General features: G+C 39.6%; 6 protein-coding genes across 7 annotated transcripts; 4 read left to right on the top strand and 2 right to left on the bottom strand.

Annotated features, from left to right (window-relative positions):
- The first annotated feature begins 5067 nt into the window (after window positions 1-5067).
- On the top strand, window positions 5068-29677 carry tm9sf3 (transmembrane 9 superfamily member 3). The gene is made up of 15 exons (XM_041789915.1): window positions 5068-5252; window positions 6262-6457; window positions 6605-6727; window positions 9833-9993; window positions 12366-12443; window positions 12815-12946; window positions 13083-13249; window positions 16907-17001; window positions 17092-17222; window positions 19258-19397; window positions 21599-21667; window positions 21741-21887; window positions 25488-25571; window positions 25660-25736; window positions 28066-29677. The coding sequence occupies exons 1-15, from the start codon at window positions 5160-5162 to the stop codon at window positions 28131-28133; spliced, it is 1761 nt and encodes a 586-aa protein (XP_041645849.1). The 5' UTR covers window positions 5068-5159; the 3' UTR covers window positions 28134-29677.
- Window positions 29678-30179: 502 nt separating this feature from the next.
- prdx3 (peroxiredoxin 3) lies at window positions 30180-35846 on the bottom strand. The gene is made up of 7 exons (XM_041790050.1): window positions 35779-35846; window positions 34045-34135; window positions 33763-33904; window positions 33542-33677; window positions 33279-33382; window positions 30513-30678; window positions 30180-30350 (listed from the first exon to the last, which is right to left on the bottom strand). Exons 1-7 carry the CDS (start codon window positions 35812-35814, stop codon window positions 30300-30302), a joined length of 726 nt encoding a protein of 241 aa, XP_041645984.1. The 5' UTR covers window positions 35815-35846; the 3' UTR covers window positions 30180-30299.
- A 1570-nt stretch (window positions 35847-37416) lies between these two features.
- sfxn4 (sideroflexin 4) lies at window positions 37417-45642 on the top strand. Its single transcript, XM_041789490.1, has 14 exons — window positions 37417-37578; window positions 37698-37763; window positions 37849-37911; window positions 38017-38043; window positions 39020-39074; window positions 39465-39490; window positions 41162-41215; window positions 41309-41371; window positions 41498-41566; window positions 41677-41767; window positions 44899-45014; window positions 45092-45177; window positions 45264-45381; window positions 45455-45642. The coding sequence occupies exons 1-14, from the start codon at window positions 37540-37542 to the stop codon at window positions 45530-45532; spliced, it is 951 nt and encodes a 316-aa protein (XP_041645424.1). The 5' UTR covers window positions 37417-37539; the 3' UTR covers window positions 45533-45642.
- A 1008-nt stretch (window positions 45643-46650) lies between these two features.
- dennd10 (DENN domain containing 10) lies at window positions 46651-64891 on the bottom strand. 2 transcript variants are annotated; one of them, XR_005992012.1, is made up of 11 exons: window positions 64760-64891; window positions 64615-64669; window positions 64128-64324; window positions 57044-57123; window positions 56816-56964; window positions 54326-54437; window positions 51398-51498; window positions 51145-51252; window positions 50973-51067; window positions 50564-50882; window positions 46651-49644 (listed from the first exon to the last, which is right to left on the bottom strand). XR_005992012.1 is itself a non-coding variant. In XM_041789488.1 (10 exons), the coding sequence occupies exons 2-10, from the start codon at window positions 64658-64660 to the stop codon at window positions 50715-50717; spliced, it is 1056 nt and encodes a 351-aa protein (XP_041645422.1). In that variant the 5' UTR covers window positions 64661-64669; window positions 64760-64891; the 3' UTR covers window positions 49992-50714. The 2 variants fall into 2 exon arrangements, 1 of the variants encoding a protein (XP_041645422.1); XM_041789488.1 differs by lacking the exon at window positions 46651-49644 and having other exon boundaries at window positions 49992-50882.
- A 2378-nt stretch (window positions 64892-67269) lies between these two features.
- On the top strand, window positions 67270-80019 carry eif3s10 (eukaryotic translation initiation factor 3, subunit 10 (theta)). The gene is made up of 22 exons (XM_041789523.1): window positions 67270-67443; window positions 67945-68135; window positions 68225-68361; window positions 70489-70652; window positions 70992-71191; window positions 71388-71596; window positions 71678-71849; window positions 71945-72049; window positions 72202-72300; window positions 72403-72519; window positions 72638-72823; window positions 73897-74244; window positions 74339-74443; window positions 74517-74630; window positions 74735-74857; window positions 75445-75598; window positions 75995-76179; window positions 77790-77878; window positions 77966-78459; window positions 78552-78684; window positions 78819-79012; window positions 79194-80019. Exons 1-22 carry the CDS (start codon window positions 67395-67397, stop codon window positions 79382-79384), a joined length of 3759 nt encoding a protein of 1252 aa, XP_041645457.1. The 5' UTR covers window positions 67270-67394; the 3' UTR covers window positions 79385-80019.
- A 9382-nt stretch (window positions 80020-89401) lies between these two features.
- On the top strand, window positions 89402-93677 carry emx2 (empty spiracles homeobox 2). The gene is made up of 3 exons (XM_041789729.1): window positions 89402-90101; window positions 91111-91295; window positions 92563-93677. Exons 1-3 carry the CDS (start codon window positions 89711-89713, stop codon window positions 92728-92730), a joined length of 744 nt encoding a protein of 247 aa, XP_041645663.1. The 5' UTR covers window positions 89402-89710; the 3' UTR covers window positions 92731-93677.
- Window positions 93678-116250: the final 22573 nt, after the last annotated feature.

The raw sequence follows: 116250 nt of genomic DNA, 5'->3' as shown, positions 1-116250 counted from the left end.
CTTGTGGTGAATCACTGTAAAGCATTCATAAATGATGCATGAGAATGTAGACTAGACCTGCCCTCTGCAAAGTGTCTTACAGTGACGTTGGTGATGAATTGGTGTTACACAAAGAGTGATTGACTGACTGTTGAGCATCGCTGAAGAGAGATACACTATATTGCCAAAAGTATTCACTCACCCATCAGAATAACTGAAATCAGGTGTTCCAATTACTTCCATGTCCACAGGTGTATAAAATCAAGCACCTAGGCATGCAGACTGTTTCTACAAACATTTGTGAAAGAATGGCTCGCTCTCAGGAGCTCTGTGAAGTCCAGCGTGGTACTGTGATAGGATGCCACCTGTGCAACAAGTCCAGTGGTGAAATTTCCTGGCTCCTAAATATTCCACAGTCAACTGTCAGTGGTGTTATAACAAAGTGGAAGCGACTGGGAATGACAGAAACTCAGCCACAAAGTGATAGGCCACGTAAAATGACCGAGCGGGGTCAGAGGATGCTGAGGTGCATAGTGTGTAGAGTTCGCCGACTTTCTGCAGAGTCAATGGCTACAGATCTCCAAACTTCATGTAGCCTTCAGATTAGCTCAAGAACACGCTGGAGTGATGAATCATGCTTCTCCATCTGGCAATCTGGGTTTGGCAGTTGCCAGGAGAACGGTACTTGTCTGACTGCACTATGCCAAGTGTAAAGTTTGGTGGAGGGGGATTATGGTGTGGGCTTGTTTTTCAGGAGCTGGGCTTGGCCCCTTAGTTCCAGTCAAAGGAACTCTGAATGCTTCAGCATACCAAGAGATTTTGGACAATTCCATGCTCCCAACTTTGTGGGAACAGTTTGGGGATGGCCCCTTCCTGTTCCAACATGACTGTGCACCAGTGCTCAAAGCAAGGTCCATAAAGACATGGATGAGAGAGTTTGGTGTGGATGAACTTGACTGGCCTGCACAGAGTCCTGACCTCAACCCCACAGAACACCTTTGGGATGAATTAGAGCGGAGACTGAGAGCCAGGCCTTCTCGTCCAACATCAGTGTGTGACCTCACAAATGCGCTTCTGGAAGAATGGTCAAAAATTCCCATAAAAACACTCCTAAACCTTGTGGAAAGCCTTCTCAGGAGAGTAGAAGCTGTTATAGCTGCAAAGGGTGGACCGACATCATATTAAACCCTATGGATTAAGAATGGGATGTCACTGAAGTTCATATGAGTCAAGGCAGGTGAGCCAATACTTTTGGCAATATGGTGTGTCAGCCAGCTAAACAGATGCTGAAGGGTGTCAACAAAGAATCCATAACATTTCAGCAGTGCTACAGGCTGATTGCCTTCTTGCCATGCAGCGGCATTAAGTGCAAATAAAGGTGCATCTAAAATTTAGAATGTTGTGTCAAAGTTCTTTTTTCTGTGATTTACTTAAAAAAAAGTTCATTTTTAATAAATTCTAGATTTATTTTTTACAAAATGAAACATTTCAAGACTGTTTTTGTTTTAATGTTGATGATTATGACTTACAGCTCATTAAAGTCAAAGATCCACCATTAGAATAAACATTAGAATATTGTTTGTCATAGTTTGACTCAGGTTTCCTGAGCCTTCATTCTCTCACTCTGGTTAGTTCACACAACCACAATCATGGGGAAGACTGCTGACTGGACAACTGTCCAGAAAACAATCATTGAAACAATTACTGTGGCTTACCCTCCACATGAAGCTTATGCTCCAAGAGGCTAAGACACAGAAGGTCACTGCTAAAGGTCAGCCTGTTCTCAGAGGCCGTATCAGAGCAGATTCATGGAAAGTTGACTGGAAGGGAAAAGTGTGGTAAGAAAAGGAGGACTAACAACAGGGCTGAGCTCAGCCTTCTCACAACAACAACCCAATTCGTCATGCCACCATCCAAAGAAATTCAAGAACGAATAAGAAACAAAGTTACTGAGATCTATCAGTCTGGAAAAGGTTACAAAGACACTTCCAAGGCTTTGGGACTCCAGCGAACCACGGTCAGAGCCATTATCCACAAATGGAGAAAACTGTGAACAGTGGTGAACCTTCCCAGGAGTGGTCGGCCAACCAAAATGACTCCAAGAGTGCAATGATGACTCATCCAGGAGGTCACAAAAGAACCCAGAACCACATCTAAAGACCTACAGGCCTCACTGGCCTCAGTTAAGGTCAGAGTTCATGATTCAACCATCAGAAAGACACTGGGCAACAATGGCATCATGGGAGAGTTCCAAGGCAAAACCACTGCTGACAAAAAAGAACACACAGGCTCGTCTCACATTTGACTAAAAACATCCTGATGATCCCCAGGACTTCTGGAGAAATATTCTGTGGACTGACTAGACTAAAGTTGAACTTTCTGGAAGGTGTGTGTCCCGTTACATCTGAAGTAAAAATAACACAGCATTTGATAAAAAGAACATCATGCCATCAGTCAAACATGGTGGTGTCAGTGTGATGGTCTGGGGCTGCTTTGCTGCTTCAGGACCTGGACCACTTGCTGTGATTGATGGAACCATGAATTCTGCTGTCTACCAGAAACTCCTGAAGGCCAACGTCCGGCCATCAGTTCATGACCTCAAGCTCAAGAGCTCTTGGGTTATGCAGCAGGACAACGACCCGAAACATACCAGCAAGTCCACCTCTGAGTGGCTGAGTCAAAGTCCGGACTTAAATCCAGCTGAGATGCTGTGGTGTGACCTTAAACGGGCAGTTCATGCTGGAAAACCCTCCAATATGGCTGAGTTAAAACAATTCTGTGAAGAAGAGTGGGACAACATTCCTCCACAGCGATGAGAAAGACTCATCACCAGTTATCAAGGATGGAATAACCAGTTATTAGGTTCAGGGGGAAATTACTGTTTCACACAGGGACAGATAGGTTTGGATCTTCCCCCCTTAATCAATAAAATCATCATTTAGAAACTGCATTTTATGTTTACTTTGGTTGTCTTTGTGAAATATATAAATTGGTTTGATGATCTGAAACATTTACAGTGCTTAACAAATTTATTAGGCCACCTGTCATATTTGTCTCAGAGACCATCCAGCATCATGAAGTGCTTTAATGCGGACCCTTTCATTTCCAGTCAGTTCTCCACGTTTTACCATTTTGAGCAGGAATGAGGGATTTCAAACTGAATTCACCCAAATTTGAGCCGGCTCACTGGGCTTCTCTGACAAGTCAGAAATGAATCAAGCATAACATTCAACCACTAAAACTAATTTTTCTGTTCAGGAATGCAAGTAAATAACTATAATTTGACACATTAATCAAGAAATAATAATGTGCTTTACTATTTTTTCAAGTTTTTTTTGTAAATCAGTGAATTTGAAAATTCATGGATAACAATAATAATTCTATTTTAGCATTAAAAATATCATTTGGGTTAAAGAGCTTTTACATATTGGTATTAACCATTGCAGAAATATAAAAAATGATTTTGGTTTTACCAATTTTTACCAATGCTGTTAATTTAGGGCAGCTGTGGCATAAACCTTACTTTGGGTGGTGGTCTAATAAATTTGTTAAGCACTGTAAGTGTGAAAAATATGCAAAAAAACAGGAATCAGAAAGGAGAAAATACTTTTTCACAGCACAGTAGTCAGTATCACTGCACCCTTTGCATATCTTACAACCACGCTATCAATGCATACAAACTTGTACAGTATTTACTAGAGTAGTATATACAGACCTTGATTGGAGTCCACCTGTGGTAAATTGACTGGACACAGTGGCCTCCATGACTTTCAAATGGAAAAAAAACTGGCATGGCCAGAACTCTTCTGAGGGCTGTTGCCAGGCCAAACTGAGCAAACTGAGACTCTTAGCAAGAGTGGAGACCAAGAACCCGATGGTCACTGAGGTCCAGAGATATTGTGTGGAGATAGGGGCCCAGATCTGTGCCTTGCAAAAACCCTGTTCTCAGCTTAATTTACCAAAGGTGGACTCCAATTAATGTTTAGAAACATCTCAGCAAAGATCCATCTATTAATCTAAGATCTTGACCCTTTCAGCACACTTTGGTTTAGCCACATCAGCATCTCTCTGCAGCCACAGTTATGTAAAATAAGTTCACCACTGCTCCTTAATGTCTCATTTCACTTTAAAACTCACAGACAGCTCAGTGGACTAATCAGAAGTTGTCTGACCCTTGTGTTTTCATCCGTTTACCTTTTAACCAATCCCTTTTAGATGCATATCAAGTTCATTTTCCGATGGTTAAGTTCATATTGACATCTTTGATCGACTTTTATAAGTGGGTCTGTATCCACACAGGAAGACAAACACCCTCAGATTAAGTCAACAGAAAAATTCAAAATGACAGAAGAAACACACTTTTGAATGCAAATTGTACAATTTTAAAATGTGCTAGCAATGATGCAGTTAACTCCAGTTAACTCCAGAGATTTTTAGATTAATCACAATTCAAAATTATAAACTTTTGCCCATCTATTATGCCACCCTCCGTTATAAAGTGTAGGGGGCAATGACCTTTTCACCCAGGTCCAGGCTGGTTTGGATGGCATTTTCCCTTAATAAAGGAAATCATCATTTACTTTAGTTATTTTTGTCTAATATTTGTATTTGTTTGATGATCTGAAACATTTAATGGTGAAAAATATGCAAAAACATAAGACATCAGGAAGGGAGGAAATACTTTTTCACAGCACTGTACACATACCGTTTAACACAAGGCCAGCTTTATTAAAGCAACCGTGAATTTCTTTACTTATAAATTTATTATGAATAAAATGTTGTTCTAACAGCTTATAGGCCTCTTTGAGGCCCTGTCAGACAGTGAAAACACCATTTTGTTAGGCTCAGGGATCATGTTTCATGCACCAGCTCTGTCAAAGATGAGGTGAAGCTCCGGTCTTGGCAGTCGGGTGACGTGGCCGAAGGTTGCGGACGATGCGCTGACGGAGTTTGTTTATTCACCGTTTGAACAATCGCTGTCAACAGCGACTGGCCGCTGTGTATCACATGACTCAACTCAACCAATCAGACGTTCATGCGATGAGTGCTCGTGAAGCGCTTACGCCATATGCGTAACGATAGCATCCCTAAAATTGCCTCTGTCATACAACCAGGAAGAAGGTGGGATAGCCCTACAAAGCTAACATCCCAATTCTTTCTGCATACTTTCTCTGAAAATAATGGGATCCCCCAGGTGGAAGGTGGCAGCGGCGGCCTTTCTAGCTATATTTGGTTCTACATTACGTGTCAGCGCAGACGAACATGAACATACGGTAAGAAAGCGTTTTGAGAGGCCGATTGAAAAGGGGAGCCTTGAAAATAATGGACGTTTGTGCTCTGTGTAACCTGCTAACTTTAGCTTTAGCTACGACGTCCTGTTGTATGCAGTGGAACAGAAATACATACCCGGCAGATTGTGTAGCATTAGCCTGTGTGATTATTAACAGTTCTTGGTGAGCTACCAAACAGAAGGGCAATTCAGTTTAAGTAGTTCTAACTTACCGGCCTAAGTGCTCAGGCTAACGAATTCCTGCTAGCTCATTAGCACGTCCCCCACAATGTTCTTCACAAGGTTCCCTTGGCTTCCAGCGGAAACTGTACTTTAGTGAAGACAGTTGACGTTTGAAAGCTGTTCAGTAATATCATATCTACCAGGACAATGAACGTCTGCAGCTTTTTAGTTTCGGAGCACCAACTCGAGTCAAAATGCGAGTGCTAAATAACAACGTAGCACAGCCGAAACACCGGTTAGACGTCAGGGCCCTCTGGCATTTCCTCTGTCTTCACTTTTGTCATATCCATACACACTAATTACTTTTAATGCGTACATGTTTAGACAATACTACTGCTTTATGTTTGAATGCTCTTATCAGTGCAGCAGTTCCACTGACAGCTCTCCAGTTAGCATTGGAGTTAACTTCCTTGACTGAAGTCAGACATGGCTAATGTCCACCTTGGTTCAAAGTGTTAAACAGATGCAGAGAGAAGAGTGTCAGCCCATCTTTATCTATGGTTTGCATAAATTTAACTATAGTAGCAATCGTTGAAAGTCCGTTTAGAGCAAATGTGATAACAAAGTTAAACTGGATATCTTCTTTTGTGCAATGATGTCTATGTAAATGTAAATGCAGCCTTTTTAATTTTAGATGATTATTTACATTAGAAAGGTATTTATAACTCAGATATTTTCTTGTAGAGTACCTGGAATATAAACCAGAAGAACTAGCAATACTGGTGTAGCTCCTGTGCTTCGAAGTAAGAATCCTTGTTTTCCCTTTGCAGTACACAGAGAAAGAGGAGGTTGTTTTATGGATGAACACAGTGGGGCCTTACCACAACCGACAGGAGACATACAAGTACTTCTCCTTGCCGTTCTGCGCGGGTTCGAAGAAGACCATCAGTCATTACCATGAAACGCTTGGAGAGGCTCTGCAAGGAGTGGAGCTTGAATTTAGCGGCCTAGATATAAAATTCAAAGGTATTGCGTTGTGACCCACATTTTACCTGCTGTTTGCACCTGAACAGATGAAAGTTCTGGATCAGTGCAAATATACACCTGTCTCTTAATCTCTCATTTGAACTTTTCCTTTATCCACAAACATTCTCGTTTGTATTATCCTTCTAGATGAAGTCATGCAGACAACATACTGTGAAATCGACCTGGACAAAGCCAAACGGGATGCCTTCGTCTACGCCATTAAGAACCACTACTGGTACCAGATGTACATAGACGATCTGCCCATCTGGGGTAAGTGATACTTCATGACCTCTTAGAAGTTGCACTTATTCAGTACATGATTGTGTTGTAAACTGAAGGCTAATTGGGGTATTTTCTGTCCTCTACTGTCCCTACCTTCTGAGTTTCTTGCTAGTTTATTGACTCATTGTCCTCTAACAAAAGTCTGCAATGACTCTGGCATCTTGTTCATAAGATTTGATCTTGATACTAAAGCGGTAAACCAATTTCTATTAATGGATAGGGTGTTCCATTTATTCTTGGGCTTTCTATCTGAAGTCAAGAATCACACCGTGTCATGCATTTAAAAAACTTAAGTCAGTTTGTGTCTATCCAAGGAATTCAGCTAGTTTTTTGCCTTCTTCCATCATCTGCTAATCAGATTCGGCTATTTTGGCCATGTATGCGTATGCAGCAAGGAATTTGACCCTGGCTAGCTTTGCTCTCAATGTACAGGAATTCAACATTAAATATGAAATTATGTAATCTCATCTGCCTGGTAAATGGACTGTCAGTGTGCCTTTGTGGTATTCTTTTAGGGGAATTCATAGTTCATAAGAATATTCACCAGTTCAAGAATACACTCAAACACTGACTGATATGTTGTCTTAAGCATTTTGGGTACAGTTATCTTCCCTGACATTGGAACAACAGGTGCTGCAGATTGCACTGCCAGTCTTTTGATTAGTGGACCAAGCCTGCTCAGGTGCATTGTTTGATGATTGATAACTACTACATTATAAGCTTCAGAATTATACATGCATATAATTCTTAGATATTGATTTTGCATGCTAAAAGCTTCAGTAAATTTCTTAGTATATACACTTTCACATACAGAAGATACCCTTTGACACCAGCTTCAACCACGGCTCTTTGCTTTTCCTTGAGCAGGTATATTGAGAAGTCACAGTCATCACAGACTTCTTTAACCGCCTCTTTAAAAAGCCATCGTTCCCCCTTGCTTACGTGGAATCACTTTGTACAACGTGGCCACTCCTACTGTTGCTCAAACATGAATGTTTTATTTGATGGGTGGGGCTCCTGGCATTTACTCAGACAACTGCAGATAGTGTATGTTACTCACTGAAGCCTTAATCACAACAAATAAATAGACTTTGACCTCGTGTCCGGTTTTGCATTGTAACTGAACAACTGTGCTTATCATGTCAGAGACAATGAAATGTTTGTTTCGGGTCATTCACATTGGCTCTAGAGCTCAGTAACATCCTTTGGTCTGTAAACTTTCAGATCAGTTTTGATGTCCAAGGGCAGAGCAACAAAAAAGTTTAAGCATCTATGGGATCAACATGATGTGTGGCATGGCATGATTAGTAACCAGCACTCACCTGAATCTCCTGACTGGAACTGCCTTCAATATTGAGTGGCCCCATGTTTGAAATAGTGGCACAGTGGCAGGTTTAGAATATTCTACATCCAAGGCAGCCATCCAGGTCTAAATCCAAGTGATTATGACTGAACAGGCTTAAATCAGACTGTATGCAAATCTGTCTGAACCTAATCAAATGTGAGTTTGGAGGCTGATCCAGTTCTCAGACTTTAGTTGATCAACCTCAACATACCAGCTCATCTTCTCACTATAATATTAAACTTGCTGTTGCATGCTTTTAACTGGGGCTGCATGATTTGGTAAAAATGTATCATTGCGACTTATACTGGACAACATTATGATTTGTGATTGCAATATAATACATAAATGGTATCATGAGTTTACTTGCTTGGTTATCAAGGAAAATGCACAGAATAATGATAGTTAAGTGTGTATTTTGCAACTCCGAGCATATAAACATTTAATGGCATAATAAATACAAAACCTGAAGTTTAGCAGTACTGCTTTCAAACTAACCAAATAATTTCTAACTAAAATATTTTTGAAAATAAAGATACTTCTGCAAAGTATGGTTGCAGTGGAACTATTGTAATCTTAAAGGGCCTTGTGCAGGCAGGTTTGTAAATCTTTGAAGTACTGCTATATACAATAAAATAATTGCTGCCTTTTATGCAGTTGTGTAGTTGAACAGCCTGACATTGCAATTGCGATTGCAGCACTACTTTTAACTGCATCTTTACAGCTGTTAACAATGGTGAAACAAAAAAACTTAGTAATAGCACACAAGATGCAGAAACTTGCTTAGAGCTGTATGGAAAACTTTCTAATTAGTTGTTTTATAGGGGCCTCCATTCTGATGCAATATAGGAATTACCAAAAGTATCAATATAGAAACACTAAAGTGGTCATGTACTAGGGGTGGGAATCACTAGTGGCCCCACGATACGGTATTATCACGATACTTGGGTCACGATTCGATTTTATTGCAATTTTAAACATTTTGCAATACACTGAGTATTGTGATATATATTGTGATATATTCCACTTTTACAACTGTTTAGCTGATTTCGCATCAGTCTTGCCCTCGTGTTTGTCGTATTTCTGCAGTATTTTATTTTCATGTAGCTCATCTTGCAAACCTCATGTGTCATGTCCATCTCATTTGTGCCCTGCTTGCATTCCTAATGCCCTTCCCCTGGTGCTAACATGTTTGCTGTACCAACTTCCTCTTGCTCTATGACTGTCACTTCTGCTGACCTCACTGGACAAACACTAGATTTATTTTTCCATTATTATAGACTTCAGTTCATATTAGCAATTAATTTGAAAAAATTGATACTTGGTGGAGGAGATGATATGATATATCGCCAGACAAAATATTGTGATACTATGCTGTATCGGTGTTTTTCTCCCACCCCTATCTTGTATTAACACAGCAGGAAACAGTAGGATAAAAATGTAGCTGGTTTGTGCTTTAAAATGTGCAGTCAAATAGAGGTAGATTCTGAGTGACTGATTGGCATCAAGCTCAATTCCAGTCAGGAGATCATGGTGGCTAGCTAGCAGGGACGCTCTTTGATAGCAACACAAGGCCTAAGAGCATTAATGTATCAGAGGAGTACAAGTTCTGATGTTAAAGGAAGTGACTTTTATTGACATTTCTGCTCCCTAATTAGTGATGTTAAACTAGGATTATTCTGGTGTTACCACCAGTCTGACTACTACTGTGTTGAACACTACTAATTTACTAAATGTCTGTTTTTTTAAAGGTATTGTTGGTGAGGCCGATGAGAATGGAGAAGATCATTACCTGTGGACGTACAAAAAACTGGAGATCGGCTTCAATGGCAACAGAATTGTTGATGTGAATTTGACAAGTGAAGGAAAAGTCAGACTTGTGCCAAACACAAGAATTGCCATGTCTTATTCGGTGAGTACTAAATCAACTGCCCAGTGTTTTTTTTTTTTTTAATTTTATTTATTTCGGCTTATTTGTGGTTTGTGTCTGGTGATAGAGCTAGGCAACAACGACCACAAATCTTATCTTGATATTTTTTAGCTGAATGGTAATACACAATATATACAATATATCAGAATCTTAACATGTGATTGTGGTAAAAGAACTTACTGAAACTTGTTAGATACCTGAGTAACAAAAATTAAAGTCAAAGAAACTCCAATTTTGGTCATGTCTGAGTTTTGAATGATCTACAATTGCACGCAACCTAGTAAAAAACATAGGCAATATTTCGATAGATTGAAGCAGTCAGACATGTTCCATACTCTTTGGTCTAGTCCACTTGTTTTTGTGTTTGTTATGGTCTTTTGATGCATAAACGGTTTGAACTCCTACCAGAAACTCCTTCCAGGGGGAAGATATTTAAGACTCAGTTTACAGATTTCATGTGTGTTTGAGGAAAATGGCGTTCAGGGCTGGAACTGTCTCGCTGTTCTCCTGTTTGATGTCTCTGCTGTGCAACACTATCACTTTTGAAACAAAAGTGATATGGCACATTGCTTACTGGACTTTTGACATGCTTACACTTACACTGTTGCTCTCCTGCTGTGTTGATGAAGACAGCTTCCTGCGTGGAATACAAAGGTCACTGCAGCTTCATATAACTCTCTAAAGATGCATACCCTGTCACCGATGTCTGTAGTTTTGGATAATATCTGGTTTAGGGTGGTTTTGGTTTCGGCTGAACAGCTTGGCAAAATAATGTGATTAAGGTTGTCTTTTTATTAATTTTTTGGACAATTGCAATAGCAATTTATGTATTTAATATGACTGTAAACCCCCAACTAAGAGCCTCTGCCTACTGTAGGAATTTGAAAAACGTACCAAAGTGGTCAGTCTGGTCCTTAGAGAAGAGAGCATAGCATTCTACCTCTTCTTACAAGTCTGTGATGTAGAAAGCTACCATCACTGTTAGGGCTGAATGATTTGGGAAAACAATCTAATTGCAATTTTTTTACCCAATATTGCGATTGCGATTTAGTCCGTGATTATTTCTTAGATTCCTCATCTCATGTATTTTCAAACAAAAATAAACAATAATTCCAAACTATAGCCAACACAATTTTAGATTAAACTAGGGCTGAACAATTTTGAAAAAATATGTAATTGTGATGATTTTGACTCATTTTGCAAATTTGATATGAACTGCTGAATTAAAGGGAATGATGGTTTTATATAATTCTTATATTTAACAAGAAAACACACAAAAAGGAAGAAAATATGTTTTTTTTTGTACACTTTTCCAAAAATATGCTGCTTGAATGATTGCATAATATGTAATGCATAATGTCTCTGCTGCAAAAAAAAAGTTTTAAACTGGTATTTTGACACAAATTTTAGGTTAAAAAAAAAACGCACCTTCTGTGATTTGAAAATTGCAGCAATCCATGTTGCAATTTAATCTAATTTGCGATTAACTGCTCAGCCCTAATCAGTATTTAGATAGTGACGGCTAGTGATGTTAACGGCTTTGGGCCATGCCAAGTGGCACCATAAACCGCCCTGACACAACAAATAAGTCATTTTTCTTTTTTTTCTTCTCTTTTCTTTTTTGCTTACATATTTTTATTTTCAGTTATTATTGAATTAATTGATTTGTTGCTACAGCACTAGTGGATGAAGATGTTAAATGTGTAGCTGTTGTCAATGTGATTATTTTTGAATTGAGGGGGTTAAGATCAGATATTCAAAAATACCTGCCTTTGTGAGATAGATACTTTGTATCAAAACAATGAAATCTGTTATTTTCATCATTGGTAGTATGAATAAGCACAGAAAATAAATGATCTTCAATCATATTTTTAATCAAAACAGAGTGAGAAAGCTGCTTTCCTCGCTCATCATCAGTTCTGTACACTTTCCCAAATGTTCTTGACATATTTGTACAATTTAGACAGTGTGCAGGAGTTTTCCAGCAATTTTAGGTCATTAAAATCAAGAAACTACCTAATATTGGGTTAAGGACTTCTATTTTTTTAAGATTTATTTTGGGGCATTTTTTGTGCCTTTATTAGATAAAGGAGGACAGTGGATAGAGTCGGAAACAAGGACAAGAGCAGGGTAGAGACATGCGGTAAAGGGCCCCAGGCTGGATTCGAACCCAGGCCGCCCGTGTACATGGGGAGTGCCTATAACCACTAAGCCACCTGCTCCCCAAGGACTTCTATTTTTTTTACTGTTGTATCAAACAGGAGTCAATCATTTGAGTTTTTTTCTTCTTATAATAAAAATGCTCCTTGAATGAAGTAAAATAAATGAAAGAAAAAAACCCTTTGTTACCACAGGTGAAATGGAAGAAGTCTGATGTGAAGTTTGAAGACAGATTCGACAAGTACCTCGATCCATCCTTCTTTCAACACAGGGTGAGTTACTGACGCGGTCTTCAGAGTTTTGTGCCTCATCTTGAAAGCCATAAATAAAACTGGCTTATCGTTCCAGCAACACACCCACTCTTGATTTTAGTATGTGTAAGTGGAGCCTTGTATGATGGCATGTGTGGTTTAACTGTCAAATCTACTAACTTCCTCATGTTACTGATGAGGCAGGGATTTGTATGGCTCTTTATTAAGAAAATGTTTTGCAGATTTGTGACTCAGAAATTTGGAACTAACCAGCCAGAGTCTGAAAAAGCTTTTTTCCTGCTGAGCGAGGCTGAGATCAACTAATACACATACTGTCTGTTTTGAAGACTTGAACTTCTATTAAATTAACTGTTAATTTAATTGTTTTGCAGATTCACTGGTTCTCCATCTTCAACTCCTTCATGATGGTGATTTTCTTGGTCGGTCTGGTCTCGATGATTCTGATGAGGACTCTGAGAAAGGATTACGCCAGATATAGCAAAGAGGAGGAAATGGATGACATGGTGAGCTTTGAGTGACTTTCCTCTGTTTGCTGGCTAATTGATTTGTACTTCTGTAAGTTTCTGGAGACAGACATTGTGCGGGATTCTGTGTTTGTTTTCATTTCTTTAATTTTGCGTTGTCTCTTTGTGCCATCAGGACAGAGACCTTGGAGATGAATACGGGTGGAAGCAGGTACATGGTGATGTATTTCGCCCATCCAGCCACCCACTGATCTTCTCCTCACTCATTGGCTCCGGCTGCCAGATTTTCTCAGTCTCTCTGATCGTCATCATCGTTGCTATGGTCGAGGATCTGTACACAGAGTAGGTCACTGGTCTGCTTTTAACTTTTTTCAGTTTTTGTGCGGTTGGGGTTAGATTCTTGGGTCTAGTTTTTGATAATAAAAAACCTCGTTTTAATGAGATACAAGCAAAGCAAACCTTTCATCAACTACAATTTCCTTTTATTAATACATTTACCAAGAACATAGTCAATATTCAACTAAAAAGAGTGAAAGGAGAGCTACATAGGTCTTATTATTTAAATAGTGAAATACAAAACCTAGACTCAATAAAATTTATTCAGATTTTTATGTTTTTTTTTGTGACAAATAAAGGTGGGATTTTTTTGCCCTATAAACAGTTTAAACCTTAGGCTTTTAATGTACTGCACCTACACATTTATTACGCTCTTTAAATGTATTTTTGTTGTTTGTTACCTCCACCAAGGAGGTTATGTGATCGGCAGGGTTTGTTAGTTAGTTTATTAGTTTGTTTGTTAGCAACATAACTCAGAAAGTTATGGACAGATTTTGATGACATTTCCAGGAAATGTCAGAAATGGCATAAGGAAGAACTGATTAGATTTTGGGACTGATCTGGAATTTCCTGGATCCAGGAATTGTTTTAAGGATTCTTTACTATTGGGAGATAGGGCTAATGGTGGAGGCCTGCGCTCTCCGAGTGTTTTTCTAGTCTTACTTTGTAATGATGAACGTACAAACATGAACAAACCCATTGATTATGATATGGCAGTATGCCAATCTGAAGATCAGAAGACCAGCTTTGAAATTGTTGGGATTTATCAGCTTTCACCACAGTGATTTTAATATTTCAAAATAGTTAAACAAATGCAGTTTGAATTATTGACTGATCGATTGATCAGATGTTTGGATAAAAACTGACTATGAAAAAAAAAAGAAATAGTTACCATGTGTGAGATAAACTAGTTGTCATGTCCTTGTTTCCTCCCGTTTATCACGTGGTTCATGAGTTTGGCATTGACATGCATTGTTTAATTCAGGGCAAGTAACGATACAATTACATTAATCTCTTGTCTAGAGTCAATAAGTTTGTCACTTTAGATGAAGTTGATGCAAAGAAATGTGGGTCATCTTTTCATCTCTCCTTTGGTAAAGGATGGTTCAGTGTTTCCCAGGCTAAAGGAGAGACTAAGGAAGCAATGAAACTGCTTTCCTCATTATTTGGAGGATTTGAACAGCCCTTATCATGGCTGACATTATTAACTTCCAGTTTACCCTGACATTTTCCCTTTTAATCGTAATATGGTGGGGGGTTGATTAGGGACGCATGTTACTGATATGATATTGGTATTGGCAGATTAGCTTTAACCAGTGATTCCCAACCTTTTTTACACTGAGCTCCCCCCTTCACATAGCTAATAAGAGCTGCACCCCTCCAGGACCCAGACAGAAGAAATTGACATATTGCCTTCAAAAACACACATAAATTTGAGCTATTTTCATCATTTAAAGATAACACAGTACTCCAAACCACAAGTGTTATTAGCAAAAGACCTTGGTATGAACCATTCATAAGGGTTTTATCAGGATTTTAGGTAGTTTGAGTGAACCTGATTTTAACTACCTCAGAGCAGACAGGCCACCCCCCTGAAATCTCTGGCACCCCCTCCATAAGGGGGTCCCGGACCACAGGTTGGGAACCAAGGGCTTAAACCAGGGGTGTCCTACTCAGTCACAGCAGGGGCCTGATTTGGGATTCAGGTCTAAGCTAAGGGCCTAACAGGGTCACCTTTTTAACCATAAAACAACACATAAACTTTGCACCGATGATAAATGATTTTGAGGTTAAAAAAAGTCAGTTTAAAGGATCATAATCTGAGAAAAGTAAATGTATTAGTCCAAAAAGGTCAAAACATGAAATTGAAATGGAAAAAGTATGTTTTTTTAAAAGGCAAATATACTAGAAAGAAAGTCAAAATTATTAGCTTAAAATGTCAAAATATGAAATAAAATTTGTAATCAAATTAAAAGTCTAATTAAAAGTCAAAATATGATTCAAAATTTTTAAATTGTTAGTGTTGAAGGTCAAACTATGGGATTATGAAGTCAAAGCAAGGAGTTGAAATATGAGATAAAATAAAAAGTAATTAGTTAAAAAGGTCAACACATGACTTAAAATTTTAATTAATTTATCTAAAGCTCAAAATAATATATGAGAAGTCAAAATTATGGATTGAAATGCTCAAAGTACGAAATAAAAAGTCAAAATCCCAATTTTGAGTCCTTATTGTGAGATGCAAAATTGGAAATATGAAATTAAAACACAGATCAATTTATTTTCCCACATTCCTGACTTTTTATCTTATTATTTTTACTCCTTACTTTTTCAAACTTAATGACTTAACAAGGATATCTTCAATCATCAAGGAAAAGTTGACATTTTTATGCCTGAGGAAATCAAGTATACTGCACACTGATGGGCCAGTTATAACAGAAATATCATATGATCTTGCTGGCCGGAATTAACTTTTCCACGGGCCACATTTGGCCCCTGGGCCTTGAGTTTGACACCCGTGGCTTAAATAATACTCTTCAGTATCAGCAGATATGACATTATGTGCTCATATTTACAACTGTTCTGACCCTGGGTCATAGTTTCAGACATCAGCCTGTATCCACTGTATAATCAACTATGGGCAGGAAAAGCTTGTGGAGGCTTTTGGTAGGTCCAGCTGCCCCATGCCAGCTGAAGTCGTTTTCCTTGTTCAGCATCATTCCTGAAAGTGTGCTCTAAAGACTGGAGTTTTTTCCTTGTTACTCCTAAACTTTAAAGTGTGTTTTAGGAACTGAAGTTAAATGTCTGTATTGGTATTTGCTAAAATGATTTTGTAAGAATCTGCATCAGCAAAAATCCAAGATCATGCATCCCTAGAATCCTGAACAGGCATAAGCCACCACTACAAAAGTAAGGCACCTCATGTCATGATGGAATCCATTTTACCAGAACAGTGCATCGCTGTGTTTGAGGAGATCACGGTTGCAAAGAAGAGTATTTAGCCGGTGTTTGACTTACAGTTTAGCCGCCATTCATACTCTGAACCACGGCATCCTGATCCCATTCATCATCAGCCTCTCCCAGCAATGTCCAACAAGCATTTGAAAGCAGCACTCAAACATTTCCACCGGAGCCAAACATGCTAAACAATTTAAACTCATTCAGCTCTTTGAAACAGGATGAGGAGAAAAGCAGTACTATTCAATAGATTTAATTAAAAAGCCGTCAGTAGTGACTCGCTTTTACATCTGAAACATATTTCTGACATTATTTAGGGTTAAGGTCTCTGTAGTTGTGGCGTTACTTTAATATCATCCACCCTGCAGGTGCTACTGTGTCTGACATGTTAGTGTTTACAGAAATTAGCTTATTCTTTCTGCTATTGCCCATAACTCTGACATAAAATTATGAGAATTTTTAAACAGCTTTCCAGGATATTTATCTTTTTTCATGTGTTTTCAATGACTAGAAAATGGGTCGTCTGTTTTCCAGGTTTTCTAGAGTGTGTGGGATCACTGTTCTTTAGTGAAATGTAGGTTAGTATATGAGACAATAAGTCAGTTTAGGAAAATTCACAGAGTATGTTCCAGTTAAAGTGGGTAAAAGCACAAAAACAGAGTTAGTAGATTTAATGGTGTCTTAATTGCATAATTTTCTTTCCAGGAGAGGATCCATGCTGAGCACAGCCATTTTCGTGTATGCTGCCACCTCCCCTGTCAACGGCTATTTTGGAGGGAGTTTGTATGCAAAACAAGGAGGTAATCAGAAGCATCCGTAACATTTTTCTCTTTCATGGATAAAAGCTGTTGGCTTCATATTTTCTATGCTTTTTGATTTGATGAAAACAGGCAGAAGATGGATTAAGCAAATGTTTATCGGGGCCTTCATGATCCCAGCCATGGTGTGTGGGACTGCGTTTTTTATTAACTTCATTGCGATCTACTACCATGCCTCCAGAGCCATCCCCTTTGGCACTATGGTGAGTTTAACATCAGACCACAGATCCATGAAGACCATTCTCTGAATCAACTCTCTGACTTTATTATTGCTGTGCTGTGCACTGTGGTCATGTTAATTTAACTGAGAGATAGGAGGTAGAGGTTAAGGCAGTGAGCATCTTAAAACATTGAAAATAAACCACATCATATACTGTAAAATGCTGCCACACCTTGATGTATGCAGCATGTCCATTTCCTCTGAAAAATTCCTTTGCATTTGAAGATGAAGTTTTGAGCCAGGCTTTGGTTTTAAAAAACAACAACAGATGCTATCCAAGAAAACTAATCAGTTCCGTAATGACAAACAGATGTTTGTTAGCAAAACACACGATTCAGAGTTATGTGTCTGTGTCAGCATCACATATATCAGCCATAACTGTCAGAAAGGCGCCTTGAAACATAGTCAGAAAAAAAAATCCATGGTGCTCTTGCATCATGCTTAGCATTACTGCAGAACTGGAAAAAACCCAAGGCTGTTTTACTGTTCCCACGAAGGCTGTAGTGAGGTAAAAATATGTGTCTATGTCAAGGTTCTCAACATTTTTGATACTTTGTAGGACGGGGGGGCTGCACGGTGGCGCACAGTCCCTGGTTTGCTACCCAGACAGGGCCTTTCTGTGCAGAGTTTGCATGTTGGGCTCTCTCCGAGTACTTCAGCTTCCTCCCACCACCAAACACATGCTTGTTTGGTTAATTGATCACTCTTAATTGGCCGTAGGTGTGAATATGAGCGCGCCTGGTTGTGTGTCTATATGCAGTGCTTAACAAATTTATTAGACCACCCTAACCCTAACCAAAGTAAAGTTTATGCCACAGCTGCCCTAAATTAACAGCATTGGTAATTACCAAAATCATTTTTTATGTTTCTGCAATGGTTATTATTAAATGATATCTTTAATGCTAAAATATAATTATTCTTGTTGAATCCATGAATTTTCAAATTTACTGTTTTCCAAAAAAACTGAAAAAATAGTAAAGCATATTACTATTTCTAGATTAATATGTCAAATTATAGTTATTTACTTTCATTCCTGAACAGAAAAATGAGTTTTAGTGCTTGACTGTTATGCTTGATATAATTTCTGACTTCTCAGAGAAGCCCAGTGAGCTGGCTCAAATTTGGGTGAATTCAGTTTGAAATCCCTCATTCCTGTTCAAAATGGTAAAACGTGGAGAGCTGACTGAAAATGAAAGACTCTGCATTAAAGCACTTCATGATGCTGGATGGTCTTTGAGACAAGTATGACTGGTAGCCTAATAAATTTGTTAAGCACTGTATGTCAGCCCTGCGATGGACTGGTGACCAGTCCAGGGTGTACCCCGCCTCTCGCCCAATGTCATCCTGGATAGGTTCCAGCCCTCCGTGACACCCAACGGGATAAGCAGTATAGAAAATGAATGAATGAAGGACTTGGCAGCATCCATTTTTTACCACACCTTTCACAATAAATGTTCCTGCAGTCTACAGTATTACAGCCTGGTCTACTCGCTCTTCATCACTTTTATAACATCTTCACACACAGACAGTGGTGCTTCTGCTGGAAGGAGACGCAGGCATTTATTATAAACATTATAACACTACACAGCACCATCTTCATGGTGATAGTTGGCGCAATTCTAAGGTTATTTTAAAAACTCATGTCAAGGAGTTACCGTATTACTGCCCTCTCTTAATACTTTTTAACTTTTATAACACCATGTGCTTCAAGTATTTAGAAAATACAATATCTCATAAGTACTCATATTATGTGAGAAAAAAATGATATTTTCAACTCTAACTGCCATGATTGAGTGAGAGAAAAATATTTTACTTCCTCTTATTTCTATGGACAGTATGCCAAATGTTGTTTTGTGCTTCATGATATGTTTGTTACATATCTTTGACCTGAAATAATGATGTGCAAGTCAGTGGACTTGTGAGATAAATTAGAGTTGAAGACTCCTTGTAAACACGGACCAGAGAAGTCGGACTCAGGGTGAATAGCACATCTGAATGTATTTCTTTTTGTGTCGCAGGTTGCTGTCTGCTGTATCTGCTTTTTCGTCATTCTGCCGCTAAACCTTGTGGGAACAATTCTGGGGAGGAATCTCTCTGGCCAGCCAAACTTCCCCTGCAGGGTGAACGCTGTGCCTCGACCAATCCCGGAGAAGAAATGGTAGGGGTGGTCTGACACTAACGGTCATTTATGTCCCTGAGTAGTGTAAGCTATAGTTAGTAGTGCATGTTTAAGGAGGAAAAGCTGGAGCAGAGCTGGAGATGGTCGAATTCCTTTGGAGCATGAAAACTTTAAAAGCAGAAACAAACTTTATTATGTTTACAACATTTATGCAAGAATTAGAGCATTCAGCATTAACTTTTTAATTGTAATAATTGTAATAAAACGGAAGTCCAAAATGACAGGAACAATTTTTAAACTTCATTAATTCAGGGCTCTTTTGTCCTCATAGGTGCTTTGCTGGTGGTCCAAGTAATCAGCACCATGTTACTGTTCCCTTTAGACATGAGTGTTTGAGCCATCGGGTGTTCTTTATCCACGGTTAAGCTAATGTTAATACCTACCAGAAATCTTTGAAAATGAAACAGGTTTTTAAAAACAAACAGGAAGTAATCTTAGGCCTAGTCCACACAGAAGGCTGAGGGGTTAAACCTGATTTTTTTTCTTGTCCATCTTAAAGAATAATCCCGTCTACACACAGTACTTTCCAGAAAACATCTCTGTCCACATAGAAATGCAAAAACACACTGTTACATGCTGCAAAAAGCCTGCCATGCCAACAGTCCACAGTCTCGTTTTTATCCATGCACATGTAAATGCTGTAAACAGAGTTTCCAAAATCGTCACTGTGGAAAGAGTTTTCCAAAAGGTGCGTTTTCAGTGATCTGAAATTCCAAGGTGGAAGGTCAATACGCACAGAAAACTTCAGCTTTCAGAATACCTTTCTATATGTGGACAAAGCCTTAGTTTAAGACAGTAAAAATTAAAAAGCATAACAAAGAATAATTTGTTGAGAAAATCAAGCTCATTGTGAATCTTAACTAGGTTATCCAGACAGAGAATGCAACTACACGTGAACTCCTGACAGCTGTGAAGGCTGTCACATGACCGGGGTTCACTGGACACCAGTGTGCCCTTTTGAACTTGGAGTCCTGCACATCTTTATGTTTTGAAGTGTTAACTGCAAATTTCACAGCAGAAGAGCCTGTAAGCTATCTCATTGCTTTTAAGTCAGGGTTATTAACAACACTGTTGAGGCAGTGCAGCACTCATTGAAATAAGTAGTTCCCAAAGAGGGGGTCGGAACCCCCAGGGGGGTCGGGAGACACTGAAGGTAGGTTGCAGGATGCTTTCCAACATAACAGAGATTAAATTTAATATGATTTAAAGTGGTAAATTTTGTCCATTGTTGTAAAAAATGTAGTTAAGATGAGTTGAATTTAAAATAAAACATAGTTTTTGAAATTAAACTTTTGCTTATATCTAAGTGAAGTGTACAAAAAACTACCTAAAATGTGCATTTGCTTTGTGCGCCATCCTATGCTTTAACCACCTCCCGGGAAGGCGGGGGTCCCCGGTTTCTGACATTGTAATTTCGGGGGTCAGGGGCTGAAAGTTTGGGAACTTCTCATTTAAATAGTCTAATAGTCAAGATCATAACATTTATCACTTTACATTTGTTTGATTCCCAAATCAAAGCACTGGAAAAACCTGCTTCATATTGTCAATACATACTTTAAAAATGTGTTAAATGCAAAATACTTGAATGCAATTAACCATGGCCCACTAGTGAATTTCAGTGAGAAACTGAGATTTAAAAACTTCAACCTTTGACAGCCCTGGTTTTGATCTGTGTTTTAGTAATTGACTATGTAAAGATTAAACTGTGATCAAATGTTTTGCATCAGGAAGCAAGGTCAGAGAGTCAGCAGAGTCTAAACTGGGACCCCTCTAAACCTGGCTAGAGGAAAACGTTAACTTAACAAAACTGCAGTAAAATAATTTTAACAAGATTAAGAAGCTTATTTTATGTTTGATATGAATATCCTGACAGTCTGTCCAACAAGAAAACACGGATGATTGAACCGATTCCTCCTCAGGACTCATTATACACCTGACATGTATGCCACTGCCAGCATTTAAGTTATGTTGTCAGTAGTTGTTGCATTAGGAATAAATGAGAAGAGCCAGTATTTTGTGGGGTGGTAAAACTGATTTATAAATACATTATTTAAAACAATCACTTTCTGCAGTGTCCCTGTCCTTTTTGTGCAGCAGCAGTAATGCTCCTTGTCGTGGAGTCTTTGTGGAGGTGGGTGGGATGTACCTGTGCATTCATACGTCTGTCTTTGATGTGGCAGGTTCATGGAGCCGGCTGTCATCGTCTGCCTCGGTGGAATCCTTCCATTTGGGTCTATTTTTATTGAAATGTAAGTCTAAAGCTTCTGAATGTGTTGTGAAGGGTATTCTCGGCATGTGACGTGTTTCTTTCATTTTTTTCAGGTACTTTATCTTCACATCCTTTTGGGCCTACAAAATCTACTATGTGTACGGCTTCATGATGCTTGTCCTGGTGATCCTCTGCATCGTGACCGTGTGCGTCACCATCGTGTGTACGTACTTCCTGCTCAATGCGGAGGACTACAGATGGTGAGTGTAGTCATGTTTTGCCAAAGACTGGCACTGAGTTTTAACCTTTCAGTTAAAGGAATATGCAGTGTGGCGCATAAATCTTAAGCTTTGGTTGTGTGTCATAAACATTTTAGTCTCACAGTGAGTCCTGACATTAGACCATCACTAAGGAATTGTGGTCAGTCTGAGCAGAGGCAAGGATAAAACAAATCTCCCCCAGCAAGTCGGACCCTGTGAACTGCTTTGGCATCACTGAGGCGGGACGGGCCACTTTGGCCCTGCTTTAGAGCAATTGTTCCCAGCCTGGGGTCCTAGACCCCCCAGGGGGGTGCTATAGATTTAAGGGGGGTGCGAGGCTTCGTCTTCTCTGAGGCTGCCAAAATTAGATATACAAATATTGTCTAAAACCATGATAAAGCAGTCATTAAGTAGTTCATACGAAGGTTTTTTGACAAGAAAAGGCCATTTTAGGGCTTTATCAGTGAAACAATTAAAATCTTTGATTTTTTTTACAGCAGTGTGTCACTTTTTCTTCTCTCTTGGGTCCTGGGGGGACTCCGCTTTTCTTAGGTGCATATAAGAGGGGCTCCAAGGAGTAATGCTTGAGAAACACTGCTCTAGAGCAGAACCATTCTTGGCTTGCCCAAACTGTTGATGGAAAAGCTAATCAGCACCGACTGGTTTGACTGGGCCTAAAGTCATTGTGGAAAAGCCCCAATAATGTCAACAATAATGTCCCAACTTTTACGTTGTTGCATGCATTTATCACCAAGATCTAGTGTTGATGATGGGAGCATCAGACTGCTGCATAAAGTCTTCTCCAGCTCGTCTAAAAACCTTCTCCATTGGGTTAATATGTCTACTCAGTGGGGCCGGTCCATGTGGGAAAATGACACCATGTCCCACAAACTCTCTCTAGATTGAGCCCACTGGATCGTTTAGTCATTGTCATTTTGGGATGCACCTGTGCCATCAGGAAGTAAAAATTCCATTGATGGATAAACCTGGTTGTTTAGGACATTCAGACAGTCATTGGACCTCATTTTATGGAGAAAAATAAGGTTACTTAACCTCGATGTGACTAACTGGAGCAACCCTAAAACACAACACTGCCTTCAAAGGCCTGCATAGTAGGTGCTGGGCATGATGGGTGCATCACTTAACTCCCCTCTCTTCTTACCCTGATGCGCCCAGTACTCTGGAGCGGTGTAAATCTGAACTCATTAGATCACATGACCAGTCTCTATGCTACATGCTTGTAGGATAATGCTGGGCTTCTTCTCCCTGGACTGTGAAACTCCTTGGTTGGGATGGCTGTGTTTTATGATTTCTTTGTTTAAACAGCTATGTTAGCTCCAAGTGTTCTCACTGTGTGAAGGAGTCAGCTCTTCAGTCCCATTACTTTGAGCACTATTTGCATTCTGTGCAAATATTCTGAAATACTCTCACTGTCCATCGTTTAGTGGGACAGGGTCATAAAAATCTGTAAATACAGTTTTATCATCCGTCATTGTATTATTCTGTTGTTTTAGAGATTGCATGTCCTAAGTGTTAAACATCTTAATCACAAATAATACATATGTCCTTAAGTCCTTTTCTTTGTGCAAAAAGAACGAGGATTACAATAGGACAAAGGTGAACATGTACATATGAAATGCACAAATGGGACAAAAGAAACTACCAATGGCCTATACGTTAGACAAAACAAATTCTTATGTACGGTAGCATACATTTAAAGATTATTACTTCATGCTATTACTTTTTGGCCCATGCTGAGAGATTAGACTGATGGAAAACCTTCAGATGCAGACAACGAGGCAAACTGTACCTGTTGTGCTTGGTGCTGAAATGAATGTCACACCTGAAGACGGCCACACAGTTTCAAGGCCTCCTGCCACAGTGGGCTGAATCCTTAGAGGATCCACAAACATTCCTGTTAAATGCAACATCCAAATATTTCAGCAGTAAGAGAAAAGAAAGTAGAGGGAGGATAAAGTACAAATAATCAGGTATCCTCATTATCCCATTGTAGAAAGAGCTGAAGCTGTTGCAGACACTACAGGTGGAGTAGACGAAAGAAGGTGTAATCCTTTAACATATCAGAGAGCTTAAACCATCCATTACTTGTGAGAGCTTTATTTCAGCCATGTAGAAATAAAGTTAAAATAACACTGAGTTGCCAGGATCTAAAATGCATTCAATCTTCAAACAGGAAGTGCTACAGCCAACTCACTCTGCCAACAAATATGCAGAACGCCCACTGTTTGCCCAGGACTAGTCTTACCTGTAAGCCTCTGTAAACTATCTACTATCTGTAAACTAGCCTACCTCCTGGTGTTAGTGCTTGGTACTGCACATTCACACTGGATAAGCAAAGCCAAAGTCATGTTTTATGACTTTATGACCTTTCTGAGGAAGACAATGAGGCTCTGCTTGACAATGCCATTAAATAATGTACAGTGCATTTTTGTTTTTGTTTTATTTTTCAAAGAAGGCAGCATCCACTGTGTGTTTTGCAGGTAACAGCACCTTTATGTAGATCATGGTTTACTGTTAACCAGTGTTTGAATTGGATGATATTTCAACTGGAATCACATTAACATAATTTTTGGTTACATAAACCTCTGCTTTGACTATTTAATATATTTAATTTTAACATTGGTTCATAGTTCTGAGTTCTACTGTTAATTTTAGTGTTCAGTTTCACCAAAAAGCAATCTCTACACACCATAATTGAAGATTTGTTTCTGACTACATTCCTTCCTGACATTGTGGTAAACCACTATCCTCCCAGGATTTTAACAATGCGTTGGGCGGTTCTTAATCCGTTTTTTTTTTTTTTTTTTTTCTTTTGGGTCAACATTGTGGGTTTTGTTGTTTTGATTTTTCTCTTTGCTTGAAGAAATGCTAATAAAGAAGGACTGGGCGATTAACTGCAAATGCAGGTATAGCAATATGGCCTGCTGCAATTTTCAAATTGCTGACAGTGCAATATTTCTTTAACCTGAAATTTGTGAAAATACCAGTTAAATGCAATTTTGTTTTGCAGCAGCAGTAGAGATTTTATGTTCTACACATAGTCTTTTTTAAGGATGTTTACTAAAGTCCTTTTCTTGTTTAAGTATATTTCTTTCTTAATCAAAACAAAGATAATGTAAAAATCCCCTTCAACATGGCAATTAATATCAAATTTGCAATTAGAGAAAAATTGCAGTGATTAAAAAAACAACAGTTTATCCCCATTTTTTAAATCTAATATAGTGCAGGTTATGATATAGAACAAATTATTGCTTTTGTTTGTTGAACAACACATAAGATGAGAAACTTAAAAATAACTGCATATTAAACCGCAGTCACAATATTGGGGGAAAAAATCCCATTCAGATTATTTTTGCAAATCGTCCAGCCCTGCTACTCACTGCATTATGGGCATGGTTAGGGCTAAATAGCTTGTTGCCAGCTGAAACATATTAATAGCTGCTGTAGTTATCAAGTAGAAGGTGCTTACTTGTTTCCTGGGGTAAATACAAGTGTTGATGTTTTTAATTCATGAATTCAGAATACTGTAAAAACTGAACTGACCGCACCTTCCATATATGTCTGTCTTTTGTTTTCCAGGCAGTGGACAAGCTTCCTCTCTGCTGCTTCCACTGCTGTCTACGTTTACATGTACTCCTTTTACTACTACTTTTTCAAAACTAAGTAAGTACGGGACTCCATTTTGAAATATTAAACAACACCAGAAAGGTAAAAATCCATACCTGACATGATTGATCTTGTTTTATTTCAGGATGTACGGGCTGTTCCAGACATCCTTCTACTTTGGCTACATGGCCGTATTCAGCACTGCCCTAGGAATCATGTGTGGTGAGTCCCAAATCTAGCTGACACTTGATTTGAACTTCAGAAGATGGTCTTGCCCATGCCTACATACCTAAATGCATTATCTGTTTAGATATCTGCATTAATGAGCAGTTGATCAGATGTACCTCTGGATATTTTCTAAGACATAAAGACTTTTTAAATTTGCTTCATTAGTGATCATTCTTTTGTCATAAATGAATCTTGAGAGGCAGGTCTTTGCACACAAGTCCATTTACTTTTCAGATATTAGATATTTTTGATCTTAAAAAATGGCTCATACAAGCCTTGGTGTGTTCTATGTATGCAGGAAGGGGCAGAATGATCTTGTTCTGCAGAGGTGGTTTTATGAAGACACTAGGTTCTTCAAACAAAGGCCTTCATTACGGTTATCTGCACAAGCCACATGAGAAACGAGAGCCATCTTTGCAGTACGGTCTCTTGTTGCATGTGGCAGTCTTTGGCTTTTATCTATCATTGCCTATAGTTAAAACCAACAGAATCTATAGACACATTACAGTGTTATAAGTAAAGGGCCACTACGAGAGAAAGGAGGCTGCAGCCTCTGCTCTGAATAATCATAGAAATCAGTGGTTCTCAACTGGTCGAGTGTCAGACCCACCATGGCCTTCTTAGTGGCAAATTGCAAATTTGCAAAATTTCTGAGGGTGAACTAACACTAAGCCATCCATCCCTGGGCCCGTTTCAGCCTAAAGTCCGGTATGTTTGGCCAGTGTGAGTGCAGTCGTTCTGTGCTTTAGCACGGCACGCTTTGTGGCCCAGCACAGAAGGACGAGGTGGGCCTAGGCACAGCATGGATGCAAATGGAGGAGCACAAGTGCAGGAATGTGACTTATGAACAACAAAAGGACCCTGCATGCTAGAGACAGGGGGATTTTTTTCTAGAGAGATAGCAAGAACTATGTATTTTGTCTCTCTGTATTTCAACAATTTACAAAGATTTTATAAGAGCTGAAGAATTTAACTTTGCACAGCTCCATACGACCTCACTCTAATGGATCCCAGTCCAGTCCACATTTCTGACCAGTTTCTATCAAAGTCAGGCTTTAATGACTGTGAGAGGATTTTGTTTGTGAAATAAAGCTTCTTCCTTTGATTGAGCCACAAACAGCAGCTCACAGGATAAAACACCTTTCATCCTCTGTGTGTAAAGGAGAGTCTGCCAAATACTCGGACAAGTGTGTGCAGGGGTTAATCACACAGCTGATTTAACCCCTCTTATTATAAAATTATAATACCATACTGTCATCCACTGAATTAAATTACCTTTAATTGTATTTCATGTTATCAAGAAATGAAATTGTGGTCTTTGTCGCTGACGTTTGAACAGAACATCGTTTATTAATCCTGTGGTGTTTTCACATCCAGCTCTCATCAGAAGGTTCGTATTGCTCTTGTTGCAGGGAAAAAAACAAACAAACAAACTTTTAACTGAACATTTAATCCTACTCTGGACACAGGCTGTCCTGTGACATGAGAGCTTGTTTGGTGCAGCACTTAAAGGCATCCAAATTCACGCAGAGAGATGAGAGATGAAACATGAAAACACACTGCAGGTATTCCATGTTGTTTCTGCTCGTGCATGAAAAGCTATATTTCACAAAGCGGGGCTGATATTTACGGAGCTCGAAGCTCTGATATCAGCCGGTGTCGGCCCCAGGGCCTTACGTTTCTCAGGTGGTGGAGTTGCTGTTAGGCTTTCTGGTGACCTGCTGCTGACCCAGGTCTGAGCTGGAACACTTCTTCTGTGAAGCCAATCGCTCCATTTTTCATCAGGTAGCTAGCAAACTTGCTGCAGCTGCGGCTAAGGCAACAACGCGCGAGCTTTTTTTCTTTTTGTTTCTTTTTTTTCCGCTGTGCGTCACTGAACAGAATCTCCCGTTCACAGTTCAGATCGTACAAACTCAGTTGAGACAATGAATTTTTGACAAATAATGAATCAGAAAACAACTAAAGCAACTCCCCGTCTAAAATTATGCAATTTAAAATTATGCGCATTTATATTGTTCCAAAATGATTTGGCAACCCCCAGAAATCATCTCATGACCCCAGCTGGGGTCGGGACCCCAAGGTTAAGAATGGCTGTGCTAACCAATGGATGTGACTGCACAACCCACACGGTGCAATAGAACACAAAAAAATCAGTCCTGTTCTGATAAAAATGACAAAAGTTTCTGAGTCAGTGTGCAAACACAATTGGCACAACATGGGGTTGTGTTTTTTTAAACATCAAGCATGAAAACAGACCAAGTGTGCAAAGACCTTTATGGTGAATCCTGAAGCTGTCTAACTCACAGAATGCTTTGCCTTCCAGGTGCTGTTGGATACATGGGAACAAGTGCCTTTGTGAGGAAGATCTACACAAACGTGAAAATTGACTAGGAAGCAAAGCAACAACAACAACAGAGGGATATTAAAAGATTTGCCTATGTGTATCATGAAAGACGGCGGGCACAAGTCATTCTTTATTACCTTTCTTTCTTGCAAAGAGATTGTGAGAATCTCACTTTGTACAATGTAGTTTTTCCATTTTATGAATGAATTTAAACGCCGCAACTCAAAATGAACCACAGCAAATCTGCAAAAAAGATATCAAACATGGGGTTCTGGTTTTATCCGTTGCTTTCAAACAAACGTAGAGTCAGACATTAAAGGCTGACATGGCTTCTCTTTCCAGCCCAGTCCCACCTGAGACCAGAGAACATAAATGTTTATGGATGGAATAGTGTAGCTCTCTTCAGTGAAGAGGCGTATTGAAGTGTATCGAAAGCCTTTGTTCTATTGTGTCAGAATTTTGGAGAGTTGGGTTTTTGCCCATGTTCTGACTTTATTTCTATTTTGTAATTCTGAAGTCACTCGAAATGTTGTTACTACATAGCATAGTAGTCTGTTCTGATTTACTTCCTGCTCCAAGATGATATTCAAGAGATTTACGCCACTCCAGAATCATTCCCCCTTTTCAGTGATTCTTAATTCCCTGTTACAGTAGCAATCCATCCACTTAATGAGATTTTAGTCCTGCTGTAGTTTACTGTACAGATTAGAGCAGAGGGACTGATCTACAGCTGAGGTACAGTAAGAAAACAGTTTTTAAATGGATGTTGATGTGATCCCATTTCCTCGTTTGGTCGGGGTTTTCTTAATGTTTGGGTTTGAATGAAGTCTACTTGTAAAGATAATATATGGATGGGGAGGGGAGTGTATATAACCTTAATAATGTAACTCTAGATGTAGATCCCAATTGTATTTTCGTTGTACAGATTTACTACAGGGTGTTTTTTAAATGATTTATTCAGTTTAAAAAAGGTCGTCTTTGTTTGGTGTTTGGGATGGGGCTGGTGGCGCTGTTACATCTTGCCTGAAATTGCATGAATTTTTCACCAAACCATCTGCTCATCAAATTCCACTTCAGTCAGTGCTATCATAATTTTTTTCTCCTCAGACTCAAAATGTAAAAGGTACATTTTTATGAGCGGTTAGGCCTGCTTATGGGCACAGTTCTTGAGTTAAATTTCATGTTTTATTTAAAGCTTTAAAAGGCTCTACATTTCCTGGGAAAGCCGTTACCCTCATGTTCTTTCTGTTGCCTAACCTGAAACATCATTTGTGAATGTCAGAAGGAATGAGGCGATTGCTTTGTTTCTGCAAACATACTGTACAAAGTGAAGTTTATGTACACTTAAATCTAGATGTTTTCATAACCACACAGTGGTGCTGAGTGTTTCAAATGCTTTTCCATTTTGTGTAAATACAGTATGTACCCTACTTGTATGAGAAGTGGCGATGCCTTTTTATTTTCTAATTTCCAGTTCTGCTCCCACTGAAGTTGATTTTGGCACCTCATCTTGTGTACCAATGTCTGATTAGACATTTTGAACCTGCATATTAACTTGCTGTAAAAAGAAAAATAAACATGTTTATGTACAGGGGTAATTAAGTGTGCTTTTAATGTAGAGAGTAAACATTTTAGAGTTTGGAATTTAAGTCCATGCATGATGAACAGTCTGCTGATTTTATGTAATGTCAAGGAGAGCAGAAATCACCCATCCATCTATTTTCTACACCGCTTATCCCGTTGGGGGTCGTGGGAGGGGCTGAAGCCTATCTCAGCTGTCATTGGGTGAGAGGTGGGGTACACCCTGGACTGTCTCAGACAATGTTTATCACATGCACACCTACGGCCAATTTAGAGTCACCAATTAACCTAACAAGCATGTCTTTGGAAGCCGGAGTACCCAGAGAGAAGTGGACCAGCCACCTTCTTGCCATGTGGCAACAGCGCTAACCCCTGCGCCACCATGCAGCCGAGCAGAAACCAGTTTGAGTTCAAAAAGGCAATAAGTGAATTTTCAGTTCCTTAAGCATTTATTTATTCCTAAAATATGGACCTCTATGTCAAAATCTTGCACATGAATCAAAACAAAAATATATTTTTTATAAAGAACAGATTTATTAGTGTATTCTGCCACATGACTACACACATCTTGACCTGTGAACAAAGTGTACTCGGGTTTGTGCCATTAGCTTGGAGCTGTAATCTGTGACTTCTTAGTTGACTTTTTCAAAGTACTCCTTTGAACCTTCTGGGGTTGGTTTGATCTGAAAGAGACAAGAAAGAGACAAAAATTACCACAAATATCTTTCAACTCTTGTCATCCTATGTAAGACGCACTGTAAATGATGCTAAACATAGACACTGCTAGTGTAAAAGGTAAAAAGGTTTACAGGTAGTAAAAAGGTTTGAGCTTCGAAAGAACTCACCGTTGGAGAGTCTGGGGTCCAGCTGGCTGGACATACTTCACCGTGGGTTTCCACAAACTGAAACGCTTTGACCAAACGTAGCGTCTCCTCTACACAGCGGCCCACAGGAAGGTCATTCACACTCATGTGCTTCACCACACCGTGTGGATCAATAATGAACAGGCCCCTGGATGGTAAAAATAAGTGACATAGAGTGTGTCATCAATAACTTAACTGTTTGTGTTCTCTGCCTAAAGACACAGACGAGGAAGTTCAGCATCACAGAAATCAGAGCGCCAGCTATGTGGAGGGAAACATTAACAGCAGTTGTATCCTCACTAATACAAGTAAAAGTATCCTAAAAAGTTCCCTATATACTGCTGTTAACAGCTGTATGACAAGCTAATGCTTCTAAGGGTTAATCTCAAAGGCACTAGATCTTTAGGCCCTCCAGCAGCACTGCATTAAAAACAGGCACGATCCTGTGCTGGAAGTCACTGCATGGGCTCAGGAACACTTCCAGAAATCATTTTCTGTCAACGTAGTTGGCCGTGCCATCCACAAATGACAGTTAAAGCTGGATCATGCATTAGAGGAGCCATATGAGAACGTGATCAGTCTTCTCTCGGCTAAAGCTCATTTAACATGGACTGAGGTGAAATGGAAAACCATTCTGTGGCATCAACATGTCAAAATCTTTCTGGAAACCACACACACCATGTCCTGTGGACTAAAGAGGAGAGGGACCACCCAGCTTGTTATCAGTGTATGTGGTGGCATTAGTGCAGGGGTGTCAACTCAAGGCCCAGGGGCCAAATGTGGCCCCTGGAACAGTAATATCCAGCCTGTGAGATCTTCGCATATTTCAGTTATAACTGGCCCTCCAGTATGAGGTCTGTGGATTTTCTCCAGTATAAAAATGTAAACCTAACCTTGATTATTTAGAACATCCTTGTTAAAGTCATCAAAAACTGAAAAAGTAAAAAGTGAAAAGCAGGAATGTTGGAAAAGAAAATTTGTGTTTTCAGTTCACGTTTCCAATTTTGCATCTCAAAATTATGACTTAAACTTGTGATTTAGACTTTTTATTATGTACTTTGATCATTTTTAATTCATAATTTTACTTTTTATCTTATTTTGACCTTTTTAACTCTCCGTTTCAATTTTTCCTCACATTTTGACCATTTTAACCCCTAACTCTAGCTGTTATCCCACATTTTTACCCTTTAGACTCACAATTTAACATCTTAGCTCATATTTTGATTTTTAAACTCATGATTCTAAATTTTATCTGGCATTTTTAACTCATCAAGCTCATGAATTTGACATTCTTTCTCATGCGTTTTCATTTTAGAACCTAATTTTTCCATTTTAATTTTGTTTTTTGAGCTTTTATCCCACTTTTTAAAATTATTTTCTTGAGTTTTAAACTTATTTTCTTGACTTTTTTTTAAATTCAAAAGGATTTATAACCAGTGCTTTTTTATATTTCATTACTGGTTAAAATGAGGTTGGCAGTTTATGGTTAAATGTTGGCCCCTTTAGGCTCTCAGGTTAGACCAGACACCGGCCCCTGCTGTGATTAAGTTTGACACCCCTGCATTAGTGTGTGGGCAGCTTACACATCTGGAAAGGAACTATCAATGCTGAAAAGTAGAGAGGTTTTAGAGCAACATATGCTCCCATCCAGACAACGTCTCTTTCAGGGAAGGTCTTGACTATTTCAGCAAGATGATGCTAAACCACATACTGCATCCATCACAACATCATGGCTTCACAGCTAGAATCCTACAGCAGAAAAGAATGGGACAACATTCCCCTCCCAAAACTCCGGCAACTGTCTCCTCACTACTCAGACATTTACAGGCTGTTGTTAAAAGAAGAGGAGATGCAAAACAATGGTAAACATGGACGTACCAACAAAGTCAAAATGAGCTCATGAAATGGTAAGATGTCTCCGTTTCAACACCCGATATGTCGTTTATGTTCTATTGTAAATAAAAATGGGTTTTTGAGATGTACATTCATTGCATTCTGTTTTTGGCGTCCTAGCTTTTAGGCTCAAATCCATTCAAGTGGCTCTTTCATTGCATGTCATTCCCACTGTCTCATCCCAGTTTCTGGTTCTATCCACTGTCCTATTTCTCTAATAAAGGCAAAAATGATAATAAATATACAGTACTGTGCAGAAGTTTTAAGCATGTTTGGGCCAAAATTTGAGGCTGAAGTAAGGCGTGTACGCCCACCTGAGGGCCCCATCAAGCAGAAGGAGGATTGACACAACCCAGGTTATGCTCATGATGTCTTTGTACATCACTAAGGGCATGGGAAAATAATCTGATGAAAACAAAACAAAAACCACAGCTTCAGGGCAGAGTTATGGGTAGATGTGGTGCTTAAACATAGCCTAGGGTACTGTTAGGGCGGGTAGGAGGGTTGCCATAACCCCCCTGGTTGTCGTGTGTATGTTCTAAGCACCTGAAAACTATTGGTGGTTGCTGGGAGTTTTACCAGGGGCGCAAAGGCCCAGACAAGAGAAATGCGGTTAAGCTCGACCTTGGCTGCTGAGCGACACACGTACGTGTCAAATGTGTCGACACTGACTCTGGCCACCCTCCCTCCTCTCTTCAGCCCGGGGTTGTGGAACATCCTGTGAAGAACCGTTAGCGCTCTACATGCCCAGAACTTCTGCATAGTACTGTATATATTTTAAAAATAGTGATATTTTCATGTCATGCTTTGGTAGTTAATATCAGATTTCTCCTAAAAAGCTCAGAGATTACCCACCTCAGGGCGATGCCTGGACCCTCCAGCAGCACCCCATAGTCTCTGGAGATCTGCTTGTTGAGATCTGCCAGCAGAGGGATATGGATTTTCCCCAAACCTCCAGTCTGATACATGAAAATAGTTCCTGTTAGACTAGCACAGATGCAAACACTGCAGCTGAAAGACTCTATTAATTTCATATCTTTTCAGCAATCTAAAGTATTTTAAACACACAAGAGTTGTTGTAACTCATGCCAGAGAGCAGAGGATGAATGGAAAAGTACCTTGCGAGGGGTGTTGGTCCATGCAAGGTGGGTGAAGTGAGAGTCAACAGAGACACCGACCACCTCACAGTTCACATCATGAAACTCATTGGCCTTGTCACTGAATGAGATGATTTCTGTTGGACACACAAAGGTGCTGCAAAACGACAAACAGAGAAAACTGAAGATCATTCTTGACGTGAAACTGTTGTTATTCACTGGACAACGTCAGAAACACTTACAAATCCAGCGGGTAGAAGAAGAGGACCAGGTATTTTCCCCTGAAATCAGCTAGGCTCATCTCCTTGAACTCCCCGTTGAGGACTGCTGTGGCCTTAAAGTCTGGAGCAGGCTGGGTGACAGCAGCGGCCCATTTGGATGTGCCTGACACATTCAAGGAAAATACAATATGATTATTCCTTATACTTCCTGGAAAAAATATAAACATGACCTTTTTAAACTTTAAAAGATAATTTAAACTGTTCATCTGGTCAGGATGAATTTAGAAATGTTTGTAGACATACAGGTAGAGAAAGCAGCTTTTTGAAGTGCAGGACTGATGAGAGTTCTTGCTGACCCAGATAGTCCATGGTGACAGGCTGTTGCAACCCTTGTCTTTTAAAGGAAACAGGAAAGAAAATTACATGAATAATGACAGACTTTGCACTGTTCAAAGTCTTTCAGCATGTTGTATGCACATGAAAGTATACAGCATACTTTATGGCGTTATGCTTGCACATGAAAGGTGCTGATAATGGGTCACAACTCACAAGACATGTCACAAATAAGATGATGTCCAAATACTGCTGTCAAGGAGAAAACTAGGGCTTAAGTTATGTACAGAGTTACAACACTATGATTATACCAGCCGTCATTAATTCTATCATTTATGCCTGTTATTTTCTACTGCAGCTGTATTAATAACTGTAAAGCCGGTAAACCTTATCTCCACTTCTGCAGCTCTGTCTGCTAGAAATGTGCTGTTATCACTGCAAGACTGCGGGCTTTAACTGACAACAGAATACACATTGTAAAATTGCACAATAGCAGTCTTAAGTTGGCCAGTCTGGTGCAAAATGAAAATTCTAAAAATAATGTAGATTTATTCCATTCCTCACAAATTTCACAAAATATCCCACAGTTTGCAGATCCACAGTAATTAACCTTGTCTGGCTCCACTGCAAGGTGTGTCTTCCCCTCTGGCTGTTTTCACTCTCAGACTCACCTCATGGCACTGAAACAGAGTGTGTATGGCACTTCCTGTGCGGTTTCTTTTTAAACATGCAGCTTTACTTTTGTCATATTAAGTCAGTTTGTTTGTCATAACAAATGCATGTTGGTTCTAAATGTCAGTTATCTCTCAAGCACTGCTAATAATCTCAATATCAGCCCTGAAAAAACCATATCAGTCGACCCAATACAAAAATACTTACAGCCTTAAATGTGGTTATGTCACTGCACAGCACGACATTATAATGTGAGTAGTTCAGCACTCATTTCAATGTAGTTCAGGCTTAAACTTTAGTCCTTAAATTGAACAGTTTTAAGATGAACAAATTAATAAATTTCAGTCCTTAAAATACGTTTTAAAGGTTAAAGAATGATGATGAATAAAGAGAAAGACTTAAGATGATGTAAGTCTGTTGGTCCAGTTAAAAACTCCTCAAACTTGTTTGTTAATTGGGCCAATATGGAGAGCTGATATAGGCAGAGTTTTACAGCCAAGATATCAGTTTTAAAAATCAGAAGACATCATATATCTGTCGATATCATGCAACCCCAAATATCAGCCCAATAATAATAATAATAAAATAACTATGATAATTTGTGCTGTCACTATACTTACTAGGCTACATAAGTTCCCAATAATGAATAATTACATGCTGCAAATCTAAAGTTTACAGAACATTTCTGTAGACCAAACTATTTTCAAAAATGTTTCTGTCAACATTTAAGATGTTCAAAGGTAAATCCTCCCTTAGTTTCCTGAATATTTCTAAAACATAACTGCATTCAACATTTCCTCGTGTCAACCACGGTGTCTCGAAGAGAGGCCGCGGACCAGAGGGTTGCCACCACTGTCAGTCCTTTGGTTGAAAATGTGCGACACACGGCATGACAGGCCTTCAGGACAAAGATGGCACGTTTGTGTGCAGCCAGCAAAAAGGATAACCGAGTATTTAGAAAATTATCATATAAGACGAACGAATTTCGATTGGTAATTTAACGTTAAACTTAATATTGCAAGTTGCACTTACAGAGGTCCTGAGGAGTCTTCCAATGGTGGCCGCCATTTTGGATTATGTCAGAGGAGGGCGGTTACGCAGGTCTTAAACGTTCACGTGCCCTAAAACTGCCTTGGCTTTCTTGAACATGATCTTTTACTCTAGTATGTTGGTCAGAAATGTTGTTACATTTTACTCAAACTTCTTTAGTTTAAAAAGCTGCAAATTTAGATGGAAAGAAATAGATTTTTTCTACAAATGTATGTGAACCAAAACTTTGACCTTTTGAGTTTATAAAGTTGAAAAATTAAAATCCAACTCTTTGACTTTAAAGAGTTGTTGATTTACGATTTCAAAATTATAATTCTATTTCTCCGGTCATCTGGACTATATCAGAAAATCTAAACTGAATGGATTAGTCTAACATGTGGTCAGACTTATACATTCAGGTTAATTTGTAATATTGATATTTATGACTTTTGAAAGCTTGAAAATTAAAGTTTTCCATCATAAATTTCCAACCTTTTCCATCTGTATTATCTAGAGTCTGATTTCTTGTAAATATACATCTTTATTATCTCAAAAATGCCTCTTTTTTTGCCAAAAAAACAAAAATCCTCAATCGAAAGTAAAAAAAAAAAAAAAAAAGTAGTCTTTATTTTTATGTGGGTATAATGTGCCATCATAAACCATGTTTCTAATCATGATTTTAAAGTAATATACCTACATCTCTTTTGATTCTCTATTTCATTATAATCTCATTTATCTGTGTTTATGTTTTTGGATTGTCTGATATTAATTCTATTCTTGTGTATCAGAGATATGCAAATTTGGTCACCAGCAGGACCACTTCATTTTATTCATTCAATGCCAAATGCCAGTTGGTATTCCCAGTATAACCATTCTGATAAAGATAATGCAATGAAAGGAAGACTATGTTGCTGTCCTGATCATTCATTATACCAACAGTTATTGTTTGGATCTCAAGAGCAAAAAGAAATGATTAATTTCATGATAAACACAGAATTAAATCAGTTTAGAGCTGCTTTCAAATGCAGTAAGGATGATAGTATGGCAACTTGTTATTTTAATATCTTATACTTTTATAAAAAAGTGTATTTGATGCATACAAAAAGAAACAATTACAGCCAATCATATCTATTCGTTTCTTTAAACAGCTAAACTAGTAGCCTACTGTTTGTTCTTGTTTTTAAGCCAGATTTTAGTTTTCAGTTTTCTTCATGATTATAATGTTCTGGTGATTGAAATTGACTTTGGGGCGCATGTGGCCCCCGGGCCGCCTGTTTCCCACCCCTGTTGTATGCCCTATTGTGTTTTAAATAAGAAATTCTCATTAACCTGCTCTTATTATTATTCGAGAGCATCTTCTGGTTTCATTGTTGGTGTGGGAAAGAATATGATCCGGATATTTTTTTGTCCTGCTTTTCGGATAACTGTACTTTTATAAACAGATACTTACTTCCTTAAATTAATCCTGTTGTTTTGAAGACATGTGGACCATTGTTTTCACAACAAATATTTGTATTAATGTAATCGCGGCCATTGCACTCACTTTATCGCTTAACACAACTCGAAAATAATATCTCCCATATTTTCCGTGTCCTAAAAGGCACCATAATCCCCGCCCATACCTGAACACGTGGTGTTAGACGGAAGTACAGTTTCTAAATGAGATTTGACCTCAAGCTCAGGTTTATTTATGAGTTTCTGTGGTACCGTTGTTAAACGGTTGTTGTTATTAATGAGACTTACGGTCATGCAGTGGTCGTCCTGATGGATCCTAACCTGTTATACTGGAAAAATGAAGGGCAGGTAAGCGCACAGCAGTTTCAACGTGGAGCTCACCATCACCATCATGCAGTTATTAGGCTGTGCTCACACCCCGTTCTCTTTACATACGATTTTAATGTCACATTTTATTTGTTTTGCAGTCTTTCGTCAGTCGACTGCGGATCTGGGTTGATCTCCTTGATCCAAGATTCCTGCTGGCCTCTGATGTGAGATGCAGCCTCTACAGTGATCTAATAAGTGAGATGATTTAAGAAAAGATTTAAAATAAATAACCGTCATCTTCCTCCTCAGGCTGAAATACAGAAGGCCCACACTCGTCTTGAAAAGCAACAAAAACACAATGTAACAGTTAATGTATGTGTACATATATATATATATATATAATATAATATAAATTTTACCATAAGCTACTTAAACCTGACAGATTTAAAGCCATCTTTCTTCTGTTTCCTTCTCTAGGAAGGACATGTGCTGAACCTCTCACTTGTAAGCATGCAGGACACAAAATTCCTCAGTGCATCTAACTAAATAAATGATAATAAACTAAAGAAATTAAATAACTAAATATCTACTAGTTTGTTTAAGCTCCTGTGATGAATTCTTAGCTGGTTATGAAGCACTGTCTGAGAGTTATGCAATTAAAATTCCCCAGAAAGTTGTGACTCTTGTTTAAAATGTAAATAAAATACGAACGCAACGATTTTCAAATCTCATAAACTCAAATTTTATTCACAATAAGAACATAAACAACATATCAGATGTTGAAACTGAGACATTTTAACATTTCATGAAAAAATATTTGCTCATTTTGACTTTGATGGCAGCAACACATCGCAAAAACGTAGGGACGGAGCAATTGTGTAGCATCCTTTTTTTTTAACAACAGTCTGGGAGGTGAGGTGACCTGTTTCTGGAGTTTTGGGAGAGGAATGTTGTCCCATTTTTGTCTGATGTAGTATTCTGGCTGCACAACAGTCCTGGGTCTTCTTTGCTGGATTTTTCATTTTATGATGCTCTAAATGTTTTCTATCGGTGAAAGGACTGGACTGCAGGCAGGTCAGATCAACATACTGACTCTTGTCCTGTGAAGCCATGCTGTTGTGATGGATGTGGTATGTGGTTAGCATTTGTTTACTGAAATAGACAAGGCCTTCCCTGACAGAGACGCTGTCTGAATGGGAGCATATGATGCTCTAATCTAAAACCTCTCTCTACTTTTCAGCATTGATAGTTCCTTTCCAGATGTGTGAGCTGCCCACGCCATGGGCACTAATGCAACCCCATACCATCAGAGATGCAGGCTTTAGAAGTGTGCTGATAGACCAAAAGTTTCTCACAGGAGCTTGAATCTCTTCATTGTCAAATTTTTCATCTACTAGCAGCTGTGATTTGATAAGTTCATATATGTTATGCTCATTGTGATGCTCTTTTTCAAAAGACTTGTTTACCTCTCTGTTTTCAGGCTTCTGTCCACGCTGATTCTGGACATGTCCTCCCGTTGATTTTCCGTCCTCCAGGTACAGTCAAACAAGGGTTTTATGTCATTCCATATGTCATAATAGATTTAGAGCATATACATTATTATCATGGAGTATCAGCCAGCGTGTTAACCTGTCAACAGCTTCAAAAATTTTTAAGATGAAAATTAAAAAAAAAAACTTTTATAGATCATGTTAAACCTGGATTACACGTGTGGTTATTTGGTCTTATGCTCAACATTACATGAACATTTTAGATGTTGTATTTGAAAAAAAAAATGGTGTGGTGTTTCATGGTTTATCATTTAGAGATGCACCGCTTGTAAAATCGTCTGATGCTGATGTTTCAACCGACGCATCCCTAGTATAAATAAAACATAAGATATGAAGAACAGATACTGATGCCCTTAATTTTGTCATTCTTAACAGCATTTTTGCCAGCATCAGCACCTCTGGTATGTGAGTCATCAAATAACTTCATTCACTGACCACACTTTAACATGTTTATCTGCTCATTAATGCAAACGTCACATCAGCCAATCACATGGCAGCAACCGAATGTATTTATGGGTCATGGTTGTTGACGGTCTGGCAGACTTTAAAATTCTGACCCTATTATTTGAAAGTTGCAACACAATTCAAGACTTTAACATTTTGACTTTTTATATAATATTTTGAGCTTTGAAATTCAGAATTCTAATTTTTTAATTCATAGTTTGGCCTTTTTAACTCATGATTTTGTATTTATCTCATATTTTTAACTCCAAACTATGACTTCATAATCCTATAGTTTGACCTTTTAGATTCTCAATTTGAAAATGTAAATCATATTTTGACTTTAAATTTCATGATTACAAATTTCGACCTTTTAAACTCATGATTTGACTTTCTTCCTAATGTATTTGCCTTTATGGTTATTCATTTCTCTTCAAAAAACCCCTCTGTGTCAGGCACTAATTTACGATAGTAGATTTCGTCATTTTGTCTCCTTCCGCTGCATACTGATATCCTCTGATCAGCTGTGTGGGTCTGCAGGCTTCTACAGGGATGGTAACACCACATCGAGCTAAAACAAAAATAATATGAGCGATTTTGAGTTACCTTGTGGTATAGGTGTGGAAAATGCAAACCGATGCTCGGATCTCTCCTGCTCAAAACTTTCAAATCAAATTTCTCTGCTCTCTCTTTCAGCCCGCTGACTCCATCTGTATACGTTCTTTTTCGGTGAGCTCCAGTTCACAAATATCCTCCCATATCCACAGTAAACAGTGCATCTTCATCACTTGAGTCTAACTCGCTCATATTATCTTTGTTTTAGCTTGGTGTGGTGTTATTATTCCTGTAGAAGCCCGTAGACCCACACAGCTGGTCAGAGGATATCAGTGCGTGGCGGAAGGAGACAAAATACCGAAAGCTGCATCATAAATTAGTGCCTGGCATGGAGTTTTTTTTTTTTGGGTGAAATGCTTTGTATGTTTTCGGCGAGGCGAGCCAACATATTTTCTTGACCCATTTTGACGTAAAACTGGTTAAACTACAAGGATAAAACATCCTCATCTACGGCCACTATGATGTGGATCTCTCTGAGCTCGTAATAATCACAGGATCAACTTCCACAGAAATCACTGGAGGCTAATGCCACTACTATAGCGTAGCACCTCATACCACCCAACTTCAAAAATCATGAAATATCCCTTTAAAGGAAAAGCACTGAACAGCACTGAAAGCTTTTCTAGGTTGAAAAGATGTTTCTGCTCTTCTCCTAGCTGGCTTCAGCAAGAGTTTGGTGTACAAACTGCTGCTTAAATTGGCCTGTAATATGACAGACAGAACCTTTACAAAAATTACCCCTTATTATTTTGAAAGTCGGTATATATAGTTATATTATTTTCCCAAATTGTTCAGCCCTATTTCCCATTGTGATGCTCAGTGTAAATTTCTGCAGCTCATCTCGACCATGGCTCCGCCTACATACGCTGGTTACTGCTATGTAATTGGCTGATTGAATATTTGTGTTAATGAGTCATTAAATAGGTATACCTAAGGATGGGCTGGTGAGTGAACATTGATCATTTTTATGTTTGATTGTTGAACATTTGATAGTTAAACAACGGTATCATTTTCAGGTGATTGCCAGCATTTTGCCCCACAGAGGTGTGTTGCCAGCTCTCTTTTGGCAGGTAAATAAAGCTCAGTCATCATAGCTATAAAATATTTGAAGAAATTCGTAGCCATCGCACAGGTACATGAATGATGAAAAATTACTCTTTCAGTTTTTGCTGCAGAGTTACAGCGTGGGCTTTAACCATGTAAACAGAAACTCTTCATCAGAAAAGGTGATATTTTCACTAATTTCACACTTGATGGGATTCTGTCTTCATCAACATTTAAGTTTCTTTGCTCTTGTTTAATCTTCAGTCCTCATCTGTTTTACTTTATCTGTCTCTTTGTCTCACTACCAGAGACAGAAGACTTCTGAGAAGCAGCTTCTGTTGATGGCTGGAACAATTTCCTTTTCAACATGTGCTGGGGTTTGTAAAACCTGATTATATGAGTAACACCTGAACTCTTTTAAAGTTGTATGAAATATTTTAACTTAATACACTACTGTTTGTTTGTATTTCTATTTTCTATTTCTCAGGCACTCCCTCAAATTTTCATCAACAGACTTAATATCACAAGTGCACCAGTCCAAACGTTCTTTAGATCAATATTCCCAGTCCCACTGTCAGGTAAGGCTCTTCCTCTGTATAATAGTCCTGAAATAATAGTATTTAATTCTGCATTTCAAATAGCAGATACACATGTCCTCCTGGCCAAAAAATCTTTAGCTCATGTCCATTTTTTCTGTTGATAGTTAGCAGGCTGGCCCACAAAAACAGCGTAGCCCCTTTCCTTAATCTGATTTATTCATCTTAATATGTGTGCCTGATGCTTTAAAAGTGCTCCTTCCTTCATTAACAGACATGTGTCTGCTTTCTTTAGGAATGGAAAATCATACATGCACCTACTAGTGTTCTCACAGTTGTTTTTCACATCACTAGTCTAGTTGTTAAGGTTGTGTGTTGCAAGACAACTCTGCAGCTTTTACATTTTAACAATCCAGACATACAAAAGACAGAAACACTTTCCATATTCATAAAAGAGGAATAATCTTGTGAAACTGTCTGAATCTGACTTTAGCAAGAATCTCTAGAGTATGGACTTTTTGTTGCAAATTTCAGTGAGTATTTAAGTTCAAATAAACCTAGCACAAAAAGTAAGGAAATGTGTGTTTGGTAGAGTATTTCTTTGTTGTAACAATGCTTCTTTCCAATAAATCATATACTGTTAGAAGGCCAGTTTATTTATTTTTTGAATGGAGCCACATTTGTCAGGAACATGCATTTGAATCCCAAACAGCTGATTCTGCTGTTGACTGTCGTTGGGTGGTGTTTGGTGGGTTGGATGATTGCAGTCTGAAAGAACAAGACAGATTGGCAACTTAAAATTTATCAGTTTAACAAACAGGAGCCTCAGAAGTGTGTGAAAGAACCAGACACAGCCACACCAGCCTGGCTCCTCCTCCTCATGCTGGTACCAGCCTGGCTCCTCCCCCTCATGCTGGTCACCAGCCTGGCTCCTCCCCCTCATGCTGGTCACCAGCCTGGCTCCTCCTCCTCATGCTGGTCACCAGCCTGGCTCCTCCCCCTCATGCTGGTCACCAGCCTGGCTCCTCCCCCTCATGCTGGTCACCAGCCTGGCTCCTCCTCCTCATGCTGGTCACCAGCCTGGTCACACATTGCTGTGGGATGGCATCCCATTCTTCAACCAGCATTAGTCTCCAGTCAGCCAGCGTGGTTGTGTTGGTCACTCTGGCACCAACAGCACGCCCAAGCTGATGAATCAGTGGTTCAGTGGTTCAGTGGGGTTGAGGTCAGGAATGCTGGCAGGCCATTCCATCCTCTCCACTCCTGAATTCTGGAGGTAGTCTCTGATAAACCCCGCTCTGTGGGAGCCAGCTACTTTATCTTGGAGGATAGAGTTTAAACCCAGACTTTGTTTGGAGATGTGGGATTGCTACTGGTTTCAGAATCTCATCTCCATGTCTCTCTGCGTTGAGATTTCCTCCAATGGTGGCAGCCTTGTTTTTCCAAAGAGGAAGATGCCGCCCCACACCATCACACCTCCTCCATGGTAAGATGTTACTCTATCAGTGCAGCAACCAGCGTAGCGTTCTCTGCATCTTCACACTTTGACCTAATGATCCACCTGCTGAATCTGGACTCATCACTGAACAAAACAGCTGCCAGTCAGGCACCCGACGGTACCTGGAGGTACCAAAAGCTCAAACCAAGAGTCAGTAGCAGAACAAGCTGTTTGACTTTGGCAGGGAAGATTTAGAACATTTTTCATGGGTGCAACCCACATACTCAGCTCTGCTGCTCATCCCAAAGATGCATGCCCCTCACAAATGTGGTTCCATTTAAAATGGAAACAGGCTTTCCAACTGTATAAGATTCATTGCCAAGAAGCCTCATTACAACAAAGAAATCATTGACCAAACACACACTTCCTTACTTTTTATGCTAAGTTTATTTATATTATTGCATTGCTTGTATTAAGGATTATGACGGTGACAGCTGGCCCCCTCTAGGATCTAGCACACCTGCTGCTCTAATGTTTTGTACCAATCACATAAATAATGTTATTCTGGGAATTAAACAGTTATGTGTAATCATAAATGATTTCAGCAGTGCATGCACACCAGTCAGTTAACCTAAAACACAAGTTCACTGACAGTCAATCAGTTAACTGTTATAAGAGTTAGCATCTTTGTTAACTGTTTAAAGTTAACTCAGTTCAACATAAACAGATGTCAGCACTAACGTTTAAGTTCCTGAAGAAAGTCTGTCAGTCCGCCCATGCTGCACGTGTGTTTAATCCTCATCCCCCTTTATTTTTTTAATTAAACTGCTGTTTGTAAGTATTATAGCAATAGGCATATAGAGCTTGAAAGTTGCATTTCTTGTGCTTCTGAGCCCTTAAACCAGTGGTTCCCAACCTTTTTTCCTGGAGTCCCCCTACTTATATCTAAGAAAAGCTGAGCCCCCAGACCCACAGTAATTAAAAGTCAACATCAGTTTTGTTTAATAGACAAAAACCCAAAGAAAATAGGGTTCTATACAAATGTTTATTATACCAAAAGACATTTGTATGAACTATTTAAGTAAAGTTTTGCCATGGTCTTAGTTAATATATGCTGATTAATCTTGACAGTCTCAGACCATATAAATATTCAATCCAAACACATTACACCCAAAAAGATCTACAGATCGCTTCAGTGCTACAAGAAGTTAATGCATTTTAATATCTAACCAGTCCTCACTGTAGCTTAGAAGCTCCAAAAGTTCCCGAATGTCAAGAACATGGAGCAACATTTCACACTCAGAGTGCCTGTAGCATTTTGGCTCATTATTCACTGCTCCCTAAAGAATTGGAGGCCGTGTTCTTTTGCTCAGAAAATAAGGTTATAAATTATGAATTTGATGAAAGTTTAAGGTTTGGGTGGTTGTTTTTCAGCTTTACATTCGTTAGAAATAGCTAAAAAGCTCAGCTCTAATAATGATCCATTAACAGACATGCCCTCAGCACTAAGGCACTCATTATTAATCACAGGTCAAACATTGTTAAGTTTGGCTGATTTAAAAAGTCAAAATGAAACTTATGAAGAGCCGATTTGGAGCAGAAAGAGCAGACTTTGGTTACTGAGCCAAACTAAATGATTTGGTTCACCAAAAGAGCCAAACTGCCCTCATTAGAAAGTCAGCTGATGTGGATCAAGGTTGGACTTTGGAAACTGACGTGTTCTGTAACTCTGCAGCTGCTTTGGCCTTCTACAATGTGTTATCTATCAGAAGTAAGGAGTCCAAATCCGGGATCCAGGTGTTTGATTCTGATGGAAATCCTGTTGGCTTCTCAAAAACAGCCGGACAAAAGGTCAAAAGAGTCTGATACAACAACATTCAGTCTCGTCGTTGAAAACAGGAGTATAAATTTGTTTTCTTGTTGCTCAGGCTGTGAGGGAAACGGCATTGTCACGAGCAGCTCTGATGGGCACTACAGCTGCTGTTCCTAACCTTCTGGTCCTGCTTTTAAAAAGGTGAGTCACGTTAAACTGAGTTCTCGTTACCTGGGAGGAAATAGTTAAACTTTGTCAAATAATTTTTGTTTTGTTCTTTATAACAGAACACAACTTTTCCAGAGGAACTCGCTGCTGGTGGGTCCGTTTCACTTTCTAAGTGCTGCAGTCGTTCTGGGCTTGATGATTCCCACTTCTTTTAGTCTGTTTCCACAAGTGGGAATGGTAAGACTCATTCCGCCTCTTCTCTTCAGTTTTTCCTTTAACAAGCCTGACTGACCACAAACCTTTTTAACAGATAAGTAAAGAGAATGTGGAAGAGGACCTGAGGGCTACAGCAGTCAACGGACATTTATACTACCACAGAGGACTCTGAAGAGTAGCCTTTACTGGATATCCAACTGGAAATGCACGAGTATGCAACAGCCTCTCTCCCACTTTTCATGCAAAATATTCTTCTTTGTGAAATTAAAATTCAGCAAAACAGACTTTCTTAGTAATATTTATTAGTTTGAATAGAAGATACATTTATTTTTAGGAAATCTTACATCAAGTCATGAAAATACCTTTAGATTTAAAGTTACATGAGGATTTTTATGTATTGCACTTGGTGTCTTATCTGACAAAGTAAAACAAAAACCTTTGTCAATGTGGTTGAAAAAATGGCTGAACCGTGATGCACATTCGACACATTAAACACAAAGAAAAAGATCAATGTTGACATAAAGGCACCAGTCGCTAATTTTCATCTGTTTGAGATTCATGAGGATCCTTTGACCTTTAAAATGAGTTTATTGAAAGCTTCATTATTATGAAATTGCCGCATTTAAGCTACATGTGACTTAATTATTTTATCAAGTAAACATTTATATTATTAAAAAAAGTTTTTTTCCACATATGGTATAAAATATCTGTTTTCCAACCATTGCATAACCACTGCATTTCTGTGCATAAGCTCATTCAGCAGTTTCAGCTGCTGCTGCATGCGAACACACAGTATGCTTTGCATCAATCTGTTCTTCAGATTCAGACCAAGAACCTGATTTGTGGTAAAGGTAAGTGAAGTTCAGCACTTTGGGAGCTGTGATCTGCAGAACATTCAGATTTATAGTCTAAAACAGGCTGATTTGTCCTGATTTCACAAAGTTAGAGGCAAATACTTTACATCTACTCAAGGGATATCTAAGATCCTATCTAGTCACAAATACACACTCAATAACCACTTTATTAGGTATACCTGTCAGGGTGGGAAATAAGCACCCACCACCAGCCAAATGCAGGTATTTTCAAGCAGTGTCAGGGGAATTTGCTCAACTTTCCAGCCACTAGAGCAGGTAAACAAAAGCAACCAAACCTAAAAGAGGGATTCTGTTACATCCATCCATTTTCTATACCACTTATCCTGCTAGGGGATGCAGGGGGCTGGAGCCTATCCCAGCGAGAGGCGGGGTACACCCTGGACTGAGACAGAGAAGCAGGCATACCTACGGCCAATTTAGAGTCACCAATTAACCTAAGGAGCATGTTTTTGGTGGTGGGAGGAAGCCGGAGTACCTGGAGAGAACCCACGCATGCACAGAAAGGCCCTGACCGGGAAGCGAACCAGGAACCTTCTTGCTGAGGGGCAACAGCCCAAATCCCTGTGCCGCTGTTCAGCCCGATTCTGCTCTGTTACATCAAACGACAAATGAAACCCCTTTTTCCTGACCTTGTGAGCAAAGCTGAGCAGACCTACACACTGTCACTGACCAACAAAACCAGCCTCCTCTCCCCTGCGTCTGAGCTATTGTCAAATGTTTAAAGGTAGCTGTGTGCCAGGATTGTTGAGTCAGTATCATGTGAGAGAAGTTCAACTAGCATATCTGCTCAAGGTGTGTTCGAACCAGTGTCATGCTTTTCCAAAAAAGTTCAACAAAGCCTGAATTTTGACTTGAGACTGCAGGAAATGTGCAGAAAAAAAATTCTAGAGAGTCTAAAACTTGCAATTGCAGGAAAATGCCTATGAATGTACAGTGCCCCTGTAAGAAGCACAGCAAACATTTGCATGATCAAATGCAGGGCAAACCGAAAAACAAGGTTTAAAATGAGTTACAGTTTGGATTAGTTTTTCAAAAACTCCCCCCCCCTTCAAAGGCCTGTAACTTGACTACTATAGCCTCATTAAATAAGGAGTGGCTGGTAAAAACATGGATTGTAGATCTTTGAATCCACTAGCCAAAATGGCAGGTACATGAAAAAGTTAAGTTCCAACACTGACACCTGTTCAACTGTTCATTAAGCAAGCACCTAATCAGCCAATCACAGCAGCTACCAGTGCATTCAGGTATGAAGACATGGCCAAGATGATGTACCGAGGTTCTAACTGAGCATCAGAATGGGACAGAAAGGTGGTCACACTCACGTAAAAGTACACTTCATTAGTTAAAAATGATTTAAGCAGAAGTAAACGCACCTGTCTATAAATCTCTCTCAGTAAAAAGTAATTTAAATTTGAGTCAAAGTACTGAGAGGCTACTTTTGATACGTGAGGAGCTTGAACACTAAAATATGATCTTTCCTTAATGTGCAAGAAGAGCAAGAGTGTATGAATCTGCAGCCAAGCTGTTTATTATAACGTGTTCCTTACCCTAAAGTAGTCGTTACAGGATGAAATGTGGAATCATTCCATGTGCCGCTGACCATCACGTGTTTTCAAAGTTGAACAGCCGGCCAGTTTCATGCTGTTGCCAGTCAGCTCAGCCCTCCTCCTTTTGGCTTTGTGGCTAGTTCATATACTTACTTAAAATGACTGATTTTAAAAAGTAGTACCTAAAAGAGCTCCTCTTTTACATTAGCACAAGTAAATACAACTATCTACTTTCCAGCCCTACATTTAAGTAACTTTGAACATGACATAGATGGTAGTGACAGACAGACTAGGATTAGTAATCTCTTAGTTTTGCAGAGAATGATCTGAAATTAAAAAAAAAAAAACCAGTAAGCAGCACTTCTATGGGCCTGAATGTTGATGGCAGAGGTCCGAGGAGAATGAGCAGACTGGTTCGAGCTGAAAGAAAAGTAACACCAACTCCTATAACCACTCAACAATAATCCTAGTATGCAGAAGAGCATCTCTGAACAAGGAGCTCATTAAGAAAAAGGTGGAAAGAGTACATGTCTATTGTACTTCAGTAAAAGTGGATACATTTCAGCTATGCAGATGTTAAAGTATTGTTTATAAATCCACTCATGTTAAAATAAAGACTAATCAATTTAAATTACTCAAAGCTCTGACTACTGAGTCGCTGCTTATCATGCCCATGTACAACCAGTAAAATATGATCTTTCCTTTATGTGCAGTAACAAGATGATAGAAAATCTCCAACCAGGTATTTTAGTAAAGGCGTTTTTTTACAATTAAGTAAAATACAAAAGCTATTTTTTATATGCAATGTGGAATTTTTCTGTTGTTATTTGCCACCTGGCCTTATCAAAGCCAAATCACTGGCCAGTTTCATGTCACTAACAGAGGGCTTAGACCTCCTTAAAGTGTTTATTTTTACTCAATAATGGATGCTTTTTAATATTACAATATCACCCTTAAAATTTACGATAGAAAAAAATAAATTTACTGATTCTAAAAGCTACTCAGAAAGTATAAATACACAAAATAGCTTATCAATTACAGAAATATAAGAAATATGTTATTTTCCAGCTGACAGGTGATTCCAGCAGAAGACCACAGGTGATACTCCAGTCTGCTAGTGTTGTAGTACTCGAGAACGGTCTTGGTCTTGAGACCAGTCCCAAGACCACATTTTGAATGTCTTGGACTCCAGAGCATTTTTACTCGGTCTTGGACTGGCCAGACTTTGGATTTTCCATTGAGACTAGTGGAGGCCAGCACGGATCTGCTTTTCTTCTTCATTAATGTGATAATCAGGAGAAGCACTTACTAACAAACAACAAATAGCTACACCTGCAAAGACTCGGATATCAGTCCATCTTATTTCTGGTCACAAGTATCTCTGAACACTTACTTTAGGCCTCATTCACCTGACAAATCTGGATACACATCTCATTTTCAGATATTTAAAATAATTCTGGACTTGTCAGTGGCTTTAAAATACATACAAGGATTTATTTTCTATAGGAAATTAGTTGAAGAAATTAGTTAAGATTTTAGATCTTTGCATGTTGTGCTTTGAAAGAGTTGCAGACTCCTTTTTTTTATCCGTCAAGTTTATTAAAAAAAAAAAAGAAAATTAAAGAGCGAATGCTCTTAAACTGCTCAACCTTTTCAGGTTTTTTTAAAGTGGATTTTTATGCTCTGTCTTTCTCAGTCTCGACCCGAAAAAGTCTTGGTCTTGTCTTGGTCTGGGTGCACTCTGGTCTTAGGTAAGTCGGTCTTGAGTACAACACTCCTGTCCGCTAAGAAGAGTAAACCCGGGCTGCAGTTCATACAGGCTCACCAAACTGGACAGCAGAAGACTGGAGGAGCAGTCCAGTCTGACAAATAAAAATTTGGAAAATAATCTTATTATTGCAATTATGATTTGATATGTGATTATTCCTTAACTTTTAAGCTAACTTTTTTATTCCTAAACAAGGGCTGAACGATTCTTTAAAGTCTAATTCTGTTGATTTTGACTCCTATTGCAAACTGGATATGAATAATTGCACTGAAGGGTTTTTGTCCTTATATTTAATAAGAAAAAGCACAAAAAAGAAGAAGGTAGGATTTTTTTGTAGACTATTCTAAAAAAAACTGGCACCTGAATGATTGCATGATATGTCATGCATAACATTTCTGCTGCAACAAAAAAGTTTAAAACTGGTACTTTGACCAAATTTCAGGTCAAAGAAATATTGCACCTTTTGCAATTTGAAAACTGCAGCAGGCTATAATGCGATTTAATTTCATTTTCGATTAATTGTCCAGCCCTACTGACGAGTCTCGATTTCAGCTGCAACATACGACTGTTAGGGTCAGAACGTGGTGTAAACAGCATGAAAGTCTGTCTGACAGCAACAACCATGGCACCTTCAGTCACCAAAATCACCTTCCTTCCCCTGACTTGCTCTTTTTGGCACATCTTCTTAACCAACTCTACATGCCTAGGTCTGTTGGCTGCTGCTCTGTGACTGGCTGATTTAGAGGTTTATGTTGATGATGATGCATGTCTAACTAGTAAAGTGGTTGGTGAGTGTAGTTTCATTAGGGTTAGCTTTTTTGTACTGGGTCCAGGGAATGCACTTTTAATTCTTTCTTTATAATAAATTAATTGCTTGTTTCGGTGTTTCCACGGGTAATACTGGCAAAAAAGAAAACACTGCCAAATGTGTCTTCCAACTCCATGAAATCCCCTGCTATCTGTAGAACTTGTGTTAGCACAAGGTAAAATTAGATGCTGTGATGCTTCCTTACCTGGCATGAAGGTCGCTGCGAGAGTGCCCTCTGCACAGCTGTGTTAATCATGGGTGTGCACATGAATTTAGAGAACAAAAATCATCCCTCAATGTAAATGAATGTGCAGTGAATCTCCTCTTCCTGCAGTGTTCTGTCTGATTAAACTGGTTTAGACCCGCAAGAGCTGCTCGGCAGCTGCCAAATGAAAGAGGAAGTTCTCTGTGGCCGGAGGGAAATGATGCTGCTTTAAACGTTCTAATGTGATTTTAGAGTCTTCACACTCGTCAGCCAGAGCCACCAAGTTGGCAAGGATCTCTTTCGTCTTGACAGAAATGTCCTGTGAAACAACGACAAGTTGTCATGTTAGATTCAAGACCACATTTCCTAGGATTGTTGACTGAATGTATTCGAGCTCAGAGATCCTCACCTTGATGACCTGACTGTCTGACCGCTCTCCATCGTCTGCAGACTGAACGATCAGATGGCCGATGTCCTTGTGTAACTTTCCCATAGCCATGGCCTCTGTGATAGGATACTGAACATCAGACTATTTCCACAGCACTAAAAAACGTTCGCCTTTCTCTTTGAACATACTGTACCTTTGGCACTCTGGGATACTGTGATGGTGCTGTCTGGGAGGTTCACATACACATCAAACAAGTCTGATCTGTTGCTCACTTCAGGATCTACAAATCCTGCTACATATCCTGTGGAGAAAGCAAACATATTGGCGTATGAATAATTAATTCTCACCATGACAGCACAGTGATCACAGTGCAGATGGTGCTTAAGAACCAACTGTGAAGAGGTTTACAGCTAAATAAGAGTCAATAAACCAGGCGACAGCCTCACCAGGGCATTTCTTGAGATCCTCTAACTCAATATCAGTCAGATGCACATATGGGTGAAGGATGGACCAGTCTTTCCTGTGCCATGTCAAACAGGGAAGAACCCTGAGGGGAAACAGCTAGGAGTTAGTCACAGATGACAAGATTCTTACTTTGAAACAAGTTGGTGCATCTTAAAGCTTCATGTTCACCTACTAAATACTGCAATATCTAAATCTAGATTACCAGTGGCAACCTTTTCAGACAATCATGATGTTTACTTTATATGTTCTATATTAAAGGGGACACATTATGCAAAAATCACCTTTTCAGGCTTTTCTAACAAAAATATGTGTCCCTGGCCTGTCCACGATCCCCTTGAGCACCAGAAAAATTCCATTCCCTCTCCCCCTCTCTTTCTCCACTTATCAGAAAAAGCAAAAGCCATTCTCAGATTTTCCCCGCATGATGTCAAGTGGGGAGTTAACCCCGCCCCCAGGTACGGTTAGCCCTCCCCACTTGGAAGAAAGCTCCGCCCTCCTCTCCTGATCCTGGTAGCTTAGAAGAGGTTCAGGAGAGCCACATCCATTAAGTCAAATCCATTTGGGCAGAGGGGCAGAGTCAGGGGCGGAGTCAGACAGCTAATTAATATTTAAAGACACAGACACAGAAACACCTCGTTCTGAGCAGGGCTGAAACAGAGGGGCTTTTAGACATGCAAGAATCCAATACTGGAGTGCTTTTCAGCAACAAACTTCACAGGCATGTTTTAGGGACCTCTGAGGCCAATTTAAACTCATCTTAAAGGGGTAAAATATGTGACCTTTAAAGGTCGAGCACAACCGCTGTAAGATTACAATCAGTGACGTCTTTAATTCTCTGCTAGCTACTGATTGAAGGTTTTTTGCTAAAGCTTTGGAAAATTATTAACTTTAAAGTTGATCAATACTTTATCTTAAAATTTTAAATTTGAATCTTTTGGTACCATAACTGAGGTATGTGGGGAACTCTGCATGTCACAGTCACATTTGTTTGAATGGAACTAAAGACTTAGGGAAGGCAGAGAGGAGGTCCAAGACCAGGAACAGTCTGGACATCCATGGCCATTAAAAACTTCTGAAAACATTCAACAACCTGAACACATGGCTGGAAGTGATCGACAACTCAGGATAAGAATGAGAGCAGAAATGGTCTTCATTGATAAAGGGACAGTTCAGCTAATTTAAAAATAGCAGTCAATGCTTGGAAAACATCATTGTCATCAAGGAAGAGGAAAGCATGACAAAGCAAGTCTAAATGGTGATCGTTCTCTTTGGCATTGAGGGGATCATTTTGGAGGAGTGGGTTCCAGGAGGGTCAGCAGTGAATCAACACTATTAGAAGGGGAGTTCTAGAAAAACTGAGAGAAAAAGTCTGAAGAAAGAGTGCACAGATGTGGAAAAATGGTAATTCTTCATCAGGACTACGCTCCAGCTCACACTGAGCTCTCAGCAAAGAAGTTTGTGGACCGAAAACAAGCCACAGTGACGATCACCCTCCCTAGTCTTGTTTTTTTACTGCCATACCTCGTAAGATAAAAAGCTTGGAAAAGTGGACAACATGGCCTGTGCTTTTTGTAGCTGTTTGACTACTTAAAGGACTCTTACACCACAGGTCCCTCTAACCCAGGGTGTCAAACTCAATCACAGCAGGAGCCGGATTCTGAATTTGGGTCAACATTTAACCATTGAATTAACTATTAACCTAAATGATTTTGGGATTTAAAGGTCAACATGGTAAGTTAAAATCTCAAAATCTGAGATAAAAAGTCAAACTTATAAGCTCTGAAGGTAAAACATGACATTTAAAGTCAAAATAATATTTTTAAAAGGCAAAATATGAGATAGAATACTGAAACCATGAATTTTAACAATCAAAAAATTATAATATAAACATCAAAATTATTAGTTTAAAATGTCAAAATATGAGAGTAAATTTCATATTCATGAGTTTTAAAAGTCAAAATATGAAATAAAATTAAAAATCATGATTTTCAGAGGTCAAAAAATGAGATAAAAGTGAAAGTTGGGAGTTGAAATGGTCATCAAAACAGAGATAAAATTAAAAATCATAATGTTTCACAATCAAAATATGAGATAAACAAGGAAATCGTGAGTTTAAAATGTCAGAATATGAAAAATCAAATTTAAAATCATGAGTTTTATAGGTAAAAAAAAACAGATTTAGGAGTTGAAATAGGTCAAAATGTGAGATAAAATTCAAAATCATGACTTTAAAAGGTCAAAATAGGGTTTGAAATTTAAAATCATGAGTCTAAAAGGTAAAAATTCAGTTAAAAGTCAAAATTAGGAGTTGAAAAAGGTCAAAATACTGAGATAAAATTCAAAATCATGACTTTAAACGGTCAAAATAGGATCTAAAAGGTAAAAATATGACATAAGTCAAAACCATAACTTTTAGTCATAACTGTGAGATGCAAAATGGAAAATATAGAGGAAACACAAACTTCTCTTACGTTCCTGACTTTTTATCAAATTATTTTTACAGTTTACTTTTTCTAACTTTTATGACTCAACAAGGATATAATAAATCATCAAGGTTAAGTTCACATTTGATACTGGAGGAAATCTGCAGACCTCACACTGGTGGGCCAGTTATAATAACAAATACCATACGATCTGGTGGGCCGGGTATAACTGCACCACGGGCTGGATTTGGTCCCTGGGCCTTGAGTTTGACACCCCTGCTCTAACCTATTCACACAGATTCACACACCTCTGATGCAGCAGTGGGAGTTATCTGGGGTCAGTGTCTTGCCCCAGGACATTTATCTCTTATATTACAGAAGAAGCTGAGGCTCAACCTGCCCTGTACATGCCTTTGACTGCTCATGTAAACTGACATTACAATGTGACGGAATAAAGGAAAACACATGAAAGATCCTTTAATTTACCTTGTGAACTCCAACAATGCTTCAATACGAGGATGATGGACTATGATCCTCTTCTTCAGCATGAGTGCTGTATAAAGAATGATCGTCTCCATGCCAAACTGAGACACCACGTCTAAAAAAGAGCAAACAGATTAAACTAAATTTACTAAGCTGCTTTAACCTCTGAAGATGTTTGTGAATTTGATACAGATTTAAGTAAGAACTACAAAAATACCAGTATGAATGGCATAGAATCACATCTATATTTGCACATCAAATTTGTCCTTGTAGCACCCGCCTTTTTCAAGCTCAAAGTTTGCCTTTATTGTCTAAAAAATATCATTTTCCTGAGTAATTGCTGCATAAAAAAACACTATAACAGCAAGTAACTAATAGATTACTGATATATAACAAAATGGTGTAGGAGGACATAGAGTAAGTTGTTTCAATATTAAACAGACAAGAGTGGTCAGTACAGTATACAGTAGGGATGAACCCAAATAAACCTAGCACAAAAGTAAGGAAACGCGTGTTTGGTCGATGATTTCTTTCTTGTAGCCATGCTTCTTGGCAATTAATCTTATGCCAATAGAAAGCCTGTTTGTTACCCTTTTAAATGGAGCCACATTTGTGAGGAGCATGCATTTGTGGGATGAGCAGCAGAGCTGAGTATGTGGGTTGCACCCATGAAAATGCTCTAAATCTTCTCTGCCAATGCCAGACAGTTTTTTTTAGTATTCTGCTACTGACTCATGTTTTGAGCTTCTGGTAGCCCAGGTGTCGGCGGTCAGGTGCCTGCAGAGAACACTGTGCTGATTTCTGAGAAACATCTTTTGGTGGGGGCAGTGTGATGGTGTGGGGCGGCATCTTCCTCACTGGAGAAACAAGGCTTGTCATCACTGAAGGCAATCTCAACGCAGACAAATATGGAGATAAAATTCTGCAGCCAGTGACAAACCCATATCTCCACAGTCTGGGTTTAAACTCTATCCTCCAAAATGAGACTGTGGCCCCCACAGAGCGGGGTTTATCAGAGACTACCTCCAGAATTTGGGAGTAGAGAGGATGGAATGGCCTGCCAGCAGTCCTGACCTCAACCCCACTGAACACTTATTCATCAGCTTGGGCGTGCTGTTGGTGCCAGAGTGACCAACACAACCACGCTGGCTGACTGGTGACAAATACTGGTTGAAGAATGGGATGCCATCCCACAGCAGTGTGTGACCAGGCTGGTGACCAGCATGAGGAGGAGGAGCCAGGTTGGTGCGGCTGTGTATGGTTCTTCCACACACCAATGAGGATCCTGTTTGTTAAACTGATAAATTTCTAAGTTTCCAATATATCTTGTTTCTTCAGACTTCAATCATCCAAAAAACATCAAACAAGAGTCAACAGCAGAATCAGCTATTTGGCATTGGCAGGGAAGATTTAGAACATTTTTCATGGGTGGAACCCACACACTCAGCTCTGCTGCTCATCCCACAAATGCATGTTCCTCCCAAATGTGGCTCAATTTAAAAGGGACATAAACAGGCTTTCCACCTGTATAAAGTTTACTGGAAAGAAGCATTGTTACAACAAAGAAATCATCGACCAAACACTAATTTCCTTACTTTTTGTACTAGGTTTAGTTAGGTATTCAACATATTCTTTCTAAAAAGCCTCAAAGGAGAGCAACCTCAATGTCAAACTCCTGCTTATGAAAAAGGGATCATTCCATTCCAGCTGTATAGGCCTCTTCAGTGGCAATTCTATAACTGATTTGCCTGTTTTCTTCAAATAAGTAATGGCTAAAAGCCTATCTTAGTAATAATTTAAACTTATTAGTACTGTGAAGGCAGTTCTGAAAATAGCTTAAACTTTAAAACAATCTGCCTTGCAATATAAGTGATAAAACACATAATTTAACTTCAGTCATTCATTGTGTCTCCCTGCAGTTACTGTTTGTTATTCAGAAGTGGTTAGTGTATTTCTTGTTACATAAGGATAGCATATTTTTATTCTACTTTGTGTTGCTCTGCAGTTTGCAGCAAGATTAGTTTGTTATGTGTTCATATAAAGGAATCCCTAAATATATATGCCTCGATTCAGCTTTGATTCAGCTTGTAATTTGGTCTACTTGTGGTTTGTTTGGTTAAATATAGATAAATAATCTAAAGTCTTGTACCTGGCTACTCTGGTTTTCCTTTACTCAAGTCTTTATTTTATAGATGTATTATGATAATAAGGTTTACCATAACGCAGGCTTAATGAGGAAGAAAAGCATACATCAAATCCTGTTGTAGAATAAGTTGTTCTTCAAAGTCTAGAAGACTTAGTTTGATTACAAGCTCTATTAATTTTATCGGAAATGAAAATATGCATCAAGAGCAAAAAAACAACATTCAGTCATCAGATGACTGTAGGCAAAACCTGATCTATGTAGTTCAACGATGTTAATCCTTGGTCTGGACCCCTAATAATCAGGGTTCCTCTTAGGGTCTATAGGACAGAAGGACATCATGGTCGTACCTCTGAGTGATCCAGCCAAGTATGCTTTTCGAATATCATAATCTTTGATAAGAAATGAGCCGTTTTCATCACTCTGACAGATGCCTTTAGTAAGTACAGTGACGTATGCCTCCATCATTTTCACTGGACTGCCATGTTTGATGTACATCCTGGAAAAGAAACAAAATCAATCACTTAGAAACACAAAGAATCACTCTTAAATAGCTACAACAGTAGCTTTTAACTCACCTGCAGAGAACTCTGCTGAGAGCAGCATACTTCTCAGGGTTGAAGTCTTTTGCAGTAACAACTATTGAAAAATGAGTGACCTGGAACAGGGAAAAAGACTAAATTAATGCAAATAATACAAATATGGAAATGCTTCTCATTGTTCCTTAGCTGGGATCCAGACAACAAAACAGTCACGATACCTTCACCTATGCTGCATTTGGGGGGCACAAGAGACCTCGGTCCCCCACCTACAGCTGTAATGTAATGAGTGCGTATAACATCTAGAATAGGCGTTCAGTCATTTAGATAGTCCAACTCTCATGACTCCAGGCTAGGGGGGCAGACAAACCACAAAGCCCCGCCTTGGCGCAGTGTCTATGATAACCGGTTGTTTTATTGAAGAAAACGTTTTTTTTTCCTTTTACTTTCCACAGTTCTTCCAAGAAAACCCACTGGCACAGCGTCACTGCTGCACAGCCCCTTCCCTTCACTTGTTAGACAGTGATCTTAAAGCAGCAGAGACAACTGAGAGTCTCAGTTGAGGACTTAGTCATGTTCTTCATTAATCCAGGGCTCTATCACTGCCTAAAAAAGTCTATTTCAGATGCTCAGATCTGTAATTCTATTTCCTCTGTCCTGATTTGTTTTTATCTACAGATTCGGTTTAGCTGCTAACCGTTTCCACCATATTTAATGCTCCAGCATTACTGACTGCATTGAAAGGTTAGAAAAAAGGTCTAGTAAATTCTTACTTTTTTTATTGTGATTAATCTTACAATTCCTGAGGTTGTGATTAATCTCCTTTTTGTGGCTTAAAATTGTACTTTTTTGAATTAAAACTACTCTTGCATCATTTTGAATTTCTTGTAATGAGTTCAGCTAGGCGTAATTGACTTCCTGTTTGGATACATAGCTGCTTTTATTTTGAAACTTGAGAAACTTTGAGTGAATAACGAATGTGAAATGAACTTCAGCACAGAAAAAAGGAACTTGTTATGCAATGAAAGGATGTAAAAGAACTGTTAAAAATGAGGCGTTGATATCAAGAGGTGCAGATAACTTTTGAGTTGTCCGCTGAGCTGAAATGAGACTTTACAGAGCAGCGGTGTCATGATTGTACAACACTGTGACTGCAGGGAGACACAAAGTATGCTGAAAAGGGACAATAAAGCATGCAATGAATGTGATATTTTAAAAAACATGCATTCATACAGACATTAATTGCACTGCAATTAATGCATTATCCAATCCACTTTATTTATATAGCACATTTTACAAAACATTATGTATACCAAAGTTCTGCACAGTGACTAAAACAAGTAAAAACATAAAAACATCATAAAATACATTAAAACTTCACAAGAACTAAAAACATTTTAAAAATCACACACAGTAGGCAAATAAAAACAGATAAAAGCAAGTATAGAAAAAATAAAAGACACACAGGAGATCACATAACTCTCATGCTGAGTTAAAAGCCAAGGAATAAAAATATTCAAGAGGTAGTTCATTCCACAATTTAGGTGCGACAACAAAGAATGCTCGATCACCTCGAACACCAGAGGTTTTTAACCTAGACTTTGTAACAACAAGACAGGGTTGACGGGCTGATTGCAGAGATCTAGATTGGGTGTAAACCTCTAAAACACAGGTGTCATCAAGACCCAGGGGCCAAATCTGGCCCTTGGAACAGTTTAATGCAGTCCTCAAGATGATCTCATATTTCTGTCATAACTGGCCCATCAGTCTGAGGTCTGCAGACTTTCTCAAGTATAAAAATGAGAACTTATCCTGATGATTTAAGAAATCCTTGTTTAAGTCACAAAATCTGAAAAAGAAAGGAGTAAAAATATTTACAGTGGTGTGAAAAAGTATTTGCCCCCTTTCTGATTCCTGAGTTTTTTGCATATTTATCACACTTAAATGTTTCGGATCATCAAACCAATTTTTATATTTCACAAAGACAACCAAACTAAATAGAAAATGCAGTGTTTGAATGATTATCTAATTTTTTAAGGGGGGGGGTCCAAAACTATCTGACCCTGTGTGAAAAAGTAATTGCCCTCTGAACCTAATAACTGGTTGTTCCACCCTTGGCAGCAATAACTGAAATCAAGCGTTTGCGATAACAGGTGATGAGTGTTTTGTCATCACTGTGGAGGAATGTTGACCCACTCTTCTTCACAGAATTGCTTTAACTCAGCCATATTGGAGGGTTTTCCAGCATGAACTGCCATTTAACGTCACACCACAGCATCTCAGTTGGATTTAAGTACGGACCCTGACTGAGCCACTCCAAAACCTTAATTTAGCTTTTCTTGAGCCATTGAGATGGACTTGCGGGTGTATTTCAGGTCGTTGTCCTGTTGCATAACCCAAGAGCTCTTGAGCTTGAGGTCATGAACTGATGGCCGGACGTTGGCCTTCAGGAGTTTCTGGTAGACAGCAGAATTCATGGTTCCATCAATCACAGCAAGTGGTCCAGGTCCTGAAGCAGCAAAGCAGCCCCAGACCATCACACTGCCACCACCATGTTTGACTGCTGGCATGATGTTCTTTTTATCAAATGCTGTGTTATTCTTAGACCCCATGTAACAGGACTCAAACCTTCCAGAAAGTTCTACTTTAGTCTGGTCAGTCCACAGTCCACTTTCTCTGAAAGTCTTGGGGATCATCAGGATGTTTCCTGGAAAATGTGAGACAAGCCTTTGTGCTCTTTTTGGTCAGCAGTGGTTTTGGCCTTGGAACTCTCCCATGGGTGCCATTTTTACCCAGTGTCTTTCTGATGGTTGAGTCATGAACTCTGACCTTAACTGAGGCCGGTGAGGCCTGCAGGTCTTCAGATGTCGTTCTAGGTTTTTCTGTGACCTCCTAGATGAGTTGTGGTTGCACTCTCAGAGTGATTTTGGTTGGCCAACCACTCCTGGGAAGGTTAACCACTGTTCCTTGTTTTCTCTATTTGTGGATAATGGCTCTGACCGTGGTTTGCTGGAGTCCCAAAGCCTTGGAAATGTCTTTGTAACCTTTGTTTTTTCATTTGTTCTTGAATTTCTTTGGCTCATTGCGTGATGCGTTTCTTTCTGAGATCTTGTAGCCTACTTCATTTTGTCTGACAGCTTCTATTTAAGGGATTTCTTCATTCAACACACAACACACACAACTCAGCTTTCCAAAAACTGTGGTTAATCACAGTTAACTTGTGATTTAACAAAGGGGGCAATTACTTTTTCACACAGGCCCAGAGAGGTTTGGATCCCCCCCCTTAAAAAATTAGATAATCATTCAAACACTGCATTTTCTATTTAGTTGGGTTGTCTTTGTGAAATATAAAAATTGGTTTGATTATGCGAAACATTTAAGTGTGATAAATATGCAAAAAACTCAGGAATCAGAAAGGGGGCAAATACTTTTCACACCACTGTAGATAAGAAATCAGGAATGTGGGAAAAGAATTTATTTTGTGTTTTGATTTCATATTTTCAATTCAGCATCTCACAATTAGAACTCAAACTTAGGATTCTGACTTTTAATTTCATGCTTTGAACAATTTCAACTCATAATTTTGACTTCTCATATACTATTTTGAGCTTTAAGTTTCATAGTTCTAATTTTTAAGTGACATTTTGACCTTTTTACCCAATTATTTTGTATTTTAGCTCATATTTTCAACTCCAACTTTGACTTCATAATCCCATAGTTTGACCTTTTAGACTCACAATTTAAATCTTTGAATCATATTTTGACTTTTAATTTCGTGATAACATATTTTATTTCATATTTTGACCTTTTAAACTCATGATTTTTACTTTCTTTCTAATATTTTTGCCTTTAAAAAAACATTGTTTTTCAATTTCAGTTTCATGTTTAGACTTAAATTATCTTCTTTAAATGTATCTTTTTAAATGTCAAAATCATTTATCATCAATGCTGAGGTTTTTTTCATATTTTATTACAGGTGAAACAAGGTTGACAGTTTATGGTTAAAAAGGTGGCCCTGTTAGGCCCTCAGGTTAGTCCTGAATCCAGAATCTGGCCCCTGCTGTGCCTGAGTTTGACACCCCTGCTCTTAAAGGTAGGTGATGTAATTGGGAGCAGAACCAGTTAATGAAAGAAAAACAAACAATAACATTTTAAAATGAATTCTAAAATGAACAGGGAGCTAGTGGAGGGAAGCGAGAATGGGGGTGATGTGGTTGTGTTTTCGAGTTTCTGTTAAAAGACGAGCGGCTGCAATTTGGACTAAATGTAAACGTGTAAGGGAAGCTTGGTTTAATCCCATATAAAGTGCACTGCAGTCGTCCAATCGTGTACAAATAAAAGCATGGATCACTCGCTCAAAGTTGTTAAAAGATAAAACTGATTTAATCTTGGATAAAAGCCTCAAATTATAAAAACGGGATTTAACCACGGAATTGATCTGTTGATCCAATTTAAAATCACTGTCGATCTTCACACCAGGATTACACACTGTGGGCTTGACATAGGGTAGAAAGGGGCCCAGGTCCACAAAAGGGGGATCAGTGATTCCACTGGAACCAAACACAAAAATTTTAGTTTTAGGGTCATTAAAACTTAATGCATTAATGCTGACCCTGGCAGCCCTGGTTTAAAATAAAGAAAGTCACCCCTTAGATCAGGAGCTCCCAAACTTTTCAGTCTGTGCCCCCCAAAATAACAGCATCAGCTGACGGGGGACCCCCATTTTCCCTGAATGGGGATAGAGTGCACAATGTTGCATAAAGCATTTTTTATAAAACTTGCATTTTAGGTAGTTTTTATAAATTTAACTTACATTTAAGCACAAATATTAATTGATAACTACATTTTTATTTTAAATTGAACTCTTTTTAACATTTTTTTACAGTCTTATATGAAATGTACAATTATAAATCCCATTAAATTTCTTGTTGTTTTTTGGAAAGCATCCCACGACCCCTCTGGGGGCCTCGGCCCCCACTTTGAGAACCACTGCCTTAGATCATACAAGTATTAGCCTGACACACCAGATAGATTTATTTCACACATCTATCTGGAAAACCTCCCATAGATGATGTTTGAGTGGAGCAGAGCCTTTGAAAAAACCTTGAGGGTGACTGAATGAACACATCACATCTTTATGGGCCAATCAGAGCAACAAAACAGGTGACGATTTGACTCTTGCCGAATCTGGTCGGGAGAAGGGCAAAAACATAATTTCTGCAAAGAAAACAACTCACTGCTGTTCTTTGTCCTTCTTTTAATGAAGATAAAACTGGCGCTTTAGCAGCATCGGCGCTAATCTCTTCTATTGTAATTACACAGGCCTCTTGTCGCTGCTTGCTCACGTCATGACTTAGCCACGCCCAAAAGTACTGCCTCTTACTCCTGATTGGTCCTGTCACTTTCTAACCAGGCCCCGTCTGTTCAGGTGGGAGCTTTGCAAGGTTATACAAGTATATCATTACAGAAACTAGAAAAACACTCAGAGAGCACAGACCTTCGCCATTAGCTCTATCTCCCAACAGTGCAGAATCCTTTAAAAACATTCCTGGATCAGTGATCCAGATCACTCCCAAAATCTAATTCGCCAACTACTCCTTCCGCGGTGGGGTGGAGACATGGTGAGGCAAAGTATTGGCTTCGCTACGTGTGGACCGTCATGGCGGAAGCATTGCCTGCCTAGCCAACAGATACACTGACAGTCTCACCCATGGTCTCACCAGACGACTGAAAGTCATGTCAGAGGGTGAATATTCCTCTATTCCTCCCAGCATTGTGAGTATTCTCGCTACAGTTCTCTGTCTTTCTCTCTGTTAAACTCCAACTCATCTCCTTGACCGGGCGTGCGTCTTTCAAACTCTATAAACTCCAACACTTTGAATAGAAAGACACCAAAAACATGCTGCTGGGATTTAAGTTACTCGTGTCCGCCATCTCCTGGTGTGAAGTGGTAACAGCGCAGACCTCGGCCATTAGCCCTATCTCCCAATAGTACAGAATCCTTTAAAAAATTCCTGGATCCAGACGGTGATCCAGATCACTCCCAAATTCTAATCAGTTCTTCCTTATGCCATTTCTGACATTTCCTGAAAATTTCATGAAATCCATCCACAACTTTTTGAGTTATGTTGCTAACAAACTAATAAACGAACAAACAAACCCACCCGATCACATAACCTCCTTGGCGGAGGTAATAAGCCGTATACAAGAGCCTTATTTGTACCAGATCCTGCCTTCCTGTTTAAGTTGGACTATTCAAAGACATTTTTCTTGTCATTTGAAATCATTTAAAATGACTGAAGTAAAAGGGAAGATGAGAAAGCTGGCAATGCCTCAAGCTGTGAGTTTAATTGGCTTTACATGAGCTATGCTGGCATGTGGTACACTCTTTGCAGTCTTAATTAATAGGAACTAATCAAATGTCATTTAAGCATGTGCTGAAAACCACAAACAGCTCCTGCATTTTTTATTTTGAGTGGTTAATGCCAGTTCTCAGGTACATGAATTTCATTGTTTGTGATGGCAGTTATAAGTTATGAACCTGATGGGGAACACCTGAAGTATTAGTACCCAGACCAACACAGAGAAATGACTCAGCCCCTGAAATGACCCTCCTTAGATGCCATTACCAATGGATGCATGAGGGATAGCATTAGCACTAGCCCCCCTGGTGGACTCCAAGGCCTGGCTCCAATCAGCGTTGGAGTGGATGGAAAAAAAAAAACACAATGTTGCAGGTCTCATCCCTGGCTATAAACATTGGCCTAATTGTTCTAGTTAAATGAGCCGACCTTCATTAATATTATAAAACAAAAGCCCGTACGGTTTTAAGAATAAGGGGTTTACATTTTGAAACAAGCAGTAAATTAATTTTGTTGGCAGAAAGCTTGGACCTCCTTGTTTTGGCTGAATTTTTTACTTAATACTTTTTTTAAATATAGTAAAGTACAATACTTAAAAATGACTGATTTTGAAATGACATGAAAAAAGTACAAGTACACATAAAAAAACAACTCAGTTGTATTTAGTTTCTTTCCGCCCCTGATAAAGGGTGTCTGCTATTTCACCCAGCTGAATCACTCCCACACTTAAAACCAATCACCAGTCATCACAGGTACCGTACCTTGTTCAGCGCCGTGGGTTCCTGTACCTCCACTGTGGTGATGTAGTACCAGGTACGCCAGAACTGGCCAAAGACAAAGGTGTGGAAATCTCGACTGTCCTGCGTCAGACAGCACTTACTGAGCAGGACTTGTCTCAGGTCTGAGCTCACAGAGGGATAGCACCACACCCACAGGGTATCTCCATTCACATCTTTCTCTGGGACAATAAAAAAAATAAATCTTAACATATTTAGACACACAGAGTCACCCCTACTTCCTGGGTCCGTCCTAACCCCATGGAAGTCTGAGTTGCTGGTGCCGTTTGAAGAAGAGCATCTCTATGAGAGGCTTATGCCAAACATGAAGAAGCAATGAACCAATCAGAGACATGGAGCTCTGCTGATGAGACACTTTAGGCTCACACTGTGATCATGTGATTCCTCTGAATGTTAACTGAATCTGAAGCACCAACATCGTTTAAAAGTCCACCAAAAACCACAAACTTACCGATTAATCCGACGCTTAACATAAGCTGTGTTTCAGTTGCTGCCATGTTCCATGCCTAAAAGAGTTAAGAAGCTGAAGTTAACAGAGAAAGCAGAAAACAACTCCACCATCCTCATCAGGGGACACAGTTTTAACCGTGAAATACCTTGAGAGCTCTAGCCTCGGTCTAAGATAATAATGCACAGCTTATGATAATATATAAAATAAAAGACTGAAAACGTCCAGACTTGTCGGTGGTCTGGGTTAGATTTCTGCTGTCAACAGACTTTACTTCCTGTCTGAGAGAAATGTCGTGCCTTTTCCGGGATACATACATCCTCAGGGAGGAGCCACCCTGCTGAAAGCCAATCAGGGCTGGCGTTACTGCAACGTTCACGGCACGTTCGAGGTTATGTGAATTATACGTATTCGGATCATGCATAAAGCTGATCCTTTTTTTCTACATTAAAAAAATAAAATAAAATAAAGCAATTAAAACACGTAAAAGAAAGGTTAAGTGCAGAGCAAAGGGGTATTCCCAAATGAGTACATGAAATAAATGAGGAGTTTTAGTTCAGCTAAAAGCTTTAAAAAAATGAGAGATCAAAGTATGTTTTATGCCATCCTATATGATGTTTTCAAAAATTGATAAACGCAAAAAAGGATAGATAAATAAATAAATAAATATTCTGTTTTTGTTGTGGAGATCTAACAGGGCAAATATTACATTGTTCTCAGTGAAGAGAAAATTCAGAGTCTGTGTTATGAACAATTTAGCAGAAAAGACACTGTTTGAAATAAGACACCACTGTTCCTGGTTAGATCACACAATTAACTATTTAAACAGTTTTATTTTATACACGTAAGAAGATAGGGGCTGGCAGGATAATAACGTTGATTCTGAAAGAAACCTCACTTATTACTTTATTCATAGGCAGGAATTTATTTGGAAGCTTTCACATATTTCCCTAAATCAATTCATCAACAAATCTAAGCCCATAAGAAACAGCATGGATAGTGGCAACTTCTTACTGAAATAATGAATGTAGGATATTTTAACTTTTATTTCTTGCTGTGAAACACAAACAAGTTATCCACAGATGACATTCATGGCTCCAGCAGTGGTTAACAGACTGTTTTTTTCCAGTCCCTTTCAAGAGAAAAATGGCGCCAGAGGGAAGGGCATCAATGACAGTGGCAAACTGTTTTTGGTTGACAGGAATGCCAAAAGTCAGGACAAATTCTTGGTAATCTAATAATGTGCTTTTAACCTGACACTTTCAGCTGATATTGAGTCGATCTGATGTCATTAGGTTTATGAAATTACACATTTTATAATACATCTTTGTCCTTGTTGCACCAATGGCAACAAGGACGCCATTTTTGACAGAATTAAAATGTATTTTTTTTAATTTTTTAATCTATTTTTTTCCCACAAATTTGAAAGCCTTGTTTTGGTAATGGAGTTGAGGCTGAAAACCTCTAAGCTTCATGAACGTAGTGTTGACCAGGGTTACCTAAACACATCATCATGGGAGCTCATACGGGCACCTTACGGACCCGGAGTTGCCAGGTTTGTTAAAAACCCCGTTTTGAGGTTTTGTGACATGTTTTCCTTTTCTAGAAATAAAAATTTGAACACTTATCAATAACTCGGTTATGTGGTAGTGATCAGACCAACAGACTCATAAATATCATGGTGTCGTTATGCTTAGGCAAAATAATTTGATTTGAAATGCACCCATGCTCACACAGTTATCAGGAAGTGACTGGGCATTTGTCATCAAAAAAGTATTTTGTTGTATTTCTTCTTTTCCTTCCTTTTCTGTCAGACATATAACAGCATTTGGGCTGGAATGAAATCACAGAAAGGGGTAAGATAGTTACATGACATGCACACAGGTGCAGTTACGGCAACGCTCTTCAAGTAACTTTTAAGTCACAAACATCTTCCTAGGGGAGCTGAGCTCACTTGTTCTGATAACTGCTTCCAATGGCCTGCTGCTGTGGATCTGAGTGACTCCATCTGCTAAAGTAACTAGCCTAATATTTACATGTTTTATTATTGGAGCAGATGGCTGTGTAGTCAAGTTCTATTCACAAGGAAATCTAGATTAACCACTGTAACTTGCTAAATTTTGCCAGGAGTTTCGCTCATGTGGGATTCATGCTGTGTCTGGACCAAATCTGTTTATTTTTATCTTACTTTCGATAATAACTTCAGCTGGATTCATCCATCTCACTAACTTGAATAGAACTCCAAATTTTTCATTGCTACCTGAACGCTTTAAATTTTTCAGACTTTCTTAAATTATTTAACCTGCATCAGACACTTTAAATAGTTCGACCTGTGATTTAAGGAACTCAGACGTGTACAGGACAAAATCAGAATAAAGATGAGAGGCTCACTGTGTCCACAGGTAACCTCAAACTTGACAAGCACTACTCAAAGTAGTTATAAGATGGCCTTAAGTGCAGTTAATGCGCTTCAGTTTATACATTTTTTGGCTTATACTTTTTAAATCACACTGTACTGTTCGAATTCTTAAACACACATATGAAGCTCTTATCATTAATAAAACTTATACAGATATATAACATAGACTCAGGTGTCCTATTTCCGTCGTGATAGGGGGATAGTGACGTACGTGCTGGCAACCCTAGCGAGGCCTCTCACGAGGTTCTTCCTTTCTCAGCCAGCACCGTTGCTGTGGGTGAGTGCGTGGCGTGGATGGACTGGTGAAATTTCTCAAAATTCACCAAAGTCAGCGAAGTTTGAGTTTCACTAGAACGCCACCACCATGCCGGCGTATTTTCAAAGACCGGAAAACGCTCTAAAACGAGCGAACGGTGAGTAGAGTCAGTGTTACCGCTTCATGTCCCCCAGATGTCAGACGTCTATGCTAACCAGCCACAGTTAGCTCAGGCTAGCTCCGAGCTACCGTGTTGAGTATGCCGAGCTGCGCTGTGCTAACTGCTAGCTTACGCTAGCTTGAATGGCGGGGAGCCGATAACGCTGTCTCACTGCAAGCTAACCGGTCTGGGCATATTTTGTGTAACTGGCTGCTGTGCCACAATCAAAGATGGCCCTTAATATGAGCGACAGTGTTGGCGTATCTATCAGAAGCGGCTGTCAACAGCTCTGCATTAGTTTCTGTTCTTGTAGCCTAAAGTTGATGCTAATGTGACGTCCTCAGGTAACCGCGGGCCTTGCTATGTAACCAGTGCCGCTTTCTGTTTTGTAAAGCTGTTGAGTTATAATGCGGCTATCTTATTCATGAAACGACTAACTGGTTTATTCAACTTTTAATGTTTTACACTGTTTCTCAATTTTTCTATTCGCTTTTACAGAGTTTCTTGAGGTTGGCAAAAAGCAACCCGCCTTGGACGTTTTGTACGATGTCATCAAAAGCAAAAAACATCGAACATGGCAGAAGATCCACGAGCCCATCATGCTCAAGTACCTGGAGCTCTGCGTGGATCTCCGCAAAAGCCACTTGGCCAAGGAGGGTCTGTACCAGTACAAGAACATCTGCCAGCAGGTGAGAGGAGACATCTGTGTGCACAGATCAGGTCTGCTCTAAGCTTCCTTTTCAGAAAGTGAATCATGTTGTGATATCGTTGATATTAGGTGAATATCAAATCGCTGGAGGATGTGGTCAGAGCTTACCTCAAGCTGGCAGAGGAGAAAACAGAGACAGCCAAGGAGGAGTCCCAGCAGATGGTCCTGGACATCGAAGATCTGGACAACATCCAGACTCCTGAGAGGTAAGGATGCTCAAGTGTTGGATGCTGGGAAGATCCGTCTGTTAGCGTTGTTCAGTCTAGAGCTATGTTCACTAGGGCACGTAAAGAAATGAACACTTCAAATATATCAGTCTGTGTGTAGTGAGTTGATATAACAGGAGTTTCACCTTTTGAATTACTGAAATAATTCAGCTTCTTTTGATGATATTCTAATTTATTGAGATAAACCTGTGTGTTTTAATACTACACTGACAAAATAAGATCTCTTGCCCACCCATGACTGGAGAATTAAATTGTTTTTGATCTTGTAAGTTGAAAGGGTTACAGAAAAATGAACTAGTTTACTATAATAATATTTTCTTATTATCAATAACTTAAAAGAAGTGTATGCAGTCATTCAGCTGTCTGTATTTCAGATTTTCTTGTTTATGCTAACTTACTGGGTCATTGTCTGCAGGGGTGAAATGTTGACAGTTAATTTTCCTCAGATTGGGATGTTGAAAAACCTTTAGGTACCAGGTGGCATCACTGTGTCTCTCCTCTGCTCTCTGTAACAGCCATCAAAGTAAAGTGCGTATCTTTTTGAGATGATAAAGGGACTTTGCAAAATGTATTTGTCGTTAGGTAAATACTTTAACTGGTGTTGAGGCTGTGACAGTGGGCGGAGGAGGGACACACAGGAGGAGGAGGAGGCACAACTTCAGCATCACTGAAATTAAAGTCTGCACATTAGTGTAAATAAGCGTGATTCAGAGTTCTTTTTCTATTCTTTTTTGTGTGTTTCTAAGTAAAAATCAGAATTATGTAGTTATTTCAGAACTGATACTTTGTAAATCAGATACTTTAAGGTACTAATGTAGAAGATAATGGACAATAAACCTTTTAAAGCAAATGTTATCAAATATATTGTAAAGTGGTAAAATTTCCTTAAAGGGATACTTCAACATTTTGGCAAATTCGCCCATTGCCATAATTCCTATAGTCTTAGTAAAAGGTTCGTCCCCTTTAGTTGTCGGTTCGAGCTATTTTTAGATCGGCGCTGCCAGGTTTGGAGCTGCTGTGCCAACTCAATGTAAGCAGATGGTATTTCTGGCTTTCCCTCATCAAACTCACCAATTACACAATCCAACGACTCCAAAACGCTCTCGTGGACAAGTTGTGACCTGCACATTCACCACGCTATGAAATAATCATGGAACATTATGATACAGAGATGTTTTAAAGTTAAATGCAAAGCTGGAAATACACTTTAGACGTGTCCGCTGCACTGTGTCACTCCGCCCAGTGGTTTACTCAAGAAATAGTTCAGAGTATTTGCCAAAATGTTAAAAGTATCCCTTTAACATTAGTTAATATGTTTTGCTAAATGGCCCTTATGCAGGGGTGTCCAAACTACGGCCCGGGGGCCAAATTTGGCCAGTGGTCCATTTTTAATTGGCCCGTAGCAAATGCAAAAATAAAACGAGATATGGCCCACATTAGAAGATGAAGCTTGCATCTTACTGTAATGAACCTCTTAATTTTAGCCAAAGCTGGTGGATAAAGGGGAGCCCAGCCAAATTTGGGGCAATGGATAATAACCACTCTTGTCAAAGCAAGAATTTTTTTTTACTCTATGCTGTTGTATGAAGTCTTCAAAGTCAACTAAATAAGGGGGCATAAAGTGGCATAAATGGGTTCAAGTGGGGGAAAAAAAGTTGAAACATGGGCGAAGAGGGGCAAAAATGGGTGAAAAGGAGCTAAAAAGTTGAATTTAGAGGTCAAAAAGTAGCAAGAGTGGATTAAATATGGCAAAAATGACAAAAATGGGTGAAAAGCTTTAAAAATAGGTAAGAATTGATGTAAAAAGTGTCATAAATGTGTCAAACAAGGCAGAAATTCCTTAACAGCATACTCATTCATTAATCATATCTTAACCTACTTTAGATTGGTTTTACTAACTTTAATATAGTCAAGATGAGGTATATGAAAGTGGCCCCACTGCCATTTTATCTGTCTGTATGTGGCTCTCAGTAATGTAAGTTTGGACACCCCTGCCCTAATAGTATCAAATGATGAAGCTGTACTGTGTGCAGGTGGCACAGCAGAGGGAATGATGCATTACCAGGAGGTAGCTTCATGTAAGATTCATTGTTTATTTTACTCTAGCGTGCTCCTGAGTGCTGTGAGTGGGGAGGACACCCAAGATCGTACCGACCGCCTGCTTCTCACCCCCTGGGTGAAGTTCCTGTGGGAGTCATACCGCCAGTGCCTGGACCTACTTAGAAATAACTCCAAGGTGGAGCGCCTGTACCATGACATTGCCCAGCAAGGTAAATATACTTTTTATTCGATAAAAATGTCCCTGGTTTCACAAGAATGATGGTCAACAGTCATTCAGTTTTTCAAAAATCTCAGATTAGTAACATATGAGCAGACACCAGGCACAATTTTAAGGATGATTTACACCATAATTACATCCTGTCATCAGAAAATCATTTAGTGTTTGCCATTAAAAATTGATATTTGATTATGTCATTGCTTTACTGTAAATTTTATCAATAAAATGAAGTCCCAAACAAAAATCCAAAACAATATTTTACCTTAAAAACATAACAGATATTGTGTTTTATATAGTATACATAATATAACCTTGACAAATTTTCTTGCAGCATTTAAGTTCTGCCTTCAGTACACCCGTAAAGCAGAGTTTCGCAAGCTGTGTGACAATCTGCGAATGCATCTCGGTCAGATCCAGCGCCACCACAACCAGAGCACTGCCATCAACCTGAACAATCCTGAAAGCCAGTCTATGCACCTTGAGACACGCCTGGTGCAGCTGGACAGCGCAATAAGCATGGAGCTCTGGCAGGTCAGTGTTCCTTAACACTGTTTCTAAAAAGTCAACAACAGAATGCAGAAACACTTTGGTCTCAACAGTTACAATTATAATGACTTAAAAAAAACACCTGAAGCCTTAAAGAAGTGTCTAGTTTAATTAAATATGTGACATATTGTCAAGTTGAACTTTACATTCTTACTGATGATTAATATTTTCTGTTTCTCAGGAAGCATTCAAGGCTGTTGAAGACATCCATGGTCTGTTTGCCCTTTCCAAGAAGCCTCCCAAACCCCAGCTCATGGCAAACTACTACAACAAGGTTTCTACTGTGTTCTGGAAATCTGGAAATGCTCTCTTTCATGCCTGCACCCTCCACAGGCTTTATCACCTCTCAAGGGAAATGCGCAAGAATCTGACCCAAGAGGAGATGCAGAGGTATAGATGTTTATGCAAATGCATATGATTTAACTATTAATAGATACCCACTGGTTAATAACCTTTACTCTCCATATTTAGGATGTCCACCAGAGTCCTCTTGGCCACTCTGTCCATTCCTATTACTCCTGAGCGCACTGACATTGCTCGGCTGTTGGACATGGATGGCATCATTGTTGAAAAGCATCGCAGGCTGGCCACACTTCTTGGCCTGCAGTCTCCTCCAACTCGGCAGAGTCTCATCAATGACATGGTACAGCATGAACGTCAGTAAAGAAAGAAGAAAATTGTGGATTGTGTGCTTGTGCAACCTTACGATCCTGTGTCATTTGTATTTTTGTGTTTTAGGTGAGATTTAACTTGCTGCAGTATGTTGTACCAGAAGTGAAGGAACTCTACAACTGGCTTGAAGTAGACTTTCATCCTCTGAAGCTGAGTGGAAGAGTAACCAAGGTAAGTAATTTAGCAGCAACTGTCTTGAGAATAAGGAGACATTGCCAATAATATTACATGTTTAGCTGAATTTTACATGATTATCATTATGTTTATTATTGTGGCTGATAGATGCCCCCTCATCTAAGGATACTAACTTCTTCTCTGACTAGGTGCTGAACTGGGTAAGAGATCAGGCAGAGAAGGAGGCAGATCTGCAGCAGTATGTCCCTCACCTGCAGAGTAATACGATCCTGAGGCTTCTGCAACAAGTAATTCATTTCAATTTTTCAATCCCCAGGAATGCACTTTTTTATATCGTCTACACTGCAATGGTTGTACTCTCTCTTATCATTCTGGGTCTTTAATTTTAGGTTGCACAGATCTATCAAAGCATTGAGTTCACCCGTCTGGCCTCCCTGGTTCCATTTGTGGATGCCTTCCAGCTAGAGCGCTCCATTGTGGATGCTGCCCGCCACTGTGATCTACAGGTAAGATCAAAAAGGATGATTTATGCTGTATGGGTAAAGAATATCCATAAACTTAAGTTAAGCTCGCTGCAGATACATGGTGAAGTGATTGGTGCAACTGAATTTTCTCTCTCACCAGGTCCGTATAGACCACACCTCTCGCACTCTGAGCTTTGGCTCTGACCTGAACTACTCGACCAAAGAAGATGCTCCTGTTGGTCCCTTCCTGCAGAACATGCCCTCGGAGCAGATAAGGAACCAGCTGACTGCCATGTCTGCTTCTTTGGCAAAGGCCATCCAGGTCATCAAGCCTGCCTCCATCCTGGTGAGCTTCCTGTCTTACTGTGACTGTTATCTATACCAGTGTTACTCAGCGCGTGGCTCTGGAGCCATATGTGGCTCTTTTATGTCTTAATTTGAAATATTTTTCCCCAAAAAACTTAAAAAAGTGGAACTTTGACCACACACTTATACAGTTGGCTTTAATTGTCAGACTTAATTGTCAACCTTTATGTTTTATCTATGTATTTTCATATCCCTTATTTGCAGTTTTTTGCCCTGTTTTTTTTCCTCCAATTTTTATCCATTTTTGCTGTTTTAAGCCCATTTTTGACACCTCTTTCTGGCCACTTTTATTCCATTTAAGCTGTTTTCACCATTTTTTTTGCCACTTTTTTGCTATTAAAGCTGCCTTTTACCATAAAATGTCACTTCTTTCTGATTTTTGCACATTTTTGCCACTCTTTGCTGCATTCAGCCCATATTTCCCCACCTTTTCGATGCTTTTTGCCCATTTTAATCATTTTTCACTCATTTTTTGCCACATTTTTGCTTCTTTTCGACCTCTTGCCAGCTCTAACATTTTTTTGGTCACTTCTCACCCATTTTTGCCACGTTCTGCACATTTTTCTTATTTTTCTTCCCATTTTTGCAACTTTTCACCCAGTTTCTGCCCTTTTATGCATATTTTACCACTTTTCACCAATTTTGTACCCCCTTTTTTGCTGTTTTTTGACCTTTTTCACCTTTTTTTACTTATTTTATTGCTGTTTCAACACATTTTGACACTTCCCATGACTTAGATTGTGGCTCTTGCAAAGTTTTTTTAACCAATTTGGCTCTTTGGTTGAGCAGGGTTGAGTAACACTGATCTATACATAGGAAAGCCACGAGAGCAGGAATCCATAGGTTATCGTCTACCATCATATATTGGCTTTTGAAGCATCATCTTATTAGCGGGATTGCATTGAACCATACAGTCTTACTCTTGCTTTTATATGAGCTACTGTCCTTTGTATAAGTGAAGTCAGCAGGGAGGCCAGTGGTCAGTTCTACTCTCTATTGCTTTCAGTTAGTCTTTCTACTCTAACATGATTTTGATGTACTGCCACTTTTCAGCAAGAGCGAGAGGAGCAGAACCAGCAGGCCATTGCTGCCTATCTTAAAAATGCCCGAAAAGATCACCAGCGCATCCTGGCTCGTAGACAGACCATTGAGGAACGCAAAGAGCGCCTGGAGAGCCTGAACATTCAGCGTGAGAAGGAAGAGCTGGAACAGCGTGAGGCTGAGATGCAGAAGGTGCGCAAGGCTGAGGAGGAGCGTCTACGACAGGAGGCCAAAGAGAGGGAGAAGGAGCGCATCATGCAGGAGCACGAGCAGATCAAGAAGAAGACAGTACGCGAACGCCTGGAGCAGATCAAGAAGACTGAACTTGGTGCTAAGGCCTTCAAGGACATTGATATTGAGGTAAAATGCAGCCAGATTCACAAAGTGGAGTTGTTGGGTCATAAAGGTATTGTAAATAAAAGTAAAAGGTGAGACTTACAAGCGTGTTTTACAGGATCTTGAGGAGCTGGACCCAGACTTCATTATGGCTAAACAGGTGGAGCAGCTGGAGAAGGAGAAGAAGGAACTCCAGGAGCGTCTGAAGAACCAGGAGAAGAAGGTAATCCGGTGATGCATAGTTGAGCATACGTGATCAAACGTGTATTGGACACTGATCTCTCTTGCTCTTCCAGATTGACTACTTTGAGAGGGCAAAACGTCTGGAGGAGATTCCTCTCATAAAGAAGGCTTACGAGGAGCAGCGCATCAAAGACATGGAACTATGGGAGCTCCAAGAAGAGGAGAGGGTAAAGTTTGGAGAAAAAAAAAAAGACAGCAACAACTCTGCCACACAGTTCATGGGAATTTCTCACACTTCTGGGTATTTACACTGCAAAGTTTTTTCTTTTAGATCAGTAACATGAAGGTGGAGCGGGAGAAGGCTCTGGAGCACAAGAAGCGGATGTCTAGGATGATGGAGGACAAAGAAAACTTTCTGTCCAAAATAACTGCTGCACGTAGCTTCATTTATGAGGTAAGACTGTTAAAGCCTTCCATCAGACTCAACTCTGTGCTAAGTTTGAAAAGGTTTATGAAGTGTTTATGAGGAGCAGGGACACTAGAGGGCAGCAGCGAGTCAGCATAGTTCATTGAGTCTGTAGCCAGTTTATGTTGCTGTTAAACCTCTTTTTAGTTCCAGCTCTGCAGTCAGGCTGTCAACTTCTGACGATAGTCTAGAAGTTTGACTCTTTACTCTTAATTCAGTTTATGTCTCGTCTTCCACTGTGCTGATTTAGATGAATCTGTTTACACAATACAGTCATGAAGTGTTTTTTTTACATTCTCTGCAGAAATATTCCCTGTAAGCAATGCTGTTGTCTGAGATTATCATTTTGGATAATGATACTTGTATTCGAAACGATGGTAATCGGCAAAATGATAAGACACACCACCTTATTTACTTGGCTGCAAAAATCAACATGAGCCTTAAGTTCCTCCACATAGCTTTAAGCACATAACGCCTGGTTACTAATTAACCCAAGTGTCCTGCTTGTGCTATGGTTATGATGCATCATGAACCCTGAAGCAGTGTTTTTTAAATACATTTTTCTTTATTTGAAGGAAAAACTAAAAGCTTTCCAGGAGCGCTTGGTAGAGGAGAGGAAGAAGCGCTTGGAAGAAAGGAAAAAGCAGCGCAAAGAGGACAGACGTAACGCTTTCTACCGCCAAAAAGAAGAGGAGGCACAGCGTATTCATGAGGAACAGCTTAAGAAAGGTGATTGTCTTCTGTTTGCATATTTGCACTGGTACAGAGAAACCTGTGGGTCAACCCTTCATGATGCAGGAAAGGCACTGAAATGTATGCCTCAGTCAAGACCAAAATGGAAGAATTGTTACTGCCGTTCTAGCTGTAGTGATAGAACGGTTCTTCTAAGGGACGTTAGTACACTACAAAGAAACATAAACGAAGCCAGGCCAAGTCAGGCGAAGGTGACGCAAAGGACTTAAAGTTCAGATCATATTTTCTCCCTCTGATTGGTTGTTTATTCTTGTTATCCTTAAAATCTCTTTAAAGAACCTGCTTGTTTTCAGAGAAAAACAGAGTAGCACTCATTTTGTCTGGGTTTATATTGTTTGGGATAACTTGTGTCACATCATGTTTGTGATACAGAGCGAGAGGAGCGGGAGCGCCTGGAACAAGAACAGCGAGAGGAGGAGGAAAGGGAGTACCAGGAGCGTCTGCGTAAGCTGGAGGAGCAGGAACGGAAGCAGCGTGCGCGTCAGCAGGAGATTGAGGAGCGAGAACGCCGTCGTGAGGAGGAGAGAAGGGGAGTCTCCTCAGAAGACAAATCCAAGGTACAAAAGAGCTTTTTTGTTAAGGGCCAAGTTGTTAAGTATACGTAACAGCAGGTTTGCTATCTTTGTACAGTCTAGGACAGGGGTGTGGTGCTGAAATCTGAATTTAAGTCTAACCTGAGGGCCCGACAGGGTCAACATTTAACCATAAACTGTCAACCTTATTTTCACAGGTAAAACATTTAAAGGGGAGAAAAACTGATGATAAATGATTTTGAGATTTAAAAAAAATTCAAAATGATAAGTTTAAAGGCTCAAAATCTGAGATAAAAGTCAAAATATTAGTTAAAAAGGTCAGAACACAAAATCAAAAGTGAAAATGTTTTCGAAAGGCAAACATATGAGATAGAAAGGAACACTGTGAGTTTAAAAGTCACAACATGAGATAAAAAATCAAAATGTTGAGTTTAAAAGGTCAAGATATAACTTAATATTTAGGATTGTGAATCTAAAAGGTCAAAGTATGCAATGAAATTCTGAATTGTAAGTTTAAAATGTCAAAATATGGCATTAAAATTCAAAGTTGGGGTTAAAAAGGGCAAAATATGAGATTAAATTTGAAATCATGATCTTGAAATTTCAAAATATGACTTGAAATTTAAAATTGGAATCTAAAAGTTCCCAATATGAGATAAAAAGTCAAAATGCTTAGTTTAAGTCCGAAATTTGAGATGCAAATTGAAAATATTAAATGAAAACACAAATTAATTTCTCTCACCCATTCCTTACTTTCGATCATGTCATTTTTACTATTATTTTTACTAAACCTTAGAGGTTAAATTTACATTTCTATACTGGAGGAAATCTGCAGACCTCAGACCTTTGGGCCAATTCAAATTAAAATAATGTGGTGTAGGACAAGCTTAAGTAAAAAGAAGCAAATGGATCATTGAAAAAATGAGAATCATCTGGTCTTAAGCTGTGTACTAACTCAAAGCATTAATGTTACTTCTGTTCATGTCCATTAATTACCAAACTCTGCTCATTTGTGCTGTCAAGCTCGGCTTTGTCTACATAGTTCATTAGGTTAATATGGATGTAAAAAACCTTGCCTCTTTAGTCCTGTTTTATTGGCTCCCCATGTTGCAGACTGTCGTGTCGTAGGATGTTTGACACTCATGTGAATGAGTGGGAAAGTGATGTCAGTGCCCCCACTCTATATTACAGGGTGGTAATCGCTGGCTTTCCATGCAAGATTTCAGCAGCATGAGCTGTCCTCAATATTAGTGATATCACAGTGCCCACTACATGTGCTATTTTACCAACTGTACACAAAAATGCTCATATATTTAAATCCCTTTGCCTATAATGAACTAAAATGCTGAACTTGCACGCAAGGTTATGGAGTTTGAATGCTTCAAAGAGGGATGTGAGCGATGATGTCTAGCTATCACCAACATAATACAAGCTGTGTAGCGCTGTAGTTTGTCATAAAGTAGTGTGTAGTGTGATTCTTACAAAGGGGCCAAGGGGCCTCATTTATATTCTGTCATAGTAATCAAAACAATATTCATTACATTGTGATGCCTCGTCATGTGGAGACCAATTTGGTCTAGAGTGGTCCTGGTTTGATGGTACAGTGTCTTGATTAGTCTGCTTTGCTCCAACAGGACTGGGGTGAGAAGGACAAAGATGAGGGAGGATGGAGAAAACGCACAGAAGGAGGTGATTCAGACTGGCGTCGTCCTGTGGCCGAAAGGTGATACTAACTCGCCTTAAATGTAAAATGTTGTAGGTGTCTAAACCGTAAGGGGTTTCTGTATTGATGCTTGTTCTCCCTGAGTAGGGACTGGAGGCAGGAGGGCCGTGACGACGACAAAGAGGAGAGAGAGCCGCCCTTCAGAAGAGCAGATGGTCCTCGTAGGGATGATAGAGGACCCCGACGTGGCTTTGATGACGAACGAGGCCCTCGTCGTGGCGGTGATGACGACCGTCCTCCACGCAGAGGGATGGATGATGACCGTGCTCCACGCAGAGGCTTTGATGATGATCGCGGCCCGAGAAGAGGTGGGGATGATGACCGTGGCCCCAGACGTGGCTTTGATGATGACCGTGGTCCCAGGCGCGGATTTGATGATGACCGTGGTCCCAGGCGAGGATTTGATGATGATAGAGGTCCTCGTAGAGGTCTAGAGGACCGTGGTCCCCGGCGTTGGGCTGATGATGACTGGGGTCCCAGAAGAGGTGGAGATGATGACAGAGGTGGCAGGAGAGGTATGGATGATGGGCCACGTCGTGGTGGCGATGACGCCAAACCCTGGAAGCCCCTGGGCAGACCCGGTAAGTGATGGTTCTCATAATCTGTACGAGGACTGGATTAATCACCAGACAATAAAGCAGCTGTGATGAATGACAAACTAACACCTCTGCAGGAGGCTGGCGTGAACGGGAGAAGGCAAGAGAGGAGAGCTGGGGCCCACCCCGTGGTGAAGCCAACGATGACAGGGATGAAGGAGAAGGAGAGGAGAGGTCAAGCGAGCGTTTTAGAGAGCGTCGTCCACAGAGGTGGGCCTAACAGACCTTTGTCCAAAACATTTTAAAGATGTAATAATTGTTAAATTGATTTTATAATCTGAATGAAGAGCGTGGAAGTTAACTCTTCGGCAGGATGAGTAAGTGATGTTTACTTATGTTCTCAGAGAGGAGGGTAACTGGAGGAGGGGCGGTACTGAGGACAGTGCGTGGAGAGATTCTCGCCGCGAGGAAACTGACCGCGATGATCGTCGTGACCGTGAAGACCGCCGTGGTGACCGTCGCGATGGTGAACGTCGTGATAGAGACCGCCGTGATGACCGTGAACACAGAGCCCCACAAAGAGATCATCATGATGATGGTAATCGGATCAAGATTTCTTCATTGTGACGTAAACACTGATCAGTTTAAATACTCCTGAAGTCAGTGTCTGATCAAACAACTACTATTTTTGATTACTCAAATTTTGCATTAAAGTTTAACTTGTTAAAGTGTTGATTACTTGCTTGAATTTGTCGAAATTTGCGCCTTTGTCTTCCCAGGAGGTTCTTGGCGACGTGGAGGCGAAGATAAGCGCGAGGAGCGGGACAGGGACCGACCAAGAGAGAGGGACAGGGAGAGAGACCGTGATCGTGATGCTGATGGAGAGAAGGGATGGCGCTCTGACAAAGAAAACCCTCGTCGCACCAAGAATGAGACAGACGATGATGGTTGGACCACTGTCCGCCGTTAGTTCTGTGCATTCAGTTTCCCGGTTAATGATTGATGGTTTCAAATAAAGAATAGTATCTTATCAGCAGGTAATCCACAGTGGTGAACTCTTAAACAAATCCTTATGAATCAGATATTTGTAGATTGTAGTTCCCTTGAATTTCTTCCCTTCGTCATTATTTTGACCTTTCTACAGTTTCAACCTAAGGCTCCTAGCTACTAAAAACATTGGCCAAGAACTTGCAGGTAGACCTTGTGTAAACCATCGGCGTAAACATGACTACGCCAGTGGTAGTGAGTGTAGGTGTTGAAGTAAAACTGAAAAGCAATGTACCTGGTTCAACTTTCAATGCAAACTCTGTATATCACCAAATGCCTCATTTAAATAATTAACCTTTGCATAGATCTTGTATGGTTCAGACTCATTGCTCTTGAAATGACGGTGGAATTTTTCCCATTTTATTGGTTCATCTAATGTTCAGATGCTTCTTACATGCTAAAGAACTAGTGAAATCTACATTTTGATGTGCACGCTTAGAGTATTCAATTGGTCTAGCTCAATATCCAGTGTGTGGTTCTATCTGCTGCAGTCATGGTGTAAAACCAGCTGGCATGTGTACAGATAAAGCCTTTACTAATAAAGATTTCTGCTCACCATCAACTTGTATTTCATTTTGTCTCAAAGTTTGTATCATTAAGTATTTCAAAATCACTGCTCACATCTGCTTTACATAAACCATGGTAGTAGTATCCAACCTGACCACTTCACGGGTTGTGATAGGATTACAAGGATATTACCTGATTCGTGATATTCCCAACTTTTCATAAATCAGATGTGTGTGTTAAGGGGAAGGTCAGACACAAATGTGAAAATATGGTTGTCTAATATCCATATTTAGATCTTGAAGTAGGCTACTGCTGACAAACTGGGTTATGATCAGGGGCAGTTTTAGTTTAAAAGGCCCCGGGTAAGGACCAAAGTAATTTGGTTTTGCTAGTTTTCATTTATTGCAGGTTAAAGTATTCTTAAGTATTTCTTTTCCATAAAGCCAAGGAAATGTTTGAAAAAGACAAACCCAAATGTGACCAAGCAATACTCTCCAAGGTTGGAAGTACACTCTGAAAGTATTGAAACAGTGAGGCCAGTTCCTTTAGTTCTGCTGTAGACTGAAAACATTTGGGTTTGACACAACAAGATGAATGTGAGACAACAGATCAACATTTCAGCTTTTATTTCCAGGTGTTTATATCTTAATCTGATACACACCTGAGAAGATAGCTCTCTTTGTTTGAGCCCAGCCATTTTTCATGTGAGCAAAAGTATTGGAACGTGTGACTGACAGATGTACTTTGTTGCTCAGGATTGTCCTGTTACATCAACTGTTCAGACAATAAACAGTGCTAAATGTCTACACTCAGTTTCAGATTTGGGTTTTGCCTGTGCAGACTATTTATAGTCAGAGGTGAAACCAACATGAAAACCAGAGAGCTGTCTATGGGTGAAAAACAAGTGATTGTGAAGAAGCTGAGTGATGATGAAAAACCAATCAGAGCTATTGCACAAACATTGGCCATCACCCATATAGCCATTAGGAATGTCCTAGAGAACAAGGAAACCACTGGTGTATTCAGTAACAGACGTCTGATGGGTAGATGGAGAAAAAGATCAGCTGTTGATGACAGAAACATTGTAAAAGCTGTAAAAAAAAAAGACCCTAAAACAACTGTAAGGGACATCAGCAACGACCTCCAGAGGACAGGAGTGAAGGTATCACCATCTACTGTTAGTGACATCAGCAACGACCTCCAGAGGACAGGAGTGAAGGTATCACCATCTACTGTTTGTGACATCAGCAACGACCTCCAGAGGACAGTAGTGAAGGTATCACCATCTACTGTTAGTGACATCAGCAACGACCTCCAGAGGACAGGAGTGAAGGTATCACCATCTACTGTTAGTGACATCAGCAACGACCTCCAGAGGACAGGAGTGAAGGTATCACCATCTACTGTTAGTGACATCAGCAACGACCTCCAGAGGACAGGAGTGAAGGTATCACCATCTACTGTTAGTGACATCAGCAATGACCTCCAGAGGACAGGAGTGAAGGTATCACCATCTACTGTTAGTGACATCAGCAATGACCTCCAGAGGACAGGAGACCAGGCTGAGCTACTGCCGCAGGAGTGAAAAGTAACTTAGTATGTTTGCTCACCTAAATGTCATTGAGGAGCTCTTTGTTTTAATTGCACTTTATTGAGTGGCTTGTAAATCAGCAATTTGACTTTTACTTAAGTTCACTTTAAGGGAATGTTTGTATTTCACTACATTAATTAAAAATAAATCACCTAAAGACAGAGGTGGTCTAAGCTTTCACATAACTTTGGGAAACCAGTTTTCAGGAACCACATGGCATTCAGGGGTCACAAAAGACAGGCTCAGTCCCTTCCATGTAGCCCTGTTCCTGCGTTGTGTATGTTCATGTCCAGGGCCAGGCGGTCCTTTCTGTTTGAATGGAGGCACAGGGTGAAGTGCTAGGGCTGCATGGTCCTACAAACTGAACCAGTGGTGTGCAAATTAGGGCTCGGGGGCCACATGCAGCCCTCTTCCACTCTTAATTTTTAAATTTCAAGATAAAAATATTAATATTTCTAAAGAATTTCTTTGATCAATTATTTACAAGAAAATATAGATGTGGTAGGATTTGACTGTTGCTGTAAAAAGCTATTTCAATCAAAAACATCTTAACAGTCCAAGGTCCATGATAACATAGGAGCCCTTCTTTGATATCACCTTCACTATTCTTGCATCCATTGAACCTGTGAGTTTTGGAGAGTTTGGAGAGAATTTCTTTGCAGGATGTCGGAATATCCTCCCAGAGCTGCTGTTTTGATGTGAACTGCCTCCCACCCTCATAGATCTTTAGCTTGAGGATGCTCCAAAGGTTCTCAACAGGGTTGAGGTCAGGGGAGGATGGGGGCCACACCATGAGTTTCTCTCCTTTTATGCCCATAGCAGCCAATGACACAGAGGGATTCTTTGCAGCATGAGATGGAGCATTGTCATGCATGGAGATAATTTTGCTACAGAAGGCACGGTTCTTCTTTTTGTACCATGGAAGAAAGTGGTCAGTCAGAAACTATATATACTTTGCCGAGGTCATTTTCACACCTTCAGGGACCCTAAAGGGGCCTACCAGCACTCTCATCATGATTCTGGTCCAAAACAGGACTCCTCCCCCTCCTTGCTGATGTCACAACCTTGTTGGGACATGGTGGCCATACACCAACCATCCACTACCCCTCCATCTGGACCATCCAGGGTTGCACGGCTTTCATCAGTAAACAAGACTGTTTGGAAATGAGTCTTCATGTATTTCTGGGCCCACTGCAACCATTTCTGCTTGTGAGCATTGGTTAGGGGTGGCTGAATAGTAGGTTTATACACGACTGCAAGCCTCTGGAGGATCCTACACCTTGAGGTTGGTGGGACTCCAGAGGCACCAGCAGCTTCAAATACCTGTTACCTGCTTTGTAATGACATTTTAGCAGCTGCTCTCTTCCATCAGCCTTCCTCATTTTATGCCTTTATCTGCATGAACTCATCTGTGCTCTGAATCAGCCACAAATTTCTTCACAGTGCAATGATCATGCTTAATTTTTCATGAAATATCTCATGTTTTCATACCTTGTCTAAGCGTTGCACTATTTGATGTTTTTCAGCAGCAGAGATCCTTTTTCTTTCCCATATTGCTGAAACCTGTGGCCTGCTTAATAATGTGCAATGTCCTTCTTCAGTACTTTTCCTTTAATTGGGCTCACCTGGCAAACTAATGATCACAGGTGTCTGAGATTGATTTCAGTGATCCACAGAGCCCTGAGACACAATACCATCCATGAGTTTAACTGAAAAACAAAAAATTGAATGTTTATGACACTAAAATCCAATTTGCATAATAGTTTGGAACAAGGTGTAGATCAACCACAGTTAAAAATAAAAGATCTGTAATTGTAAAGTGTGAATAGGTTTCCTCAAGACTTTGAGTGAAGAAGACTCTAAAGAAATGATGAGTAATCAGCCCTGAGACAACTTTGGATGTGACGAATCATCATTCAACAGTGTTATACTGTAGTTCTCTTTCTATGGTCAGTTCTCTGCTTAAGTTCTCATAACAAGGACTATTAGTGAAAATCAATGTGCTCTAATAATGGGTACATTTCACCTGCTTGCTGTTCCAGGTACAGATCCCTGTCAGTTCTATTACTCTCCCCTCAGGAGTCAAATAAAACAACTCAGTTGTTTGAATAAACTTTAAATCAGTGGTTCTCAGAACCAGAACTCACCACCTCCTCATTGACCAATCACAGCCCACATTTTTGTAAACCTTCAGTCATAACCAAATGTTCATGATGACAAATGGCTCAGTTTAGACGTGAGATGCAACAAACATGTTGGAGACATGAAGACCTGTTTTTTTCAAAATAAAAGCCAATCATGAATTTTTCCCTACATGTTTGTTTCCAGACACACATCAGTGAAAATGTCCCCACCATCCTGACCTACCGGGCTTTAAATCACCTTCTTTAACTTAAAAGATTCATAGAGCAGTAAAATTCTACATTTTAATCAAAGTTACTGTACATTTACTGTACACAATATTCTTGTACTTGTCATGATCCAGGTTCTGATTTGTTTGGTTATGAGTTTTTCTAGTGTATTTCCTGTGTTTAGTTCTTGAGTCCTCGTGTTTTCCTTGTTCTGTGATTTCCATGTTTCTAGTTTTACATTGTACTTCGGTTTTCTAGTTTGTATATTTCTGGTGTTTAGTTCTTAGGTGTTTCTTGTAGTCCTTGTGTTTCTGTGTATTTTGTGCTTCATGTTTAGGTTATTCCCTGTGTTTTATGTTGAGTTACTCCTTGTATTTCATGTCTAGTTTATTCCTTGTTTCGTGTTAAGTTTTTACTCCTTGTGTTTTATGTTTAGTTAATTCCCTGTTTCATGTTTAGTTTCCCTGTGCTTCTTGTTTAGTTATTCCATGTTTTAGATTTACTCCCTGTGTTTCATGTTCAGTTTTCCTCGCTGTGTTTTAGTTTCCCTCCTTGTGTGTTTGGTTCTTTGTATCCTCCTGAGTTTCCTTTGTTCAGCTTCTAGTGTTTAGTTTTGTCATTCAGCCCTCGTGTGCTTCTTGTGTTAGGTTCCATGTTTCCTGTTTTATTTTGTAGTTGCGTTCCCTTGTGTGTGATTCCAGTTTTGTTTCCTGCCTGAGTTTCCCTCCTCGTTGATTACCTTCACCAGTTTCACCTGTGTCTGATTGTCCACACCTGTCCTCCATTGTTAATCACTCCCTGTGTACATAAGCTCTGTGTCTCTCTGTGTCTGTGTCGGTTCATTAGATGTCTTCCCTGTGTTACTCCTCATGCTTTCCTTGTGCCTCTTTTGGACTTGCTTTGTTTCATGGACTTTGATTTTGTAGTAAGTTATTTTGTTTGTTAATTAAATCAGTCTTTTGTTTTATCTGCATTTGGGTCCTCCCTTTTGAGCTTTCCTTCAAGTCTGACAGTACTAACTAATAACATTTTCTCAATACAACAGTCTTGTACCTCTGCTTAGAACTTAGTGAGAGAACGATTCCACAACACATCCTACTACAGCGGTTATATTTCACTGAACTATAAAGGTGGGACTTGACCTGAAAATCTGTGTGGCAATCTTTATTGTTATTGTAAATAAGAAAAGATCAGATTTACCTCACAACAGCAACAAGGATGATAGAGGAGGATAGAGAGCAAGATGAAATGATAGAGGAGGGGAAGCAGGAATAGAGAGAAAGACAAGGAAAATGGAGGAGAAGAAATCAAAGGAGAGATACAGAATGCAAGATGATAATAGAGGAGAAGAAAGCCAAAATACAAAGCAAGAAGAGGATGATGGAGGAGAAGAAGGCAGGGACAGAGAGCAAGATGAGGATGATGGAGGAGAAGAAGGCAGGGACAGATAGCAAGATGAGGATGATGGAGCAGAAGAAGGCAGGGACAGAGAGCAAGATAAAGATGATGGAGCAGAAGAAGGCAGGGACAGAGAGCAAGATGAGGATGATAAAGGAGAAGAAAGAAGGGAAAGAGAGCAAGATGAGGATGATAGAGGAGAAGAAGGCAGGGACAGAGAGCAAGATGAGGATGATGGAGGAGAAGATGGCAGGGACAGAGAGCAAGATGAGGATGATAAAGGAGAAGAAAGAAGGGAAAGAGAGCAAGATGAGGATGATAGAGGAGAAGAAGGCAGGGACAGAGAGCAAGATGAGGATGATGGAGGAGAAGAAGGCAGGGACAGAGAGCAAGAAAAAGATGATGGAGCAGAAGAAGGCAGGGACAGAGAGCAAGATGAGGATGATAAAGGAGAAGATTGCAGGGACAGAGAGCAAGATGAGGATGATAAAGGAGAAGAAGGCCGGGACAGAGAGCAAGATGAGGATGATTGAGGGGAAGATGGCAGGGACAAAGAGCAAGATGAGGATGATAAAGGAGAAGATTGCAGGGACAAAGAGCAAGATGAGGATGATAAAGGAGAAGATGGCAGGGACAGAGAGCAAGATAAAGATGATTGAGCAGAAGAAGGCAGGGACAGAGAGCAAGATGAGGATGATAAAGGAGAAGAAAGAAGGGAAAGAGAGCAAGATGAGGATGATAGAGGAGAAGAAGGCAGGGACAGGGAGAGCAAGAAGAGGAGGATAGAGAAGATGACAGGGACAGAGATCAAGAAGAGGATGATAGAGGAGGAGACAGCAGGGACAGAGATCAAGAAGAGGATGATAGAGGAGAAGAAGGCAGGGACAGAGAGCAAGATGAGGATGATAGAGGAGGAGAAAGCAGGGACAGAGAGCAAGATGATGATGATGGAGGAGGAGAAAGCAGGGACAGAGAGCAAGATGAGAATGATGGAGGAGAAGATTGCAGGGACAGGGAGCAAGATGAGGATGATGGAGGAGGAGAAAGCAGGGACAGAGAGTAAGATGAAGATAATGGAGGAGAAGAAGGCAGGGACAGAGAGCAAGATGAGGATGATGGAGGAGGAGAAAGCAGGGACAGAGAGCAAGATGAAAATGATGGAGGAGAAGATTGCAGGGACAGGGAGCAAGATGAGGATGATGGAGGAGACAAAAGCCAGGGTCGTAGAGCAAGATGAGGCAAATAAAGACATAACTAATGTGAAAGAAATTTAATACAGACAGTGAAACTTTTGCTAATTTGTACAGGATTGTCATAGGCCCGGCTCAAAAATACATTAAGATACACAGAAATATGTAAAATGAGATTTAGTTTCAGCAAGGCTGATCCGTTAAGAGCCCCAGGTGTGTATTTTTTCCAGATTATTGCTCTTTTTCTTGAGTACAACAGGCCTGTGTTGTTTCCACCCTTGCTAGCTGCCCACTTTTACCTGACTGTAAACCGGCTCATGGTTCTGAGGAAAGACTGGAACATCAGAGCCAGCCTGCATTGTAAAACAAAACATCCATTTCACTCAAACACTGAGTTGAAATAACTCAGTTCTTTGTAACCTGTTCTATTATTATTAAATACTTGTACTTCTTGGCCATAGCAGCTAAAGGGCTCAGTTGACTCTAGTTTACTCGGTTTAAACAAATGAAGTAAAAAAGGGGTAAAATGAATTAGTGTTAACTTAAAAATCCAAAACAACGATTTCAACTCTATTTTTATGAGCTGATAGAACTCTTTTTAGTTTGAAGTGAACAGTACTCAAACAATTTAAGTACTTTTTGTTAAAACTGATATTATTTGAGTTATGGCAAATCTGCAGTTTTCCCAGAATGCCTTTGGGCTCTAAACCTTTATGCACTGTGTTTGCTGCTGCAGTCTTGGCCAGAACACTTTTGAAAAAGAGATTTTTAATCTTCTCCTGGTTAAATAAAGGTGAAATAAGATAAATAAATAAAATGCACCATGAGTGAAGTTGCTGTCTCTGTTAAAGACGCCCCGCCTACAGGAGCTAATGTCACTGATGTTAACGTCAGTGAATGTTTGATGGCACACAGACATTAATGAAATATCAGATACTGGTTCAGTGGGTCAGCTGAGGAGGAATGAGAACTTAGAAACCTTTAACAGAGAGTACTATCTCACATTTAAAGGTAATCAGCTGACTGTGATATTTTGAGTTCTATGAACTTATCGTGTTTACAGTGCACTAAAAATATGAAGTATTTCTACTCAAAGTAGATGATTTAGACTAATTCCTGCAAACTTAAATTAACATTTGAATCTCAGGTTTGAGAAGTTAAAATAATTAATTTTAAACTAGTAGTGAATACTTCAATAGTTCACGTAGAACAAGTACTGCTCACTAAAAACAAACACGTTTTTAACTCACAAAAGTCAAGTGTAGTGTCCTTGTTATTTTTAAGGCACGAGTTTCCATATTTGTTTAGTAAGCTCCACTCGTTTTGTCTTTCAGTGTGTTTGCTCTGAAGGTTCTGCCATAGCATCTCTGCTGTGGATCCAGCTGCTCCAGTTCCAGCTCTGCTGAGGCCTTCTGCGCTCCAGACACCAGGCTTCATCACACTACAGCCACGTGACCACTAGAGGTCGGTAAAGCACCATCGAGTGGACTGACTGGTTTCTCAGCGCGCGAGCAGGAGAGGTGTACTGATTCCCTCAGTCTTTAACTTATTAAACATAAAAACAAAGAGTGTGGTCAGTGTCAGCCACAGCCGGCATGGAGATTAACGGAAACAACACTGCTGCGTTTTTATCCAAACAGACTCTAAAAACAGACGTTAGATTACATTTAATCCTCTGAAACATTTTTACTGTGGTTTAAACAAGACAGCTGAAACAAATACAGGCAGGATATTTGTCATCTTAATTAAAACAGATTTATTCATTAGAAGATATAAAGGAAAGGAACAGGCTGTTACAGTAAAACGTCACTAATTTTCACAGGTAGAAATCCTCGCTTGGTTGATAATAATTTGTTCGGATGCAGAAATAAAGGCCTTTAATCTGTCAGAGCCGAACAGCCAGTCTGTGCGAGGATTCATTTATCTGAGGTTTGATTTATCCTCCAAACACCAGAGAGAAATAAATCCACCAGGATAACATTTAAATAATAATAATAATAATAATAATGATAATGATAATAATAATAAAAAAATATAATAATAAAATAATAATAATAATAATATAGCGTAGATAGAGGGTGGGTGCAGCCTTTCCAGTAGCTATATTCTGCTGTTTCCTGTCAGCCTCGTGTTATTTTTCCGACCTTTAACGAACATTTTTTGAATTAAAATTCAGACAGTTTAAATGAGGTAAATTACCGTCACAAGAATAAAAACATCTTTAACATTCGGGCGTCGGTGGGCCCCATCGCTGCTCGGTGAGTGTGTCACCGGTTTCTGAGGCCCACGGTGCGCGGTCACGACTCTCACTCTCTGATCCACGCACAGGTGCCGGTCTACCGTGGACCTGCAAACATCAGCAACAGTGGAGCACCTCACACTGAAAACCTCTGATCGGTCCAATCAGGACTGACTTAAAGACAAGTGTTTGCTCCATCACGTCCTCCTGGAATAAACATCCTCACATCAAAATACAAAAATGTGCACGAGCGTGGACGGTGTGTGTCAGACATCAGAGTTAGAAAACAATCACATAAATACATGAAAATAATAAAAGCGAGGAAAGGCAACGAAGGCCGACTGGGAGCCAGTCGCGCTCGTGCGTAATCAGTGGTGGAAACAGAGTGGACTTTTTTGGCGCTGCTGTGCTGGAAAGGTCTGACTTGTTAGGAACTATTAACAGCCTCAGAATCAGCAGGAACCTGTCGTGCTGCCTTTCTCCTGCTTCAGATGAGTGTGTTAAATGTCCTGAAGATGTGTGCTCGTGAGCGTACGCGCGTGCGTGCGGGCTCTCCTCTGGACGAATCCGTTCCGTGTTCCTCGTTCAGTCCGCCTCTCCGCGCCCCTGTTTCCCATTGACGCACTTTTTAAGCGTCTTCCCCTTCTCCACCTTAAGGCGAGCAGCAGCGGCAGCAACCAATCACCATGCCATTACAGCCTTCAGAGGAAGCTGTTTATGGGACTGCAGCGCTAATTAGGCTCATGAACTAACAAATCTGCCTGCACGAACCCGGCGAGGAAAACGATCACATCCATGGATTAGTCTGGGAGTCGCCGAGCACTCTTTGATTCTGGCTTTCTTCACATAGCCGCCTTTCCCCAACTTATTTACTGCTCACAAACTTTCCCTCTTTCCAGCGCGTGGAGTATTTTTTAAGCGAGAGAGCCTACAAAAACTTTAACTTAAGCTGGGGAATCTGGACTATCAGACCATGTTTCAGCCTACACCCAAGAGGTGTTTCACTATAGAGTCTTTAGTGGCGAAGGATAATCCCGTACCGGCGTCCCGCTCCGAGGAGCCCATCAGGCCAGCGGCTCTCAGCTATGCAAACTCCGGCCAGATGAACCCATTTCTCAACGGCTTTCACTCCGGCGGCAGGGGCGTCTACTCGAACTCGGACTTGGTATTTGCCGAGGCGGTCTCCCATCCGCCCAACTCCGCCGTCCCGGTGCATCCGGTGGCCCCGCCGCACGCTCTGGCCGCTCACCCGCTCTCCTCCTCGCACAGTCCGCACCCTCTTTTTGCCAGCCAGCAAAGGGACCCATCCACCTTCTACCCCTGGTTATTACACAGATATAGGTACTTGGGACACAGATTTCAAGGTAAGTTATCCGAGAGCTTATTGGGCTTACTTTTACGCACGGAACGTGCCGAGCGGCAGCGCTTATGAAATGTTTACTCTCCATCTGCAGACAGCAGGATGTACATGAAAATTAAAAACACGTAAAGGGGAACTTCTGGAGCCAAAATAAGCACTCATCTATGTGGAGGATTTTTATTTCTAAATGATAAGCACGTGGGAGGATGAGGAGGATGAAAATAGGCTCTGAAGAAGAAGAGCCACCTTTGGCCTTTAGTCTGTCTGTGCTCAGCGCGTAAAAGTCTGACATGTTTGGGTTCTGTATTTTAGCAGCTTGGAGCACATGTGCACGCGAGCGTAAAAATGAGCACATGGACTAAAAAAAGGTTATTTCACAGCTCCACAGCTGACGCGTAAAATCATCCACATTTATTTTAATCCAAGAGTTTCAGTTTAAATGTGAAAAAGTAATTTTTTTTATAAAATGTTTAATTTTTCTGAGTCTTATTTGTCCATTTTATTTTTAAAGAGGGTTTGGCCTGCTCTGTGTTTACACTTTCATTTTATTGTTAAAGCTATTTGTTCCTTTTTACGCACACTTAATGTGATTAAATTAGCACTTTTTTTCAGTCATTTTGGAGAAGTTAAATTTTCATAAATAATTTAAATTAATTTGATATTTTTCCCACTGCTGTAAAACGCTCTGATGCCGGTCCAATTGAACATTTGAGTGTTTACAATGAAGGGTTAATTAAATTAGGCCAGGATTAGAGCTGCACCTTTGTGTTGTGTTGTGCGCCTTCTCCTTATTTTACGCAGCAGTGGTAAATACAGACATCCTGGATCTACTTTTTCCTGACTGCTGCCCCTCTCCTCATCAGACATAAATGTGATTATTAGTAGCAGAGGTTTGCTGTGTGCCGTCTGGAGCTGCCGTCAGCAGCCCTGCGCGGGCCTGCTGCTCCTTCTACAAATGTCAGCTTGTAAAAGTGGAGAGTCTTTACGACGCTCGTTTTCTGCTTGGTTTCCAGGTAATGAAACGAGTCCGGAGAGCTTCCTTTTGCACAACGCGCTTGCCAGAAAGCCCAAAAGAATCCGGACAGCTTTTTCACCCTCGCAGCTCCTCCGGCTCGAACACGCATTTGAGAAAAACCATTACGTGGTGGGAGCAGAGAGGAAACAGCTCGCGCACAGCCTTAGCCTCACAGAAACTCAGGTAAGAAGGAAATAGATTTGTCTTTTATTCTGAATGCCTGCAGGCTCGCTGGTATTATTTCTAGAATCTTCTTGTTGTTGTGTGGCTGTTCGAGCAGGCCCACTGGTGCCTTTTAGTCCCTTTATTTGTGATTAAAAACACACTTCACTTTGTGGCTGAAGCAGTAGACTTAACATGTTGGTCCTTTCTCTGGCGCCGTGCGTAAAAACGCATGGAAATAAAATATAAATATGAGACATATTATAAAATAAAAATCCTTAGAAATAAAATCAAATGAGTGAGTGGGTTGTTGCTGCATAAATGTAGTCCATGTTAGACAGAGGCTCTCTGTTGGCTCGCTGTCATTGTGTCGCTCTAACCTGATTTTAGGAGGGTTGGATTACTTTGTTTTGGAGCTAGAATGTTGCTTTTCAGAATGGAGGCTAAATTAACCAGTTAACCATTTTATGGGATAGGCGATACAAAGAGCGAGGCGGGTTCCCTGAATTCCCCCTGCCATATTTAAAGTGCTGTTTGAGCCCATCAGCCGCTGTCTTTTGTCCGCTGCGCCTCCTTTGCGCGGCGGGGCCTTTGGAGGAACTGAGGGGAGAAATGAACCATCACCTCCTTCAATTAACCCACTGAAGGCTTATTAAATTCACCTCAGTTGCCATTTAAGCGCATAAAGGGCTGCAGAGTGACAAAGCGGGAACAGACAATTTATCGATTTAGATGTTGTTAATTCCCCACGGCACCGTGGAACAAAGAGGAGCCGATTTAGAGGATTGGTTTAAAAGCATCACTCATCTGCGGAGTGGATGTTATTCTAAAGTTTGGTTTTTTTAGGATTATATCCAAATGACTCTAATTTCTTAAAAATATTAAAAGTTGTGGAATTATTTACCCACTTAATAATGTGAAGACTTTAATGTGCAAGAATCAATCTTAAAACACTGATAACTATAATTTCAGCTTTTTGCGCGGACTAGGTTTTAGTGTGAGTGGCGCAGTAAATAATGGTTTTAAAATTTCCGTGCGTAAAAGTAAATAATGGTTCGAACATTTCCGTGCGTAAAAGTTGTCATTGTTTGATTGTAAGGACAAACTCTCCTCTCTGTTATTTTTGTTGAACAGCAGCAGGTCACAGCTCCACATTTGCCTCATGACTGGCTGCCTTATTCAGCCTGAACAATGTCTCTCCCCTTTGTGCTCGCCTTTACGCACAGACCAGCAGCGCTTCGCCGCGTCAGCCTGATCCATTTTCTTCCGTTCTTTTTTTCACCTCCAGGTAAAAGTGTGGTTTCAGAACCGAAGGACGAAGTTCAAGCGGCAGAAGTTGGAGGAGGAGGGCTCCGAGTCTCAGCAGAAGAAGAAGGGATCGCATCACATAAACCGATGGAGACTGGCCACTAAACAGGCGAGCCCAGAGGAAATTGATGTCACTTCGGACGATTAGGAAAAAGACCATAGGCGTCTGAATGAAGGACGACGTGGATAAAGGAGGCCACGCAGAGACAGTGAGAGGGTAAAAAGCCAATGTCGCATTTCAGATCTCCGGAGATCGGCAGCTGAGGGTGAGGGGACCCGGACTGGTGGCCCCTGCTGTCACCGTGTGGCTCTGTCAGCCCTAAAAGTGACTGACAGCGTCAGTCCATCTACCTGACCCCTTCAAACCTCCTCCAATGTCCCGACACTTATTTCTCCTCCAGTTCATATTGGACGTTTGCACTTCAGAAGGTTTTTTTTTTAGCAAAAAAACGAAAAGAAAAGAAAGAACTAAAGATACCAAAACACCAAACAGCTTTTTTAAAACTTGAATTGCATGGGATCTTTTTCCTGGTAGTTGTTTTCATTTGACACGTTTTCTCCAACGAAGAAGAAAAAAAAAGAGAATCTTGTTTTTCACTCCTCTATTTTCAAACAGAGATGTCGTGCTCTTTCCTTTTTACAGTGTGCAGTCTTTCATTCTCGTGTCAAAGTGATTGTGAAAAACATGAAGTAGCGGTGCTGCGTTATAGTGTTTTTATTTTAAGAGAACTCAAATTCGAATAAAAAGCCTTTCTTAAACGGAATCAGACCACAATGAAGTACTGATCAGGACATTCCTCTGACATAAAGCTTTACCCATGTGTCGCTGCGGCCCCAGCAGCCTGTCAGGACTCACGAAGGACTAAAGCAAGCCTAAAAGAGAAAAAAGCACTGAGCGTATTCCATGTACAGAAATGCTTCAGATTAATGTTTCTGTTCAGCCCTCTTTTACAGAATGTACATATTTTTGTGTTTGTGTTAAGTTTGCTACAATTTTAACACAAAATATATACTTCCAAGAAGTATGTAATTGTCAATATTTTGTCAATAAAGTTTTATCAATATGTCGCGCGCAGTCAAAGTTTAGGCTTTTTCTTACGTGGAGCAGCTGAGCTCTGCTCTGAGCCATTAAAAAAAAACAACAGAATAATAATAATAATTAGAGAGAGAGAGAGAGAGAGAGAGAGAGAGAGGGAGCTTTAACCCTCCTCTGGACCCTTCCAGGCAAAAAATCACACTTTAAAAAAAACTGCCATTAAATCAGGATACGTCAGTATTTTTTCTTCTTTTTTCATAAATCTCTTAAATAACTTCAGACCTGCTCAAAACGACCAAACAATTCTATAATTCTCAGAGTTTTAACCCTTTTAATGCCATTTTGATTATTTGAATTATTTTATTTTTTACAGCAAAAAACGCAAAAAGTGAATAATTTTCCATAAAATAAACAGGATAAAGATGGGACTTCGGTGCTGATGAGAGTCTTGGATGGGTCAAAGATTACAAACAGAGTTGATTTGATTGCATTCATATTTTTAATGTAATGTCAGAAATATCCTCCTGACACCCTCCAGGTAAAAACGCCCCCCTGACCTCCGGTCAGCCAGGATTTTAGTCTCAGTCACTGCAGGATAAAATCATGCTTTCTCTACTGTCAGCATTCCCCTGTGAAGAACTATCATGACATCTGACATTTGGACCGTTTTCCACCAGATTCAACCAGATTCAACCGTTCACCCATGGAAGGCCAAATTCTTCTGTTTTTGCCTGTGATATGAAACATTACAACAAATACAAGGGCAATGAAATGTCGCTAACCTTTGACCCATCCCAAAGCCCCTTCTTTAAACTATTAGTTTTATGGAAAATAATTCACGTTTTTTTTTGTTTTTTTGGTAGTAAAAAAATAAAATATTTCAAATAATCAAACTGGCATTTAAAGGGTTAAAATCTTGAAAACTATCGATTTTTTTGGTAGTTTTGAGCAGGTCTGAAGTTGTTAGAGAGATTTATGAAAAGAAAAGTAGAAAAAATATCGATGTATCCTGATTTATAGCAGTTTTTTTTTTTGCACGTGAACATTTTTGGCCTCGAGGGTGTCCAGAGGGTAGAAAATCCACTGAGAGAGTGTTAAGAGTAAAACACGTTTGAAACATTTAACTAGGAAGAAAAGTTCCTGTAGAAAATCCTGCAACGCTGTAAAACTGACAAAATGATCACAATTTAAAAAAAAACAAACAAACTAGAGAAAAACGGCCAAAAATGGAGGAGGGCACAAGGGCTGATATGAAATGCGTAAAAAAGTGAGAGAACAAAGCACGCGCCCCAGTCCTGCGCTTGTTTCCTGCTCTGATAAAGAGCATTAGTTTGATTTTTGAGGGGCTGCTGCTCCACAAAGAGTCCCTGCAAGCTTTTGTGAAAGTGCAAATCAGTTTAGGCAATTATCATGCGAGTAATATGAGGGGAAAGGGGATGCATTGCCCAGTGGTCCACTTTAATCTCTTAATCCACGGATCCAAGGGGGCTTGCTTGGACATAATTTAGTACAATCTGACTACCCCTCACGATGCGATAAGAGAAGGTTGCAATGCGCCGCAAAATGGGATCTTTGTTTCAAATCTTGTCTTGTAGGCTCCACCGTGCTGCAAGCTGCTCTGGACTGAACGGGACCCTTCCAGGCTTCTCTCTGAGCCTGCAGGCTCGGCTCAGGCAGGATGTGAGTCTTTATTTACGCACAAACAGAAAAAACAGCGAACGTGCCGTTTTTCACATCAGACAGATTTCAGATGAAATGTCTTCATATAAAAACTTCATCTTCAGTGCGTTTAGAGCGAGGTGCCTGTTCGGTTGGAATATTCCAGGACAGAGCTGTTTTGTTGTTTGGGTTTGGGGCCAGAGCATATAGGGAATTCTTAATCGGCCCATAGATTATAACAGCAATAAAAATCTTTAGAGAATACCATTAGCTTTGGAAAAAACCCCTAAAAGCTTTATTACAAACCCAGCTTTGAAATAGGGGGGATTAGAGGACTGAAAGGGTCCCACAATAGTTAGAAGAAAAGGTTTCATGCTAATGAGGTTAATGCCCTTTGTATCTCCGGACTCCACAACTTCATTACTCCTATCTCGGGCAACACCGAGCGGCTCAGAGCTTCACAATCCACTCGAGCTTTTCCCTACCCTGCCTCTAAAGAAGGATTTGATAGCAGTCCTGTTCAAACTAGATAATTATATCTTTTCAAGTTGGAATTAAGATAAAGGAAGTGCAGTGGAGGCGGTGAGCCTTGATCCGCCGCAAACAAATTTGGCGCACCCCCCCACCCTCTGTGCGCCTGTATGGACACAAGGGAGACAGGCCGGGCTTCTCATTAGAGCTGGCGCTACTGGATTAATTGAAAGGGGTTGAATTTTAACATCGGAAAGCCTAAAAACACCAGTCTGTCCGTGTGCGTGCGTAAAAGGCTGAAATCAGGATGGAAAATTAGGACTGACTTTTAATGTGAAGGCGAAAATATCCAGATATCTCCATGATGAATGTCAAATTTAAACTACTGAAAATGAAGGTTGGCGTTTAAGAGCACATCAAACTTATCGGAAAATTGCCTTTCACCTGTTTTTTTTTTTTTTTTTTTTTTTTTTTTTGTTCGTTTAAAATCCGCAGACTTTGGCGCTCATTAAAAGGCGCATTTAGTGACTGCGCGTCCCCATGAATGGGATTATAATTAATTTGGTCTCAGTTCAAACGGTGTGTGTGAAGTTAGTCCTCACACAGGCTATCGCAGCCCCCTCCACTCTCTCGCGCTGTGCGTCGTGGACCAGCTGTGGGGACCTTTGGTGACCCACTTATCTAAACTGAAGCTGCTCCGCTGGCGCAGGGGCCACGCGCTCCATAAATCAGGGATGGCCAACTTTGGTTCCCAGCGTTAGGTTGTCAATGCCAAAGGGACAAACTGTCACAAACGGTCCGGTTCTCTCAGTTTAAAGCAGTGAGAGGAGATCATTTATTACACCAACAGTTACTGTTCTCAACCCACAATGATTCATTTCATGATCAACTAAATTAAAGATGCTTTCAAATACAGTCAGCAGGCAGAAGGGCAACTTTTATTCATTTTTAAAGCAGGGGCCAGATTCTGAATTTAGGTCTAACCTGAGGGTCAACATTTAACCATTAACTGACATTTGCACCAGTTAAAAAAAGGAGAAAACTAACTGAGCATTGATGGTTTTCAGACTTTAGAAAATCAAAATTATAAATTTAACGACTCAAAATCTGAGATGAAAGTCAAATATATTAGTTCAAAAGGTCCAAACACAAAATTCATTCATTTTAAAGGGAAAATACGCAAGAGAGAGAATGTTAAAGTTGGGAGTTTTAAGAATGGAAATATTACATAAAATTAAAAAAAAAAAAGATAAAAAACGAGTTAAAATTTTGAATTGTGAGTCTAAAAGGTCAAAATGTGAGATCAAATTGGAAACAGTGAGTTGAAAAGGTCCAAATATGACGTTAAATTCACAACCAGGAGTGTAGCACAGGCCCGCAGTAGAGAGGGGCCCTGCAATGAAATTTGAATCAAAAAGAGTAAAATAAAAATACTGTGGGCCCCTTAAAAACGTCCAAATGGTTTAGTCCAACACTGTGAAATAATGCAAGTAAATGTAATTTCACCATAGTAACAGTATTGCTCATGTTTTGGTAAATTATGGTTAAAAAAAAAAAATTAAAATGCATATATATTTGTAAAAATGCTGCAACGTTTGATGCTTGGCTAGCCGGTGAGGGGGGGCCCTGTGTGATTTTCTTCTGGGGGCCTTAAATCCCTAGCTACGCCCCTGGTCACAGCTGAATTTAAGAGGTTGGATTTTGATGTAAAAAGTCAAAATTATGAATTTAAAAGGTCAATATATGAAATAAAAGTTAAACAATAAATTTGATTGTGAGATGCAAAATTGAAAATATGAAATGACTTTTAATCTAAATATTTTTACTCTTTATTTTTTCAACCTTTAAAGGTTAAGTTTACATTTTTATTCCATAGTAAATCTGCAGACCTCATACCAGCACGACAATTACAATAGAAATATGATTTGGTCCCCGGGCCTTGAGTTTGACACCCCTGTTTTAAAATGTATTTAATGCACAGAAACAATTACAGCCAATCATATTTACGCGTTTCTTTTGAACTAAACCAGTGGCCTCCTCTAACACTGCATGTTTCTATGTCCCTGTCTTTAAGGCAGAGTTTCTCCTGTTTCTTCATCTTTATAATTTACTGGTAATTGAAATTGACTTTAGGGCCACATGTGGCCCCCGGGCCGCCAGTTGCCCACCCCTGTCATAACTCCTCACTGCTCCAGAACGGTTTGATGCTGCCTGAAATATTTAGGAGCCAACCAGTTTGGACATTTTGGACCTTTAAGCCCTGCTCCATGAAACAGCGAGCCTCCAACCTGGAATGATTATCCATCATTGAAAAGAGTAGTCGCTCCTATCATGTGACCCCACTGACCCAAAACCTCTAATCTGCAATTAGTAGGTATAATTACGTCCTCTGACACCACTAATGTGAATAGTGGAGGGAGGGGGGGGGCAGGCTCCGACAGAAGTGAAGGTCAATAATTGATTGAGCAGAAATCTCTTAAGTTGGGAGAAGTGGCGTCTGAAAGGATGGCTTTGGAGAGTTTGTCAACATGCAGTCTGTTCTGTGAAGACGCCTCTTTCTCGGCATTTCTTCAGGGTTAAAAAAAAAGAGTCTCCCTTGGTGGCACCTGTGATCCGGCCCTGCGACGTCAGCTCTAACTTGATCTGTCCCGTTTCACAAATTGCCTCTGAAATTGATCCCTGAAAGGAGAGAATGAACCCTACACAATCCCTTGGCCTTGACATAAGGTGCAGCGATAAATATACAAAACTAATGAGCAATTACCATCCAATCACCCTTCAAAAGCTTACGTAATAATAAATTAAACATCCTGGATTCAATTTCTCTCTTTATTATTAATAACGAGGGAGGGGCGAGCAGCCATGATGATGATGATGATGATGATGATGAGCTCTGATGATGTTTACCACCGCAGACAGTCAGCAGCAGCTCTCTGCAGGGCTGGCCAGTATGCAACAACAGTTCTATCTATTTTAGCTCTATAACTAAATAACAGTTATGAGGTTTTTATGCTGCAAACACTGCCACAACAGCAGAGTTAAAAACTTTGATATGATTATGGAAAAATTATACACACACAAAAAAAACAAAAAAACAAACAATGGTAAAAAAAATAGAAGTCCTAAACTCCTGATAATGTGGATTTTTTTTCAATGATAATAAAAAACTGCAGACAAAGTGATTTTAGTCTTTAAATGAAATGCATTTTGGTATTAATTCACATTAAAGTCATTTTTTATCCATTTAGTTTGCGTCTAGTTTTAGTCCTTAAAATTCCTCACACTTAGTCTTTACTTTTAGTCCAAGCATTTATTCTCTTGCCTAAATCTGGGACCAAATCCTGGTAGTGTGTTCTCTGTCTAACCTGGGTCCCTGCTTTCTACAGCTGGGAGGCAGAATAGATACAGATGCATTGTTTTTGACAGATTTACCCACAGTGGAGAAATATCACTGATTTTGAATGTCTGACCAAAACTACATTACATTTTAGTCTAGTTTTAGTCATCTTGATGAAAACTAAACTTAGTTTTTGTCAGTTTTAGTCATCACAGATCTATTTTTGTTAGTCTTAGTCTAGTTTTGTCATGGATAAAAAGGCTGTTGACGAACATTTTTAGTCATAGTTTTAGTCGACAGTTTTCCATCCTCTGTTCCAGAGCACGTTTGTGCAGTTTAGACAGTGTGCAGGGGTTTGCATTTACAGTGCTTAACAAATTTATTAGACCGCCCTAACCCTAACCAAAGTCAGGTTTATCCCACAGCTGCTCTAAATTAACAGCATTGGTAATTACCAAAATCTTTTTTTATGTTTCTGCAGTGGTTAATACATCAATATGTTTAACACAAATGATATTTTTAATGCTAAAATAGAATTATTATTGTTATCTGTGAATTTTCAAACTTACTGATTTACAAAAAAACCCTGAAAAAATACCAAAGCACATTAATATTTCTTGATTAATATGTCAAATTATAGTTATTTACTTGCATACCTGAAGAGAAAAATGAGTTTTAGTGTTTGAATGTTATACTTGATTCATTTCTGACTTCTCAGAGAAGCCAAGTGAGGGGAATTTAGTTTGAAATTCCTCATTCCTGTTCAAAATGGTAAAACGTGGAGAGCTGACTGAAAATGAAAGAGTCCGCATTAAAGCACTTAGTGATGCTGGATGGTCTCTGAGACAGATATGACAGGTGGTCTAATACATTTGTTAAGCACTGTATTTTTTTTTACAATTTTAAAAATAAGTTACCCACAATCAGATGTTTGGGACTTAGATTTTTGTTGAAAATATAAATACTATCAGTATCACTTGATTTTAATAATATGGGAAATGCCTCTAAAAATGATCAAACTTCAGAGCTCAATATGTTTTCGTGAAAAAATATGGTGCAGATTGTAATGCACTGTTTTATTCTGATAGAATAACAAAAACAAAGTTTGACAATGACGACTGTCCTCATGCATGAGATATAAACCACTCTAGAGTTGAATTTCAAAAATCTAAAGAAAATGCTCCTCTAAAATGAAATAAAACAGAATAAAAAAAATGATAATTCTCCTGTCAGACTCAAATAAATGATCTATATTACTGTTCTTACTATAAACAGTCTGAGCATTAGAGCTTCCAGATCAACATAAACAATACCTTTATAAGCCAACACACTGCCCGGCCCTTATCCTCAATTTCCTGCTGCCACCTGCTCTGATGTGAAAATCACTTAAAGCTGGCACGCTCTTGAATTCAGGTTTTTAAAGGAAATGGGTCGTTAAATGGTCAAAGACGCACTTCAGCCTAAAACTGGCATGCTGGATCTAATAGAGCGGCTTGTGTTGAAGTGGGACCATCTTTTTCTTTTCAAACTTTATTTTAGCTAAATCAGTGAAATCAAAATGAAATACATTTAAACAGTGTTTAAATAAAAACATACATAATTGATTTGTAATAAAAATAGACATTGTAGGTTACTTTGTGAGGGACTCTTTTTGGATTCTCCTTTAAAATGAGTGAATACTGAGCAGAGTTAAAACTTTACATTCGTGTTTCTCAGCTGGTCTAACACACGAACTGAACACGACCTCTGTAAAGAGAAATCACGACAAAAAAAAAAAAACAACAAAAATCAGCTATTCAAATGAATAAATGAAAACTGTGGCAGATGGAACAAATAAAACAGAGAGAACATAAGAGCATCATTACAGGTCTGTGGGGGGCGAGCATGCACACATCTTATTTTACTGTTTAATTTGATTGTAACGTTACATTTTACTTGTTTTCTGGAGACCAAAATAAATGAACACATGATCATGAGACATCTAGCTTTGTTATTGAAGATAAAGAGATAAATACGACTAAAAAATAAGCAGGATTACACGCTGGCATGGGAAATAGAGAATAATTAAATGTATGCGTGCATGTCTGCTTAGGGCTTCCGTACTAGACTTTATGCAGTGATTTTTTCCCATGCACACATTTTCACTCCTCTGAAAACAGCTCCATGACCCACTAACCAGCGCACACGCTAAATGCACGGCTGGCACCAGGCGTGATTGTTTTTAGATGAACAAGGCCAGCAGCCATATTTAAAGCTTGTCTGTTGGACCGATGCAGACTTTCATTTTTTCAGTGTTTGGTGCATTTTAGACCGAATGCAACGATTCTTCCAACTGCAGAGATTCTCCCTCCGTCTGGCCTCGGTCTCAGAGCGCCCTGTAGTGAGTGGACTCTGTAGCGGGCTGTCGGAGGACAGGCTCAGCTAGGTCTGAGGAGACTCAGATTTTTTTTTCAACTTTTATGGGTTTATTTTTTACTATTATTATTTCCAATGGCTTCATCCCTAAACACGTATCCCAAAAACATTTATATTCGAAGGACCTGCTGCTCGCCCCGAGATTCCTCAGGTTTATTTTCTTTAATGATAGGGGGAATTTAGGCTGAAATTTGATGCAGTTTCATTTGCATGTAAGTGTTTCCTACACATCCACCAGCTCTGAAGAGAGCAATTGTCGACCCCCTGTCCTCTGACGTTCCAAACTCCAAACATTTTATGGGTTGTATCTGCAACCAGCATTCCCCTCAGTGCACTAATGTGTAACATATGTTGGACTGTACACCTGATAAAATACCTCAGGGGCCCTGCAGTTTGGAAAATCCTCAATTCGCTCCCTAAATAAAACAAACAATGGCCTCACTAAATATATCACATGTGCCTGCTGAACTATTCTGTGTCTCTTGACCTGTGAGTCCCCTCCCACATCATCAGCACCGATGCTGGTGCATCTGCTATGGCACAAAAGCGGGTACTTTTGATAATAATACCACAGATTTTAAAAGCTTCTGTGTCTCCCATGCTGCAGGCTAAACAGGTTATAAGATTGGCTTGTTGAGCCAAATTGCTCTCCTGCATGGCTCAGTTACATCCACATAAAGGCTACTTATTCTTCTGACCATGTTTTGTGTCATTCCATCTAAGGGCATGATCACAAACAATAAAATCATCTGTAGTCTAAAACTAGCCACTCAATCCTCTCCTCCTCTCACCCCAGTGAAAAGGCTGCAAATGTGGCAACAATTATAGCCCAAGTGTAATGTAGCTGCTGCTGCGGGACAGACAGGTGAAATTGTGGGCACCTGTTCTTCTCTCCCTGCTTTGCACCCCTCTGAGCTTTGCTGTGTCTCCCCCTCTTGGTAGCTGAGAGGGAGAAAAAAATCATCCCTCCCCTTAAACATGAAATATCAAGTTTCTGTTGGCTCAGTGGTAAGGCAGTAAAGTGTTTAGTGTCTGGAAAGCAAGGCAGAGTAAAGTAGCAGTGGTGTGCTTTTTGGACGGGAGCTTGTGTGCACATGGATTAGCTGTCTTTTCCTTGTTATCGATGACATGGGATTCAATTGAGCCTGAGACAAACATAAAATAAAATGACAGATTTTATGTTTGCTGCTTTGAAGAAGGCTGGAGTTGGCTGATTGGGCAGGGGCGTAGCACAGGGGGGAGAAAAGGGTACTGATTCCCCGGGCCCACAGTAGGGAGGGGCCCTTAAGATGCCTGTACAGAAGCCCATTTGGGTCAAATTAAAAAAAAAATTTGTGAAAGTCATAATTATGAAATAAAAGGGTGTAATTATAAGATAGAAATGTCATGATTATGACATAAAAAGTCAGAATGAGAGGAGAAAAGTAATAATGAGATATGAAGTCAATATTATGAATTAAAAAGTCAAAATTATGACAGAAAGTTATAATTGACTAAATGACTTTTTATCTCATAATTTCGACTTTGTATCTTTTAATTCTGATCTTTTATCTCATAATTTTACATTTCAATCTTATAAGTATGACTTTGGATTTCTTTTTTATTTCCTTACTTTCACATTTTTCTTATTTAAGTGGTGGAAATGTGCTTCCATATGCCTACAATGAAAAGTGTGTTATTATTGAATTTTTCTCAATGATTAGTGTCATTATTGTATTAACTCATTGAGTGCCATTGGCGTTTATATAAGTCAATGTGGTTTTTCGGCGGCTGGCACAAGGGGGCCCTCTGACGCACCCTGTGAATAATTTTGGGGCTTCTGGGATACGTAGTCGGAACACGGAAGAGTCATTCACTGAAACCGACAGAAATCAACGCGGCCATTCATCTGCCTCGGCCGGCCAAGAGGCTAAAGAATGCCGCCAGGTCTCCCCCATGCATCGGAGAGAAAAGCCAGCTGGATGCACACAGCGACGACACTTCAGAGACGGACTTTTCCAACCCAGACTCTGGGGAATGGCTGCCGAGTGAGCAGAGCGGATCTTGTTCTCCGTCCCAGAGCGATGGAGGTAAGTTAACGTTATATATTACATACATAACCTATATAACATACTTTATGTTATATTACTTCTATAATTTACAGGCAGTACCAGGGGACACACAAGCAGGGGAGGATGTGGGCGTATCGGGGGTCCCATGGCGGCCGTCCAGTTGTATTGTGCTGTATTTTGTATTTATTTTTATTTATTTGACAATAAAATCACATTTGTAATACTATTTCAGATGTCTTTTATGTCATTGAAGGCAAAATTATAACATTCAAATCACTGTTCTGCTTGACAGACTCTCTTTCACAAAAATGCATTTTTCTCAGCTTTCTAGAAAAAAAAGTGGTCTTTTTGGTGAAACTAGCCTCTATTCAACTTCAGATAAATCAAGAACGGAACAAGCTGCAAACAAACAGTTTTTTCCATGATAAAATAGAGAGTTTCTTCTTTCATTTGAGCTATTTGGTGTTTTCAGAGTCATAGTAAAAAATGTTCTGTGGGTCTTGAAAGATGACTCAAAATGGCCAAAAACACTGGCAAAAGACACTTCCCATTTTATAAAAGGGCTGGCACTCAATGAGTTAAAAGTGACTAAATGAATCTGTCAACAGATTGAAATTTGTATCAGATAGAGTCAAATACAATTCTGGGGCCCCCTTTCTTAAAAATGTCCAAATAGTGTGTGTGGTCCAGCACTACAAAATAATGCAAGTACATTTAATTTAGCCACAGTAAAAAACGCTCATAAATTGGGAAATTATGGTTAAAAATACATCAAAATGCATATATATTTGTAAAAATGATGCAACATCTGTTGCTTGGCTAGCCAGCTAAGGGGAGCCCTGTGTAATATTCTTTCTAGGGGCCCTAAATCCCTAGCTACGCCCCTGTGATTGGGACTTAATTAAATTAACTCTAAATGAGCGGCTGTTGCTACACAATGCTTATAAATGAGTGCCTGCATTCACCCTTTTCTGCATAAACTAAAATAATCTGACTCAGCAATTGAGAAAAGAAGAATTAAGTATAACAGTAAAATCTTCACTAGTTTCTGTACTGTGCACTAAAGAAAAACCTTTCCTCACTATAAACCGTATATCATTGGTGGTTTGTTCTGTGGCCTCACAGGAAGGTTCCTGGTTCTAAGCTTTGTGAGACTTAGTATGTTCTCCCAGTGCATGCGTGGTTCTCTTTGAGTTCTCCCAGGGGGGATTTTAAGAACATTAGTCCCCAGGCAAAGACCAAAATGAGGCCCTTTCCTGTTTAGCTAAATGCAATCACAAAATATTTGAAAGCTTCTTTTTTTCAGGTAACAAATCCAGAAAACTAAACAATTAGAGCTGTTAACATTAAAGTGTTAATGCTTGTGATTAAACTTAAAACCTTAACAAAAAAAAAAAAAGCTTGTTATGGATTGAAAAGGTTTAAAAGAGAGGATAGTAAATAGACGATAAATCATGCAATTAATCCTGATTAACTGTGATTAATGTGATTAATTTTGATGACCCCTAATATTAATTAGGGCTGTTAACATTAACACGTTAACGCTTGCGATTAATCTTGAAACCTTAACGTGTTAAAAAATAATAACTCAATTTAATCATATGACTAAGTTTGGCCACAACTTGCTCCCGTAGTCCTCCAGGATGTTTACGTGCCTGGGGGTGAAGAGGTGAGAGGTCAGACACAGCCAGCAGTGATGAGTGAGGAGACAGACCCAGGTCTGCTTCATGCTGATTTTCTTTATAAAAAGCTGGAGAATGTTAGTGAAGATAAAACCAAAGCTGTGGGTACATGCTGCAGTGATGAACTGTCTTTACACTGAAGCACAACCAGTCTGAAGTTCCACCTTCAGGTAAAGCACATCTTTGCTAATGTTAGCAAAGACGCTAACAACAACACGGGATCATGCCATGGTCATACCACTCTGGTCAGCTGCTTCAGGACAGTTTTCTTCTTCAGCTGCTCAGATAAATGCTGGAAAGTGCTCCAGAACTCTGAGACAGTCCTGTTTGTTAACAATATTAATCCAGTGTAGAAATCCACGCTGGAATCAGCAAAACTGAAGTTAATTGGTAAATATGATGCGTTCAGGTAACCTCAGTAAATAAGAAGACTTTATTCCATATGTTATGATGTGTTCAAATGTCACATAAAAATGAGTAAAATGTAGTTTTTGATGAGAAACTTGAATAAATACAGTGTGAATCTGTGTTTATATTTGAGGAATATAAAATAGATGTGACAGACTGAATCAGAGCTGTTTAACTCAGCTAAGAACACTGGGAGTTTAAATATTTGCCCTGATTTTGTCTTTCCACCAAACTATAGAAAGTACTGATAGAGGTATGGATAAGAACTCAGATCAGCACTTTAATGCCGTACGTAGAATTAAAAGAATAAAAATAAAACACATTTGACAATAAAAACATAAAAATATACTTAAACTTTTAAATAAGTTGTGATTAATCATGATTAATCACAGCGTAGTAATGTGATTAACTGGATTAACTTTCTAATCGAGTAACAGCAACATACAGAACATAACAGCTTTAAAAACGAGTTGTTTTAACTTGCAAATCCAATCCAGTTAAAAGAAAACGTTTTTTATTTTCAGGACTGTCAAGATTAATTGCATTAATCGTGATTCATTAAGGTCCACTATTCTAGAAATAAGTGGATTAAAGGGAAAGAAGACCCTGGCATGCTCTCTGTCTTTTATTATTTTGGGGCAGTTAGAGTCTCCATTTCAGCCGACTAGAAAACCTTTCACTGTCACAACGTCACTGCCAGGTTCATTTATTTACTTTTATTTATGATTGGCTGAGAGCCCTCATTTCCAACTCTGCAGTGATGTTAATTTAAGGGCACTCAGGATTGATTGCATTAATGGTGGTTAACAGAGATATACTACCAGAGCATTAATGTTTTTAACAGCATGATTTATTGTTCCTTTCAGCACTAATTCAGTGTCACATGACTGGGAGCTAATTCAGTGTCACATGACTGGGAGCTAATTCAGTGTCACATGACTGGGAGCTAATTCAGTGTCACATGACTGGGAGCTAATTCAGTGCCACATGATTGGAGTGTTTCTCGCTATGGAAGAGCATTTCCTAGTGCAGAGTTCAGCTTTCATTGACAGTTACTTATAGACTCTCAGGTTTGACAAGCTCACATGGAAAATATGTCAAACTGCTGATGACAGTTTTGGTGGATGAGAAACATGAAGTTTTAAAAACAAAAAAGTGAATATTGTAACAAGCTGCTATGCTTTAAAATAAATTTGTACCATAAACAGTGCTTGACAAATTTGTTAGACCACCACCCAAAGTAAGGTTTCTGCCACAGCTGCCCTAAATTAACTGCATTGGTAATACTCAAAATCTTTTTTTATGTTTCTGCAATGGTTAATACACCACTATGTAGAAGCTCTTTAACACAAATGATATTTTTAATGCTAAAATAGAATTATTATTGTTATCCATGAATTTTCAAATTTACTGATTTACAAAAAACTGAAAAAATAGTAAAGCACATGAATATTTCTTGATTAATATGTCAAATTATAGTTATTTACTGTCATTCATGAAGAGAAAAATGAGTTTTAGTGTTTGAATGTTATACTTGATTCATTTCTGACTTCTCAGAGAAGCCCAGGGAGCCGGCTCAAATTTGGGAGAATTCAGTTTGAAATTCCTCATTCCTGTTCAAAATGGTAAAACGTGGAGAGCTGACTGAAAATGAAAGAGTCGGCATTAAAGCACTTCATGATGCTGGATGGTCTCTGAGACAGATATGACAGGTGGTCTAATACATTTGTTAAGCACTGTTTGTTTAAATATGATTGGGTTAATCTACCTTTTACTTAACAATTAATTTATAATAATAACAACAACAACATCAATAATAATAATAATAATAATAATAATAATATCAACAACAATAATAATAATGCTAATAATAATAATAGCAATAATCATAATCGTAATGATAATTATAACAATAATAATATTATTAAAACACTTTTTTTCTGTTAGTATCTATATTTTTTGGGTAATTAGTGTTCTCTTATTTTTTAGTTAAAAGCTCATGCAGTATTAACCTGAATGATAATTAATACTAGGCGGTCCTCACTCGTGGCCTTGCTCACCCTAACCACAGCCTGATATTCTAACATCTCTACAGAGATAAAACATAATCTGACTGTTGGTGCAATGTCCATTCTTCTGTACCAAATCATACATGTTTAATTATTGCATCCCATTTTATAACACAGTAATCCAACAATTAATTGTTTCAATATGTTTATAGCAGCGATTTCCAACAGTGTCCTTGGGGCCCCACCTACTTGTATCCAAGATAAGCTGAGCCCCCCTCCCCCAGGACCTACACAGAAAAACATGATACAGCAGTCGTATTTTTGTTTTCCTTGATGAAATCCCAACATAACGGGCCTAAACAGACGTCTCTTTGCCAATAGATCATTGTATAAACTCTCCATTAAATGTGTCATCACATGAGTAAATCTAATTATGACAGCCTCACAGCAGACACAGCCTCGTGCCCTCTGGAGATCCTCGGTGACCCCCCTTGGGGTGCCTGGACCCCAGCTTGGAAACCAATAGTCTAGAGGGATCTATCTAACTATAACTGTTTAATATGATGACATGTTGGGGCTTTCTGAAGGGACTGGACCTTGCTGTTGAGGTCAGGGGTCCTCAGGGACATTTCTAGAAAATGAAAGTTTAATTTTTTTAGCGGCTCCTTAATTACAATCAAAATAAAACTATCATTAAATAAATTATAAATTATAATTAAAATTATAATTATAATAAATAAAATCATTGAAAATAAAAATGTATACCTGATATTTGATACCCAATTTAGCTTGAAGCCCTGGCAGCATGGGGCCCAAGGCGACTGCTTACCTTTGTCTGATGGTAAAACCACCCATGGGTCTGAAGACGTGCTCGTTAGGTTTAGCTAATTGGTGATGGGAATTGTCCGTAGGTGTGAATGTGAGAGTGACTGCTTGTTTGTCTCTGTGGCTGACCAGGATCAGACCAGGACAGCTGGGACTGGCTCCAGCACCTCATGACCTTCCACAGGATACGTGGACTAGATAACTGATAGATGGATGGATAATAATGAGGGCTGTCAAATGATTAAGATTTTTCAATGCGATTAAAATCAGGATATCTGTTAGATTAACTGCATTCCTATCCCTTCTTAAAATTCCACTATTTTGCATTTAAAACCTTTTGTTTTCATTTTGGATTTTTCCTGCGGTCTTTAACTACAGGTACCTGACTTCCTGGTCAACACAGACCTGCTTTTATTGATAGATTTAAGATTTACACATGAATTTAACCACATAAAAGAAACTTGCAATAGATCTTAAAGGAAATAAGGAGACAATTATAAGGAAAACATTTAATAGATGATGTTTGACTTGTCTACTGAGCTGTGTGTGAGTACTTAAAGTGAAACGAGATTTTAAAGAGCAGTGGTGGAGTTATTTTACATCACTGTGGCTGCAGGGAGACACTTAACCAAAGTGTGCCAAAAGACAACAAAGTATACATTTTAAAAACTGAATGCATTAAATATACAGTAAATTTAATCATCTTGCAAAGCTCCTATCTCAACGGTTTGGGCCCGGTTAGGAAGTGACAGGACCAATCAGTGACGAAGGGCAGTACTTTTGGGCGCAGTGGAGTCGTGACGTAAGCAAGCAGCAACAAGAGGCCGGTGCGGTTATGACGAAAAAGTTTAGCATGGATGCTGCTAAAGCACCAGTTTTATCAGAAAAGTCGTGTACTGACATGTCTACGGTTGCCATAGTTTGTTTTATGCAGTTTTCGATAGAGTTTACTCCTTGGTAGCGGCTACTTCACGTGTTTTGTTGCTCTGATTGGCCAGTAAAGATGTGACAGACAGAACGTTCATCCAATCACCCTCCGAGTTTTTTCCAAGGCTCTGCCCTTTCCCAAACGCCGTCCATGGAAGTTTTTCACACACCCATGTGACGTGTCAGGTTAGGTCTTGACTAGTCTTGATGGAAAAACCCATGTCTGGCTGATCTGAACTGAGTACAAATGCTCTAGAGTCAAGACCAAGACATTCAGAATGTGACCGTTCTCGAGAACTACATGACTAGGAAATGCTTTTCTGCTTGGCTGACGCGGAGGCTCTGACAGCCTCAAAATAATATGAATGAGATATTTTCTATAAAAGCAGTATTTTTCCTTTAAACAGTAACCTATACCTTTAGTCTTGGTCAGGCAAAAAAGCTATTTCTTAGCCTGTTGTACAGACAAAAAAACAAAATAGTGAAGCAGCTTATATTTGAGCCTTTATGTCAAAGTCTTTCAGACATACACGAATCTAAAATAGACAAGAGCGCTTCTCTTTCTGTGTCTTTAATTTGTGACATAAAAACTCCACAATGGCAGACCAAACTGCCCAGATCCTTTATTCTCTGAGAGGCCTCATGTTCAACATTCATACCATGTGAGCAGGGATTTCTGGTAATTCACCGAGTTTCCACTTCTTCATAGCTTCATACGGCATCTTCATGAATGCTGACACCGCTCTCCCGCCTACTCTCATTAGCTCTTCCTATGACACTGGAGTCATTTGTGGCATCACTGCAAAGCCGTGAAAATTCTTTGGTCAGTGCTGTCATAATACCCTCCTCCCCCCGCACAGCAGACATTTGATGTTGGTTTTTACATGACTAATATTCACAAACAACATTTTCCTTTGGGGATTGTGTGTGTCTCGTATGTGTGAAAATGCATTTGTGGGAACACAGTGGCTTCCTGTGATCTTTGTGGAAAACTGCACTCCAGCAGAATAGACTTTGTGTCAAGGAATCGGATGTCCTGGGTCCCGTCTGTAAATCTTTTGGCTGTTGAGCACATACACCAGTGATCATCAACTGGCAGTCCGGGGGCCACATCAGGCCCCCCGTATCTTCCCATCTGGCTCCCAGGACATGATAAAATGAAAAAATGTGCAGAGGAAAAATTCTAGAGGAAAAACGTGCAAAATCTGGGATTTAAAAAAAAAAAAAACAACTTTATCCTATGTGTTTTTTATAAACTTCCCACAGCTATTAAAATGACTTACTGCTGATTGGTCCTGTCACTAACCGGACCCAAACGGTTCAGAAGGGAGCTTTGCAAGATGGATTCACTAGTGAAAAACAAGGAAACGGGTGTATCCATCTGCCTGACAAGGTTACCTTTAAGCCGTTATTGACAGATATAATCATCATCATCATCATTTTTTTCGTCATTGTACAACGTACAATGAAATTGTTTTTGCAGTTTCATTCAGTGCTTGAGCAGTTTCTCATTAAATTAACTAAATTAATTACATTAATGCATGTTAAACGTCTATTTATCAGTTCATTCTTGATAAAAACTGATGCTTTCTATGGAAACTTTTGGCTTCAGGTGTGTTGGGAGTGCAATGGGCTCTATGCGCAGCAGGGGGTGGCGTATTTCTGGTGGAAAATAAGGCTGCTTCACAACTGCCGCCCAACGGTACGTGCTAAGCCAAAACGGAATCTAAACCCTCCTATACTGCCTTAATTTGTGCGTTTCGTTGTTTTTTTTTGTTTCTATTGTTGTTTGTGTTTACTCGACCATCATTGCTTGGCATCCAAACATGCTAAAATGATGTTGCAAAAACAGGTTAAAAGCACCTCTGGACATTGTTGCTGCATGCTGCAATGTACATCTACAGCTAAATTTAACTCGTCATTGACAGTCAGCTCAGGTAACTCATGCAAACAGCGAGTAAACGGCAACGAATTTGCCATCATATGCCTTTCTCTTCTCCCAACTGGAAGTGTGGGAGAAGTCTAATACCAAATGCAGAGGCAGTTCATGCATAGAGCCCATTTTCATTTATCACTATGCAGCATAGACAGCGTGACAGACACAGAAATACTTTGCTAATATATCTCAGTCGCCCCCTTGTGGCTGACTGCGGTATAGGGACTGATCTCACTGTTGGAGCCTAAAAATTGCATACATTTGAAAGAAATTAAAACCATATACACAAAAATATGTTTTTTAGGCCATTTTAAACATTTCTTTAGTTTATTTGAAAGTTCGGCCCTCAAAGTGCCCATTCAGGAAAAAGCTGGCCCTTGTTCAAATGTAGTTGATGGCCTCTGACATACACCTTACTTAACATGCGGTTTTGTCTCGTGAAGCACGAGGACAAAGCCTCAGCTACAAAGATGAAAGCCATAAAACATCCAGAATATGGGCTTTGGAAGCCGTAAGACATGGTTTATGTTTGTTCCTCCTCTCTTTAGGTCCCAGATGTTCTTGAACTCCCTGTCAGAAAAAAAGTGTAGTCATGTGTTCCAAACGTGTTAGGGGAAAAGCACAGTGTGCTAATGTGTTTGTGTTGTGTCTCAACACAGAAAGGGAAGTAGAGGCCTTATTTAGCTCTGAGCATAAATGTGGAGTTTGCAAGGAGAGATGGAGCTTTGCTTGGCAGGTGGTGTAAATGATTGGTAGTAGTAATTCAGGTTGTGACATCTATTATGGGCCAGTGAACACCTTAACACCTCCACAGAGAAACCAACCCAAATTATACTTGCTAATCATTCACTCTCATTCACTCATAATGTTTTTCCTTCTCACTGCAGAGCTTAACCATTGAAGGAGAGGGATGCTAACATTGTCTAACAGTCTCAAGTGGACTTTCTGATAGCCGCCATCTAATTAATAACAAGCATAACTTCTTGTGCAGGGTTTATGTGGGCTTAAGGTGAAATAATTGCTCCTCTATTTGCAGCAGCAGCCTTGCACACAGAGAGACTTCGAAGGTGGCCAGCGACGGGTTGGAACACTTTAACGCCAGTGGTCCTGCAGCGCTCCATTATGCATTAGCAGCAACTGAGAGGAGCTCTGTGCACAACCTGACTCAAAATAGTGATAAGGCTCGTTGGCTTAATTGCATGCATTGTGAACACATGAACCCTTAATACATGTCAGCAGCAGGAATGACAGGTGACTTTGACACCAGGTGACATGTGATTAGGCTGATTATCTGCACTATTGATGAATGCTCCTGCACTGTAAAACAGGAGTAAGAGGAAACGTGCAATGCTGAGTGTGTAATATATAAACGAGGTAATGGTAATATATGTCTTTTCAAGTCCAATTACAGCGAGGGCCAGAGCTGCTGCATATGGTCTTGTTGCAGCTTTTGTCCCCCTTCCCCCCATGGGTAGCACAATGTGTTTATAAGCGAGGTATAATAGGTGCAAGGTGTGTAAGTGCTGCAGGTTATTTTGTATTTGGAGGTGAGGACATGGCGAATCAGGCCACTTCACACATGAAAGCTAGTAGTAGGTCCATTTAATTCTCTGTGCCTCTCTTACCCTGGATCCTGCTGTCCTTTTAGAGGGACTCCAGAGGCTAGTTAAAAGGTGTCTGATTCTCACCATGAATCTAATTAGATCTCTGACTGAGGTCTTAACATCTCCTTTGAAAAAAAAAGAAAAAGAAATACATGGAGGAATAAGGTGCTAAAGCCCCTATCCCTCGCCTCCACTGCACCTTGGCCCGAGCTGTCCCCTGCTCCCTCCTTTTTCAGAGAAAAACAAAGTCCTGCAGGCTAATGAAGTTTGTAATTAAGGAGATTCTGTCAGGCTGAATGAGTAATTAGGACGCGGTTTCTCAGGGGTGTTAATGGTGGTCAGGCAGAGCACAGGCTGCATACACGGCCAAAGAGAACACCCTTTCATGCTTCACCAGGACTGAACTGAGAAAGACCTGTTTTCCTTTCATTCATGTGTCTCAAAGAGAAGATAAATGTGGCTGCTGTAGTTGCTGTATTATGCAATTTATGTTATAGTTTAGCAACATCTTGTGCAAAGTATCAACTGCTGGTAAGGGGCAACAGCGAAGGCTGTCTTTTGCTTATTGCTTTCAGATGATCTTATTATTATTTGTTGTGAAATCAGATATAATTTGAGGAAAATGGCTGCAGGACAGGACCACGCTCTGTTCTAAGTGAAGACATCTCCATTCTAATTATCACATTTACTTCAGATTGGTTGACTGTGCAGCTGATAAAGAAAGTTCACCTGGCCTCAATTAACTATATTTATCTCAGATTATCCCGCCATGAGATTTCTGCTCTGGCAAAAAGATTAGCATTATTAAGAGTCGCATATGCACCATGAATACATTTTCTGACAAAGTGACATCTCTTAAGGATGAGAAATTAAATCAATGGAGGAGGAATCAAAAGGAAGCGGCGGTGTGTTCTTGGGATTCACTGCAGCGTACATTTTTTCTCCTGCTTTAATATCACCGTTTACATCCTGGACAACAAAATGAAATTTTAATTTGATAATTGTTTTAGTCTTATCAACGAGATCTTGAGTCTTTTTTTCACTAAAAGACAATGGGACTGAAAAAACAGTTTGTATTTGTAGTGATCCGGTTTGTAAAAAAGTGTTTATACTGTACAGCGCGCACACACTTGGCGCACACACACACACACACACACACACACACACACACACACACTGGTGGCACCTGGAGAAATAATTGTATTTGAGTTCTGTATTCAAGCACAGTTGATGCCCAGCCACATAAACTACACACCAGACTTCCTGTCTAAAACCTTCACCCATTGGTCTGTCACATTTATTCGGGGCCAATCAGAGTAACAAAGCACAGACGTGTCACACAGCACAGCATCGCACACATGCACGATAAATATTTAATTCTTCGCCCTATAAATATCAGTTTTCCTTAATAAGAATCTTGCTCATGTTGAAGGTTTAGAAACGGACGTTCAGACATGCATGCAGGGATTTGGGGGCGTGGTCATGTGTGTGATGTGCAAACAAAGGCTTAGACAGCTGTTTCTGCGCAAACTAGTTGCACAGGGACCCATCATTTGCACAATTCCCCAAGTCATGGAAAGGAGTCTGAAAGGCTGTGAAACATGGAAGTGAGGTCGGTCTACAGACTGGATGTTCTTCTTGTTTTATCACAGGGACTAAACATAAGACACAGATGTGAGAAGACGTGTGTGTAAACATAACATGTAATTCCCTGGAGAGCAATGAAGGGAGATATAGATACAAGTGCATTTAGAACCAAGCAGAGGAGCTCAGGTAGCCTGGTGGTCTGGATCCCCGTTTCCAACTCTATCTACTGTCCTATTCTCGAGAAATGAAGGCGGAAAAACAACATGCATATATAAACACAACTGCTGCTATAGCATCCTTGCTATCTCTGCAATGGCTGCCGTTGTTTACAGGCTTGCAGTGCAACTAAACCACAAGTGTCTACTGTCTTGTGCTCCTTAAATGACGCTGATTGGTCTTTCTCTGTCAGGGAATAAAAGTTAAATCTTGATGTTTTGCAAGATGCACGCACCTGATGACGGACTTGGAATCTGGCCAGTGATGTAGTCAAGACCAAACTATCTGAGACCAAACAGCTCCGAGACGGAGACAAGACCAAGACTATAAAAATAAACTTTACAAAAATCGTTACAAGGTTGAACAGTAACAGAGCACGCTCTCTTTAATTTTAATTTTCTTTTATATAAATTTGACAGGATAAAAAAGAAGTGTCTGCAGCTCTGATCTCAAACATCACAATGCAAAAATCTCTAATCTTTGCACATTTGTTCAACAAGCTTATTGTCAAAAATCAATCCTTCAATATGATAAAAAGCCACTGACAAGTCTACAGTTGTTACAGATATCTGAAAATGAGATGTTTATGTAGATTTGTCTGCAGAATAAGACTTAAAATAAGTTTTAACCCTTGGAGGTCCACGGCCATTTTTCCATTTTGTTCATACTTTTATTTTGACAATATAAACCACTCAGAAAATGTTTGCCTTGCTCATGTTTAGTATATTTTTTCCTGCACTATCTCAACTTTATGAAATGAAAACTATAATTTTTTTTTTTAGTTTAATTAACTGTATTAGATAAAGGACCTCCAAAAAACACAAAACGCACAAAAAATGGATTGGAAAACAATGTGTTTTCATTTTTGAAAAGAAATTACAGACGGCTGAGATAATGAAAACAATTCCAGTGCCAGCCCTGTACAGTTTGGTCCACTGGCCCCTGTGTGTAACATTAATTTTCATATCAAAATCAAATGATCATATTTCCTGTTTTACTTGGCCGGTTGACATCAAACAAAAACTGAAAGAAAAAAAAAATCAAACTTTTCACACTGAGTGATTGCTATAAAAAATGAGTCTTTGTTTTCATGCTGTCATATGACAAAAATAGTGGATGGTAAAATCACGCCAGCGTGATCGTGGACCCCTAAAGGTTAAGAGGTTGTGACTGGTTTGTTATGATCTGAGGTTTTGCAGGTGTTGGGCACATAAGGCACTTAAATAGATTTCTAAGGAGGCAGAACAAATCAGCGACCTAACAGCTGTTTTAAAGGGGACATATTATACAAAAATCCCTTTTTCAGGTTTTTCTAACAAAAATATGTGCCCACAATCCCCCCACTTACTAGAAAAATCCCCCCCCCCACCTCTTTCTCCACCTTTTAGAAAATGTGTACTGAAGCAGGCCGTTCTCAGATTTTCCCCTCATGATGTCATATAGGGAGCTAGCCCCGCCCCAAAGTTTGGTTGGTCCTCCCTGCTTGGAAGAAAGATCCGCCCTCC

Source organism: Cheilinus undulatus, linkage group 6 (genome assembly GCF_018320785.1).
Source record: "Cheilinus undulatus linkage group 6, ASM1832078v1, whole genome shotgun sequence".
Lineage (NCBI taxonomy): Eukaryota > Metazoa > Chordata > Actinopteri > Labriformes > Labridae > Cheilinus > Cheilinus undulatus.
The sequence above is the reverse complement of the archived record's forward strand: the minus strand, read 5'-3'. Positions and strand labels throughout refer to the sequence as shown.

What these genes read in the sequence shown, in the direction of transcription:
- prdx3 (XM_041790050.1), bottom strand. Translation starts at nt 35,814, where the DNA reads ATGGCGGCCACCATTGGAAGACTCCTCAGGACCTCT. An exon ending in AAAAGCTGCTTTCTCTACCT is followed by an intron (nt 33,905 to 34,044) that starts GTATGTCTACAA and finishes TGAATGTGTCAG; the next exon opens with GCACATCCAAATGGGCCGCT. An exon ending in GGACCCCAGACTCTCCAACG is followed by an intron (nt 30,351 to 30,512) that starts GTGAGTTCTTTC and finishes TGTCTCTTTCAG; the next exon opens with ATCAAACCAACCCCAGAAGG.
- dennd10 (XM_041789488.1), bottom strand. Translation starts at nt 64,660, where the DNA reads ATGGCAGCAACTGAAACACAGCTTATGTTAAGCGTCGGATTAATCG. An exon ending in AACCCACGGCGCTGAACAAG is followed by an intron (nt 57,124 to 64,127) that starts GTACGGTACCTG and finishes TCCCTGTTCCAG; the next exon opens with GTCACTCATTTTTCAATAGT. An exon ending in AGTATCCCAGAGTGCCAAAG is followed by an intron (nt 51,068 to 51,144) that starts GTACAGTATGTT and finishes ATCCTATCACAG; the next exon opens with AGGCCATGGCTATGGGAAAG.
- eif3s10 (XM_041789523.1), top strand. Translation starts at nt 67,395, where the DNA reads ATGCCGGCGTATTTTCAAAGACCGGAAAACGCTCTAAAACGAGCGAAC. An exon ending in TGAGGAACAGCTTAAGAAAG is followed by an intron (nt 75,599 to 75,994) that starts GTGATTGTCTTC and finishes TTTGTGATACAG; the next exon opens with AGCGAGAGGAGCGGGAGCGC. An exon ending in CGTCGTCCTGTGGCCGAAAG is followed by an intron (nt 77,879 to 77,965) that starts GTGATACTAACT and finishes CTCCCTGAGTAG; the next exon opens with GGACTGGAGGCAGGAGGGCC.
- tm9sf3 (XM_041789915.1), top strand. Translation starts at nt 5,160, where the DNA reads ATGGGATCCCCCAGGTGGAAGGTGGCAGCGGCGGCCTTTCTAGCTATA. An exon ending in AGACGATCTGCCCATCTGGG is followed by an intron (nt 6,728 to 9,832) that starts GTAAGTGATACT and finishes GTTTTTTTAAAG; the next exon opens with GTATTGTTGGTGAGGCCGAT. An exon ending in TGCCCTAGGAATCATGTGTG is followed by an intron (nt 25,737 to 28,065) that starts GTGAGTCCCAAA and finishes TTTGCCTTCCAG; the next exon opens with GTGCTGTTGGATACATGGGA.
- sfxn4 (XM_041789490.1), top strand. Translation starts at nt 37,540, where the DNA reads ATGGATCCTAACCTGTTATACTGGAAAAATGAAGGGCAG. An exon ending in GTTGATTTTCCGTCCTCCAG is followed by an intron (nt 39,075 to 39,464) that starts GTACAGTCAAAC and finishes CATTCTTAACAG; the next exon opens with CATTTTTGCCAGCATCAGCA. An exon ending in GAAACTCTTCATCAGAAAAG is followed by an intron (nt 41,372 to 41,497) that starts GTGATATTTTCA and finishes TCTCACTACCAG; the next exon opens with AGACAGAAGACTTCTGAGAA.
- emx2 (XM_041789729.1), top strand. Translation starts at nt 89,711, where the DNA reads ATGTTTCAGCCTACACCCAAGAGGTGTTTCACTATAGAGTCTTTAGTG. An exon ending in CTTGGGACACAGATTTCAAG is followed by an intron (nt 90,102 to 91,110) that starts GTAAGTTATCCG and finishes CTTGGTTTCCAG; the next exon opens with GTAATGAAACGAGTCCGGAG. An exon ending in TTAGCCTCACAGAAACTCAG is followed by an intron (nt 91,296 to 92,562) that starts GTAAGAAGGAAA and finishes TTTCACCTCCAG; the next exon opens with GTAAAAGTGTGGTTTCAGAA.